This window comes from Camelus ferus, chromosome X (assembly GCF_009834535.1).
Source record: "Camelus ferus isolate YT-003-E chromosome X, BCGSAC_Cfer_1.0, whole genome shotgun sequence".
NCBI classification, from domain to species: Eukaryota; Metazoa; Chordata; class Mammalia; order Artiodactyla; family Camelidae; genus Camelus; species Camelus ferus.
In genome coordinates this window covers 74,404,857-74,549,035 of record NC_045732.1, presented here as the reverse complement: position 1 = coordinate 74,549,035, position 144,179 = coordinate 74,404,857, and the positions used below count along the sequence as shown (strand labels likewise).

Below are 144,179 nucleotides of genomic sequence, written 5' to 3'. Positions count from 1 at the left end.
TTTAATTGACTATAATTGGTGAGGGAGTAGGGAAGAGAGTTGAATCTATTTACACAATCAGTGCTGGTTTATCATAATGCCCTGTTGATAGTAGCACATATTAATCTAAGACAAGATAGTGGGTCTGTTTCTATTTCTATATGGCCTGAAGCCTTAAAAGAACATGAAGGGACATCTGCTTAAATATTCAACATATGAAGAACATCTATTGGTTAACTTTTGTCCTTGGGATAATCCAAAATCACTGGTTCTTCTTAAAGCATTTGTCATGATCAGATCTCATTCAACTGAAGAGGAGCAGAATTTGCCACTCCAAAATATGCCTCTGTGGCATAAGGATTATTTCAGTCCATTTCTCTTTAAGACAGCCGATAAAGGAGAAGCTCTGGAAAACAGAGTAAAAGTTACCCATTTGTAAGAGAAATTAACATTTATGAGGGAAGTTTCCAATTGTAAGTGTCTTCCTGGCTGTACCAGGAAGAGGAGGATGACCCAATCTCTAGAAACTCTTATCAATGGAGAAAGCAATTACCTAAATCTGCATAACAACCATATCTTTGTTTACTGTGCTTTGCCTGATAACCTCCAGTAACTGGCTCCCTGCCCACCCCCATCCCCACTCCACCAACATCTTCTTTTGTCATTAGCTTGAGATGAAATTTAAGGTGGTGAAATTTAAGGCTTGGGCCGTTTCCAGGAGCTACTCAGTTTTCCTGGGTCTCTCCCATGTACACTGGAGGTAGACATGTTACTAAACTTCTGTTTTTCTCTTGTTAGTCTGTCTTTTTATTACAGGGAAGTTTCGGTCTCCTAGAAGGAGAACCTAGAAGGGAAGATTATTTTTCCCCTAGTACAGAACTGGGACAGATTTCTGGGCTCTGGTTCTTGTCAAATCACTAATGTGAAAAGGCAGTGTTGGAACTGTACAGAAAAAGGCCAGGATGCACCTTTTGAGGCTACACTTGTGCTTTCCTCTATCCTTTTGTAAGTCCTATTTCCAGCTCTGGATTCGGTTTTCTGTTGTAGAGGGTCTCATCTCATCCCCAGGGAGCTTTAAGGCAAATCAGTAAAATGTCACATTCTCAGGGGGAAAAAAATTTTTACAAGGCAAACAAATGATGTATGATTTATACTTTGAGAAGTGGCATGAGAAAAACTGCTATTCTGAAAACACAACAATGTGTTACCTTTATCATATGCAGCATCAACATACAATATTTACAAGGGCTTTTTCCTTCCCTTTCAACATTGGAAAATTAATAAACCCAGTTCAACCCATTCTTCTCATTTTCATTTATTTGGATGCTATCAATTTTATATCTATTATGAAATGGCAACTGTTAAATCTCTGTGTGCATTTGTTATAAAGAAACTAAATCATGCACATGTATCAAAAATATTACACGTGGAAAGATTAATTGGATCATTTTACTCTTCTCCATTTGGGCTCAGTAGCTACTGATGTTATATAGAAAGGAAACCAAATGCATTTATGCATCCCTAATATTCTCTACTTTAGTTAGAGATAAGCAGTTAGAAGTGCGTTCTCTGTCTCCATCCAGTTTTGGGTTTTTTTGTTTGTTTGTTTGTTTGTTTTTTGGTCTCTCTTTTCCTGTTGGAACATATCTAAGCTTCCTCATTTTGTAATTTTTTAGTTGACCCTGGTCTTCTATTGGGGAATTGCTCTAGTTCTCTACTACATTGTAGTCTCAGAATGATTAAACTTGTAATACATGTGCACTTTCCCCATTTTCTTGCAGTCCATTCCTTTTTAAAAATTGAGATGTAGTTCACATAATATAAAAGTCACCACTTTAAAATATACAATTCAGTGGTTTTTAATATATTCATAACCATCACCACTGTCCAACCCAGAATGTGTTCATTACCCCAAAAGGTAACCCTATACCCATTAACAGTCACTACCCAATCTCCCCTCCCACCCCAAGCTTCACAATCACTAATTACCTATTCTGGACATTTTATAGAAATATAATCATATAATATGTGGTCTTTTGTGTTTAGCTTCTTTCACGTAGCGTGTTTTCAAAGTTCGTCAATGCTATAGCACAAATCAGTACTTGATTCCTTTTTATGGTTGAATAATATTCCATTTATGGGTATACGATATTTTGTTTATACATTTATCAGTTAACTGCACTGAAGTTGTTTCAACATTTTGACTATTGTGAATAATGCTGTTATGAATGTTTGTGTACATGTTTTTGTGTGGACATGCGTTTTAAATTCTCTTGGTTATATACCTAGCAGTGGAATTGCTGGGTCATATGGTAACTATGTTTAAAATTTGAGGAACAGCCAAACTGTTCTCCAAAACATCTGCACATTTTTACATTCTCATTAGTTATGTAGGAATGTTCCAATTTCTACACATCCTTACCAATTTTTGTTATCATCTGTCATTTTGATAGGCATACCTAGTAGGTGCACATGTATCCCATTGTGGTTTTGATTTGCATTTCCTTGATGGCTAATGATATTGAGCATCTTTTCATGTGCTTAGCAGATATTTGTATATTTGCTTTGGAGAAATGTCTATTTAAATCTTATGCCCATTTCAAAATTATTTGTATTTTTATTATTGAGTTATGAGAGTTCTTTATATATTCTTGATATTAGATCCTTATCAGATATATGACTTGCAAATATTTTCTCTCATTCTATGAGTTGTCTTTTCACTTTTAAAAATATTGTCTTTTTGTTATGGAGTCTAAACTCATTCTGCTCACTGCACGACAGGCCAGTAAATGGGGAGACGAGGTGTTGGGGCAAGGAATAACAACCTTATTCTGAAAGCCAGCAGATCAGGAAGATGGACTATTGTCCTAGAGAACCATCTAAACCAAGTCAGAATTCATCCTCCTTTTATACTAAAAAGGGGAGGGGGTGTGGTTGGTTGTTGCAAACTTTTTGGTGTCAGAGTCCTTTGTTCTTGCAGGTGTCCATGAAGGCCAGGTCACAATGTTCCTGTAAACCTCCAACAAGACGAATGATATTCTCTGTTCTGCAACTTTTTATCTCTATATGAATAGAAAAGTGTTATACCCTTAAAGGTCAGAGCCTTGAGAGTGGGCTGTCCTGTCTGTTTCAGGCTCTAGGCAACGTTCTTTCACAAAAGGTGCAGAACCAGCAAGACTAAGCACAGGAAGCAGAGCACAGGGTTACAGCTAAAGGAGCACATCTAATATGGAGTCAGGTTTGTTCTTCCCTATTATATTTTAAAGCACAAAAGTTTTAATTTCAATGAATCCCAGTTTATCTAGGTTTTTTTTTGTTGTTGTTATTATTTGTGCTTTTGGTGTTATATTTAACAAAAAAAAGTTGCCAAATCCGAAGTCATGAAGATTTATGCCTGTATTTTCTTTAAAGAATTTCATAGTTTTAACTTACATTTACATCTTTGACACAATTTGAATCAAATTTTGTATATTGTGTAGTAAGGCTCCAAAGTCATTTTTTTTTATGTGAATATCCAGTTGTCCCAGAATCATTTTTTGAAAAGATTATTCTTTCCCCTTTGGATTGTCTTGGCATCCTTGTTGAAAATCAATTGACTATAATGTGTAGGTTTATCTCTATACTTTCAATTCTAGTCCATATATAAGAATTCAATTTTATATGTATGTAATTATATATATAATTTTATATATATATAAATTTATATATGTGTGTGTATAATTTTATATATATGTATATGTATATGTTGAATAGAAGAGAGAGGGAGAGAGAGAATGAGAATGAGAGAGCACTATCCTTATGCCTCTACCAACAATCTTGATTCCAGGAGCTTAAATTTTCATAATGGAAAATGTGAGTCCTCAAACTTGGTTTTTTTTTTTTCAAAATTGTCTTCGCCATTCATATTTCCATATGAACTTTAGTATCAGTTTGTCTATTTCCACAAGAAAGGATGGCTAAGATTTCAATAGGATTTGCTGTGAATCTGTAGATAAATGGAGAGAGTATTGTCCTCTTAACAATATTAGTCTTCCAGTCTTTGAACATGGGCTCTCTTTATATTTACATGTCTTTAATTTATTTCAATGATATTTTATAATTTTTGTAAGTCTTACATCTCCTTGGTTAAATTTACTCTTAAGTGTTTCACACTTTTTAGTTTTATATGAAATTGTTCTTTTAATTTGATTGTCAGATTGTTCATTGTGTAGGAATTGCTTTGGAATACAATATCTTGTCTGTATTACAATGCAATTGTATATAGTGGTACAATTTGTGTATATTGTTCTGGTATCCTCAGAACTTGCTGAATTTGTTTATTACTTCTAATCGTTTTTTCCAGATTTCTTATGATTTTGGGGGTATAAGTTCATGAAATCTGTGAATAAAGATAGTTTTACTGTTTTCTTTCCATTTTGAATGCTTTTTATTTCTTTTTCTTTCATAATGCCCTGGTTGGAACCTCCAGTACAATATTGAATAGAAGTGGGAAGAGCAGGCATCCTTGTCTTGTTCCTGGTCTTAGGGAACAGAATTTGGTTTTCAAGAATTTTTTAAAGGATTTTTATGTCTATTTTCATAAGGAATATTGATCTATAGATTTCTTTTTTCTCTCATGATGTCTTTGGCACATTCATTCTCTTTTAACCTTCCACTGTTAGGTATCAGGTTTCACCCTTCCACTGAAACTTCTCTAGCAAAGATGACCAAATCTAATGCCCACACATTCTCTGAAGCATTTGTCATTATCTCTGCAGTTGTCGTTATTAATTTTCACCTCCTCAAAATCTTCTCTTGAATCAGCACTTACCCTTTGGAGAATTTAGTACTTAGAGATACTCATTTGTTTTTTGTCACAAAGATGGAGGGGTAGGGGAAAGTTGGTGTTTGTAGCGCTGTGACCAAATCAGAGAATCTCTGCAACTATTCCGACCATCGTTACATAACAAAACTAAACAAAACACAATAAAACAAAAACAGAAGGCATTTCTATTAAACAATGAATTCTGCTTCTTCTACACCAGGTTCTGGAATCACACTACCTGGATTCACACCCCGCTTCCACAAATCTCCCTTTAGCAAGTTATTAAACCTTGAGTCTTCATTGCTCTGTTGTGAAATGAGAATGATGATAATAGTGCATACATTACAGGGCTGTAAATATTATATAAGATAATGCATACAGAGTCCCTGATACACACCAAGTACTTCCTAAATGATGACCATCATTGTCATAGTCATAGAGTCTAAGACAGATCTACATGCATGGACTGTGAAAACAAATGTGATTTATATGTTAAGCCATTGCTTCAGTTGCTTCTCCAGCCTTAGTTTCCAAGCACCACCAACATGCAGCTATTGTGTATAGCGCACTATTGAAGGTCTGGGAATTAGCACAACCCAACAAAGAAAACAAGTTAAAAGTGTCATCACACATTGTCCCTAGCCCATGGAATTTCTTAACTACTATTCTTCTCTTTACACTTCAGCCAGCTCTCCTTTTTCCTGGGCCCTTTTCCCTCTCTTTGAACCCAAACAGGCCCTTCCCTCTCATCCGTTCTTTTTTGAGTTTTGCACCCATTGACCAGCTCATCTACCAACCCAAAATACATGTTATTGTTCAGTGGAAACCAGGTTAGTTTTCTTTCTGTTTGAAATCTCTTCTACCTACAACATCATTCCTCAGAGTGGAATCCGCTCAATGGTGTTGGTCCATGAACTTTGGTTCCCAGTGCATACCAAGATGAGTACAGATGTTAAGGCTTTACAGCAACTTCACAGAGTAATTTTCTATCTATTGAATCTAATAATGGAAGATATATATATATATATATATATATATTCCATGCTGCCATGCAACTTACCTTCTTGAGGGTAGGGCATGAATATTGTAATCTAGTATGGGATTGGCAAACTTTTATTGTAAAAGAAATTATTTTTGGTTTTGCAGACCAGGCAATTTCTGTTGCAACTACTAAACCATGAGGTTGTGGTACAAAAACAGCCATAGGGAATACATAAATGAATGGCTTGGCTGTGTTCCAATAAAACTTTATCTACATAAACAGGTGGTGGGCCAGATTTTGCCCAGGCTGTAGTTTGCCAACTCTGGTCGAAATACATAATCATAAGTAAAGGGAATGAAATGGAAAGAAAATAGAGTTTTTTTGCCCATTATGAAGGCAGGCCTACGCTTACCTCAGCCTTCATTCTTCATTTCAAAACCAGAATGGTCCTATGAAGTCTGAAGTCCGGTTTCCGTCAGGGTTTAGAATTCTGCACAGTCGTGGTGGAGCTAAAACTGCACACTCTTACAGGAATTAAGGAATTATTTGTGACTAAGGTATACAGAGTTTGTCAGAGAAGACCCTTGTTCCCTTTTGTATTGCTATTACAAAACAAATTGGTCTCAAACTTTTGATATCCTGAGTCACAGTTTTGGTGGCTTTTCAAGTTTGTGTCTATGCAGCCCGACGTTATAATGTCTACTCCCCATCCTAAAAACTGGCCTCTGACATTTTGTTCCTGTGTGGGCCAGAGCAGACAAAATACATGTTATACCCAGTTAGTTCCAAGAGTAGATAAGGTTTGGATTTGCTTTTATTTTTTTTTTCACTGATTATAAAGTACATAATTCAAGCAAATCCAGGAACAAATTGCACTACTTGGCATTTCTGAGACATTTATGAAACACTAAAATGTTATTCTTTGCCCAGAACTGTTTAAGGAGACGTGGAACCTCTGAAAAGGGTCATTTTAAGCAAGGAACAGCAAGAGTAATTATAGGATAATTTCTTCTTAAAAACTCACATTTTAGATGCTCTTCTTTGTGCCCTGACCGCCCCTCTTGGTTCACAGGTCCAATTAGCAGGCAGAAATTTTGAAGCATTTTAGTTTATTTTTTGAGAAAGCATGAAAGTGAGTCTTTAAGACACAATCGTCTTTATCTGTTCTTCTGGTTCTTGTTAAAGGTTTGATTCCGCAGCTATACAATGAGACTTTTTCCTCTCAGTTTCTCTTTTTGTTGTCATCTTTGAGATGAGCAGAAAGTATCTGATTTTCTTGCTTAATAGATTTCTGTGATATAAGGTGGTTTTCTGTAGTGGTTTGACCTTTTCAGTATTATGTATATTGGCAAGATGGAAGTGCCTACTTTTTGGAGTCCAGAGAAATTAGTTTGTGGAAAGGGTGCCACCTTCAGGGAATGGTACAGAACAGGAAGGCAGGCTTCTTAGAATAACAGCACACTAGGGGAAGTTTATATCTGCAGCAAACTTCTGTATGAGTTCAGTTTTTGTTTTAAATGATTTTTGTGACCCTAGATTCCCCATCCTCCAGGCTATGATTAAAACTTTTTTTATTACTAAGGAAAGATTAATATTCCAGTTAATAAGTATTTGTTCTTGTGTGCTACACTTAATGCTAATTGAGAAGAGCATAGACAGTTACACCCACAGCCACACCCACGCAAGTTTGAATAATGAACCACTGAATTTCTGCTGTGTTCACCAACCACATATTAAGAAGAATTCAGAGAGTGATTTGAAATACTTCCCTCCACCTCCTTTAATATTTACCATCAAAAGGATCCTATTTTAAATTTCTTACTTGAGGCCAATAATCAGCAGAGAGATTTCTAGAGGGGCACATACAGTTCATTTGATTAATGTGAAAAAGTTTATATTGCATAGAACAGATAACAAAGAAAGATGCTAGAAAGGTGTTTGGAAAAATAGTGTTGGGGACACTGCCTCTTCTCTCTAAGTAAGCACTTCTATTACTGGCTGATTGCTTATTCGCCAGAGATAGTGGCTGGACTGAGAAGGCAAATAAGTGGGTCTGAGAGGGGCTAGAAATTGAAGACGGAGAGAGTATGGGCCATGAAGCCAACTGGCCAGCCCTCAGAGCACACTTAAAGGGCATGTGTATGCAAGGAAGAGCAGAAAGAATTTCACTTCCATTCTAGGCCTTGCTGTAAACAGTTGCACTCAAAATTGAATTTCCTCTCAAACAACCTGTCCTCATTTTCTTTTGTTAAATCAGAATGACTTGAGAAGTAGGAAAATAATCTGCTTTGAGGTCAAAGCTGTCCAAATACGAAATGAGTTGCTTCTCAATGTGGTTAAGTTCCTTATTATTAGTGGGTCCAGCTGTAGGTCAGTTAGAAGCCACTTGGGGGTAGTAAGAGCACATGGCCCAATCAAGATGACCTCTAGACTTAGCAGCAACAAAGTGAGGGAGAAGGAACAAATAGGCTACAATAAGAAAGTAGTAGAAATAAAGTATTTCCCTAATAGAGATAGGCACTGAGTAAATTTAAGATTAAATTATGTCGGTCTGTCTCAAGTAATTTCTTTATTCTCTTTAAGATAGTGGATCATTAAAAACAAAGAAAAACGTATCCTGGTACATATAGATTCAGTCTCCTCCTGGGTTAAAAATGAATTTGATTTAAGAAATTAGTTTTAAAGTTACTTTGTAATTTAAATTCACAATAATATCTAATGTACCTTCTAATTCAAAATTCTAGAAATAAGGAAATTGATCCTACTTTTTATTTAAATAACATAAATAAAGTGGTCCTACTATGACAGACTGATATAATTAGGAATGTAAGATGAAAACTAGGACGTTTTCTAATAATCTCACACAGTATTTCTGATAAGCTTTGGTAAATACACAAACAACTGCAGAATGCAATAAAAACAGGAAAATGTAATGCAGTAAGCATTTTATTTTTCAAATATGTTCCAGATATCTTTTCACCAATGACTGTTGACAATAAATATCATAAAATTTTAAAATTATATTCTATTGACATGAAAAGATATTTCTCCAGAGAAGGTATATGAATAGCCAAGAAACACATGAAAAGATGGTCAGCATCATTAGTCATCAGGGAAATGCAAATCAAAACCACAGTGAGATACCACTTCACACCCACTACCATGGCTAGAATCAAAACACAACAAAAACAACAAAAAGAAAGAAAGAAGGAAGGAAGGAAGAAAAAAGAAAGAACGAAAGAAAGAAAAAAGAAAGATAAAAATATTTGGCAAGAACATGGGGCAATTGGAACCTTTTTACATCACTGGTGGGAATGTAAATTGGCGAAGCCACTGTGAAAAGCAGTTTGGCAGTTCCTTAAAAAGTTAAACATAAAGTTACTATATGGTATAGCAATTCTACTCGTAGGTATATACCCAAGAGAAATGAAAACATATATCTAAAATATATATATAAATGTTCATAGCAACGTTATTCATGATAGACAAAAAGTGGAAACAACCCAAATGTGCACCAACTGATAAATATTTTATATCCATACAATAGAATGTTATTCAGCAGTAAGAAGAAATGAAGTACTGATTCATCCCACTATAGGGATGAACCTTGAAAATATTGTGCTAAATGAAAGAAGCCAGACACAGAAGACCATATATTGTGTGATTCGATTTATATGAAATGTCCAGAAGAGGTAAGTCCGTAGAGACAGAAAGTAGATTAATAGTAGCCTAGAACTTGAGTTGGGGGTTAGGGATAAATAGGGAGTTAGTGGGTATGGGGTTTCTTTCTTGGAGTGATGAGGATGTTCTGGAACTGGGTAATGGTGATGGTTGCACAACTCTGAATATACTAAAAACCATTTCATTGTAAGATTTAAATGGGTGGATTGTATGATATGTGAATTGTATCTCAGTGAAACTGTTTAAAAATTATAGTCTATTTTCTCTAAGGTATTTAAGATGCCTAACAATTGTATAATCATTATATCTACTTCCATAATATTAAAAGATTGCTTTCACAGTGAAGAAAAAAAGATCAACAGTTGTTCATGATTTTAAAATTATAATGGCTTTTGGCTACTGAATCCTAGTACAGCCTCTCTCAATCTCCCACCAAAATATTTATAAGGACTCCCCAAAAGATAATAGCTAAAACAAAATCTTTAACTGACAATCTATCACCAGGAACTTTGCTTGAAAAATCACGTGCTGACTTACCAGTAAATTAGATTAAGCATGCCAACTTGTAAAAAGGTAGGAATGCTTTATCTCTACGTGCTTATATGTACCCTGGCTCTTAAACTCAAGGATCAGACTAGTCAGAGAATGGAATAGGCTTCTCTCTACTTCAAGGAAGGTGCATTCTGGGGCAAGACTAGGACTAGTCTACTATCCCACCCTCTCCACTCTTTCGTACTTTATACAGGAATTCTACTTACCAGCATCTCAGGAAGCCTGCGGTAGATATTGTATCCGGAGAGGTGGAGTTTCATAAGTAAAGTATGTGGGGGGAAGCAGAAATGAGACGAGCCCTGGCATGTCTGAAGGGAGGATTGGACACCATACTTGTGGACAAAGAGTGGGACAAGTATTATGTAGATACCCTATTTGATGGCAATCGCCAAATCTTGATAGATTTTGCTTTGTTTGAGCAAATACTTTATTTATATGTATAGATATATAAATTCATGCTTCCTATAAAAATACTGTACAGAAAACAAACACATTATCATATGGATTCCATTGAATTTATGCCAGTTTCTAATTATTTCTTTAATATAATTTCATAGAAGTGGAATTTTGAGTCAAAGTTTTCATGTTTGACAAGTATTTTAAAGACCTTTCATACATATTATTTAATTTCCTTACCTGAAGGTTCTGGAAAGTTAGAATCTCAGCAGCAAAGTATGAAAAATTTCAATTCCTTGTCAATACTGGATAGTTAGTCTTAAAGAAACGTGTCAATTTGATAGAGAAGCTATAGAAGCAATATCACCACAGTTTTTTTAGTTTAAACTTATTTGATTTTTAATAATATGGAATTTATTTTCACAGATTTACCTTTTGTCTTCCTTCTTTTGTGAATTTCATGTTCTTGTCCTTCAAACATTTTTCTATTGGGATATGTGTAGTTGTCTCATTTATTTGTTAGAACTCTACATAGTAAGGGTATCCGTAGGACTTGATGTGATCACCTTAGATAAGGGTACAGAGTGAGAGGAACAGAGGTCTATGGATTATCTAGAACATGGTAACATTTTTATGATGAAAATAAGGGGACCCAGGAAAGGAGACCAAGAACAGGCAGCAGTAAAGTAAGAGGAAAATCAGGAAAGTATGTTTTCATAGAAGCCAGGAGGGGGAACTTTCTTGGAAAGGAAGGAGTGGACAACTTTGTCAAAGGCTGCTGAAACAGCAGTGTCCAAATAAAGTTTCTGCAGTAATGAAAATATGCTGTCAGACAGTCACCAATAGCAACGAGTGGCTATTAAGTACTTGAAAGATGTCTACCATGAGTAAGAAATTGAATTTCTTTTAATTTAATTTTAATAGCCAAATGTGGCTAATGGCTGCCATATTAGATAGTGTAGTTTGAGTCACTGGAAAAGATGAAGATAGAAAAGGGCTCATTTGGTACATCCGTTTCATTGGAATGGTGGAAAGTTGGATCAGAGTGGACTTAAGTGTGAATAAGAAGAGGCAAATTCAGTATCATGTTAAGAAAAATGCCAAGATGCAAGCTTATGTGTGGAGAAAGAGCTGTATTTTATAATAATACATAAGAAACATAGAAAAACTGAAAAGGATATATACTAAAACTAACAATGGATTATTTCTGAGTGGTGGGATGATGCTTGATTTTTTTCTTCTTCACATAATGTTTATACTTTCTAAATTTTACAATAATTATATATTCCTTGTATAATTCTAAAAGTGAGATAAATAGCATTTTAAATGCAAATCTCAGACATTGAACAATTTGAAATAATTATTCCATATTTGATGAAACTGAGGTATAAGAATATGATTATCTCAATGATATTACATGTATTAGACCAATACATTGTACATGTAGAAAATAGAACTAGAATTTGATAAATTAAAAGAAATGTTAAGATCTTTGACTTGCCATTAAATCATTAACTGAACATAATATAAATCTCTCTGAGGTTAAAAGGCTGTTAATGGACATTTTAGTGCATAGACTTCATGTAATTAAATTCTGCAGTTCCTTCAACAATTTTACTCTAGATCTAACTTTTGTTTTTTCCAAAAATGATGGTTTAGGGACTGACTCCATGTCACATTTAAATATAATTAAAACTTTCAATTTCTGAGAATTCTTTAATAGTCTTGAATATTAAACAAGTTTAATATTGCCATAAATTATGGAAGATCTCTTTAAACAAGACTGTAGCAACTATCATGAGATACCAAAGGTGTCTAAATATCATAACATTGGTATTCTATGCACATACATCATTGTTAATTAAACTCTGATCCTTCCTACTAGATTTTTCTCAGCTTCATATTTTTCTCCATTTTCTTGAGCACTGGTATACCTTTTTATGAAGTATAATATTGCCTTATTGCCTATTATATGAAAAGAAAAAAATGAAGATTTACTTAATTCTGTGGTCTTTTACTAATCTGCCACATGAGTTTGTTCTGGAATTGTGGGCAAAAGGAAGAAGTGTTTGGTTTCTGAATATTCAAGATGATTTTGGTTACAAAGCCATTGAATTTATTCTTTGCTTACAATGATTTTAAGCTGAAATGAGAGAACGCTGTCTATTTGAGCCCAATAAAGAAAAATTTCAGATGACTTCAACGTGCTTTGCATAGCATCACAAACATAAGTCAACTTTGTCCCTCCCCATTCTCTAAATTCAAACTCCAGAAATCTCACTGCTAATTCTGGCAGAAAGCGAGAGCCAAGGCCCAGCTTGATCCCAAAATGCACAACAAAGGGGATTGCTGTCCGTATCTTCTCAAGATAATTCGAACATCATAAGATGTGGCACAGAAGAAAGAACATTAGACCAGGGCTAAGAAAATCCAGATTAGCTTCCTGGGCTTCTGCTTGCTCCCAGTGTATGTAACACTGGATACATTACTAAACCTCTTTGCACTTTGGTTTCCTTATAGAAATATACAGAAATACAAAATGGAGGTCATAATGGTTCTTACTTCATGGAGTATGATGATGATTAAATTTTGACATAGTTTTATGATGCACCTAACAGAGTTTCTTACCTATAATAAATGTTTAAATATTATCCCCTTCCTTCAAGAATGACCCATGCAGTTTATCAAATCCAGGTTCCATTCCTACTCTGCCTTTTCCAAGCCATGTGATTAAGAGCAAACTATTTAACTGCTCTAGCCTTTAAGCATTCTGTAAAAAGATGATAATACTATTACCTACCCCATGAGATTTTCAAGAGGACTGTAGCACAGTATGACATAACACACATGAGGTTTCTCACAAGACAGTAAGTATAAAATGTTATTATTAAAGATCTATTGAGAGCTTCCTTTAAAGATGTACCAATACTGGGAGGGAGGGTATAGCTCAGTGGTAGAGTTCATGCGTAGCATACATGAGGTTCTAGGTTCAATCCCCAGTACCGCCATCAAAGAAACAAACAAACAAACAAATAAATAGACTTAGTTACCTCTCCCACCTCAAAAAAAAAAAAAGCTTAAAGATGTACTAATACTAATATATGGATGTGAGCTACACAATTCTTACCATTCCCCCCTTCCTTTATTCAGCAGACATTGTGAAGGTATCTTTAGTCTCAAGCATCCCAAACCCTCATGAAAAGGCACAAAAAGATCTCACAATATATATTAATTTGGGCTGCATTGGACAATATCTTATAAAGTATTGTCATGGTAAAAGGAAGAAAAGATATGGGAAATGAGCCTCAATAGGTTTCTGATAGAAAAATCAGTAAATGTTTTCCAAAACCCTTTCCTTAAGGGTCTAATTTCATTCTTCTGCATGTATGCATCCAGTTTTCCCAGCACCAGTAATGTGTATTTTTGGTGCCCTCATCATAGAGTAGTTGACTATACACATATGGGTTCATTTCTGGGCTCTCTATTCTGTTCCATTGGTCGATAGTTCTGTTTTTATGCCAGTACTGTAATGTTTTGATTACTGTAGCTTTGTAATATAATTTGAAATCAAGAAGTGTGATGCCTCCAGTTTTGTTCTTCTGTCTCAAGATAATGTTTTGTCTATTTGGGGTCTTTTGTGGTTCCACACAAAAAAAATTAATTTCAAATAATTTTGCCTTATTTAACAGATTATATATCTCAAGGGGAAAAGATAGGAAATTAAGAGTGTAAAGGGAAAAGATCGCTGACCATTTAGTGATACGTACCTACCATTAACATAAAATATATATTAAAATAAAATGCATTAATTTACAGTTGTTGACAAGGCAGCTATATAATTGTACTACTGATGATTTGACAGATTATTAAATAGAGTTAATTCAGACAGCAGTAGTTTTGTTATTTTGTGACAAAGCTTTTATGTAACTTGTAACTTCATAGAAAAGAAATTCATCCTAAAGTTAAAAAAAAATAAGCAACCCGTAATATACTATTTTCGAGTCAAAATAAATTGATTGCCATATTAATAGTTGGTAAGTTTTGAAAAACTAATTAACCCCCAAGTGAAATCACGTGTCCACACAGACTTATATACAAACGTTTATAGCAGCTTTATTTACAGTAGCCCAAAACTGAAAACAACTTAAATGTCCATCAGCAGGTAAAATGATAAAAATTTGTGATACAGGCAACAAAAAGTGAATTATTGAAACACATAACAATACATATGAATCTCAATACAAATAAAAGAAACCAGAAAGGAAAGAGTAGATTCTGCAAGATTCCATTTATATAAATTTCTAGAGAATACAATGTAACCTACAGTGACAAAATGCAGATTAGCAGCTGCTGCTGGGAGCAGGAGGGGGAGTTATGGAAAGTAGGGTGGGGTGGCTAAGGAGGGATTGCAAAAGGGCAATGTTGGATTTGTTGGTTTGTTACTGTCTTGACTGTCTTGATAATGGTTTTATAGGCATGAACATATGGTAAAACCTACCAATTTGAACACTTTAAATACAACTATTGCAGGTTATTACATATCAATTATACTTCAATAAAGCTGTTAAGGAAAGAACATGTCCTATGTCTTGTTCATCTTTGTTTTAAAAAGTCAGAAAGAAAATGATAGGCCCTTGCTATTTATGAAACTTCCTGACATTTTGTGCCTTGGTTCTGTGATGCTCAATGATCAACCTCTTTGGGAACATTTACAGGTTCCTTCAGAAAGGTAGAAATGAATATTTCAGGTCCTCTGACATTATTTTTATGCTGCTCTGCCAAGTTATCTTTTTCAGTCGCCATTTTCTGAGATTTGTAGCTTCAGCATTCACTCCTTTGCTTTTGTATGCATATGCGTGCATACACACACACATATACACACACACACACACACACAGAGCCCCTTTCAGCCTCCAGAGCTCTGAAAGACCCTTGCATCTCTAAGAATGATTTTTTTCTTTCTCTTTCTTGTGTTTTGCTTTCATCTCTGAAACTTCACAAAGCCAGCTGATTTAGGGAGCATTGAAATAATTTCCATTTTGAGATAAAAGGCTAAAAATACAAAAAGTTTCCTCTAAATGGACTCTGAAGTATCCAGTGACTGTTACGCCAAGTTATGTTACAAGACTCAACTGCTTTAACACAAATGGGACCTTGAAACACGAAAAGTTAAATGAACAAGTTTGATTTTTCTGTGGCTCATAACAAGACAGTCCTAGTTTTTACACAAAACTTCTCATTTTCATCTAAGTTTCTGTAAGTGCTGGATTTTTTTCCCCTTGGTTTTATATATTTATATATATATACACACACATACATACATAGATACATACATATATATGTATGTATGTATATTCCTTTGGACTAGATAGGTGAAAAGAAAACTTTGCAAATATTTTGGATGAAGAAATGTTTCTGAAAAATTCAAGGATCCATTCTGAATGCATTATATTTCCTGGCAAGGTTTACAGAGAGCCATCAATATTTTCTAATAACATCTTTATTGAAATATAATTCACATTGCATAAAATTTAACCTTTTAAAGTGTATGATTCAGTGCTTATTAGTATATTCATAGTGTGAAAAATCACCACTATCCAGAATCTTTTAAACACCCCGCAAAAGCAACTCCAGCTCCTGTCAAATACTAATCTACTGTTTCTATGCATTTGCCTATTCTGACATTTCATATAGATGGAATTACACAACAAATGGTCTTTTGTGACTGTCTTCTTTCACTTAGTTTTCACCTATAGTATTTTCAAGGTGCATCCATGTGGGATCTTGTATCCATATTTAGTTCTTTTCATTTTCACTGCCTGTATCAGTACTTCATTCCTTTTCATTGCTAAACAATATATCACATTTTTTATCCTTCAACTAAAGGACATTGCTGAATAATAATTCATTGAAAGGATATGCCACATTTTATGTGTCCATCAGTTGATGGACATCTGAGTCATTTCCATTTTATTGAGTATTAAGAACAAATGCTGTTATGAACATTCGTGTAAAAATCATTGTATGAACATACGTTTTCAATTCTCTTGGGAATGGAATTGTTGGGTCATATGGTAACTATATTTAACTTTTTCAGCAATTGTTAAACTGTTTTCCAAAGCAGTTGCACATTTTACATTCCCTCCAACAATGTATGACTGTTTCAGTTTCTCCACATCCTCATGAATGCATGTTGCTGTCTGTCTTTTTGATTCTAGCTATCCTAGTGCGTGTAAAGTGGTATTTCATTTTATTTTTATTTACATTTACCTAATCACTAATGATGTTTAGCCTCCTTCATGTGTTTATTAACCATTTAAAAACCATCTTTGGAGAAATATCTATTTAAGGGTTTTGCTTATGTTTTAATTGGATTATTTTTGTTATTATTGTTGAGTTATAAGATGTCTTTACATATTTGGAATACTGAACTATTATCAAACACGTTATTTGCAAATGTTTTCTCCTGTTCTGTGAGTTGTATTTTCACTTTATGGAGTGTTCTCTGAAACACAATTGTTTTAAATTTTTATAAGGTTCCATTTATTATCTACTTTTTCCTTTGGTTGATTTTAATTTTGCTGACATATCTAAGAAACTATTGCTTAAGGCACATTCATGGATATTTACACTTATGTTTTCTTCTAAGTGTTTTATAGTTTTAGCCTTTATATTAAGGTCTTCAATCCATTTTTAGTTAATTTTTGTGTATGGGTGATAAGAGTACAACTTCATTCTTTTATTTGTGGATATCTAGTTGTCTCCCTACCATTTGGTAAAAAGACTTTTCTTTCCCCATTGAAATATTTTGGTACCTTTGTCAAAAATCAAATGGCCATAAACCTATGGGTTTATTTCAGAACTTTCAATTTTATTCCATCGACCTATATATCTATCTTTATGCTAGTACTATACTGTCTTTATTAATGTAGTTTTGTAGTGAAAAAACTTCAGATTTTGGTTTATTTTTAAAATTGAAATAATTCTATTTGTCAAAGATTTGTTTCTATATTCAGATGAAAAAACCATTTTTATAAATATTCTTTAGCATACCCACTATATGAAAGTTCAACCTTTTAAATTTCCTCTCATCCTTTTCTTCCTTAGAAGAGATTTTGAATGTGATCAATTATATTTTTGTTTATTATTCTCTGTATCATTCCAGAAAAGGCTTAAGGTAGCCTAGATAAGTTCTAATTCCTAAGCCACACATATTTGTTTATTTTTCTATTTGGGAAGAAATAGAAGCTCTGTAATTCCTTATTTAAATGCCAAACCAAACTGCTGTCTTGCCCTTCCTCACTCACCCCCTTATCGTGGACATAAAAATATGGACTTAGCATCCCAAAGAGTCAGTAGGCAAGGAGAAAAGCCCTTATACCCAAGAGCTTTCTTAGGTTTACACTAGCATGGAGCCTTAGTCAGTGCCTGTTTTCTTTTCTCTTGATTCGAACCTCCACACCTCCCCACCAGCGCTCTGCCTACTAATTGACCATAACTGCAGAATCATCCCATCTCAGTGTCTGAGCCAGTATCAACAGAAGCAGGTCATACACTAGTGATGCTCCCTATCCCAGTTTGTCCTTCACTTCTCAGTCTGCATCTTGTGGAGCTTGGAATGTAGTCAGAATTTAAAATTGTGTTCTCATGATCCTGCGACAACTGTTAAGTTCACACGTTGCCTCTTGCACTGACCCTCAACTCTCTGCTGCTATCCAAATTCAGAATCCCATGTGCCTGATGATTCCTGGCTGCTGTGGAGCCCCTGGGTTACAGAAGTTTCCTTAGAGATGGTAAGAGTTTTTTCCCTCAGGAGCTCATTATTCAGTTTCCTCTCAAAGAAAAATAATAGCCTGGAATTCCAGTCTACTTGGCCAATGCCTAATATCTTAACAGGCTCTTGATGGGCCATTTTCTGGGGATGAAAAGTGTTCTTGGTCCTTTGCAACAAGTGGTCAGTCAAGAAGGGAGTCACATAGCTGCAGCAGAGCAGAGACCAACTACTAAATCTGGACAAAAGCCCAGTGGGAGAGGTAGATGGGTGTTAACCTGGCTACTGATGTTGGTGCTGGAGAGTTCAGCCAGGCAGTTTTGATACCGACCTGACTTTTGAGTCTGTAGAGGAAGGTCTAAATATGTTGGGGAACCAGAGCAACATGAGCTCTCAATGAGATGTTCACACTAGGGTAACAAGATCTCCTTGATGTTCCTTACAATAAGGCACCAGAATTCTATTTTCAAAGAAGCACTGATTGAGAGTTCAGTAACTCCTCTCTGGCGCTTAACAATCTAAGACTAGAAACATCTGAAGATCTGAAGAGCAAAGTTGTAATTTACAGGATGAGATTTTCAACTACTTTAATATGTCTCATTGGTGACAAACTCTATGTAAGAAATTTGTACCTATTTGGGGATGTGATAGACAGGAGTAAGCGTTAGTAAGAGCAAGTATCCCTGTCAGTTAAGAGCAAAGTATTAGTTACTCATTCGTTACTGTTTCAACACGTATTTATTAAGCACCTATTATATGCCAGTCTACTCAAAGCCCTGGGGATTCAGCATTGTAAGAAACAGGCTAAAAAGTTGGTTGACAATGGGGATGTTAAATGAATTATTTTTCCTTGGAGTTTAATGCTGGGAAGCGTGAATGATAAATGAACTTTATAAAAGATGAAATGTTAAAGACAATAAGAAAACAAGGGTTGCAGAACCAAAACCCCTGAATTTAAAATCTGCCTCCATTCACTATCTGGGTGACTTTGGGTAAGTTAGTTAACCCATCAAAGTTAGTTAGCTGCTTTCTCTAAGCATCAGCTTCCTTGTACATCAACTAGAAGTGATAACAAACTACTTCAGAAGGTTATTGTGAGCGTGTAATGAGACATATATGTAAACTTCACTGGTACAAGGGCATGATACACATCTTACCCTTTCCTCATAAGGATAGAAGAGGCATCTGCACTTGTGTCCTTTCAGCACCAGGCTCTCTTTTCCATCATCTTTAACTATTCTGAATTGGCAGCACCTCTTATTTTGCTAAAGTCATTATCATTGTGTTTTTAGGACTCCAAATTCAGTTCAGTTCAAGAGGTATTTATTGATCATCTACTCTCTCCTAGAAAATATGCTAAATGCCGGAAATGCAAACATGTATAACTGATTTCTTCCCTCAAGTTTCTCATGGTCTAGTGGGAGAAACGGGCAAAAACCTTAATTCCATGCAATATGGTAACTGCCATGGTACATGAGAACACAGAGTGCTCTGACAGCACACAGGAGGGGCATCTAAGCATGACTGGGAAAAGGGAGGTTCAGCAGTGGCTTCCTGAAGATGATATAAAGCATAACCAATGATTTTCTACAAAATATGGAGATTCATGAAGCCAGAATGTCTTTCATCATAAACAAAAGGCTGGTCACTTAAGTGTCTGGGACAGCACCCCAACATCCTTTTATAACCATGCCGTTTGTGTAGTAATTCCTTCAGCGTACTTACTCAAGAGAAGGTCTCATTAGACTCATTATGGAGAACAGACATTTCCATCATAGCCTCAAAGACAGTGATTTATGTTTATATTTTTAGAGAGGCACCATGATATCTTTTAGTAGTTCTTATTCTTCGCTTAAAAAATACAGATTTCTTGCTTTCACTCCAGACAAATTGAATCAGTGTCTTTGGGACTGAGGCCCAGACATCTGTATTTTTAAGTGCACAGTGAGTGTCAAGAATAAGTGACATAGTAGGATAAACAGCTTTCATAGGACATGTGTTTGCTTCATGGCTCAGTAATAAACTCACCCTGTGATTTGAGTGAGTCATTTCATCTATCTTGTCCTTAATTTCCTTGTCTGCAAGATGAGATGCTCTCCAAGGTCTAACATCCTCATACCATGGCTCTCTTACTTTACTTCTGGACAATATTTCTTCTGCTCATTGACCAAAGTACAAACTTTGGTATTTTGATTGCTCTACTATTTACTTTATTCAAGCACATGGTGATTCTCAAACTGATTTATACTGTGGAAGAAAATTAACATTCTCGAGGAAAAGATTTGGCCAAAGGAGAATTTTCAAAGACTTATGTAATGAAATCAAATATAATAACACTTGAGAAAACATTTTTTTATATAATGAAAGAGTCCAGACTGTGATATTTTAGAAGGGGTTACTCTCCAAGGGGCAGTACAATGATAGATGGGAGAAGAGTTAAACATTAGAATAGCCAGAATCACTACCTATTTAGAGCATAGCCTAAATGAAAACTGAACTTCTTAGGTGCTAAACATGCTTTATGTTTATATTTCTGGAAAGGTGAACTGATTGACCCTGAGAGGACTTGCTGGTGAGAATCAATTTCAGGTTTTCTTCTCGTAAACATATACCTAAAATACAAGCATATATAATGCATTGCATACAGGTCAATATGCCTATAATTTTGTAAAAAAAAAAATCCGAATTATTTGAAAACTAGACACTCCATGGCCAATAAGCTGCCACCAGTGTTAGAAATATCATTACCTGTGCTAAAAGTTCTGAAAAAAAAATCAAATGCCCTGAAATAGCTGGCTTATCTCTGATGTATTCCCCAGGAAAGAATATGGTTGATGAATCAGAATGCTTATCAGTTGTTCCAGTCTTTGAGGTCAATAGTCAGTGGTGTTTGTAGCACCTCATCCAAGGATGGCAGGAGGAAATCATTGATGGGAAATACTACATGATTGGAAAGAAACCAGAAATGTTCAACCTTGTAATGTGCTTTGGTCACCTCATTCAAGGTTATTCAAACTAGAAATAGTAGAACAAACATAATAATTTAAGTGAACTGAAATCTAAGGTAAGTGAGGAGATAGGGAGTACCTGACTTTTTGAAGGGAGCTCAAATTTCCAGGCCCAGATAAATTGGTTCTCAGCCTGGAAGAATGGTTTATGGACTATGAAAGACAGGTTTAGATGCTTAAGGTCATGGAGAAGTTTAAAGGGCTGAGAAATAGCGAATAAATTTTCTCATTCCCTCCCGCCAAGAAAAAAAAATATTCAGAGCTATATACATTTAGCACAAGGTTACCCAGTGGAATAAGAATGAACTTTGGAGTAACATGAACACGGCTTCAGATCTCAGCTATACCACTGTGGCCTAGAGGAAATAACTTTACTTTCTGAGCCTCAGTTTTCTCAATTGGAAAATAAGAGTAAAATACCAATTTTGTGGTTTTGTTGTAAAGATAGAAGATAATATATGAAAATGCCCAGCAGAAAGCTTGATACATCATAGGCATTCAACAAATGACAGCTCCTCTGTTATTAAAATAGTCTGTGCCTTTGGCTTGATTGTTTTTCTACTCATTCTTGAGTTTCTGGGAGCCCTGAAGAAAAACTGATTGTGAAGTTACATTGTAAAGTCACCAATGTGGATATACCCTGTGATTGAGTTGAATAATTGCCTTCTGAAGTTCCTTGCTAACGTGGAGTCAGACTAGCTTTTCACCTCCTAGGGAGAGACGTTTTGAAAGAAGTATTTTTTTTAAAAAACAGTGCTAAACTATTTAATGTTTTGGATTCTCTCTGTAGCTAGAAAAACACCCAGGAGGCTTTGTTTAAAAGAAAACAAGAGTTAGTTTGTTTTGTTTCATCTGGTTTCATTCTTGAGATGACCTCACGACCTCTTTTGCCATCCTTTTTCTGTGTTGGGCAAGAAGCATTACACCTGTGTGTCCTCTGTCCCATGGGATGGTGCCCAACAGTGATGATGTATGTGTGTATTTTGGAAGGTGAACCGGGAGGAAATGTAAAATAAAGTTGTAAAATATTGCTTGCAGTAAGCTCCTTTTGAAGTTTTAAGGCACAAGGTCTTAATGACATAGTACAAGAAGAGTGTTCACAGCATAAAAATAGATGGGATTGGAAACATACTGTGTTTTTTTTCTTTCCTTTAAAGTTTAGCACTATAATTTGGGGCCCAGTGCTGGAAATTTCTTTGCTTCTGAAATGTATGTACCTTTTTACTGTACAAAAGAGGCACTCAAAATAAATGTGCACTTAATGCATACATGAATGGATGAAGAATATATTTTATGATCTGGTGCAAAAATACGCAGCATACACAATTGTCTGGTAGATCACTGGTGTCTCAACTTGAAGTGCTATATAGTGACCAAAGCCAATAAACTGTCAGCATACCTTAAAATAAGGATATTGGCAATGTAGATAAGTTGCCTCTGAATTAAGGTAAGCAAAACAAACAATTTGAAACATTTCTTAGGGTGCACTCAAATTCAAGCCACAAGGACCTGGCATTTGTGTCTTGAAAAAATACCAAACTAGTCCTATTTGCCATCAACTGGTTTCGTAGCAATTCACTTAATATCTCTGAGCCTCAGATTCCCTGTCTATAAAATTAGGAATGTGTACTATATCATCCTTAAATTCCCTTCTAGCACTCTTTACAATTATATAATTCTAAATATATAATTTATGTTTATATATAAACCCTCCCAAAAGCAATAAAGATGTCCACAACTTTTCTCAAAAAAAAAAAAAATTGACCAGAGTTAAGGGTTCTGATGGCTCTGAACTGCCACAAACAATGCTCCTTCTACAAAAGCATTCTCTTTGCTGAATTAATATTGATACAAGTTGGAAAATGGTTTGGGGATCCTTTTGTGTGGTCTCTCCCAGCAGTACTGGGATCACAATAACAATGGCATCTTAATAAAACACTGGGCTTATCCATTAGTTATGTAATATTTGTCTTAAAGCAAAAACATCAAGATTAAAGAATCAGAATCGTGTATGTCTTAAACATGAAAGTAGGTTAACAAATATTTTTCAAATTTTCCATTCTACACAGGAGGAGACTGAGGTCTAGAACACTTTAGTATTATACGTGAGATCATGTGGGAAAATACTTCTTATCTATGGAAATTTTGAAAGAAAAAGCCATGCATGTAATGAGTATAGCTTTCATTTAAGAAAACATAATTTATCATATGGGGATCATAAGCACTGTAGAAGTCTGTACATTTTAATTTAACATGCAAAGACATTAATCATACTTACGTTCCAAAATCTTTCATTTTTGATGTTCTAAAGTATTTATTATATACAGTTATTCCACAGTATATAAACTGATAATTTTTACAAAAATTCAAGCTCGTAGCTTACTAGAGTCATCTTTCTCCCTATGATGAGGTGAGTGTGGTAGGCTATGGGGTAAAATTCTCAAATTCTTGTCTCTGTCTAAAAATATGTAATCGAAAAACATAATGGTTTAATTAGTTTACTGAATGCTCTGAAAATGTGTAAGTTTAGTATTACATATAAAATATTTGGAAGACATGATTTATATGTTTGTTTTTATTTATACCTCTATCTTTTACCATCCACCATTTTGTAGTCTTTCCACATCAACAAGCCAACAATAAAAACTGATATTTTGAAGATGTGTTTTCCTATCTTATTTATATTACTTATTTCTAATTAAAGTGTCTCTTTTTAATGACACATGCATTCATCTTACACGTTAGCCAGTAACAGATCTACGCCTATTGAGATGGTTCGTGAAGAGAGAGGACTTTTCCCCTGAAATATACCAATGAAATATTCAGCCCTCTCTTATTTTTCTTTTAGAATCATATCAAAAGTAGTCTTTGGAGAAAAGCAAATTAGCTCAGGTACTGAGAGTGAGCACCTCATTAAAATGTTCCTGGGTAATAAGCAAGCTGAAATGCCTCAAGTATAAGAAGATGGTGCAGATGGGTAATTTGAATATGCATATATTCCTGCCTTTATGTTGCTCAGCCCCACTTAAACTACCATTCATTTGAGTTAATGCCATAGCATAGCTATCCTTCTCTACTTTGCATCCAGAGTTCAGACTGAACATTATTCCTCTGTGCTATATTATGAATGAAAGATGTGAGTAGGATTTTTTTTTCAGTGCTGTCTTAATAACATGGAACCAAAGCATCCTCACTCACCATTACAACTAGGGAGTGTGGGAGTGCGGGTGTTCTCACTTAGATAATTTCACTAAAACTGCCATGGTATCTCTTTTTAGCCCATAAAACATCTGGCCTGCCTGTTGATAACCATGATTCCAAACTCACAAATAAACCTGCCGCATTCTCTGCACTCTAGATCATGTCAGATTTCAGTAAATGATCATCTTGTGACATGTCGTCATTTCAGTCTCCTCAACAGTAATTAAATACCAAACAAACTTGTGTGCAAAAGCAAATCAGCTTAATTCTTACAACATGCTGAATTCCTCAAAGTAGTACAAATAGACACAAGGTGATGACATGAGTGTACAATAACATGAAACTTAATATGAGTTTAAATCAACTTGCTCATGTCATCCCATGCCTTTTCTTCATGAGAAGTAGAAAAAAAAAAATGAGGCAGCACAGAACCCTATTTAACAAATTATGGGGTATATTTTATTGACTTTGTTTCTTCTCATAACACAAAGAGAAAAGAAAATCATCCTAGCTCTCTTAGTATTTGTTCTTCCTTGCAATCTCTAGAATTCCTACTGTGAACCCAACTGGTGAAATAATTAGCATGCACATTTCTGTTGTACACAGTCTCACATTTTATTAAATTCGTGTAAGTGTGGTGTGTGGATTGCAGTAGTTGTCTCTCTGGAAAATTTCTTTCTTTTCCTCCTATTTCCTTCCTTCCTTTATATGTTCCCTAATGCTAATATACATTTACATTTAGACCTCAGGTTTTAATCCAAGGTGGAACAGATGTTAGTTAATATTTTTATGATTTTAATTCTGTGAGAAGCAGTGGGGTAAGACGTGGAGGGGAAGGCTCAGAAAGGCTTGAAAAGGGAAGGCGAGAAGATTCGATCACTGACAGGTGCTCATTGAACACCGCATCTTGCATCAGTGTGAAACTGATTAATAAATGTAATTAGGGCTGATAGTATGGCCTGCATTAGAGAAGGCAAAGGAAATGGGGCTAACAGAAGAAATAAGATCTATGGTTATAGAAAAGAAACTACTAGAAACCGATAAGGATAATTTTACAGAGCTTTACATTGAAAACAGTTTGGCCATGCTCATCAAATGTGTTAATACAAAAGTTTTATATACTCTTGGAAGAGATCTAAGGTCCAGGAGTTTGTCTTTCCAAAATACAAACAAATGGATTGCGGATCAAAAGATTATCTGTACTTTATGTTCAAACCCTGAAATTCATTTCACCTTAAAAATACAGCTATAAGTAGTAAAGTTCTCAAATTAAGTGTTGAAGGTTGGGTTCACGGGGAAATGGCCTTTGAGGCACAAATGTGCTGCTGGAAGTTTATTTAGGAGCAGGATGAACGTCTGTGGGGGAGGCGTGAGGAAGACAGGACCGGGCGGAGGGAGAAGCTGAATTGGGGTGCAGTCACAGCAGAGGCCTCCGCTCACCCCGTGGGGAGCAGCAGAGCTGGGCTGCTGCTCAGAATTCTCTCAAACTGAGACAAGGGGGTAGGGCCTTTATAGGTCCACACTGACCAGTCATGGCATGCAAGCTGACTTTAGGGAGATGGAGCGATTTGGATGAAATGATCTTTGTTCAAGGCCAGATCCCAAGGAGGGAGTCAGCTGGAAGCCGTCAGCTGGCGAACACTGCCAGAAGCTGGGGAAATGAGTATTTCAATCATGAAACGGAGAAGGAGGTGATCTGAGTCGCTGACCCCAGCATCCCCCATGCTAACCCACAAAGCCTATTTCATCCTTAACATACTTGCACTATTACACCAATGATACTCTCCTTGATACAAGTGGGTTATGCAATAGGAGGGGTTGGCACTAAGTCAAATTTCAAAGTAGACAAAAGCTGTCACTGTCATCTTTCCACTTCTTTCTACATACCCCTTCCTCATTACCACCTAGTGACTCATTCGTCAGGCAGTAGGAGGTTCTTCATGTTGTCCCAAACTGCCTTCCCCCACCCCCACCCCAACATATACACAGCAGCATTCCACTCTTTTTTCTCACACACAGTTATTTTATCATTTATTTCGTTAGTTTTTTCTCTTTTTAAAATTTATTTTATTTTATAGGCTATTACAAGATATTGAATATAGTTCCCTGTGCTATACAGTAAACCTTGTTGCTAATCTATGTACAGTAGTTTAATCCCAAACTCCTAATTTATACCCCCCGTCTCCCTTTCCCCTTTGATAACCGTAAGTTTGTTTTCTATGTCTCTGAATCTGTTTCTGTTTTGTATATAGGTTGATTTGTGTTACTTTTTAGATTCCACATATAAGTAGCATCATATAATATTTGTCTAGTTAGTATTTTTTAATTGAAGTATAGTCAGTTTACAATGTTGTGTTCATTTCTGGTGTAGTTGTTTCTTTTAGAACTCAGTAACTAAATGTAGTAAATAAATGCAGGACTAACTGATACTTCACTTAAAAAGCAAGCAACATAAAAATTTTACAATGTAATTATCTATAATTTGTAAATTAAAGTGTCATATTAACATTATACTTGTGGGAAACACGCCGCAGTCCACTCTTATTGGCCCTATCTCATACTGTGCTCCAGCTCTAAAATGACCAACTTGTTTCCCACCCAAAGTTGTCAGTTCTCTCATGCAGCACAGTTGAGTTCTAAGTGGAAGCAATCATATCAGTGATATGTACTGGAAGGTCTGAAAGCCTAATAGTCTTTGTCCCTCTCACAAGCATTTTCGCTTTTAAGGAGAAGTTGTGGGAAACCTGAATGAATCCCCAACTGATGGAGTTTCGGGTAGAATAACTAAGCTAAATGGGGATAATGGACTTAGGAGCAGAGATTTATCTGTCCGTGAACTCTCTCCCCTAAACAGTTTCACAGTAAAGAAGTACACATAGACATCTTCTAAGAAGACTTCACTCAAATCACCAGAAATATGACTGATCTTTCTTTCAAATTCTTATGAAAAGATAACCCTTTGGTTTATAGACTTGTAGTTAAGAGTCACCATAGACAATGATAGTATCTTATCCTTCACTAGAGTCTCCTTGATTTTTACACAAAGCTCTATGTTTTCAGCCACAAAAATGTATTCCAGCAAGTTCAGGATTAGGCTGTACTATGTTAGTGTTAGTAATTCATCTACAATGAGAAGTTAGATGACAATTCTATTTCCCGTGTTCCACATGCACCATTTTGTTAATAAATTTCAGTGAGACTATGATTCAGTTTCATATAAAAGAAAATTATAAAATCAACCAAAAATAACATGCCAGTGATTTTTAATTAATATTCATCCACAGGGTCCTAAAGTATAAGTACTTGCATCTTTTTGTACCATCATGTATCTTTTTGGTTTAAAAGTCATTGCACAAATTTATGTATTTCAGGATATGGCAAAAGTAGCAAAATCTCACAGTAAAATTCATTCATTATTTCGTGTAACATACACATATAATGTGCTTTTCTAGTCTTTGGGGACCTGCCAATATTAGAAAAAACCTATGCTAGACACAATTACATAAAGCATCAAGTTGGGTGGCTGGGCTCACTAGGTAAAGAAAAGACATAGCACTTTAGGAAAAAGAAAAAAACACTTATCTAAGAAAAACTGAGACAATTCTCTAGGTAAACTATATACAGACTTTTATAATATAGAAATAACTAATTTCAAAGGTCTTCCACAAGTATGGTCAATAGAGATTATTTTTTCTTTAGCCATAAACACCTAGAGTCAAAATCATACACCTGTTTCTGCCACCTTCCCTTCTTCTGATTTGTAAACATTTACCGAGTGCTTTTTCATGCAGGATGATTTTATTTACCAGTCACTATAGGCAAGGTGCCCAGGCCCTATCAGCTTTTGAAGGACCTAAAAAAATCTGTTCACAGCATTAGAAATCAAAACTCTTGGCACCCAATTAAGAAGACAAAACTGTAAATCAATATTATTAAATGCTTCATTAAATGTCCACAGAATGTAGCATTAAGTCAACTTCATTAGTTGTTAAATTTAGTATTCATAAAATTTTAATTGCATTTGAAAAAATTTTATGAGTTAGATCTTCTCTTTCAAATGGGAGAATTTCCAAGTATGTATAATGATTGCAGAAAAATTAGTTAATCCCAAGTAAATGAATTATTTACAGACAAATAATTTCAAAGCAAAATTACTTTAAAAGTCTTTTAAAATTCAGAGTGTTTGGGCCCCACAAAGGTATTAAAATCATTATACATATTTGTACAAGCCATTGTTCTCAATACCTTACATAGATTATCTAAATTGATCATAACCACTTCAATTTAATTCAGTTCAAGGAAGCTTTTTTGAACACCTACTAGGATTGCTGAACAAGCTTTCAAGGTGTATACATTATCTAAATTGATCTTCATAATTTCTTTTCAATTCAACAGTAATTGATTCATTATCTACTCTGTGTCTGGCACTGTGCTAATTACTCTGGATACAGAAGTAAAATGGTTATGTACCCTGCTCTCAAGGAGCTCAACGGCCAACAGGTAATTCAGACAAGTAAAACTGTACATGAAAATGTGATCAGTGCTATTATGTAGGTTAGCATGGTTGGCCTGTGACATTATCGAGGAAGGAACTTTATTCCAGATTTGGAGGAATAGAGTAGACTTCATGGAGGAAGTCGCCTCTAAAATTGAAACCAGTAGGATGAACTGAAGTCAAGGAGAGGAGATGGAGAGGGGCTCGAAAGATCCAGGAAGAAGAAGAAAGAGCACGTGCCAGTCACAAGGCAAGAGAGAAAATGGCACGTGTAAGTAATTAAATGATCGGTAATAAGGTGTGCCTCTGTATCCTTTAAATAAGTACACAGGGCCCAAAGCAGACAGAAACCCACTGCCAACCCATCAAAAGACTTTTGCATCAAAAACTGCCTTTGATCCAGTAGAACCAAGCCTGTTAAAAGAAAAGCTGTCAAAATCTGCATTAGACCAAGGGATTTCTATAACAAGAAACTAACATCTCCACCCATATCTCCAAATTTATGCCTTCTCAAAATGTCAGCTGTTGTGTAAACATGACCTTTGAAAGAAGCAATTTGACTAACAATTTCAAATCATTCAGTGAAACCAGCGATACAGCTGCATCGTCAGAATGAAAGTGAATGGCCCATGCAGAGCCACTAATATAAGCCATTAGCCATATTGTGCCTTTAGGAGAATTATATGACTTTCCAAAGGCAAACCAAGTATTTAAATGTTCTAGGGACCCATCATGTAAAGTGTAACTGACAAACAGCTTGTCTAAGGCAACTGGGGCCCAAAGACTTAAAAAAAAATACTTAGGTGGTGAGATCTGCTAAGAACCAAGTTACCTGGACTATAGTTTCAGGTTTTAAAATAGTAACTTGAAAAAATATGATTAATAAATTACTGCTGGGAGACAATTCTCCATGGATCTTTGCATTTCTGTGTGTTTTGCGACCTGAGGAACCGGTTGTCTTTGTTCTGAACTATCCTTTCAGAGATGTTTGTATAGCAGATATCTTTGGAAGATAGAGATAGTGTCTCCCTCCAGAGCCAATGGCAGGTCTCTTTACTGTCCAATATTACAAAGATAATGTCTTCCTCTGGAGTAAGTTGAGACAGGTTTGCTTGCAGCCAGCTAGAGATGATTAGAGCTTCTTAAGCATGGGATTCCTCCGATGTGATGTAAATCTATGATGTGGGCCACCCTGTGTTACTCTTGTGGTTCTCGTCGGGAGGGCAAGGGGAACTGAGGTGAACATGTTGCTCATGCTGCTTGCTGTGCTGTGAGTAAGAAAGTCCTTTGTCTCTGATCCGAGAGTCGCATGTCCTCTGTTAGTACCAGTGAAATTGTAGCAGGCTAACTTGTTAGCTTGCAAGTTGGGTAAAATCTCAGAGTCGTCATTATTCTTAACAATAACCTTTTCATCCTCCATGTGTTTGATAACAAATGTATATTGATAGGATTTATATACCTACTGATTTATTTAAACATTTTCCTCATATTAAATTGGTTAAATTTTTGCCTGAGCTGAGCTTTATGGCATCACAATTTGCAAATGATCTTTATCTAATAAGATTAGATATACATTATAATTATACAAATTTACTCCTGCCTAGAAATAATTCATAATTAATAGTGATATTGTGAATTAGTGGTTTACCAAGACCAAATTGTAATATGGGAAAGGATTCTTGCTTTCTCCTGCCCTAGAAGGATTCTTAGGGATCAGATATCAGAATAATACATAAAATACTTCTTGAAATTTAATTTCTACTCTTAAATGAAAGCATGGAGTAGGGGCACACAACACAGCCTGGGGTCATCAAATGAGTGGTTTCTGTAGCTGAGTCTTTCAGGATGAGATGTAGTTGTCCAGGAGGTAAGAATGGACTAAGATGCATCAGAGTGTATCTGTGCAAGAAAGAAGGTGAACCTACTTCCACTTGGTGGTCTAGCTTATCTAGGTAAAGCAGGGGTGAGGTTATGTGTGGATTAGCAGGGAGCAGGTTGTCTGGTGGGGTCCTCGGAAGAATGGTGTTAGCTAGGGGCTTCGAAGAATGATTAATCCTCACCAAAAGAAATTGTGTCTCAGTCTGAAGACCACAGTTATTTTTACAGAGTATATTTGCCAATACTTGTTACACTTCTCTTATCTGGTTCTGTTTTAAAATATAGCCCACTTAAAATAAAGCTGACCCAGCTCGTAGAGTTGTAAGAAATTACTCTGCAAAGAGAAGGACTATTACAGTGTTAAGTAATTATAATGCCCATAATGTTTCCAGATTTGCTACTGTCTAAACTGATGTGTGACCTTGCACGGATCATTTAACCTCTCTGCTACAGATGTCATCGGTAATTTGGGAGTAATATCACAAATGTTACACAAATGTGAGGCTTCATAAAGCACTCTGAGAGACTCCAGTGAAGGGATTATATATATGCATAAAGTGCATTATGATTATGACAACTAATAAGAAATTGTTTCTTGGCACTTTGTGCTCTGATTAGAAGTGCAACCTGTTCTGAAGCGTTAGAGGACTTGAAACTAAGTTGAGGATTCTGTTTCTCATTCCATTGTGGCTCATAAATAGACTGATCATATAATTTGGGGGGTTCAAATCGGGACATTGTTAATTGTGAAAGAGCACACTGACCAGAACGGATGCCCAGACAACAGGCATATGTTAGGACAGTCCTAGGCAAATCAGGATGTAGAGTCACCCTGCTTATACATTTATTCTTTCATTGTTTGTATATATGTAGCATCTTCTATGAAACTCAAGGTCCTCTCAGGGAAATTCCAAGTGTGATGGTTGCCATTTCTGCAGAGCTCATGACAGTATCAAAGCAAGTGTAGGGCAGCCATGGGCATTTTAACAGGGGCACAAACAGTGGAGGAATTTTACTGCACTCCCTACCCTGAACCCAAGCTTTGAAATGGAACTCTCATAACTATTTACACAGTCTCTAATCATGTATTCATCTTACCTTCATTCTCAGAAACATCCCTTGACTTAAAAGGTGCATTTGCCATATTAACATCAGGTATTTGCTGTGCCCTCTGTATGTAAAAATGTGGCATGTTTGTGCTCCGGCTTATGCAAGTCACTTCACGTCTCTGAGCCTCAGCTGCCCCGTTGAGAATCCAGACATGCTCTAAGATTCCTCATAGCTCTCATAATGCTAGATTGTATGTCTTCTTTCTGTGCCAGAACGAGGAAAAACATATATTCTGTCTTAGCTTGCAAATTCCTATAGGTTGAAGATACTGTTTTTATCATTGCTTTTTCTCTTCCCCAAACACGTACAAACACCACAGGCACGCACCATTCATCATATTAAGAAACAGCAGCAAGGAGAAAAGGCAAGGCAGCAGGAAGTGACAGTGGGGAGATGAAGGCACCATATAAACATGGAAGGAGGGAGGAGAAGGTTGCGTGGGGAGGGAAGGGAGGCAGAGCCCAGCAAAGTGCAGTGGGCAGCCTGCACTGCCACGCTTATTCATGGTTGCTGGTCAGGGTCGTGGGCTGTGAAGGCAAGAAAAAGAATTGCCTTTTAAAAGTCATTTCCAGTTTACATTTTCAATCTGTAAAAAAAAGTTTAATAATACGCCATCAGTCAATAATTTGCAAGATCATTAAACTCCTACAGGAGAAGGGAAGAAGTCATTAAGTCTCACAGGCCTTCTTAGGAGCAAGTCTCAAAGAAAAGGTAGTAGAAGTTGGTTATTAGATGCAGAAATCTCTGAACTCAAGTTCGGAAGACAGCTCTCACCAATATTCTCCCAAGATAACAAATGGGCTGGGGCAATTGGAGTCATGGACTTGTTCAAATCAGAATGATCTTATTTCTGCTCCAAAATCACAGCTTTCAACTAATGCTAATTCAGGAAACATAGAAAATAATATATAATAATGTGATTTGATCAAAGAGATGAGCTTGTTTCATTCCTTGTTTCCAGGCTAACCCTTCACTGTTGTTTGAATGGAGGTGATAAATGCAGATGGATGAACCTGGAACTGAAGACCTAAAAGGTAGGACTATTTTGGTGTTGAAATATGCTAATCAGGTAGCAGAAAAGTGGACACAGGGCAGGAAAATACATAAAATCTGAAGTCTGCCCTGTATAAGTAGCAGAATAATATAGTTAAAAAAAAAAAGAAGAAGAAGAAGAGAGAGAGAGAGCTTGAACTAAGTATCAGGATAACTGTACACTATACTTGGTTCCTTAACTTAGTCAAAAATCATTTATTGAAACCTGATTCGTGCCAGACACTGTGGCTAGTGTTAGGGAAAATACAAAGTGATGGAATTTGAGTAAAGTATAGGATGTATGGACTGGGGTGGGGGAGGGAATATAAAGCTGGTGAGGTAAGTGTTAGTAGCAGGCGCAGGCTTTTGAAAGCCATTTAAGGACTTGAGGGTTTACCCTGAGAGAAGCAGGATGTTACTAAATGATTTTAAGCAGCTAAGTGACAGTTATTTTTATTTTTTTGAAGCTATCACTCTAGCTAGAGTATAAAGGATGTATGGGGGGAGGGTCTAATATTCTATGCCAGGAGTCCGGTTAGTAGGTGATTGCAGTGATACAAGCAAGAGATGATAAATGTCCTGGACTAATCCTTACAGATCCTGATGACAAACTGGATGTTTGGGGAGGGGTTTGGGCAGTAAGGGAGAAGAAGGGGTCAAGAATGATTCCCAGGTTTCTGGTTTGGTCAGTTGGGCTGAGTGCGTGGTACCACCTAATGAAGTGGGGCAAGGAGAGTGAAGAGTGGCGTCTTGGTGGAATGATGAGTTCAGTGTTGGACACGGTGGCATTCAGGTATCTGTGGGACACTGAAATAGAGATGTCGAGTGGATATTTGGACAGAAGGAGTCCAACTCTTTCCATAATGCGAGATGTTCCACAGGAAGCGCTTCCTAATTCCTTCTGCTGCTGCCTCTCATATTGAGACTCTAAATTCATTTTCTCCTCTAATCTATTGTCTGGTCACAGCCAGTCAAAGTTTCTAAAAAAGAAATCTAAGTCAGTCAAAAATGTCATCTTGTCTTAATAGAAGGCTCTATAAATTTGCGGGCAAATTGTCCTTTTATAAGATTCACGGCGGTTGTTACCCTGACAGAAGTGGGCATATAAGCGATGGGAGAGATACCATCTTCCAACGCTTTCAACGGTCAGGGGTTATTTGCCTTCTTCAGAGCATACTTTTTACATTCATTCAAGGCTCTTGCCTCTTCCTGAATTCCTCCACAATATCGATCTCTTCCTAAATGACTGCATAGTTGGGCTCATTTTGAACATACAGTAAAGCACCAGGGATGGGTGTGAATAAAGGAGGAAAAAGACAAAACCATTAAATACGCCCTATAGAAGGCACCCTCACATAGAAATCAGTATGGAAAATGATGCATAAAACTACTACCCAGTGTTCTGTGTAATGCATACCTGTGTGTGTGTGTGTGTGTGTGTGTGTGTGTGTGTGTGTGTGTGTGTGTCTGTTGGCATAGGGAATGTATTGGAGGGGTAGCAGTGATTTTTATTTATTACTTTATGCATTTCCAAAAGTGTGGAATTTTACATTTTATAATATATAATTTTACATTTTCTTTCGTGCTTTAATTTTTAAATTAAAAACACTTAAACACTAACTGAAACACTTTTAACTAGTGTTAAAACAATAATCACACTACCAAAAAGACCTCCTTTACCCAGGTCAACACTCTGTTTCTCCAACACCATGTTCATTGTGTCATCAGCTTGCTGAATGACCGAAATGAGATTCTTATCTCAATTTTTTTTTTGTAGCAAGCATCTCTGGGGATGTCAGTGCATATACCCCAAGAACTATCCTTCCATATATGGAGGAGGGTGAATCTTTGCAGTTTACACTCTGTGACTCTGTGCTCCCCCACCTCTGACCATAGCAATGGATCCAGGCTGGACACATGACTCAAGGGATAGGAATAAATTGCTCTCTCCTGAATATTTGACATTGGTATTCAGAGATACTCTTCCCTATTGATTGCTTGAACTGAGGATATGCTAACCTGCAAGCAGTAGGTAAGCTATCTTATGCAGGAAGACGGAGAAAAGGTTAAGTCTGCAAAAAGAACATGGAACAGACACAAAGAATTTAAAAAGAGCCCATGAAACTTGAGAAGGTGGTTCAAACAGAAAGTGGCCTGAAAAAAGAGCACAAGGAAGACTACCTAATAGCATGCTGCTTCTTGCTTCCTATCCTTCATAAGGCTGGAACGCACCCTTCACCTTGGATCCTTATAGTAATATTCCTTATTTTGGCTTACAGTACTTTGAGTTGCCTTCTGTCACTTTTAATATGAAGCTCCTTGCAAAAGATAATGAATTAGAACTTTTCTACCTGGCCTACATTGGAACAGAAACAATATGAATTAAAATGAAAGATAACATACAAAGGGTATCTCAAAGGTAGAACCAAAGGAGTTGCTGTCACAGTTGTCATCTCAGCAAGGTGAATTCCTTTCATAAATTGTCTGTTCATATTGTCTTGTGTTTAACGGTGATCTTTGGCTGTTTCCCTTTTTGGCTTATTGAGGGGAACACTTAAGTTTGTGGACTGTTTTCTACATATAAATCATCCTATGATGAGGTGTTCTGTGAAAGCCTAAACGTGCCTGTGTAGTATTTTTGTTCCCACAAAGCTGGAAATTCTACTTTATGGCCATATCAGACATTGTAGAGAAAACAGGGAACAGAAACTCCTCCCTTCTTAGGCAAGAGAACCCTTGAAATCACAATGGCAAGAAGAATAAGGAGAGGAAAGAGGAGGAGGAGAAGCAACTTCACTCAAATCTATTGCCTACATCAGTGCTTTGCTTTATTTATGGACCCCATCATTAAAAATGAGCCCTGATCCAGTGGCTATGCTGGCTGTATAGTGAGTGCTACCCAAAATGAGGTGTCTGCCTATGTGTGAAACATAACCTGTTTATCCCTTTGGAAGCAGGAAAATAATTTTCTCGAGTATAAATACTAGTGGAAGTATTTCCTCCAAATTGTTTCATTCATTTTAGATGCTGCTTTGTGATAAGTGGGCTTTCAATGAGGCTATTCATATACCGTGTCATGGTGTTGAGCTTCTGTCTGTATATGTATCTCCTTACTATGTAAAACAACAAAATTAAAGAAAGAAAATGTTTTTAAAATTCCCAAAATAAAAAAGTGAAGTGACAAAGTAATGAAGTTTACTATATCCCAAAGCTAAAATTGACTTTGGACTTCCTGCCCTTCAAATCCTTTTCATCCCCGTGGGTCTGCACTGAATATAGAAGCCATTAATCAGACCTCAGCTCCTGGGTACCAGGGACAATGCAATTTTGCCCCAAGGCAGACATAATACAAACTGACCTATATTGGCTGATTGGTCTCTGTGCCCCTCCACATGCTGGAAATAATGGCGTCAGGCTGACTGGTGACACATGGGGTAACCCATTGAAATTGGCAGAGGGGGAAAAGGAGTCACTTCTTTGCCTTTCCTAGAAGCCTTCAAGTGAGCACAAAGGGTAAAACTGAAAGAGTTCAGGGTAGCAAGAGGAAACAAGAGAGACCAGACCATGTCTGCAAAAAGCTGCCTCCTTCATGTCAGAGTCTGTCATGTGTGTCAGAAGCAAGTGTCTGAAATAATAATTCACTTCATCTGTTATCTCCCCCTCAGTGGAAGATTATCCTGTGTACCTTGTCCTCCAGTCTTCATTTCCACAGACATGTCGTCAGTCAGGCTGTCGCCATCCCCTGCCTACATTATTCTATCAGCCTTCTGTTGGGTCTCCCTGTCTAGTGCCTTTCCTTCTGCTCCAATCAATCTTGTTTGCGATTCCTATACTTAACCTTACCAAATGTCGTTGTCTTTAGATTTGTCCCATCCTAAATGACCTATAACAGACTCTTCTCATCCATTGACTCAATTGACATTCTTCCCATTTTCTTTTATTTTATGCCCCGTCTCAACCCCACCCATCACAACTTTTCTCATCTCATATTTCATAATTTCACAGTCAGTCTTCCCCTTACAGTCAAACGGTTGCCCTGCTTATAGTAGAAATAGTCCAAATATGTGCAGTGAGACCATATATGAGGCATTTCCATTATTTTTTAAATCACTATCTTTAAATTAAAGGTTGAGTGGAAGGAAAGTGTGAGGAGAAAGGAACACAGAAGGAGGCAAAGCACCAAAGAGAAACCCTGATGCGTTGTAATCCAGGTTCCAGGCTTCCTACTGCTACTAGAAGACTGTCTCGCACCCCTCCCAGTGCTGTTGTGGCCATTAAGCAAAGAAAACAGTGTTTGTTAAATGTGACCTATATGCCAGGTCCTTTCAGGTGTATCATTTCATTGAAGACTAATAGCCCTTGAGGCAGGTACCCCTATTCCTACAGATGAGGATACTAAGACACAAAAAGGGGATAAAGAGCAAATGAGCCAGGACTGTCTCCAAACCCAATACCTTCCATTTATTGTGCTTTCCTTAAATGAGGCAACCTGGTCTATATTGATTAGATCTACACCTCAAACCAGCCTTCAGGCAACCTGGGTTAAGAAGGGAAAAAGGGAAGGCTCTGAATGTAATTGTCTTCCTTTCAATAGCACATATAGAGGTCTTTCCATGGATCCCAAATCAGAAAACAAATGGACTCACAGAGTCTTATCAGTAGCCACTTGGACCACTCAAATATACCTCTGCATAAAATCAAAATACAATGATTACTTTTAAAATCTAAAACATAAGTGAATTTCTATTAAATGTAATTATTTTAAATCTAAAATGTAACGCAGGAAGAGGAAATAAAATTTTAAAAGGATTGGAGGTCATTTGATCTTTAATGCCCTGTAAAATAGTCCTGCCATTTCTTGCATAGTGAGTGAGCATGACTGCTCTCTTCCACAGCAAGTCCTACTTCCCTGCCATATGACTCAAGTGTGACATTAAGAGCAGACTGAACTTATCCGTTCCTCACTCTAGATTTTCTTCTGTTGATTCGGTTTAACAAAGTATTACCTTCTCCAGCAGCCACATCAAACTACTGATGCATATTAAATTTAAAAATCAGCTAAAAGCACTTGAAGTGGTTTTTTTGTATAAGACCGCACAGTCAAGTGTGACTTGCAATGTGTACACTTACACTGTTGGGATGCTTTTTGGGGTTTGGGAGTCTTAGTGCAGTATCTTGTGGTTATCTCTGCTAAAAATATATCTTGTTGGATTGAGTCTGTCAAGAGACTAGTCAAGGATGATATCCAGTTTTCTGACTTTGTTAACTGAGCAGCACAGTTCATAGAGATAAGAAATTCAGGAAGGAGAGCAAATGTAGGTGAAATAATTGAGTTTATTTTGGATGTGTTGAGCTTGAGCTCCCTGTGCAAAACCAAGAGGAGAGGGCTAGGACTCAGATATAGCTCTGGGAATCACTAGCTAATCGGTAGGAATTTAAATAGTAAAACCATCCAAATCATCAAGTACTTAGGAATACTAGCTTTTAGGGTATAGTTTATATGGGTTATATGGAAAAGAAGACTGTAAAGTTTGCAAGGAGCAGTCAGAGGTAGAAAAATTTCTGTAGACTTATGGAACAAGAGTTATTTCAAGAAGTAATCACCACCCTTACATGGTCAATTAATCTACAACAAAGGAGGCAAGAATATACAATGGGAAAAAGACAACTGCTTTAATAGATGGTGTTGAGAAAACTGTACATCTACATGTAACAGAATCAAACTGGGCTAGTTTCTCTAACCATATACAAAAATAAACTCAAAATGGATTAAAGACTCAGATGTAAGACCTGAAACCATAGAACTCATTAAAAAAAAAAAACATAGTACACTCTTCAGCATCAGTCTTAGCAGTATTTTTTTTTTTGATACCTCCTCAGGCAAGGGAAACAAAAGCAAAAATAAAAATAATAGGCCTACACCAAACTAGAAAGCTTTTGCACAGTGAAGGAACTCATCAACAAATGAAAAAGCAGCCTCCTGAATGGGAGAAGATATCTACAAATGATATATCCGATAAGGGGTTAAAATCCAAAATATACAAAGAACTCATACAACTCAAAAAAACAAACAGCCTGATTTAAAAATGGACAGAGGACCTGAATAGACATTTTTCCAAAGAAGACAAACAGATGGCCAACAGACATGAAAAGATGCTCAACATCACCAGTCATCAGGGAAATGCAAACCAAAACCACAAGGAAATATTACCTCACACCTGTCAGAATGGCTATCATCAAAAAAGACAACAACAAAAAAGTGTTGTTGAGGGTGTGGAGAAAAGGGTGGGATTGTAAGTTGGTACAGTCACTGTGGAAAACAGTATGGAAGTTCCCCAAAAAGTTAAAAATAGAACTGACATATGATCCAGCAGTTTCACTTTTGGGTAAATACCAAAAGAAAACAAAGACACTAATTCAAAAAGATACATGCACTCCAATGTTCATTGCAGCATTATTTGCAATAGCCAAGATATGGAAGCAACCTAGGTGTCCATTGATTGATGAATGGCTAAAGAAGATGTGGTTTGCATAGATAATGGAATCTTACCCATAAAAACTGCAATCTTGCCATTTGTGACAACGTGTATGGATCTAGAGGGTATTATGCTAAGTGAAATAAATCAGTCAGAGAAAGACAAATCCCACATGATCTCACTTATAAGTGGAATCTAAAGTCAAAACAAACAAAACAAAATGAAAATAGACTCATAGATACAGAGAACAAACAGGTGGTTGTCAGAAGGCAGGGTGGATGGGGGGGTGAAATAGGGTAAGGGGATTAAAAGGTACAAACCTCCAGTTATATAGTAAATAAGTCACAGGGATGTAATATACAGCATAAGGAATATGGGCAATAATATTGTGATTACTTTGTATGGGGACAGATGGTTACTAGACTTATCATGGGGATCATTTCATAGTGTATGTAAGTGTCAAATCACTATATGTACACTGGAAACTAACATAATACTATACACCAACTATATTCCAATTTTAAAAATATAAATTAAAAATCTAATAAGTCAACTCACCTAAGATAAAAGCCACATAATCATCAAAGTTTTAATTAATCAAATAAAGACTGTCTATCAATTAAAAAAAAAGAAGTAATCAAAGAGTAGTCAACTGTGTCAAATGCCACTAAAGGATAGCTGTGAAGAAAAGTGACATACTGTGGTCTGGGTAGTCTGTGCCTATAGAATTTCTCCAGTCTCCCTTATCAAGGAAATTAATCATCTGTTATGATTTTTCTTGGTGACCTCATGGTGAATTCGATGGATCATTCCTTCCTCTAAGAGCTTACAAACTTTCATAATTCCTTCTCAATTCATGCACCAACTTGAATACATATCCATCACTCTGTAAAGGATCCATTTCTTTTTCTTATTGGCTAGTGGAATGATGTTTCCCTGTTCTAATCTTTTGGTGTATTTCTCCCTTCGTAATAATGAACAGACATGTTGAACAATCTCATCTATAAAATCTCTTAGGACTCTGGGGTGTGATGCCTCTAGATCAGGAACTGTACATTTATTTAGAAGAAAGAAGAGTTTAAATTTTTTCCCACATATCTTGGAGTTCTATTCCCCCTTTCCAATATTCATTCTGTCGTTTTTATAAAAATATTATTCCCTTCCACTAACCAACATGAGCAAAATAGTTTGACTTAAAAAAACTCAAATGCCATCATGGTAATTTAGTCAGTGTGTCAGTAGAATAATGCCATTGCGTTTCAAAATTCTAAAGGTAAGATGTATAAGCTCATTCCTAATAGCCTGCAAAGAACTGTTGCTACCCATGTTCTATTAGCTATAACAGGAATGCATATTTAATTCCTTTCAAATTACTGCATCATATCTTCAGACAGCAGATTTTTATGATCTTGCTTAATGGAATTAAATCTTTCAGCATACTCATAAATTATAAAATGGGTGACATTGCCTCTACTGGTAGAGCCAGAATTACAACCATGAAGCATTTTAATTATAGATACGAAAGGACTGAAGTTAGAAATACCTTAATCTTAGAATAGGAAATACAAGAGCAGATTGCACCTTTACCTATAAGCCTGAAGAAACAATTCTATTTTAAGGCAAATTTGCAGATTAATACAGAACTCACAGATGTGAATAAAAAGAGAAGCCAGGAGCTTTCTTGCCAGTTCCTTCTGGCTGTTAGCAGGAGATTGCAGTTGCCACTTCTGAAAACTCCTTCCCTATTTCATACCCCTCTGCATGCACCAGAAAAAGTCTCTCCTCATGCCAAAATTCTCTTCCATTTCAGGGGTCTAAAGTCATATTTCTGGTTTCTCCTATTTTTAATTTTGGTTTGAGAGAATCCTCCAGATCCTTCTCCCTACTTAACCAATATCTACTCATCACTTCCTCCCTCCCCCTTCCTCCTCCCTTACATACGGTTGTCTGGGAAAATCACAAAGAGATCCAGCTGGATGATTCATCCTTCAGCCACACAACTCTTTTCAGAAGCACAGATCTTTGAAAAGCCGATGGGGACATCCTTCCCAACAGCAATTCAGGAGTTAATCCTCAACCAAACAACCCTGTAAAATAATGCAGGTATGGTTTTTAAAATATTGTAGGGAAAATGTGGGACATAGTATCTATAGATCACTCTGTTGAAAACTCCAGAGATCCCTCTGCTTTCCAAGCAGATGGAGATCCCACTCTATCAAAGGTTTTGTCTGTTGGCTGTTTTAATGAGGCTGGTGCTGCTGACTCTTGCAGAGTAAAAAAGGAGAAAGGTAAGGATTTTGCTAATTCACCGCTTTCTTACATTTCTGCCGCACTGGGCCTCTTTTGGGGGCTCCTACTTTGTTGAGTTTTATTTGGTTAGTGCCAAATGTAATCAAATTTGTATTCTCTGAAGTTTAATGTACCACTCTCAGATGACTAATTCTTTGAGAATCATTTACAGGCTCTGGAATGATAAAATGCCTAACTCTCATGATGGTACCAAATCCCAGAAAAATCTAAATGAGTTGAAAAAGAGTTACACATCATTACAGAGTCTATGAAAGACAAAGAAAAAAAGGTTTTAAGTTATGCTCAGTAGATTTAGTGTTTTAAAATTAATCACAGGAGGTTGTTATAAAGCCTTCAGATTTCTAAAAGTAAAATAAGACCTAAACGTTGCACAAGTAGTAAGGGAGTCAAAATTTTAATTTTAACTTTTAATATTTTAAGGAAAGAAGTTCCCAGACCAAACCATTATATGAAAACATTGATCGTGACTAATATTTTTGGTCATTAAAGATCAAAACTATTTATATAAAAAATGTTTTTAAAGCATTTCTGGTGTTGGCCCCAGATCATTCTGTATAATAAAACCAAATGGCATTTGTATAGCATTTAAAAAAGACTTCTTTTTCATTTCACATTTACATATATACTTGTGAATAGGTACAGATGAGGAAATGGAAGCAGAGCGATTGTGTGACTTTTCTTAAAGTCACATAACAAATTCATATAATACGGCAAGTTATAAACTCTGATTATTCACAGTTTTTCTTTCCCACTACCTCTTAAAAAGGGGGAATATGCCTTTTAGCCTCAAGGTCTTTGGTAAACACTACTGCCAAACTTTTCTCCAAAAATATTGTGCTGATTTACACTGTTGCTTAGCAGTATGCATGATGTCTGTACACACTGATCCCTAGTCAAAAAAGGAAATTACTTTTTCTTTTTTCACATTTTGATGTCCACTTGTATTGTCATCAGTTGTGTCCTTTGCCTTTTTGTTTTGGGTTGGTATACTTGTCTGTTACTTATGGAATTGTAGGAGCTTCCTTACTCTATACTAATGATGTGAATTCTTTGTCATTTATGTTTGTAGATATTTTCTCTCATTTATTTACTTTTCAATTTATGTGGTGTTTGACTTAGAGAAGTTGTAAGATTTTATTTAAACAGATCTATCAGTCTTAATGAATTACGACTGTGATGCAATGCTTAGAAAGTCCAGGCCCATCCCATAATAATTTGTGTCCACCTGTATTCTCTTCTAGAATTTAAAAGAAATGTTTCATTCCTGTGGAATTATAGTGGTATGATTTTCCAGGTGTCCCCACTGAGTTTATTGAAACATACAAACTTGTCCTACCAGCTTAAAATGCCACCCTATCTCTCAGATTCATCTCTGGCCACACCAGCGTTTCCTCTTATCTTTGAACATGCCAGACTCATTCCCATGTAAGGACCTTAATGTTTGCTTTATCTGGACAGTGAGCATGGCTTGCTCCTTTACTCAGGTCTGATCTCCACTTAAACGTTCCCCATTCATAAAGCCTTTCCCTGAACACTCCATCTAAAGTAAAATACCACTCAAACCCACCACACTCTCCTTAGTCTGCCCTATTTTTCTTCAAAGCATTCATTTTACCTGAAATTATGTATTTACCTATATACTTGTTTATTGTCTGGTTTATTAGCATATGTTTCATGTGGGCAGAGATTTTGTCTTCTTACTCAACCTCTGTTTCCCAGTACCTAAAGAGTGATAGGAGAACATGAAAAGATCAATACAAACTTGCTGAATTAAGAAATTAATATCAAATGTTCATACCTATTTGTATCTTTATGAAATATCTAGTATATTCCTCTGATTTATCCACCTATTTCAGTACCAGTTCCAAAATATGTATCCTTATAATATATTTTTAAATCTGCAAGAACATCCTTTCGTATTTTTTCTTTTAAAAAATATGTCCATGTCTAATCTACTGCACATATTCTTCCAAATGAACTTCATCTTTTTCCATTTCCAAGAAGGTTGGTATTTTAATTGAACTTCCATTAAATCATGAATTAATGTAGGGAAATTTGACAGCTAGTATTTCTAACTAAGAATAATTTTACATCTCTCCATTTAGTTGATTCTTCCTTTATGTCCCTCAGTAAAGTGTTATAGTGTCCTCCATGTTAAGTTCTGTACATTTCTTCCTGTTTTTATTTCTAAGAATTATATAGTCTTGTTATCGTAAAAGAAATTTTCATTCTCATAATTTTCTACCTGGTTGTAAAGTTAGTATAAAATGTAAATATTTATCTGTTATATCATATTTATTGATTATATAATTCAAATTTTATAACCTTATGAATATTCAGTATACTTAATCTATCAATGACTAGAACTTATGAAAAATATACTAATGTAGCTTTGTCAGGGTCTGTTCATTTCTAATAAATTTTACTGTCCGTTTTTAGATTTTTTTTTTGTTAATTGGTTGCAGAAGGTTACTGACTGGTACAATTGGAAAGTAAGTATTATTATATTTTGGGTTAGTAACACCTCTTTTTGGTTTTTTATACGATTTAAAATACAGATACATAAAACAATAATTATAAATCCATGTTAATGGTCAAATGATGTAACAAGATGTAATTTGTGATGATAAAGGGAAAGCAGAGATGTTTAGATATAGAGTTAATGAATGATTTTAAAGCTAAGTTCATATCAATTCAAAACAGATAGTTATAAATTTTAGGATGTTAATTTCAATTCACTTGAAATCACTAAGAAAATAACTATACAGAAAAGAAAATGAAGAGGGAGTTAAAATGGCACACTAGAAAAAAATTAAAGATGAAAGAAGTCATTATTGGAAGCATTGAGAACCAAAAACTATATAAGACATATAGAAAACAAATAGCAAAATTACAGAAGTGGGCCCTTTATTACCAGTAAACACTTTAAATATAAATGGAATAAATTCACCAATTAAAGACAGATTGGATACCAAAAACAATGATCCTTTCATTTGTTTTACTTTTCAGGTCTAGAATTTCATTTTGGTTCCTATTTATAATTTCTGTCTTTATTGATACTATTTATTTCTTCATTCAGCGTTCGCCTGGTGTCTCTTAGCACTATGTCTAAGGTTTCTTTTAATTTTTTGAGCATACCTAAGACAGTTAACTGAAAGTCTTTGTTTAATAAGTCCAATGTTTGGATTTCCTTGAGGCATTTTCAATTAATTTCTTTTTTTCCTGTGAACATGCCATACTTTCTTGTTTCTTTGAGTGCTGCATATTTTTCTTATTGGAAACTGCACAGTTTGTATATTATAATATGGTAATTCTGTATGTCAGATTCTCCTTCCTTCCTGTTTGTTATTGTTATTGTTTTGTTTGTTTAGTGAGTTTCCAGAATTATTTCTATAAAGCATGTATTAATTTTTGAGTACGGCCTCTGAAGTCTCTGCTTTGTTATCTTAATGATTAATTAATGGCTAGACAGAGATTTCGTTAAATGCCTAGAACCAGTAAGTCTCCATGCCCTTGCTTAGGAGCCCTTTGTGTGTACTGAAGCATACCAGCAACACTCAGACAGTTGACAACTCTGCCTTAGTCTTCACTTCCTGTTTGTGCAGAGCCTCACGGTTAGCAGAAGTGATTGTTTAGGGCCTTTCCTGAGCATGTACTACCCTGAGCATGCACACAGCCCCACACATGTGTGTGGGGCCTTCTAGATTTCCAGAAATTAGTCAAAGATTTTTAAAGCCTCCTATGTTCATCTTTTCCTTCTTGTTTTTTGTGAGCTTGTTGTTTGCTTCCACTATTATCAGAATATGAGGCAGCTGTGATTTTAAATCACTGCTACTTCTTGTTTTAGACAAATACTCCCAGGGTAAAGGCTTATGGCACTGGGATATCTATATATCCAATCAAATAAATATAAGCCTTTTGTGTGGGGTTTTCTCAAGTCAAATAATGACAATTTGCTAAAAATGAGGCCTTGAAAAAGTTTAAACTCCATTTGGACCACTCCAATGACTACTAGGTTGCTGATTTTCACCATGATTGTGGATCAGTTATTTCCAAAACTCTCATGGAGCTGGGGAGAGGAGGATGGAAATAATGCAAGTTAAAATACTATAAAGCTCACTGTTCTTACAGAGATTCAACCATTTTATTTGATTAAGCACTTTTGTGATTGTTGTAAGCCTTTGGTGAATTTCCAGAGTTTTGAAAGTTTATTTTGACAATTTTTTTTGCCAGGGTTCTTGTTATTTTTATGGAGGGGTGGATACTGAGCTGGCTTTATTCCACCTTTCTCACTAATGTCACTCCTATTAATTTCTTTTAAAAAACATCTGTGGCTGTCTTACACATTTTGATATGTTCAAATTTCTTTGTCATTCAGCTCAAAATGTTTTTAATTTTATCATTTGATTATTTATAATTATATTTCTTAATTCTAAATGTATGAGTATTTCCTAGTTATATATTTGAATTTTAATATATCTAGCTCGTTAGCACTGTGATCAGATAATATGATCTTAAGAATTTCAAAATTCCATTGTTTCTATTGAGAATTCAGCTGTCATCTAATGTTATTACTCTGGAGGCAATTTACCTTTATTTTCCTCTGGAGGCATTTATGATTTGCTGTTTCTCCATCATTTTCATCAATTTTATAGCACCTAGATGTAGTTTCACTAGTATTTATCTTACTTTGTGTTCATAGGGCTTCTTGAACATAAAAAATGGGGTAAATATCAAAATCATGCTGAGAAAAAGATTACAAACACAAAAGAGTATACAGTACATGATTCTATTTACGTGAAACTGGAGGAAATACATATTCATCTATCCATGGTGATAGACTAAAAGATCAGTGGTTATCTGGGGGCCAGGATGGGGATGGACTGAAAAGGGGAACAAAGGTATCTTTTGGGGGTAATGGATATGTTCTCTGTCTTAAATGTGGTGTTGTAAAATAAAATCTTGCTGTTTTAAGCCACGAGGGTGGCTTATTACTTAGTAATAGATAACTTATACAGATATTTTTATGTAGAAACATGGTGATGTTGTAATAAAACACTAAAAGATGTGACATTGTTTATGGGATCAGAAAGCATGCAGAGGCTAGAAAAACAGTGAGAAATCTGTTGGTAAAGACTTGAGGAATGCTAAATAGCTAGTGAAGACTGTAAAGGCAGTGAAGAGCTGCCCTTTGAATCTGGTAAAAAGAGAATTCATGTTCTGCAGTAGCTGAAGAAATATCAAAATGTCACACAAGTAAACTTGGAAAATAGGAAGTATACATAAATGAACTTAAAGCTGTGGCTAAGGACAAGTCTCTGAAGAATGTTGAACATGACAGTTGGCTTCTCCTAGCTGTGCACGACAAAGTACAGGAAATGAAAATGAACTCATTGATTAGTTCCAGCAGTTTGTTTGGTGGTGTCCTTAGGGTTTGCTATACATGTCATGTTATCTGCAAATAGAGATGATTGTACTTCTTCCTTTCTGATATGGATGCCTTTTATTTCTTTTTCTTGCCTAATTGCTCTGGTTAGGATTGCCAGTACTATGTTGAATGAAAGTGGCAAGAGTGAGCATCTTTGTCTTGTTCCTGATTTTAGAGGAAAAACTTTCAGCTTTTCACCACTGAATATGTTAGCTGTGGGTTCATCATATATGGCCTTTCTTATGCTGAGGTATGTTCTCTCTATAACCCACTTTGTTCAGAGTCTTTATCATGAATAGATGTTGAATATTGTCAAATGCTTTTTCTGTATCTATTGTGATGATCATATGATTTTTATCCTTCATTTTATTAATGTGGTGTATCATATTGATTGATTTGCAGATGTTGAGCCCTCTGCATCCCTGGAATAAATCCCACTTGATCATGGTGTATTGAATTCAGTTTGCCAATATTTTGTTAAGGATTTTTGCAGTTGTGTTCATCAGGAATATTGGCCTGTAATTTTCTTTTCTTGTAGTATCTTTATGTGGTTTTGTTATAAAGGTAATGCTGGCCTTATAAAATGAGTTTGGAAATATTCTGTCCTCTTCTATTTTGGGGGAAGAATTTATAAGGATTGGTGTGAATTCCTCTTTAAATGTTTGGTAGAATTCACCAATGAAACTGTCAGGCCCTGTACTTTTGTTTGTTGGGAGGTTTTTGATTAATGAATTGACCTCTTTACTAGTAATTGATCTGTTCTGGTTTTCTATCTCTTTATGATTTAGTCTCCGTAGGTCAAAAGCTTCTAGGAATTTATCCATTTCTTCTAGGCTATTCAATTTGTTGGCACATAATGGTTCATAATTGTCTCTTACGATCCTTTGCATTTGTGTGGTATCAGTTGTAATGTCTCCTCTTTCATTTATTTTACTTATTTGGGTCCTCTCTCTTTTTTCTTGGTAAGATTAGCTAAAGATTTATCTATTTTGTTGACCTTTGGACCTCCCTTTTTTGAATGAGAGTATTTAGTGTAGTAATCCTATCCTTGACTCACCTTTGGGTTTATCTGAAGAAGGCAGATAATATGTCTGTTACTTGACATGTCTCAGGATCAAAAAGATCTGCACTTCCAGAGATGTACTAGATGAACTACATCTAATGAGTCTGATCTACATTAGATCCGATTTAGATAATGAGATTAGGACTTTGAGCCTGAGCCAAATATCATTATGGGACTTGAATTTTGGGAGACAAGATAAACTATTTTATACAAGGGAGGGATGTAAATAATTGGGCCTAGAAGAAAACTGGGGTAGATTGGAAAACACGGCCACAATACATTATAGCTCCTGCTACCAAGAGGTGGCAGATTTTTCCCCACTCCCTGAATTTGATCTTCCCTATTGTTTTGACCAATAGAATATAATAGAAGCAGCATTGTATATATTCCAGAGCCTAAACTTAAAGAGAAAGCCTTGAAAATTCTGCTTTCAGTCGCTTAATATTCTGCCCTGAAATTGACATGCTGTTGCAAAAGACCAGGATTATAGTCCATGTGAAGAGAAAGGTCCAGCCACCCCAGATGTTCCTAATGAGTCAAGCCCCCTGACAGCTTGTCAGCTGAATGCAGCCACATGAATGAGCCTAGGCAAGATCAGAAGAACAGCCCAGTCACTTCAGAGCCATAAAAATAATAAATAAAACCTTGTTGTTTTAAGCCATTAAGGTTTTTGGAGTAGTGTTATACAATGTATTGGTTTTCTACTGCTATTTAAAAATTACTCTAAAATTTAGCAACTTAAAACAGCAAACATTTATTACATTACACAGTTTCTGAGAAGCTGGATGCTCAGAGGAGCTTAGCTCAGTGTTTCTGGCTCAAGGTCTCTCATGAGGTAGGAGTTGAGCTGTTGGCCAGAGCTACAGTCATTACAGAGTTTGGCTGGAGTTGGAAAATTTGCTTCCAAACTCACTCACATGGTTGCTGGCAGGCCCCTGCTCCTTTCTGGCTATTAGCCAGAGGCTTCAGTTCCTCATTATGTGGGCCTCTCCATAGGCCAGCTCACAGCATGGCAGGTTTTTTTTTTTTCCCAGAGTGAGTGACCCAAGAGGGAGAGTGTACCCAAAATGGAAGCCACAATCTTTTATTAACCTAATCTCAGAAGTGGCATATCAGTTCTGCTGTATGCTCTTGGTTACATAGGCCAAGTTTGGTACAGTGTGGGAAGGTACTATCTAAGAGTTTGAATACCAGAAAGTGGGGCTCATGTGGAGTCATCTTGGAGGCTGACTCCCACACACAACGATAAAGAACTGAAACAGATTATCACAGAATTATTATTGGTTTTGTTCGCTGTGAGAATTACATTATGGTTCTCTTATAAAAATTTCATACTTGTGGAAATGCAGCATAGGGGTGTATTATGATATGGGTCATAAAAATTATTTCAAATACTTCAATACAACAATAATAACAAGAAAGATAAAGCAAAGGTGGCAGTATCTTCAAGGCATGGGGAGTGCATCATCTTGTTCATGTAGGCTTGACATTTTTCTTCTGAAATTTTAAAATCAACATTTACAGTGTGCCCAGAAATGGAATCCTTTGTAGCTTTTTTAACTTGGGGAAAAATTTAGATATTAACTTAAAAATGTGTGAGAGAGTGCCTATTTTTTTTTTCAACTTTCTTTTAAGGATTATGCAAGCAAAATATACACCAAAACTACTGACAGAAGAGGATATTGAGGGTGCCTTTTCTTTTTGCTTTTGAATTAATATCTGCAGCCCAAAGCTGAGAACAAAGAAGGGTTAAACTGTCCATATTGTAAGGGGGTCCTCCGAAGCCCAGTCAATAATGGGGGCCAGATATCTCCTTTGGTTATTATAGAGAAGCTGCTGAACTGACTGTGTTAGCCTATAGAATCTCCCAGGCCACTCCCAAAGTCTAGAAGAGCAAAAGCGTGCTGAGAGGTAAGGTAAGCCAGCATTTAGTAAGCACCGTAAAGGCGAGTCACAGCAGCTTTTCTCTCGCCTTCCCCTGCAGGTACAGGAGGTGAGTATCTCGGTCCTGGGCATGATGCTTGTTACGGCCTGCCTGTGGCACCGCCCGTGGAGGGAAGTGAGGGAGCTCATAGCAGAGCCTGACATGGAGTTTGGGAGTTTGTGTGGTGTAAGTAGATGCACTAGAAATGTCTGAAGGCAGGGAGCTTGCTAGTACAGCCAGAGCAAGGAGGGAATGTAGTGTGGGGTTCTTGGTAAGAAGGGAAGAACCCTCACACAAATCACTACCCAGTACTCCATAGCACTGGGGTGTACAGCGAAGGACTTCAGCAGTTCCCTTGAGTCCACACGAAGCAGTTTATGGTACAGGAGAGACAGATGCAGCAGGGCTACCTAGGCAGCCAAAAATTGAGAAAACATTTCAACCAGAGAAGGGGTTGGGGTGTGATTCTAAGATACCATCTGCCAAAGAGGAGGCTCACTGAGATCACTCTGTACACTGTATACTGCTCCACTCTCCAAAAAACCAACCAACCAACCAACCAACCAACAAACAAACAAATGTTTGTGGTAGGCGTTAACATAATTTATTAATATTCAAATCCTTCTTACCTCTGGACATGTGGAACATTTGCCCATTGAAGCTATGTGATATGGCCATGTGGTGTGACCTGCATGGACCAACAAAATAGGCAGAAGTAGCATGTATCACTTCTATATTGAAGGATTTAGTTGCCAGTTCTTGGTGCCATGGCCTACTTTTTCCCACTGTGGTGATTGTAGAAGTGTTTGTTGATGAGATGCCACGTTGACTGAAGCATCCTGAAACGCTGAACCAACATATGGAGGAATATGAACTGAAGAGTCACCTAGACGCCAGAAGACTTTGTAAGATTAATGAAAAATTTTATTTGTAATTTTTGCTTTTGTTTTTGCAAGCAATTGAGATTTTGTTTTCCCCAAGGAAGTGACCCAAGACGGAGAGATTACACAAGATGGAAGCCACAATCTTTTATGAACCTAATCTCAGATATGACATATCATCAGTTCTGCTGTATACTGTTGGTCGCATAGGCTAATTTTGGTACAAGGTTGTTGTTTATTACTGTCATAGAGCCTAGAAAATCCTGTTACTCCATCAATGATGACATATTAGAAGTCACCAGCAGCTGACAGAAGACTTGTTATGTAAGGTGATCCCAACCATGTCTCTTATTCTCCCTTCTGTCTCCCAATCCTATAAGGAAGAGGCTGGCTTTCCTGTCAGTGTTGAGAGAGGTCTCCTGATTTCACTCTGAAGATAGCATTGAATCCTCTATGAGATTCAGTATTGGAGTGTTTTCAATCACATGCCTTATTCAAATTCCTAAAATTAGCCAGTGACCAGAGAGCTTTGACATCTGGTCAAGATAGGTTTACGGTATCTGTCACCTATTATGGAAGAGATATCAGAAGTAGCATAGTTAGGAGCAGTGATGATAGAGAACAAAAGTTCTATAATTGTAACCCACTAAGATCAGACTGATCAAGATCAGTAAATCAGTTACATCTCCTACAAAATTCAAGAATATGTTATACACAGAAAGAATGATTAATAGAAGGTACTTTTCTGCTTTGACCATTGGAAGAGTAGGAACCACTTTTTTCCAGTTCTTGTCCAAAGACAAAATCCTTTAGATTCATAGCTTTCCCTTTGCTAATTTTGCAAGTATTAAAACAATACAGCCCCCAGTGAAGAACTTTTCTGTTGAAACTCCACAGTGCCCACCACAGTGCCTTTTACATCATGTCTAAATAAATGTTTAGGACATATTTTACTAGAGGACAAGGGAATCTCAGGATGTAAACTATCTGTGGAATAGTCAGATTACAGATACAACATCTCATTCATCACTTATGCTCAGGTAATTTACTGTAAAGCCTTACTCAGTGTTTTCAGCTTTTAATACTTGGTTCTTGTTCCAGATTTCCCTTTCAGCCTCATCTGTGAGTTTACACTGTCCTCTCTTGCTCATGTACTCATTTCTGTTGGCGAACCTAAGCTATGTATCTCATCTCCTAGGATATTTGAGGAAATGTTGTCCTTCCTGTTTGCTCCTCACCACCACCACCACCATCACAACCAATTCAGAGAAACTCATCAACTTAGTGGCATGCACAGACTCAGTATGGAATATCCCTGAACTTGCCTCTTGAGACGCATCTCAGCCCCCTGAACTGTCCCTTCTCTATACATGTATCTCTTGCTCCCTCTGTCAATCTTATCAATAGGAATTCTACTGCCTCCCCCAATACATACACACACACACACACATGCTCTGGTCCTGTCCCAGCTGAGCTGAGATCACTCTCAAAATGACCTGTGATTTTTCAGGCAAGGTTTTATGAATCCCACAGATAATAAAAATCTCTCATTATAGCTAATAAAAAATTGTATGGAACTTTTCAATTTGCTTAGTCATTTCACAGTTCAGTAGTTCTATTTATTCACGGAGATTAAAATATAGTCTTGAATCTAGTGTACTCCTTGAAAAGATTCCAACTGTAATATAAAGTAAATCTAAGTATTCACTTCCAATACCTTGCCATTTTTTTTAACACTAAGTCTCCCTATATTTCTAGTTTATAAAATGATTCTAAACAATTTGTAAATATTAACTGTGGTCTTGATGCAATTTTAGTCAAACTTACTTTCAGAGTTACTCATATAGCTTTAATAAAAAGTCATTGAGTGTGAAAAAATGGCAAATATAAACTATGTTGTATCTTATGTACATTTCATTTGTTTTCCTTCCTTTTTAAAATTCTCTTCTTCCTCTGTTTTGGTAATCCAAGCATCTCTTCTCTACATTTGTGGTCACTTTTCAGTTTCAGTGGATTGTTTTTTTCCTATTCATTTCCTAAATGTTGACTTCTTTCAGTACTGGGACCCCTTCTCATGTTATAAGATCTCATAGGTGATGCATCCACTCTTGTGACTGCAATTACTATTCATATTCAATGAATCTGATGCTGGAGATGAAGATGGAAACAAAGTAAAGTCTTTTATTAAGTTTATGTTCCAGTTAGTGAAGGTACAGATACATATACCAATTGGTGATAAATGCTATAAGAAAATAAGGCAAGTTAAAGGATCAAGGTGCTATTTTACATAAGATTGTCACTAAAGGTTGCCAGTAGGAATGTAGCATTGGGCTGGGACCTGAAAGGAATGAGGAAGTGGGTCATGTAGATACCTGCTGGATGTATATTCCTGGCAGAGAGAACAGACAGCACAGAGGCCCTGAGGCAGGCACATGCCTGGCAGGTTTGAGAAACATCAAGACCAATATGGTGGGAGCAGAGTGAGAGGGGAGAGTATTAGTTAAGGCAATGGAGTGGGGCATTCATCTAAAACTTTGTAGGCAGTTATTAGGACCTGGCCTTTTACTCTGAGTGAAATGGGAAGCCATTTTATGATTTTCTTCAAGGGCATGATATGATATAGTTTGTGTTTTTTTAAAAACTTTTTACAAGTAAAAATTATATATATTGAAGGTATACAACATGATAATTTGATGGACATACACAGAGTAGAATGATTACTACCATCAAGCTAATAAACAACATCTCTTCCCATAGTTATCAGTATTTGTGTATGGCGAGAACATCTGAAATATATACTCTCAGCGAATTTCCAGTATATAATATAGTATTATTAACTCTAACCATTATGCTGTACATTAGCTCTCTAGACCAATTTCTCGTACATGACTGCAGTTTTGTACTCTCTGACCAGCATCTGCTCATTTCCCTCACCTACCGACCCTGGCAAACCACTGTTCCACTCTCTGTTTCTATATATTCGACTTTCCTCAATTCCACATATAAGTGAGATCCTGCAGGGTTTTTTTCTTTCTGTATCTGGTTTATTTCATAATGTATAATGTCCTGCAGGTTCATTGATATGGCTTATGTTTTAAGAGTCATAGTGACTAATTCATAATAGACCATGGTGGGGGTTCAAAGAGAGAAGCAGAAAGACCGGTTAGGAAGCTGTTATAACTGAGGCAAGAAATGATGGTGACTAGGTTGGTAGCAGTGAGATAGGGAAAAATTAAAAGATTCAGATGAGATTCCGAAGTTTGAACTGACAGGATTTTTGTTAGTTTGGATGAGCGTAGGTGGTCAAATATGATTCTTTGTTTTTCGACCTGACCAAGTAGTTAAGTGTATATCCTTATCCAGAACTCTAGATACACATGAACATATATCCACTTACCCGCTGAATAACTTCAGCTAGTTGTCCCAGGGCATCTCATATTTAAAAATAAACTCATCTTCTATAACTTACTCCTTCTTCTAATGAATTGCATCTCCATCCATCCAAATGTCCATATACCTCTTCCTTACCATCTCCCAAATCTAATTATACACCAGGTCTTACTAAGTCTATCTTCTAAATATATTCTATCTGTCCATTTTCCTCCATTCTCATTCCCTTTGCTGCCTTATTTCATGTCCTTACCTGTTGCCTGGAATATTGCAATATCCCCATAACTGGTAGTACCACACCCAGTCTCAACCTATCCTAATTGATTCATAGCACATTGTGCCAAATAAAGAGTAAGCAATACATTTTGTTGAAGTAAATTAATATATGAACTCCTGGATTATGGTTAATTTTATAAGTCGACTTGGCTAAGCCACAGTACCCAGATATTTGGTCAAACACCAGTCTAGATGGTACAGTGAAGGTAGTTTTTACATGAGCTTATTTATTTAAATTTTTTTTTAATTTTTATTTTTTCATTGAAGTCGAATTAGTTTACAGTGTTGTGTCAATTTCTGGTGTACACATGACCATAACATTTAAATAAGTAGATTTTAAGTAAAGCAGATTACTCTCCATAGTGTGTGTGGACAAGTAGGGCCTTATCTAATCAGTTGAAGACCTTAAGAACAAAAAGACTGCCATCCTCTGAGAAAAAGGAAATTCTGCCAGCAGAGTGCCTTAGGACTTGAGCTGCAAAATCAACTCTTCCTTGACTTTGTAGCTTGCCAGTCTACCCTGCAGATTTGAACTTGCCAATTTCTACAATTATATGAGCCAGTTCTTTAATATATCTCCTATTGGTTCTGTTTCTCTGGAGAACTCCGACTAATACAACCTGTGCATCAGGACATACAGTTTCACTGACAGATTTAGATTTCATCACGCGGACTGATGTTATACCCGTTTATATTGAACATAGTCAGTTGAAATCCAATTTGGAAATAGAAATGAAAGGAACCACAAAATTTGCCACCGCTTCATAACAATGATTAGTAAGACACTTCCTCTGATTAGCAAGTCCCTACCATACTTTCCTGAGTCTACTTCCCATCTGCCCCAACTTTAGGGCTGATTAACCCCAACCCACCTGCTGACTCTGAAGCATAAGGAATATATGATGTTAGATACCTATCTTGACAGCTAAGCACCAAGCCAGCTCGAGTGCTACCAATATTACGAAAGTGTACCCTACTTCCAGTAAACTCAGTTTTTGCTTTACTATGTAATTTCAGGCTCTCCCTTTGTGGTCCAATTCTTGAATTTGGGTCACAGTCATGATTTTCAAGAGTACTTGCATCATGTATTTCTATTGGTTTTGTGGTTTTGCCCCCAGGTACTAAAGTTCTAGCTTTGAGTCATGATTGCCTTCTGCCAGTCTCTTCTGAGCCTATGGGTTCTTACCTGACAGTATATCTGTCTGATGTCTATCTCTGGACCTCCTTGATGCTAATTCTCCCCAGGTTTGCACTTCCTTGCCTCATATGTCCTGCCCTAGTAGATTTATCTACTCTTGGTGATCTGGGTATCCTCTGTGTGTTTTGCCCATCTTACAGCTTGCTAATTGTACCTCAGTTCTAGCGCAAAGCATCTTTACTGCAATTCAAGGAGCTGCCAGCAGGTGTATGACAGCGTCAACGCTATTAAGTGAAATTGGCTCAAGAAGTTAGTTGACTTTGTCATGCATGAGAGAGGGAAATTAATATGCATGACCCAGATTATGCTTTCAAATATAGTTTATATGTTAACACAAAAGTATTAATATAGCAGTCATATCTAATTATCTCACAATTGCTGAAGAAACTCAGCTGATAAGTGTTTCACAGAGTTGGAAACCCAGAAAACCAACCTCTAAGAAATAAATAAGTAAAGACAATAAGGTAAAATATATTATTTTACAAACTTGCTATAGTAGACAAGTTCACTTATATGTTAAATAAGGCTCCAGAAGGCACTGCTTCAGGAAAATAGGATAATGAAACTATAATTCCAGTATTTTTTTGAGTAGTTCTGACACATAAGTCTGTATTAAAAACACTAAAGATTATGTAGAATAAGACAAATGAAAGGGACTGAAGGGGAAGCTAAAAGTTTTAAAGTTTTAAATAGACCATTGAGAAAACATGTGCCATGTTTTCATTCTCTTAATACTAACACATCCTATCACAGAACAACTTTAAGCCTCATTTTCCCTAGAGAAACAACGTAATATTAGTGATTTAGAAAACTGATCTCTAAACAGTTTTGATCATGCACCCAAATCAGTTTAAAAAATAGTGCACTTAATATACATATTCATATTTATGTCATAGACATAGACACATATATTAAGAAACTTCAAAAGAGGCTTCTAAATAGTTAGGATTAAGTTTAGAGAAATCTTATCAAATATTACATGGAGACTTTTAAACATTTTAAATATCGCTGAAGTATTTGTAGGGATATATGTTCATGTTCAAAATGCTTAATGTTTAATGTCTTGCTAATCAATATGGCTTCATACTATCAACAGCTAATAGCTTAAGACAGTATCCATTTAGAGTGGGATTCATTGTTAATGTTAGTGGATGTACATCTGCATTTCACATAGATTCCAGAAAAATCAGAAAATATATCTTGGCCATTGTCCAATCAGATTTGTTTGTACCATCATTTTTACTGTTCATGACTGATAAAAAAAAATTGATATTAAAACTGTTAGTCCCATCTTTTCTTGTTCATTGGTGCTTACATTTTAGTATTACTTAGAACCAAAGTTTTCTTTTTTGTTGTTGGGGGGAGGTAATTAGGTGCATTTATTTATTTATTAAATAATTTACTAATTTATTATTATTTGTTATTTATTATTTATTTATTAAATAAATTATTTATAAATTTATTAATTTTTAATGGGGGCATTAGGGATTGAACTCAGGACCTTGTCCATGCTAGGCATGCACTCTACCACTGACCTATACCCTCCCCCCACCAAAGTTGTCTTAAATAAGCAGTTTGCCCATTCCAAAGTGTATAATATAATCCAGAAATGCACTAAAATGAGCACACATATTGTGATGTGTGACAATATGCAAAAAGCGACAGTAGTGCCCACTACTACCTTCTCCTCCACATAGTGAAATGACTGCACTTCCCTGAAATAAGTCATGTACCACATGTAGTATTTGACCATCTGACATGCAGATCTCGTGAGGGTGCCTGTGTCAGCCTATAATGCTAGATGTTGGTAAACTTTAGTTTTTTGCTTTTTCTTAAATATACAATTTATTATTAACTTCTGGCACCAAGTGAATCTTCTTGCATGCTTGCTAGCAGGCATGGACCCACTTTTAAGACCATGGATTTAAAGCATGAATTTGCTTGGGCAGATCTGAGTTCCAGTCTCTGTTCCACCACTTACCAGCTGTGTGACCTGAGGAAGACATCACCTCACTATGTCTCATTTTTCTCATCTGTAAAATAAAGATGTTAAAATGTTATCTCATTGGGTTATGAGAATTAAGTGAGATAATGTACATAAAACAGTTACCACCAAACCCAGCACATAATTAACATAATATATTTTGTCCATCATTAGCCAGATTATTTTCCTATACTCAGAATCTCCAGAAATGCATCATTGAGAAGGGATGGGAAACACCTAGTGTACAATAGCTAGAACTGTCCTCAGAGCACAGCCATTTGGGATAGGATTCTCCCTAAAACTGGCCATGCTTAAGGAATCGATGAGCTCACAACGAATAAACCCATTGGTATTTGGAGGGAATATTTTCATTCCTGTTTACTTTCTGAGTTATCATACTTCTCTGGCCTATCTCTTGCCTGGTTGGTGCTTCTCAGGGTGGTAAATTTATACTTACTTGCCTAATGTTGTTCTTCATCTATACTTTCTATTTGATACCACAGATTTAAAGATTTGGCAAGGGTTAGGACACTAAGTAAATGAATTTCAATCGTGTTTTTCTATAAATTATAATTGATCGCTCATCTTTCAGTCTTGGATAAATTTTCAAACTGCGTTGCTCAGTAGCACATACCAGCAATGAAACCTGTGTTGCCCTTGCAATTGAGTGTTCAGGTGATAATGTTCATGTTGCTTATTCATGACTTTCCCCAGCACATCCCAGCAAAAAACACCCCATGGAGGAAACACACTTCTGTTTCACACAAGATATATGTTAAATTTTTCTGCCATCCTACAGTTTATTATTGTCAAATGCTGTGTATACTGTTTTTGTACTGCTGATGATTCACTGGGATTTAGTCAGACAAGAGCAAACGTCTCGCTCTTATGTTCAGTTCATTTTGAAGTCTACTGAATTGGATCATGAGAGGGGATACATTCAGTTTCTCTGCTTTAAAACACCTACCTTACAAATCAGAATTGCTATTCCTGCCCCTGCTTTAGCTCTGCTAGAGTCTTCAATACCAGTGTTATCACCAATGCTCCTCAGGAATCACTATGTCACTGTAAAAAAGGTTTGTTTTTTTAAATACAAAAATAACGAAAGAGGAAGAAGCTAAAAATCAGGAACATCTTGGAGAAAATGTCTCCTGAGAGAGATAACCATTCAGGAAGAACTAACCTGTTTGGTGGCCTTTGGCTCAGAAAAAAATTTTGCCTACACTGGTTGAATATAGTCATCTCATGTTATGAAGATAAATGAAGTCTGTTAACTGCTGATGTCCTTGGATTAACAAGAATTCTCTTAAAGGATGCCAACAAAAAAGGGATTCTTGATCATCCATGCATTAAGAGGGACTTAAAGCAGATTGTTTTCTTCTTGACATTGGGGTATAAATTGAATGGTCTGAAAGAGAAAGTATGGCAAATAAAATAGGTAATGTTGGAGCCTGCAGCATTTTAAGAAACAGGTCAGGCCTGCCTGGAATCCCACAGTAGTGGGCAGAGGGACTATTTCGGACAGCCTGTGGGCATTGAGGTGTATGTGGCTCTGAGGACACTGGCATGTGCCCCAAATCAAAGACCAATCTTGCCAAATTTAAATTTTACCTTGAACTGATCATTCCCCCTGGAAAGAGGGTGAAAATCTCTTGTTTTCCCTCCCTTTTCTCATTCCTTAACTTCATGACCTAAAACCAGGACCCCAGACTGAGTTTTGCATTACATTCTGCGCTTGGAAGTTCACCTGGCTACGTACTCTTGTCAGTTGTCTTTAAAGAAAAATGTATTACGAATTCTCAGCCCACCCATTTTCTCAGGTTAAGGACTACCTCAGTTCCTATATTATGATTCTTTCTGAGAAGATAGAAATACATTCTTTGCTGGTATTCTAAAAGCAGAATATTTAAGATTATTTTGTCCATTAAAAAAACGTATTGAAGCCATGTTGAAGTCAAAATTACTCTCTCTTCTGCCTACTGAAATTTTCTAAGAAGTGTACACAGAATGGTTGAATATTCTTTTTAAGAACTTTTGGTCCATTTGTCTCACATTGTCAGTCATCTTGTTCTCCCTTCTAATGAATTGTAACCTGAGAGGCTGGGAGATTGGATCTGACCCCATTCTGGGGACAAACTAAGCAAGTCTGCTGAGAGCCTTCAGGTCTGTGTATTATTTTGATGTTTGAGGTAAAATATCAAAATAAATTGATTCCCCAAGGAACAAGATCGAATGCATACTAAATAAAACTTTCACCGTCTGCCACTGCCATCAGACTCCAAGCAATGCTGTAATAAAAGTGACTGATTTGTATTCCATCGTATCATCTTGCTTCTTCTCCCTCTCTACTCAGACCATCTGGTGGGTTTCTGCAGACAATACCCTGCACAGTTACTGTGAATGGAGCGTTGCATGTTAGGGGAGAAAGTCAATGATCAGTTAGGTTCTTTTTCTCTTTCTAATGGAGGTGGGATGGCTCTTTTCCATTAAAGAAAGCTTCCAGTGGACTATGTTGTAGCTTCCATTACATTAAGCTTTTTATAAGACTTAAGCTATTATGCCTCAGCTTTCCTCATTCAATTCTGTCCTCGTTCCATTGCTCTTTTGTTCCTCTTGTACACTGCTGTGCAGTATTTCTTCAACATTTTCAATGCCTTCCTTATTTCTTTTTGTTTAGAAACACCAAACCATGTGTTCACATTTGATCGCAAACTTCTTTTCCTTCCTTTTAAGCAATAACTACAAGAGGTTCCTCCCCACTCCACCTACACATACCAAGTTTTGTCAGGTTTTCGTGTGCTTGGGTGGTAAAGAAGGTCTTGATGACTTAAGTGCACTGTCCCAACAGTCTTATATCATGTTCTGCATGGTAGTCTCTTTGTTCACGACAAGAATGAGTGTTTCACCAACTTGGTTTATTAAATCCCAGCTGTCAGTCTGTGCTTATGGACTGACCAGAGAGAGTGGTTTCTCTGATAGCTGCCTCTGATTCGGGGCTGGATTTCAAGAGATAGTTCCACCCTGAACATTGCAGCAGAGAAAAGAAATTGAATGACTGGGAAACTTGGAGGTGGTCTTGATTTTTTTTTTCCAGCAGAAAGCTTGCGATTTTATCGCTGTTTTTTATCCCAGCCTGTACTGCTGCTTTCTAATTTGACTTTAAAAAGAAAGGAATCTGTGCTTAATGGGTATGAATCTTTCTTTTAAGATGATGAAGTTCTAGAACTAGATCGTAGTGATGGTTGCACAACATTGTGAATGTACTAAATACCACTGAATTGTACACTTAGAAACAGTTTCATGTTACATGTTTCACAACAATAGAAAGAAAGGAATCTGGAGAAAAAGAAGAGGACAGAAATTGCAAAGACCGAGTTATCTTTGGTGACCCACAGTTGGCCTTTTCCAACTCCTCTGCCAACTTCCAGTCCACCTTTCCCCAATTTTTGATGATTCTTGCTCTGCTCTGTCTACCCAGAGCTACCTTTTTCTGCCTCTTTTTTGCCTGCCTTTCCGAGTCAGTGCTGCATGTCGCTCAAATCATACAAGTTCTCATTCTCTTTACAGTGAGGGAACAGTCTCACCCTTTGGATGAAAATATTTCTACTGGAATTGTTCTGTTTTTCCCCAAAAGATCAGTATAGAACACTGTAGTGGAAATCAGGAGAATTAGGACACAGCATGTAAAGAAGCATGGGGTTTAGATGAATGCGTAAAGAAGATGGGCTATATTGTGATAGATAAATAGGTAGGTAGGTAGATAGATAGATAGATAGATAGACACCACAATGGAATATTATTCAGCCATAAAAATAAAATCTTGTCACCTGCAACAACATGGATAAATCTAAAGGCTATTATGTTAAGTGAAATGTCAGACAGAGAAAGAAAATTACCGTATGATCTCACTTCTATATGGATCCTAAAAAACAAAAGAAACAAAGCAAAAATGAAAACAAACTATAGATACAGAGAACAAAAGGGTAGTTGCCAGAGGAAAGAGTGGTGGAGGGGTAAAATAGGTGAAGGGGATTAAGAGGTACAACCTCCAGTTATAAAATAATAAGCCACGGGGATATAATATACAGCATAAAGAATATGGTCAATAATATTGTAATAACTGTGTGAGAACAGATGGTTACTGGACTTATCATGGGGATCATTTCATAATGTATGTAGATGTCAAATCACTATATAGTACACTTGAAACTAATATAATATTGTACATCAGCTATATTTCAATTTTAAAAGTTGTACAAATTTTAATTTTGTTAGCTTTTAGGCGTTTTCCATATAGCTATTCCTGGATGAGGGAGAATAATGTAATTATAAGTAGAGGTAGCTTATTTTTGGCATTCTACTTGGTCTGTTACCTTAATTTGCCAAATATGCGTAATTATAAAATACTATTAGCTCTACAGTGCAGCACCTGGTTTATTTAATTTCAGTTTTGCTATTTAATTATAACAAAGCATTGTGGGGAAAAAAAGCATGGGGTTTGGAATCAAATAGATCAACACTCCACAACTTACTAGATGACACAGGAAAAGTACATTATCTTGAGCCTCAATTTTTGGTCTAAAAATGGGATAACACCTACCACATAAGGGAGCCATGACATTTAAATGGAAATATGTTTAAAGTATCATCACATACAAGACACATTTGATCAATATTATCCCTAATTGTCCCATCCCTCTAATTGTCTAGCTCTGGCACTAACTAAATGTAGAATTTTCACCAAGTCTTTTAACACTTTTAGCTTCACCTCTGATTAAAATGAGGAAGAAGAACAATGGTGCATTATTCAACAGTAAGAGAGAGGATCAGGTAGATCTTGAACAAAAAAAGAGCTTTACCTCTGTAAATTTCCTCTGGGTTGTTTTAATTTTAGATCATGCAGGATGTAGTAGTGTACAGACCCAAATCTTTATGGTTTAACAAAGAGTGGGCTCATTATCTAATTTTGTTTTATTTTTTAAGAAAAGGCAACCTGAAATTTCCAAAATTCACACAGAATCATATGCTGTGATCTTGAATTATAAAAGCAAATATATTATGCACATACTTTTCTTACAATAAGCAAACATTCCGATAGAGCTTCTAAAATGTTTTGAGTTTTACTTTCTCAAGTAAGCATATATAACCTCATCTAGAGAATCTTTCACCAAAACTAGTTTACTCAATTTTTTTATCCCACTAACTAGAGAGAAGATGCTTAATTTTACCATTATATATTTCGAAGTACTTGGAATAAAAATATGTATGATTACCAGTGAATCTTTCTTATATAAATATTTTTGTACCTGTAATATATACTGGTAATCTCAACGAGTTACTTAAAAATTCATTTGTTTTTGTCTACTCAATCACTCATGTAGAAAAACTGGACCAACAAAAAATGTAGGAGTTCCTATGATTTGCCAGGCAGTGTGGTTCCTTGCCATCGTGGACTTGGTGGTCTAATAGGGCACTCAGATATTAATCAAAGTGCCATGCAAATTAATATAAAATTACACTTTAGGACATGCTACAAGTAAAGGTACAGGATGCTATGAAACTGTATACTAGGGAGATTAACCTAAAGTCATAGATGTCAAGAAATGCTTATTATTAGGTTATCTCTTTGTAATGACACACAAAAGAGTTTTACTTAACTTTTTTTTTATTCTAAGTTGGATAATGATACCCCTGTTCATTCAGTCACCTAAACTTGAATTTCACAGTCATCCTGGATCTAGTCTTCTTCCTGGACTTCTCTTACCTCCATTCAGTCACTATGTCTATCCTTCTTCTGAGCAGTAGCTCATACACCTGGGCTTTTCTTTACGTTTCCATTGTTCCCGCCCACACTTACGAGCTGTTGCCTCACAGTTGGACTATTACCTCAGTGTTTGGTTTAGTGGTCCTGCCTATACCTTTCCATTCTCAACCCTTTCTAATCATTGAGGCCAGAGTAATAATCTTTCTTAAATTACCTCAGTGTCTACTTTTGCAATCTGTCCCTAATTCAGTGGTTTCAAAATACTGGGCCTCAGATCACCTTGGAGGCATTTCCAATAGAAAACTTTCTAGGATCCCCATCCCAGACCTCTTGAATCAAAAACTCTTAGGGTGGGGCCCAGGAATTTAATATTATCAAAAGCTCTCCAGAAGATTTCGATCAACATACCTTTCCAACCCTATCTCCCTCGGCTGCCCGACATATAAACAGGACTATGGCAATTCCTTAAATACCATCTGCCTTTCCCCTTTATTTCTCTATACTGCACTGTTCTCTCTGCTTAGAATGCCCTCGCGTCATATGTCTGCCAATTACAATTGTACGTTGTTTTTGAAGGTTTCATTCCAAGGCCACTCCTTCCATTGGGCTTTGGGACTTCTCCCAAGCTGGAATTGATTTCCCACTGTCTTGAGGGCTCCAGAAACATTTCGTTCATAGCCCTCATGCATTGTAGTAGAATGTCCTATCTCCCCTGCTAGACTATAACCACATAAAGTCTTTTTCTAAGACAATCTGTACCCACCATAATGCTTAGCTTAGCTATTTGGGCAAAGTAAGTGATACAGGATATATTTGCTGAAAAAAAATGAAACGAGTTTTACTCTTCTGCCAAGATTTAAATTGCCTGTGAATGTACTACTATCAGAACATCTCTGCCTTAACTATAAAAGTCATTAAAGTATGCATTGGCAATCTATGTTTTCCATAAATATAAATATGGCTATAGATATTAGACATACAGATATATGAATCCATATGGTTTCAATATACACTGTTTTCATTAATAGAAAATCTATACTATTTTTTGTGATTCACTCAATTTTACTTCACAGTCTGACTTCTAATCCAGCCATTTTCAAATAGCAAAGGAGATGATATGCCTTCTCCAGAAGCAGTGCTGATGACACCATGCTGTGAATCACTGAGAAAACAGCATTGGGGCACAAAATTCTTGGCAATTCTTCAAGTAGACCTTCCAAAGGTCACTTCCAAAGTGTGGTTATTTTTAACTTGTTCTCATCCAAGGAATTAATTCGTATTGTGAACTAAAATTCAAAGAAGAGCAAAAAATGGCCTGCTATACAATTAGTGGAATGATTATTAAAACTTCAAAAAGATTTTGATTTATACAAAGACATATGTCTCATTGACTGGATGAAATCAAATATCTTTTCATAAGTGGGTTCAAAGCTAATGAGTTTTCAGGAATAAGACTTTTAGAGTAGAATGTGTCCTAGATTTATGTCCCAGAAGTGATCGGGCATTTTATGCTTTGTAGGATGAACGGGAACTAACATGTAAACTTGCTCGTGGTTCCAGGGCCTCTAGGACATTTTATCAGCCCAGAAGAAATTGTTCTTTGGAATCGGTAAAGATTTAAATAAAAAAGGAAAAGTATCCTCGTAGCGTTAAAGCACTCTCTCTGTTGTTCTCACTGTGTTTTGTTTTTTTTTTCCTTCAGATTACCAATTCTCTGTCAAGAAGGATTTATCTCCTAGGGGGTTGTGAGATAGGTTGCATGTCCCCTCTGGAACCCTCTTTCTGTCTCCTCTCCTTGGTCTTTGTCTTCCTGAGATCATCTGAATGTACAAGGCCCTCTCCTACAGTACTCCTCTTCTCCCCTGCCCAGATTTGAACCACTGTCCCATGGCAAAAGGTATCCCATTTCTCCAGAACTCATTCAGATAAAGGCTACTTAAACTTGAATGTGCATGTGACTCACCCGGGTCTTGTTAAAATGCATATTCTCATTCAGCAGGGCTGGGGGTGCTGCATTTCTGCATTTCTAATGAGCTCCTTGGATGATGCCCACACCTGCTAGTTGGGGGACAGCACTCTGAATATCAGGATTTTAGAGAACAGAAAAAAATTTCAATCAACTTAACTTTTACTACCTTAATGGCTTCAAAAGTTTTAACTTGTTCAGAAAAATGCACATTTTAAAATGAACCTTCAGTAACTCATATGTACATATAATAAGGACATTTTGAATGCTATAGCTATATCCATGGAAGAAATATTTAGGGATAATTATCATTGCCTCCCTCAAATCATGTGACAAAGTAGACAGATGCTTTGCTTATAAAAACAGCCCAGCCTACTAAATAGAGGACTCTGGAGGCAGATGTTAAAATTCCTCCACTTTATGGATGTGGAAACTGAGTTCAGGTCATTTGAATAACTGGCCTGAGGTCATGAAGATTGCAATGGAAACAAAGAGGATTTGAATACTAATTCTCTGACTAGAAAAACTATGTTCTTTCTACAATGTAACTGTGCCTACCTAGTGACTAGAGAAATATGTAGAGTCATACATAGATAGGCTGAAAAATCCTCCGGGGGCGTGAAGATTTTTAAACAAATCTAACTATCAAGCAAATGCAATTAAATTCTGGAAGGAGGGAAAACAGCATTTGTTATTTCATTTTTTAATAATGTGCACACACGTGCACATAATATTACTAAAAGTAAAGATTAAAACTGTGTCTTCAAATAAATCTCTAAACTTTGGTAAAGTTGATTCAAAAAACGTAGCAACAAACATTCAAAACTCATAGGTGAATTTAAACAGATAACTTGCTAAAAGGATAGTATATATATATATGTATATAATATATATATATATATGCCACTATTTTTAAAAATTTATTTAACTATATTGATTTACAATATTGTGTTAGTTTCAGGCGAACAGCTTCAGATTCTTTTCCATTATAGATTATTACAACATATTGAATATAGTTCCATTTGCTATATGGTAAATTCTTGTTGTTTATTTTACATATTAATCCCATACTTCTAATTTATCCCTCCCCTTCCCCTGTCCCATTTGGTAAATGTAAGTTTGTTTTCTATGTCTTCGAGTCTGTTTCTGTTTTGTGAATAATTTTGTTTGTGTCATTTTTTTTAGATTCCACGTATAAGTGGTATCATATAATATTTGTCTTTCTCTGTCTGACTCACTTCACTTAGTATGGGTAGCCACTATTTTTGGAGGTTTATAGATTTTTGTCCAGCATTCAACCTCACCATATTTTCTTATCAATTTGTAGAATTTCATTAACTGTTTATTTCTTTAAAGCTCGACTACGCTTTTTTGAGTACAATTTTAATACATAGTCTACTGAATTATTACAATATAATTCAGAGTAAAATTCAAGTAACAATAATGACAATGGGATTCCAAGTCCACTGGCCTATAGACGGATCTTAAAATAGAGTCCAGAATAATGGTCCCCATTATCAGCTTTAGAACTGAAAGAGACCAAGAAATAAATAAGATGTAATGGGAAGGAAAAAGTCCAGCTCATTTTATGGTGCATTTCCTATTTCTCTGTATACAGTCAGCCACAGTCATTTCTTAAAGCTGAATAAATAAAGCAAAACGTAAGGACTAGCATTTAAAAACATATATGAAATTCAGTCATAATCATAAGCAGGGATGTTTTTTCAATTGAAATGACTTCAATTTAGTTGAAATAGTTTTTCTCCTAAGTCAAAAATACCCATATTTTAAACCACTTTTCGCATTCAGTCTATCCTCCAGCAGTTACCAGGCGACGTTAACGTGGAGACTAGGAGACAGCAGTTCCTTTCAAATTTATTACGTGACTCAGGTCAGGGCTTTCGCCATCCCTTCACTGGATCCAGCTTAACCTCTCCTGGTCAGAGCAGGCGTTGGTGGAAAAATAATCAACTGTGCTAGATCTGTAGAATTTGTCTAAAGCGTGATCTGCAATCTTGTAGAGATTGTGCTTTCCAGATAACAGAAACAGCAGCTCTGCTCCTCACGTGAGAACCTAACTGAAGATTGCTTGGGGCAGTTTCAGTTTCATCTCAGCTATAATTCCCAGTCTTTTGATGAGCTAATTATCTGTAATCGGTCTCCTTTCTTTTCTGCTTGTGACCTGCTCTGGTCATTCTTCCCAGTTTCTCATTGCATTTGTTCACTTTGATTTCTCTAACTTGCAAGTGTGCTTGGTGCACCACTCCAGTAATTTTAGATCTCTAGGCCAGTAAGTGGAGGTGAACAACCTCAGAGATCCACTAGGCGTAATTTTAACTCAGTTAGGTCCACACATGGGAAAATAAATTATCTAAATTTGGGAAACGATACAAAGAAAATCACAGGTTATTTTAACCACAGGTACACATGTTACAGTGACACTTGTTCACTATAGAAAAATAATATGAAGAGTGTAGTCAGACATGCCCTATACTAGCAAGAGCATTAGATCCCTAAAAGCCCAAGTTCCCTCTGTAGCATTGTGTAGTCGAGCATGCGTCTGTATGTTTGTATGTTTGAGACTGAGTCAGAGCAGGCTCCTTCTCCTGTGAGAAATGTGCATGGTAAAACTAACATACCTTTAATTAGAACGATCATTAAAGTAAGTAGAAAATCCTATCAGACACACTCAGAATGTTGCATGGAATCGATGTTATCTGAAATACATGAGAACCATGACTTCCTAAACTATAAAAAGTATAAAAAGTAATGTATATATTAGTCCCACCAATGTAACAAATAAACCTAACAATGAACTCTGCTCTAAGGACATATAAATGCTGACGAAAACATAACCATTTTCATAATCATAGTGAATCTTGAAAGCAAATCTGCCAGCTGACAGAAGTGTAGAAGGAACTCAAAACCAAAGTGATAAGTGAATTAGCTAGTATTATAGTGACCTAAAGGCTATCTGAACTAGTTATGGGCCTTGACAGCTTTGGGTTAGGCTTTTAAGGCTCTTGAAGGAAAAGGAATCATGACCTTGTACTTGCGTAAGGCAGATAGCTGGAACTGAGAGCCCTGCATAGAGAAACAGCTATGAATAAACTGCACTCTAAATACAGGACTAGAGGGAAAATACCTCTGCCCAATGGACCGGGAACCTACAAAGAAACAGACTCTCTCTCCTGACTCTGAATGGCAAACAAACAGGAAGGGTAAACCCTAAGAAATAAAAGCCTTAAGCTTGTGACGAATGTTCCTATAGTATCTGAATTTATAACACACACGTGGAGCAGGAATGCCAGGTAAAAGTTAACATTAAAATTTGCTTCCCAGTGTGTGAAACCCCTGCTGCCTCTAGCAGAAGCAAATCTAAAACTTATTTTTAGAGCTAACTTCACAAATCAGAGTGCCGGGAACTTCCACAGGAGGGAAAAATTGCCTCAGTAATGAACATGCATGTGTGTATACACACACTCATACAATAAACACACAATACAAATCACACAACTAGGTAATCTGTCCTTAAGAAGTTCAGATACAACAACCAGTACTCTGGAAATAAAGGAACAATGCCAAAAAACCCAATGTAAACCAAACCCTAAAGATAAATATATTTAAAGTGATTAAATGCACTAAAGGGAAGAAAAGCCATAAGAAGAAATAATTTTAAAACAAGTGCAATAATCAGATAAATCTTCTAGAACTAAAAATAAAGTCACTAAGTTTAAAAACTAAATTGATTCAGAACTGAGATAGAAACTATTACAGAGAGATTAGGAGACATAGAAGTATGAGTGACAGATATCTAACAAGCATTCCAAAAGAAGAGAATAGAAAATGCAAAGAAACAATAGTGAAAATAAGGGAAGATTTTCTAGAATTTAAGGGAGATGTGAATACTCAGGTTGAAAGAGTAAAGCTCCAATCAAGAAATTAAATGAAATTGATAGACTATCAAATACAAAGAAAAAAGGTATAAAATAATCTGATATGTTACCTCCAGTGAAATGATAAGCATACTAACAGCAGATTTCAGATCACCGACAATAGAGACAAGAAGATAGTAGATATCATTCATCCAACAGCTAAGGGGAAATGACTGCCCACTTAGGGGTCTATACCCAGCTAAATATTCAAGAGTGAATGTAGCGGAAGACATTTTCAAACATTGAAGGAGTTTACCACTCACAAATGCTAACTAAAAAGTGTGACTAAAGATTATATATAATGGAAGGAAGGAAGGAATGGAAATGCAGAAGGCAATGGTAAGCAAAGAAGTGGACATATATATGAGTAAAGCTTATTAGTCATTGCTTTTAAAACTTATACTACAATGAGCACTATGGGGGAGTTTAAAAACAAGGTGGGACTTCCAGGAAGATGGAGATGTATTTTCCCTATTCCTCCTGCTAAGTACAACCGAAAATGCTGGACATTGTATATAAAACAAATATATGAAGTCTCTGGAAGGTAGAGAAGAAAGCAAATTGACGATAGACTTCTGGAACCAAGGAATGATACATTGGTTGAGTGTTATACTTATGTATCATTCCTTAGTTGCAAAAGTCCATAGTGTGGATGTATATGTGTATATATATCCCATGAATACCAAAGGGAACAGACAAAAAAAAAAGCTTCAGTAAAACTTATTCTCTCTAGCCAGAGGATCAGGAAAGAAGGTGCTTAATAAGACAAAAAAATTTTAGACAATAACCAGTCTACTACACTCAGACACCACATACAAATGTGGCCTAACCCCCACCCATGAAAGCAAAGGCCAAATGGAGAAGCCACACATCTACTCTCACAACACTGCAATAAGGCTCTCCAACACCCCTGGTTAGGTGGCTCAGAGAAAGCCAGATTGAAAACAGGGACTTTCAGCCCCAATCTTATGTGTATATACATATGTATATATGGGTATATATGGACATATATATGATTCAGCCATAAAAAAAGGATGAAATCTTGCCATTTGTGACAACATGGATGGACCTTGAGGGTTTTATGCTAAGTGAAATAAGTCAGAGAAAGACAAATATCATATGATTTCACTCACATGTGGAACATCAAACAAACAAATAAATAAATAAATAACCAAACCAGATCAAATCAAACCGAAACAAACACAGATACAGAGAACAGAGGAGTGGTTGCTAGAGGAGAAGGTGTGTGGCGGGAGGGCAAAATGGGTAAAGGTGGCCAACTGTATGGTGACAGGTGGAAACTACACTTTTAGTTGTGAGCACACTGTAGTGTATACAGAAGTCAAAAATATAATGTAGTCCACCTGAAACTTATGTTGTAAATCGATGTTACCACAATAAATTTTAACAATGGAAACATTTACAAATAAATAAATATAAACAAACATATGAAAGGATATTCAATCTCAAAAATAATCAGAGAAATACAAATTTAAATAAATATCTTTCACACCCAACACATTGCCAAAACTTTAAGTCTGATAGCACAAGTTTAGGGAAGGATGTAGAAACAGGTTCTCTCAAGTATTGTGGCTTGGAGAATAGTTAAAACAATTTTGGAAAGAATTTTATTCACACAATGAAATTCTATTTAACAGTAAAATGAATGAACAAGGTCAATGTGGATACATGTCAAAACAAAGTGAATGATCAAGCACGTTACAAAAGAATTCATATATAATGGTAAAATATTTGTAAATTTTAAAAATCACACAACACAGTAATATACTGTAAAAGGTTTATGGAAACATTTTGCTGTATTAGCATAAAATGGGACATGGAGGGCACTAACTTTAGGATAGTTGTTATCCTAGAAAGGCAAGGGCATATTCAGATAGGTTCAGGGTAAGAAGTGGGCTTCCACCGTATGTGCAAGTTTTATTCTTTTAAAAAGGCTCAAGGAAATATGACAAAAATCTTTATGTCTGTTAAAGTGAATGGTGGATTCTTAGGGTCCAGATTATTCAAAGGAACATAAAATCTCTCCTAATCCCATCACCCAGTGTCTACCATTGTTAATCTTGTAATACATCTCTCTCAGTGTTTCTCCTCCGTGTTCTTACCCTCTGTAGTGTGTGTGTGTGTGTGTGTGTGTGTGTGTGTGTGTGTGTGTGTGTGTGTAAACTGGGGTCATGAAGTTTTATATACTAATTTATTTACGTAACATCACATAGTAAGCATTTCAGCATTTGATATATAGCCATGTCAATACCTTCCAGTTTTTCACTACTTAAATAAAAATGGCCATTTCTGATGTGCATCTTTGGCCCTATCTCTGAATAGTTTCTTAGAATAGATTCCTGGTATGGAATTACTAGGATATGACTATTTTAAGGCTGTTGGTATATATTTTGCTATATTGCCTTTGAGAATATTTGGGCAAATTTGCATTCTTATTGGTAGAAAGAGTATCCACAGTCATCATCACTGATGATTAATATCTTTAAAATATTAGTCAAGTACATATACTTCATTTTAATTTTTATTTCTTTCCTAATTAGGTTCAGCATTATTATTGTAATTTTTTGTCAACTGTTTATCTTCTTTTTATGTTCTGATTTTCTATTAGAATATTCATCTTTGTCCTGAGTTTTCCAGTCTTTTTCTTTGTCTCCATATTCCTGTTCTAAGACCACATTGTTTTAAAAAGTGTTTCTTTGATAATGTTCTTGCATAAGCAAGTATCCTCTCTTTATTTTTGTTCTTCAAAACTGTCTTGGCTGTCTCACGTTTTAAAACTTCCAGATGAATGTTAAAATCATTTTCTCAAGTTTCAAAAATCCTGTTGGGATTTTTATCTGAATTACAGTAAAATTACATCTGAATTTTTGAAAACTTGGCATGTTTATTTTGTTTAGTCTTCCTATCCAGGAACATGTTATTCTTCTACATTTACGTAAATCTTGTATCTCTCCCAGTAAAGTTTTGTAATTTTCTTCAGCCAATTTTTTATTTTTTGTTTCTGGGTTATTTTGTGTATTATGTAAGTAGTCTTATTTTCCTACTATATTTTCTAAACAAGTGAGTTATTATCAGTATATAAGAAAGCTCTTTAGTCTGTTTTAGATGTTTATTTTGCATCCAAGCACTTTACTAAACTCATTAGTTCTAAGATTTTTTTATGTAGAATCTTTTAGATTTTCTCTGCAGATACTTCTTACTGTATTTATCGGAATTTCTATACCATTATTAAATGACTGTAGTGATGGTACGTGTTTGTCTTGTTCCTTGTTTGTAATATCGCTAGTATGTCACTGTTATAGGTGATGCTGATTATTGTTTTCATCTCAGTATCATACTATTAAGGACCTATCCTTTGATGCCTAGGCTTTTAAAAAAAATTAATGCTTAGTTTTGTTAATCTAAAAATGGGTGTTTAAATTTAGCGTATGCTTCTTTTGGACATCTATTGAGATAGTCTTACAGTTTTCTTTTGGCCTATGGAAATGAAACACTAAGATTTCCTACTGTTGTCATTCTAGCATTCTGAAATAAATTATATTTGGTGATATTATTTTTTAATTAGTGTCCATATTTTATTTGCTTAGTGCTTTGTGCTAGAATTTTTTTATTTCAAGATAATCAGTCTTCAAATTCTCTGTGCTGTATTTGGCAAGATTTTATATCAGGGTTATGTTAGCTTCAAAAAATGCATTAGAGAGGCTTTCCTCTTTTACCAGGATCTGACTTTTTAAATTACTGGCTATTCCATATTCCATGGAAATCTGAAAAAAAAAAAAAACCCATAAGTAATCAGTCTGGGAATTTGAATATAACTTCCCAATAGAATATACGCTTCCAGGAGGATTTTTGCCTGTTTTGTTCACTACTGTATCCCTGCTGTTCTAGAACAGTGCCTGGTATTCAATAAATGTTTGTTGAATAAATGTAAAGTAATGAATAGTCTCCCCAGTCCTTTTGTAGAGTTGTTTCCAAGGTTTCTTTTTCCCCCGATTTATCCTGTGGTTTGCTTTATAAAGCATAACTTTACACACACAAACCCCCACACACCCCCCTAAAAAACTGATTTATTTTAGCAACTCAAGTATAGTTGTTACTAGAAAAATCAGTATTGTTCTTAAATTTCCCACTGATATTAAGAACAATTATCAATATTTTCCACTATTATAAGTTATAAAAAGGCTGCAAATGATATTATAATAAAAATTTCAGGTTGGCATTTCAAAGTTTCAATGACAAACATAATGAATTGTGAAAGTCTCAATTTGAGATAGATATGTAGCTCATTCACTTAATAGAAAAGCTGAAAGCAGTTTTTCTTCCAAGTCCCTTAATACTTTCCAGAACATATTACAGATCTAAAGGTCACTGAAAATAAGCTCTAAATGTCACTTAAAGTAAAGCAATGTCACTGAAAATAAAATACCAGATTTAAGCATCATCACTCAGATTATGTAATCTTTTTATTTTGCCTCTATTACAACATCAGGGGTAATATGGGAATAGAGAGGAAAAAAAATGTCTCAGAGTAGGTTTGATCATAACATGTATAGTCTTTATCCTTTTTCTTTTAAAACAAAGAAAAAATATAGTCTAGTAATTTTGACTCAAATACGATTGATTTTAAAGAGCATGTTTTCAGCAAAATTCTATGGTAATTTATATGTAGTGAAGTCTGGATTATGGTGTCATAGATCAATGATCTGTGCTTATATTTTACAAATACAACACACCACTTATTTATCTGCCCCTGGATAATATGGTGCAATTCCAAATGAAAAGAAGCTATTATTGAAAAATTCAGAGCAACCAAAAAAAATGAAATAAAGCTACAATGCCCTCTGTTGATGAAATGTGTGACTAGAGAATGCGTGATCAAGAAAGAAAAAAATTCAACATATGTTTCTTAGTTCATTTTTGTTTAATTTCTCTAAAATATGCCCTAACTGAATTTCATAAAATAAATTTTTATGTCCTTCTGTTTTTATAGCAGTCGGCACAAAATTATGTAAGTTAATAGGAAAAAGTATCAACATATAAATGGTTAATGTGGTGGTCCCAGTCACAGGGACCTGAACAAGTGTAGTGTACTCTGAACTCCTTCTGGGAGAAGAATTGGAAGGGAAGAACCATTTTTAGATAATTTCAATTAAGGCAGGGTGGAAGAGGTAGATGGGCTGGAATCCTAAACAAGCCAGATTGCTGTCCTCCCCTCATTTTCCCTAATCTTCACATATTAGCCAAGTCCTCATAAATGATGGAGTTCATGTGTCTTATGGGTACAAGGATGGGTTGGTATCCTAGACAAAATCTAAATCCCCTCTTCTAGACAGTGTCACAGAAATTGATTGACATCCTTCAATAACTCTTCTTCCTCTCCTTCTAAGTATCATAACCATAAGTTTTGGTTGGGCATATTGTTACCCAGAACAAATACTACATTTCTTAGCCTCCTTTGCAGCCAGATTTTCCCATATAGCTACATTCTGGCCAGTAAAATTAAAGTGATAGTATCATATGCAACTTCGAGGAAATGTTCTTATAAGAGAGGAGCCACATCCTTCACCTTTTCCACCAGCCTGGCAACTGAGAACAGTACAGCAACCATCTTGGATCATGAGATGGAAGATATATGTTGAAGATAACTAAGCAACAGAGTATAAAAAATCAGGGTTCCCGATACATTTATGAATCTCCCCTGTCCACACTGAACTGTTGTCTCTTAATCAACTATTTTTGTTTGTTTAAGTTATTGTTATTTTAGATCTCAGCTCCAGCTGAATCTAAACCTAAAAGAAACAAGGAATAAATGTTACGGTAAAAATTTTCAAAAAGACTGACTGGAGTGCTCTCAAACATTATATGAGTAACCAATGAAACAACCAACCAAGCTTCCTTTGTATTTCATGCACCTGTAAAAGTGAAAAGGACAAAAGAGGAAAACAATGACACCAACAAGCATTGTGATGTTATAAGTGATTTTATACCAACTATTTATACAACCTTTTTGGCATTATTCAAATACACTTGCACTGACTATTAACCAAGTGTGTTAAAGATATATGGTATAAACATTAGGGTAAATTTTATTACTACAGAATGAAAATTATGACTTAGATGATCATTGAGAGACCCTTCTCATTGTAATACTTTCTGAATACCAGTTGCCTTACTTCTGTTGTTATGTTGGTTCATTTGTTAAGGAGAGTTTCCTCGCATATATGACATTGTCATAAATGTGGACAAATATGATAGCATACCCAAGAGAAATTCCTGAGCAATGGCAGAATGCCCATAATGGGCATCATGGACATTTGATATTCCCTCTGTCAGTTTCATCACTAGAGACATGAGTTATCTGTCAATGAGCTTGATGGGGAACCCACTGAAAGATTTAATGTGTATGTAAGATGCTGCGAAGGTATCTCCCTTTATTTACCTTTTCAACACAGGAACAGAAAATTAACACCATAGAATATCTGACTTGTAATTCTCTATTCAAGAATAAACATGAAGGCAATATGATGACAGGACCCAGACTGAGGAGACCAGATTCTAGTCAACTAACTCTGAGACCTTAAGCAAAGCAATTAAATTACACCAGCTTCCTTCACTGTAAAATGGGAATTATACCTGCCCCACCTACCACACAGGGTTGTTGGGAGGATTAAATGAAATCATGTAAATGAAGATGCTTTAAAAAGCATGAAATGATAAACAAACGTAGAAGCATTCAGTTGTTGTCCAAATTACTAGAGATAGCAAACTGTATTCATAAATAAATTGACCATGTTACAAAATGCATTTACCTAACTCCCATCACCATAAAAACACTGTCAATGATCCAACTATAATGTAAAAGTCACATATATTCAAACACTAGCCTTGGAAAACATTCACCAAGTTGCCCACAAATATTTGAATATGATATCCAAATGACTAAGGAATCTGGTATTTTCAAATTCAGTATTGTATGATGTATATTTCAAGTCTTGGGTAAAATTGTGTAGTGGTCATAAAATTTATACTTGATGTCTCAGCATCCTTTTTCCCCCCCTTGACTCTATTCTACTCTTTCCCCTCCATTAAACCTGTTTTCTCATTTTACCTCCTCCTGCCAGCAAAATCCCACGAGATAAAATGTAATCTAGGTATTTTTTAAAAAACTATTAGAAAATTGATATTATGTACACTTTAGTATAAACTGAAGTCTCAGGAGGAGGAAGTGTTTTAAGTCTTATCTCTAAAATGTGGAGCGAACAAAAGCTTTTACAACCTCCTAGGAATTTTAATTCAGTAGTGGGGATGGGGGTAGTCTTTTTTTTGTGTAAGAATGAAGTGGACTTGAAAACCACATTCTGTAAGCATATGAAATAAGCTTGATTCTAATGGGAAATTCAAGATGAAAACATACTTTTTTCATCACCCCCCAACAATAAGATAGTCCTGTAATTCCTGTCTTGACCATGTAGTTTTACAAAATAAAGAGAGCCTACAAGACTGCCACAGTTTAGCTTGTTAATGGCAATTCAATAAGGAGCAAATTTTGCTGCTTGTTTCCCATCTTTCCTTTCTTCTGGACAATTTCAGTGCACTTTATCTCTCTCTCACACACACACACACAAAACTATAACCTCTTACCTCTTGACTTGTTTCCTCTCACTGCCCTTAATCTTCCCTCTTGCTCCAAGAGGCAGATATCCCATTATTGAAATTGTATAGGTAAAGAGGACTTCTATCAGTGCCATCAAGCTGCCAACAACAATCACACTCCATAATATATTGTGAGGAGATATTTGGCCAAGACTCTACAATATAATATTGTCTCTGAGATATTTTTGAAATTAATTTCAAAAATATCAATAATCTTTCACATTTCAGGAGTCAAATCAGTATTTCACATTTCACAAACTTTGTGATAGTCACAATACTTAAACAATAACCAAAAGCATGAAATTTTCATTGACTACATTTATTTATAAAGGAATAGTACTTGTGAAATTATATATATGTTTTAGCATCTTTAAGTTGAACTCATGTTGTTAGAAACCCAGAGAAGAAATACTCATTAGAAGATGGAAAGACCTAGAAAGCACCTTTCCCTTCTGTTTGTTATTCAAAATAATACCTTCCCTGCCTATATAAACAGGAAAAAACACTACCAGGCAAATGCAAATTTTTCTTTGAGTACAGTTGTTCACAAAACAGACTTGTCAGAAACATTCTTTCATAGCACAAACCAAGATTTTGGTGAGAAAAAAAGAGTAGATTTGTATTTTATGCAAACATAAAAAAAATCCTTAAGAAAGGAGGGAAGTCATAGAGAAATACAGAAAATTGACCATTAAATTAAATAAATTTGCAGCAGAGACATTTGAAACAGCATTTTATAATTGAATAAGCACATTCTTGCCAATAACAAAGATGTACAAATTTTGACATTTTTACTTATTTATATTTTATTGACATAGTCAGTTACATTATATCAATTTCTAGTGTACAGCATAATGTTTCAGTCATCCATATACATACATATATTCATTTTCATTATAGATTACTGTAAGATATTGAATATAGTTCCCTGTGCTATACATGAGAAATTGGGTTTTTGTCTTTTTATGTACAGTAGTTAATATTTGCAAATCTCCAACTCCCAATTTATTCCTTCCCACCCCTTTTCCCCCAGGTAACCATAAGATTGTTTACTATGTGTGTGAGTCTGTTTCTGTTTTGTAGATGAGTTCACTAGTGCCTTTTTTCTTTTTTTAGATTTCACATGAGTGATATATGATATTTTTCTTTCTCTTTCTGGCTTACTTCACTTAGAATGACAATCTCCATCTCCAGGTCCGTCCATGTTGCTACAAATGGCATTATTTTATTCTTTTTTATGGCTGAGTAGTATTCCATTGTATAAATATACCACAACTTCTTTATCCAGTCATCTGTGGATGGACATTTAGATTGTTTCCACGTCTTGGCTATTGTAAATAGTGCTGCTGTGAACATTGGGGTGCATGTATCTTTTCAAATTAAAGTTCTAAGGGAGATTTTCTAATAAAGCTATTCAAAAATAGGTAGAGGTCCTAGGGGTGGGGATTGGGGTGAGGGAATGGGAGAGATTATCTCACGACCCAACTCTGTGGATTCAAGTCCTGCTTTTACTACTAGTTTCAAATGAGTTTACTTAAAACTTGAATCTTTCCAAAAGTAGACATAGTATTAACAATACCTATGGGCACAAAACTATTATGAGAATAATGGGGAAATGTCTCTGGAACTACTTTTTAAACTGTACAGAGACACAAATGTGTATTAACATTGGGATAATGGGAGTACGGTTGGAGGGAATCCTAAGATAGCAGTGGGAGTAGGAGGGAGATATTTGGCCAAGACTCACAGTTTGCGGGTAACTACTTTTTACAGTGCATTTCTACTTTTGTTTTTGAACTTGTTTTTGAAATGAATAATAGAATGGTTGCAGCAAAGCCAAACATATCTTAACAACAAAAAGGGAGGAGGGGAGAGCACTTTTAAAATCTTGTATTTAATCGATTTGAAGTCTGTATTTCTACCATGTCTCAGCTTCCTGAAAATCCCAGACTCCTCCACCGTCTCTTACTATAACCAGGTGGGAGGTTAAATAAGTGCCACCTGGTTTCCTACGGGCTGTTTTGACGTCATCGAGTTGTGACGTAGCGCCCCCGCTTGCGTGCTCAATTGTGCGCGCACGCGCACGCACGCACGCACGCACACTCTCTCCAGTATATAAAGCTGGACGTGGCCGCGCCTGCCAGTTGCACCAGGCAGTGCGGGACGTTTAGCATCCTGGCCCGGGGCTTGCCGAGTGCGGGTGGCTAGCAGCCCCCTGCTTCCCAACTGCCAGCTGAGTGCCTTGGTGCCCGAGAAGAGAGAAGAGGCCGAAGAAGAATCATGAGCATCCTTTTGCTGCTAGTGAGCGGCGTTCTGTTCGCCTTTATGTTTGTCTTCTGGAAAACCCTATTTCAGGTAAATTGTGTAAGGGCGATTGGAATTAGATAACGCCAGATGAGTGCGTGGGTGGGAAGTGGGGAGGTGTTTAAGAGAGCAGAAAGATAGTAAAATAAGAGTAAAAGGATGTCGTCTTATTCCTTTTTCTTTTGAAAGAGCCCCAGGTGTTTACCCCCATACTTTCCTCATATTGACCGGTGGTTCAACAGCTACAATATGTTATAAAAAGCCCTAAGTTTACCAAGTGATTATGGTCAGCTTTTCACCTACTTGAAAAGTACAGCAGAAAGTGGCCACTTCCCACCTCCTTCCATTTTAAGAATCTCGACCTTCTTTCTTCTCTGGCTTCTATTGTTTGTTTGCCTCTTCCTCTCCTGTATTTTCCTTTCAAGCTATCTTTATGAGAGCTTTGTGAGGCATTCACAAATAATTAAGGTCAAAATGTGGATTTCCTGGTGATAAAATTGCAAGTGAAGTGCCTTTAGGCAAGAGTCAGGCAGGGTCTAAGTATAGACCTACTGGACTGCCTAAGAAACGATAAGCCAAGGGTATGGCATTTTGGCAGTGAAAGGCTACTTTCATGGTTTTTTTTTTTTTTTTTCTCAGTCTGTTTGGGACAGGCGTATTTCCATGTCAATGTATTCATTCAACAGATTTTTAATCCCCTTAGGGGAGGAAAATCAGTTCATTTTGGTAACCAAGACTAAGCACGTCGTTTATTTGGTAGTACTTAGAAATTGCTAAGCTCAGTCAGTAAACTGCATATGTGTAATTTCCTTCCCTTACAGAGAAATACTGGTGAAATGTCATCAAATTCGACCTCTCTTGCACTAGTAAGATCATCCTCTCCCACTGGGTCAACTAAGAGCAATACTGATAAGAGTCTTTCAGTCAACCATCTCTCTCGGGATATCTTAATTAATTTCCCGCACTCAATAGCCATGCAGAAGCGAATACTGGTAAACCTCGCGATTGTGGAATACAAGCTGGCTGAAATGGAACAATTCCTAATTACTAAGGGTTTAAATGGTGCATTAGTTAACCGGAAATCCATTGACAACCTTACAGAATGTAATGACAGTGGAGGCAATCATTAAAGGCACTCTGAGTGGATTCATTTGATTATGTGTTTATGCCAAATGAATTATTATTTAAAAGGGGCAAGGATGCCAAGTCAGATACAAAAATCCAGACATTTGTCAATTTGCTTACTCACATTTAAAGAATTGATTACATTGCTAATATATATTTTACTGGGGAAAGAATGAAAGCACAACAGAGAAAGAGTTCAAAAGTTGTTTTCTTTTTAATAAGCTACAGTAAAAAGAATATAGTTGAGATATAGTGGTTTTAATTTCACTCGTGTGAAAAAGTTTTTTCTAATGGTTTACAATACTGTAAATGTCTCCAAGTTTGATTAAAGTAAATGGGACTTGATGGAACTCTTTCCATCATGCAGAATAGTCTTTCTCACCACTGTTGAATCTGTATGATAATAATAATAAGCTCTATCATTGAGCACCTTAAAATGTGCCAGGCACTCTGTTAAGATCTGTGCGTTACACACTTGTAAATACAGTCCCACAAACTCTTAATTACTCTTTGTAGTCAGCTCTTGAAATGGATTTCTTTTCCAGCACCACCTCTGCCCCCATCAACTAGATATTATTCACTAGAAGTGTGAGTCACCTGTAGAAAATTGCATGCATTTCTCTATTTAGTAAAAAATCCACATCTCAAATAGCACCAAAATACAATGGTAGAATGCAGGTAATTTAGTAATATGGATTAAAATTAAGAAGAAGTATTTCTAAGCTGTAGTTAGCCATCTATTTCAAGTAATATTTTATAGCATCCATTATAATTGAGGAATTAACAATCTTTTGAAATTCACTAAGCATTTGACCTACCATCTAAGAAAGCCCTCAAAATATCTAACACAAGTTCATCATATATATACATAATTCACTGAGATTATTCAATTAAAGGCTTACCTAGACACCTGTCTTCATGCCCCCCCCAATAAATTACCAGTATAAATTAAAGAAACACCTTAATCCCTTACTCCTTTAATCTTCAATCAAAAGGAAGAGGAAAAAGAATTTAAAATGTGTAAGAAATTAAGGCTTAAAATTATTTTATTACTCATTTGCCAAGAACAAAAAACCAGTAGTAGTATATGTAGTTCTTAAACTTTTGAGTCACAGATCTCTTTTGATATTCTGATGAAAACTATGGACTCTCTCCCTAGAAAAATGCATACACACATACACATAGAAAAATATTACATATAGTATCAGTTTCATACATTCTCTGAAGCTCAGGTTAAGAAACTTAAGAATAACCTAAAAGTTTCTTACATATTTAGGCAATGTTCATCGTGCTAGGCTGTGATGTTAAATGAATTGTCAATGATACATAATCAATGTATAAATCTACTGGTGATACAATATGTTTTCATTATTATTTGTAAGGAAACTGGGACATAGGACTTTCTAATTTGGCTGCCCTCATTCTTGACAAGTTTGACAAGTTTACCTCCTTTAAGTGTGTAAATAAGTTATCACCTGTAAGTAGTAACTTATTCAAATAAGACAAAATCATTCTACTTGATCTATTGACTATACATTTCAATCATAAGCTCTTAGATTTGATTGAAGCCATTGTGTCAGTATTTTTCCCATGTTCTATTTGAAATTAAACCTAGGTTTCAGAGTGTATTATGAACTACTCTTAACTTTGTTAAATAGTAGAAATTAGATGGGTCGTATTTTTTTCCAAATATAACCTAAGGAAGACATTGTGTGGGGAAAGAAATACTCAACGCTTCCAGGTTCCATTTTCTATATTAATCACTTACTGGCCATAGAATCCTTATTTTTCTGTGTTAGTTCACTATTTGTAAATAAAGAATATAACCACTAAGTTCACAGAAAAAGTGAGCAATAAATAGATGAAGTGTTTAGACATTTGAATCAAAAGTATTAAACTACAGTCCTTATATTATATACACAGTCCATTTTTTCCATATATGTATGACATTTCTAATTAAGTGAGGCTTTCAATTTTAACGCTTTCTTTTCAATATATTGATTTATTCTCCCCGCTTTATGGAAAAGAAAGATTGTATGCTAAGAAAATGTAAGCAACTAATAGTTAAAAACATGTATAATAGAAAATATAACTATTTTCTAAATAAACCAGCTCAAAATAAAGCCTTCAATATATTAGAAAAAATATTCTGGTAATAATTACAACAATGTTATTATGAAATAGAGGCAGCTATGTGTGTGTTAACAGAAAATCTTAAAACAAATATAATAATCACATTGCTAAATAGTAGTAGCTTCACATTTTTATATTACATTCCTGCTTAAATGGAGAAAAAAAGCTCATTATACTATTATAAACATAGTATATACATTTTTCTATTCGACATACAAATAAATAAAAATTCCCTCTATTCTAAAACAATCACATTACGTCACCACATATTTTTAAAGATGAGAACTCATTCTGGTTTTCCGCTGGCACTAACAGTAGGTATTTCATGGTCAGTCTCTTTTTTAGGATCTACCATGTCTTTGTATCTTTCCCCACGATGTCGTTCCAGGTATGGCCCCCAGTTAGAGGCTGGTCTGCAGCAGCTTATAAAGCGCTGAAAAGAAAAGAAAAAGCTTATCTTAGATCTTAAATACTGCAATCTATAAACAAGCAAATATCAAACTATATTTTCATTCTAGAGTGTTAAGTCTCTTTGCTAATCAAAATGATATAAGAACCATAAAAAAGTAAAAAGTGATCATCTAAATTCCTAATATACTGTCTACCAAATGATACTCAAATTTAACTAATTGTTACTAGAATCGTGTTACCTGCAAAGCCAAAATAGCTGAGTATGTAAATGATTTCAAAAGAAAGTACGTGACCCCATTCAAGCAACAGCATCACTTTAATGTACTTTCACTGAGTTCTCAGACATTTCTATCCCGGCCTTATAGTAAGAATCAGGTGAGGCGCTAAAGCAATATATACCTTGGAAGTGTATTTAAAATCTGACTCCTGAGCCTGCCTTGTCATTATCCTAGCGAGATGTCATAATCAACTCTATCCCCTTAGGTAGGCCTCCATGAAAGAGGGATAACCCAGGGTCTCAGCTGGGTTCAAGATAATTTACCAGACTTTTTCCAGTTTTAACATACTACTGCAGTATGTATTACAACTAGATGAGGTTTTAAAGGTGAAAATACAGCTATAAAGAAAAAAGGTCATTTGCTTTGTCATCTCAGTACAACTCAAGTATAGATACCATAGCCTTTATGTGCTAAGCATTCTAATAGGGCCTGAGGGTACAGCAACAAGCAAGACAAGACCCCCCCTTACAGATTCTCATCTAGTACGTGGAGACACACAAATATATATCCAGCATAATACAACGTTATGCACATAATTGTATCAGGTTATAGAAGTAGCCTAAAGGGAAGAATGATTTGATTTCATGTTCATAACCTCATATTAATCCTTATTTTGATCATAAGTACTTTATATAAAATATAAGTAATATTAATGTGCTTACTTGAAAGATGTTTCCTTTAGCTTGAATTATTTTTATGATAGCCATAATTGGAATCCAGATAATGCAGAAAATTATCATACACCAGCCTAGAGCAACTGCCCAGTCAGGGTATGGAATTTTGGCATACTCAGGTCTATGAAACTGCACCAATGACCAGACCAAAATTGCCTATTAAAGTAAAATATGAAAAGACAATGCTAAAGATTAGATTTTATTGCACTAATGATTTCAGTTCCACTAATTATTAGCAAATTGATTCTGTTCCTTAGAAATAATTTATCAAAAGCAATTAAAATGAAAAGACATTCAAGCCAACTAAGAGAATCAGGTAACAAACCAGAAGATACCAATACTCAGTGAGCCAATCTAAATAACTTGTATTTGGCTTAGAATAGATTCTTCCAAAGTTACCACCTCCACATATTTATAAATGTTACCACCTCCACATATTTATAAATGTTACAAATACTTCTACAACATGTATTTCAGTAAAATACTTTATGATAAAATGTATCAGATTGAAAGTAAAATAATATCTGAAATTTTCTGTTAACTTTCACTTTTAATAGCATGGTTTTATTCTGTGCTATACGCTAGCCAGCCTATCAGTTAACTTAAGGAGACTGTAAAGTACACTTTAGTGAACATGCTTTGCTCCTTGCTTAGCAGTTATTTCTGTTATTTCCCACTACACAGAGCATCCCTTACTCCACACCCAAAACATGTGCATTCACACGGTGCTGGTACCAAAGCACACTTCACTTCCAGCCTCCTATTGAGAAAAAAACAAGCGCGATATATGTTTGGGTAAAACAGTGAATCTTAAAGATGAAAACAATTTAAGGCCAAGTTTTTAAAAATGTGTTTTTAAAAAATCTACTAGAATGTTGCAGCATAAAAACTAATTTAGAGACCTGTAAAGCGAACAAAACAAAATGAACAAACCCCAAAATCACCCAGTAGTTTCTCTAAATTTACCTGTCCTTGTTTTACTAGAATCAATGAGAATGTAGAATGTACAAATTTTATAGATCATGAAGTTTAACTTTAGAATTAAATAGATTAATTCCTTTAGTTACCGTTATTTAAGTTTATTTCATAATTACTGTAATTTTACATAACTACAAGACAATAGATGAGGGATAGTGGAGTCTAATATTCATGACTTTATACAAAATAGATGATAATGTATATCATTTAATATTTACTACCTTTGCATTTTAAAGTAAATCCAGTTGTCAGATCTATGTAATCAATGAAAATTAGCTGGCTAAAAAGTCTAGTTAGATCTTCTAAGTTGATGAGGGGTTTTATTTTATTATGGAGACTTCTCAAGGAAAACAGTATTTAGTAGCACTGTCAAAGTCATCTAGCAAGAATATGGAGCATCCAAATATTTTAATTCAGCACATCCACTTCTCAACTCCTCACTACTTGAACCTGACCTGATAATGTTAATAAAACTTACCCTCTAAAAACAGACTCTAGGTCAAATTATTTAATGGTCTTTCCTTGGAAAACTTGAAGAATGGAGGCAATGAGAATCAAAACACATCCTCTGTAAAGCTTTGCCACTGCCCCATCCCCACCGTTATCTCTAGTCCATAGTAATTCTCCATCGCTTAAGTGTTTATTTTGGAATTCAACCTTTTACTGTTCTGAACTGTTAAAGATATCACATCTATATGTCATGTTTCTCCAGTAAGACATCTTTGGCTTTCCCTCAGCTCCTAAATAGCACCAAGTTATTAACATAAACTGTTGCCTCTATTGACACAGGTGAGTTTCTTTTAGTAATTTCAGATACAAAATACTTCCCAGAAAAAGAAAAAATACGCATTAACATCTGAGTGTCTCTTAGCAATTAGAAGATTGAATTCCTTGAAGGCAGAGAGTGGGTTTTATGCAACTTTGTATTTTCTGTACCTAGCAGAGAGGTTAAGAACGTTATAGATTGGCTCAGCATATTTTTTAGGGAATGAGCAAATGACTGGTTTTTAAAAGTTTATCCTATTGATAATTTGTAAGTATCTAGGACCTTTAGGTCTATAGGAGCCTGTTTATTTTCTCAAATGATAAATGTTTAACCCTATGGCCTCAAAAATACTACTACAAAGGCATTTTAATTTAGGCAGCTAGTAGGCACCAGTCAAGAAGCAAAAGTTGAAAATCACTAATTTATGACATTAATTTCCTTTATTGTATCCAATGTGAATTTTTCAAGTTTATCTCAGAAATGTTTAAATATACATTATTGATAGCAAATTCATGGCATATTAGTACTTACAATCAAAAGGATAGGCGTAATGACAAACCAGCAAGCTCTCCACCATAGCCAGAATATCCACCTTTTTGCTCCAATCATCATTTCTATGTCTTCAATGAATCTGTTCCCTCCTAAAAACAACAACAAAGAATGCATTCCGCCCTTGCTCATATTTTTGTTCATTAATCATTTTGTCCCCAAATCGTCTTTCAAGGTCTAAACATTTTCCTATACTACAGCAATGAAGCATATACCTTTAACTGCATTTTATTCATAATATGTTTTTGCCCAATATATTATACTTAAGTATTATAGTAAACATAATGAAAAGGAATCAAACTAAATCATCTTAATAAAATGTGTAGATAATTCTGTAGTCACTATTTACCATAAATCCAGATGATTCCTACTATTTCCAGTATAGCTGCAATCAAAATGCCCCATCCAGCACAGAAATGGTCAATCAGATTAACCCAGTAAATTCCAGCCTACCAAAAAAAAAAAAATCAGTTACTCCTAAGTATATTTTAAATTATTTTTATGATTGATGAGGTATTCAAATTGAATTTATTAGTTTGATTTTAACATATGCTACTTAGTTTCACCTCTGCCAGAAAACACAAGGATGACTTCTTTAAATATCTCAAAAAGGATGTACCTTTCATTCTCTACTGAGTCACTGTGAAAAAATAAGCATTTAGAATAGTTGATTATCAAAATGATATGCAATGTCTATGTGCTCCGTAGTAGCTGCCAAGAAATGCAGTCTGTGTTCAAAGTCTAACTTTGCTGTAATTGGGGAAATTGTCCGTTATTGGACTTTTTCCCCCTCTGCAAAATATACTTACCATCGAAATTATGTTATAATGGGGAAAAAAATCTGGGCTAAAACTCAGAAAACCTTGATCCAAGTCAGACTTGGACTTGTCACTAAACATTCTCTTAAACCCTGGTTTCCTCATTTAGATTATTAAGTACATTCCAACTCATATTTTGTCTATGAAAAAATACTGTAGAATACCTGAGTCACACAGACGAGACCAAGGAGAAACAAAATCAAGCAGCAACCCAAAGTTATGGGAACCCTCATTTTCTTCATCACTTTGGGAAATAAATCTTGAATCGTTGTTGTGATCGTTTCTTTGGAAGGGAAAAAAATGGCATGTTATATGTCAACTCATTTGCCAATAATTTTAATCACAGAAACAAACTTCTATTAATCAAATTTACAAATACATGTTGAGAATATATGCTCAGCCCTACTCCTTTCTTTTAAAAATCTGTAGGGTCCTTTCTCTTGGCGGTCACCACTTGTCAGTTCGGATAAAAATCAAATGCAGCTCTATTTGTTGTTTTTAGACTGTTTTATAAGGGGTTTTGTGGGTAGCAATTTATAAGGTAGCGGGTCCCTAAGGACTGAAGTAGTTTTTGAAAGGAAAAATCTAGTAGAACTTTTAAATAAGCTGAATATTTGAATAAATAACATGGAGCCAGAAAGGCCTTCTAGGTTTAAGAAATAAATGTGTTCATGAAAGAGGGTACTGGTTAAAAGTAGAAGGATGTATGAGTAAAAGGATTAAGAAACATGTTTGAAATTTTTGGAATCAACTAGAAAGTCAACTATAGGAGGCTGAACTTTATCCTGTAAACTATTAAAATATTTTATGTAACTGTGATATGATGAAAACTGTTTCAGAATTTCTAGGTGTGTACCCTAGGGAAAATCTCTGTGTGTACATAGAACCATGTGCAGTAATAATCATTCCAGCAGTGTGTGTCATTTTTAAAATTTGAAAATAATCCAAATGCTTATCATTATGGCAACAGATTGTGAATTAACTGGAGCTATTTGTGTAGCAACATGGATTTCATAATACATGTAAAAACAACTCAGAATGATATGTATGCTATGAAATTTCACATTTCTGTGAAATTTTTAAAATTTATGTTATTTATGGATACATATAAAATGTATACAAACATGGACTGAATAACATACATAATCCTTGGTGACAGTTGCTTCAAGGAAGAAATGTGAATTGTATTAAGGAAAGAAATATAGAGGACTTCAAATTTATCTATAACAGCTTATTTTTCTAAAAAATACCTGAAGTAAATACAAAATATTAATGACTGTTCCTTTTGGGTATCTGATACATGAGTGTTTTGTATTTTTCCATATTTAAAATTTAAGTTAAAAAGAATTTTCAGAAAGATCATTCTGAGAGTAAAAGCTAAAGGAGGCAACAAGGGTAAGAAAAGGATGTTTTTAAGTAGAGGAAACATGAGTAAAATATAAGAGGGATATGTTAACATTACTTACCAATGGAAGCAAACTGAGAGTCGAGACCCAAAGTCAAAAGCATGAAGAAAAATAATATGGACCAAAACGGTCCACCTGGTAGTTGGGCTAGAGCTTCTGGATAAGCAATGAATGCCAAATCAAAACCTAAGAAAAATGAATGGCATTTCAACTTAAATTAGTTGCCAGAAAAATTCACATATTTGGACATTTTCAAAATAAGATACTAGAAAAATCGCATTTTAATTTGGCAACCCAATCCATAATATACATTCTTTAGCAACTGTTTCACTTGCACTTTTGAAAATATTTGGCTAGGGTGTTCTATGGTGTGATCATGTGAACATGTGACATGAACTAAGCTAGTGAGAGAAATTTTGTAAATTGTACATTTCTCACATAAGAAACCTTAAGTATTTCAATGATTTTGTTTAACTGATTTTATTTTTTTAATGAAGAATTAACAACTGTCTTAAACTTCCAGAAACCTAAATTAGGTTACCTTATCTTAGCCTAGAAACTCTAAAAGAATTACACTATCAAGAAAGATAAGCTTACGAACTAACTTTTTAGTCTTCAACTGTCTGTCCAGATGTTTATTCAGAATCACTATATGTAATGCCATTTTATTTATTTTTTTCACTATACATTTCATAGCCATGTAGTGCCATTTTATTTTTTATTGAAGTACAGTTGATTTGCAATATTATGTTAGTTTCAGGTGTACAGCATAGTAATTCAGTATTTTCGCAGATTATACTCCATTATAGGTTATTACAAGATAAGGGGTATAATTTTAGTGCAGTTTTAATTAGTATATAGATACCTGCAAAATTGTATGTAATGAAACTATAAATTCAATCTTATTTTCTATTTGACGTATGTTACGTTTAAAGATGCTTTTTGAAGAATTTTATATGATACTTAGTTTTAAGTATTTTAAGTCTCTCCAACCTCCTGGAGGACTGACCCATGAGTCAGGAGAATTAGCTTCTATCCTAGGCTCTGTCACTTCCTAATTATTTGATCTTCTGCAAGATACAACATTTCTGTACATCAGTCCACTCCTCTGTAAGTGAGCTGGACACTAGATGGTCTCCAAAGGCCTTTCTTGTCCTAACATTCTATTCTCATTCATCAGTCTCATCAAATGACACTAACTGTAAATAGAAATTTAAAAAGGAATTCCTACTTAAGAGAACCCTCGAATTCTGTTACTAAGAATCTTTAGTCAGATAGTTAAGCATCCCGAGTCAATGCCTTTAAAGTTAGGAAGTTCATTGATTAGATTTCTCTAAAGCTGGACACAGGTGTACACTCAAAGTCAGTTGGGTTTCTTATCTATTATGATATTTGTGTGTTTTAAAAATTCAGACCCAATACTGTAATTGTACACAGATTAACTTTTATGTATACTGTCTCTCATATATTCATATATACATATTAATACACATATACATATATAGGTATACATACACACACACAAATTAAATGAAGGTGATGAATGTAAAGTGCTTAGCATGATGCCTGATACTTGTAATTGTGCAGTAAGGACTAAACATTATTTGGGAAAAAACATTAAGGGCTAAACAAAATTTGGGAAAAAACTTAAACAGTTGTTCTATAATATAGCCTTGTTTCTCAGATCATCTAAGAATTATATCATTAAAACAAATCATATAAGATGAAATGAGAAAGTGCAATACCCTAAATCTTGAGTATTTCGATTGCTATAAAATAATCGGTGTTTCTTAAATGAGCTATGTTTAATTGATCAAAGTTAATAATGTATAGCATTACATACCTGACTTCACAACTTGAGAGACTTCTTTTCCAGATATATGAGCCATGTGTCCCAGTATAGAAAAAATAGCAAATCCAGCGAACACACTAGTGAGGCAGTTTGTCAAACAAACTACAATGGCATCTGAGAAGCAGTTGTTATTGAACTTATTATAAGATGATAGAGCAACTAAGCCACCCCAAGCCACCGAAAGAGAGTAAAATATCTGTGTGGCAGCATCCTTCCATACCTATAAGAGAAAATAATTTAATATTTAAAAACATACACTCTTAATTTTTTATGCGTATAAAATATTTCATATATACAAATGAATAAGTATTCTAAGAACAAAATAAACACCCAGCTACCCCCTACTCAGCTTAAAATGTCACCAGTCTTTTAAAGCCTCTATGTGCCCTTTCCTGACCATATCACCCTTCCAGTCTCCAGTGGTAACTGCTATCCTGACTTCTATATTTATCATTTTTTAAAATTTTCTGTATATTTTTTAACTATGTAAATAAGTAAACCTAAACAATCTGGCATTTAGCTTTGCATGTCTTGAATTTTATACAAAAGTTTTCTTAATGCATGAAAACTTATACAACCTGCCTTTTTCCATTGACTATTGCATGAGATTTATCTTATCATATGAAATTTCAATTTTATAAGTCAAAAAATGAAAGAATATAGGCAAATTCATATGATTAAATTAAATGTAAGTAGGTTGGAACATTTTTTCCATTGCTGTGTTGCCCCCATTGTGTATACTACAGTTTATCCTTTATCCTGTTGCTGGCCCTTTAGGTTGTTCAGTATTTTGCTGTTAGAAATGATGTACTTGTGCATATCCTTGCACATGTCTCCTCATTCATAATTGTGGAACTGTGATGTCAGAGAGTATATGCATCTTCTCTTTTACTTAATATTGCCAAATGATTCTCCAAAGTGGTTGTATCCCTTTGCACTCCTACTAGCTGGTATGAGAGTTCCCTTTCACCCACATCCTTGCCAACATTGGTTAGAATTTTTCATATGGTCCAAACTAGTGGCTGTGAAATGACAGTTTTGATTACCTTAATTACTTATGAGGGTTTCACATGATTTTTATGTGTTTATATCCCATAGTTTTATTCTGTGACATTCCTGTTTATATCTTGGCCAGTTTTTTTGTTTGAGTTATTTGTCTTATTTGATCTGTAGGAATTCTTTATGTAGTTTGGATTCTAATCCTTTCTGTGTTATATGTGTTAAATTTTTTCTCCCAATTTGTGGCTTATTTTTTTCACCTCTTAACATCGCGTCCTTTGATGAGCCAAAGATTTTGTTGTTGATTTAATGTAGCTGAAAGTATCGATCTTTGCTTTTATGCACTGTCCTTGTTTACTCTGACTTAAAAAAAGAATCCTTAGCCCAAGGTCATACAGATACTATCCTATATTTTCTTTGAAAAGATTTAAAGTTTTGCTTATATTAAGTTTTCAATTAACCTGAACTTGTTATTATGCATATTAAATTAGAAATCCCAATACATTTTTTTCTAAATGGAATATCAGTCGTCTGAGGATAACTGATATTATCAATTATATCATTTGGATATCAGTTATATCAGTTGGATAGTCCATCCCCACATCTGCCACGTATCAAGTTCCATATGTTCATGAATCTGTTTCTGAGATTACTGTTCTGTTCCACAGGTCTGTATGTCCATACCTATGTAACACCACATTATTTTATTAACTATAGCATTATAATATTGTTTCATCTCTGATAGGACAAGTCTTTCTCACTTCTTCAAAAAACTTTTTTTTTTGTCTTTTCCCCTTCTATATAAATTTTAGAATCAATTTTCAATATCCATGGAAACCTGCTGGGAATTTGATTGGAATTTCCTCCACTTACCAATTTAGGGACAAAAAATATTAATTCTTAACAAGGCTAGTACTAGGCAATTTTTGAAGAATGATGATACATTTAGGCATCCAATTCCCTCATTCCATGTTTTGATTAGAGCCTCCTGTAGCTGGCCCCATCTCTTTAAGAAGCCCCCACACTCCTCATCTAATCTGGCCCTCCCTTATTATTCCCCCCTTTCACAATTTACCCCTCCTGTGTCTTTGCTAAAAGACAGTAGTCTACCTTAGAAACTAGCCTAGGTAAATCCATTTTAATAGTGAATTCTGTAGATGTAACATGACCCCAAAGAAAAAAATCTAATTATGAAGACTTCAAATAATAGGGCTGGCATATATGTAGGCAAAAGTGTATTTTAAGTCCATCTAAACACGGGACTGGTCAGTGGAAGCAGGCCATGTAACATGTTGATTAACAGTTCTAGCTCTGGAGTCAAAAAGAATGAAGTTTAAATCCAATACCTCTTGCTCTTTTTGACTTCAGTGTATTTAACATCTTTAAATCTGTTTCATCATCTCTAAAATGGAGATGATGATGATGATACTAGTAATAATGATAAGTGTCCTAGGAATGATGTGAGAATTAAAGGAGATTTAACACATATAAAGCAATTAGCAGGATACTCAGTGGTAGCTATTATTGTTTTTATGGAAAATAATCACAAATTGATAGTTTCTTTTATGGAAGTTACAAACAATAATTGTCTCCCTGAAAGGTATGCAATCTATTTCTGATTTCAATAGAACTAAAGTTGTTACGAGTAAAATAAATATTTACTATGTCTTCAGAATACAGCTTGATGTTAGATTATTGTTACATTATAATTGCTTTTATAATGGCAGGAAGCCAGTAAGAAAAAAAATGGGTGGATCGATGGATGGATGGGTAGAAGGATAGACAGCTAGATCATAGTTACTTCACTTATATATAACAAAATCATGTTAGAAATAAAATGCTCTTATTTCTTAGGCAGTTGTACATATTAAGAGATGAACAACATGCTTATGTTGGTCTCTCAGCTGCTTTGACTTGATACGTTAGGTATGCATATGTGAGTTCGCAGGGGGCTGGAGGTGGTGTGGCAGGTCTGGGTTGTGTAAGAATGCTACTGCATATGATGTACCCAAGCTGCAAATGAAAGTGAAGTGAAATTCCAAACATAGTTAGACTCTCTATATCTACAAATCTCATAGCTGTATATAAGATTATTAGTTTAGGGATTAGGAAATCTTAATTCAAGATGCACAAACTGGCTGTGTAAATTTAAATGTGAAACTTCTTGGGTCTCAACTTCATCACTATAAAATGGGGGAGTTAGTAAAATAAACACTGGAGACCCCTCTAGCTACAAATTTGTATGGTTCTCTACTTGCCTAGAGATCTCAATAGAGTTAAATATTCAAAGAAAAGGAAAAGATGTTTACTTATGATTGCACGCTTAGAGTATGGATTGGAGAGGAATAAAAAATATCGAAGGAAAAAAATTCTCATTGCCAGCAAACCCAAAGAAGGAGTAGGGTAGTGTTTGTGTTGGGTGGGGAGGTAGGAGGATTAAGCTGTATGTTTCATAAGGAGCTTTAGGCTTAGCTCTGATGTTTTAAAGATCAGAGACACCGAAACAGACCAATATAAAACAGTCATATAAAATTTTCAGGATAGTTTCATGGATCTATAAAGCCCAGGTGATCTGAGGCTTGTAAGAGCCACTTAAAGGAATATCAAAGGGGCTTTTCAACTGTACTCAAAGTTACGAGGTTTAAAGAAAATAGAGGGTCCACTTCTTAGGGAAAAATGTTGCATCTATAATAATATGGTATTATATAACAGCAATAATTGAAATAATTGGGTGCTCATATTTATATAACAGTTGACCATTTCAAAGTACATTAACATATTTCATCTTGTTTAATAACCTAACAGAGAGAAGACGCTGAATCCCAGCTTCCATTTTATTTGTTTCTTATCCGTCATCCAAAATGGTCGAGTTGGGAAGAGATTAACAAACAAGGTTAAAAGATGTGAGGCCCAAGATAAATGAAGAAATAAACAGGGGGCCTGTGGACACATCAGAATGTGTTAATCTCCAACACATAAGTAATAAAAAGTTCATAGGGTTTTGTGGCTAATTAATGAGTAAAAATTATTTGGACAGAAGGAAGGTAATCAAAGGCCAGAGATTGACATGTCAATTCTCAAAAAGGTAATGGATGGATTTGCATGACTAAAAACTGATCCAGTTGACTTGCTTCCCAGAGAAGTTCTACAACAAATAAGTAAATATCTGGATTGTATTTATAAAATAGCAATTGCTGGAAATTAGCATGAGTTCCACAAAGAATATCATAGCAAACTAAAACTAATATCCATTTTGGTTAGGACTACTAGAATGGTAGACAATATAGTGTTTCTTGATTTCAATATAATATTGTGGAGCTTTACCTGACCAGAAGCCTAATGTGTGTCAAGAATGTGACATGAGGCTGTATCAATAGAATACACTTACTGGTAATGCTCTCTGCAGTCAAAATTGTAAAAGATTTTATGTGTCTGTGATACACACAACCATTATCTGGAGATGGACTAGTGTTAAAAGAGGGCTGCCCAATTCATATTTTTAGGCACATGTTAATGGGTCTGGTACAAGTAACAGTTTTGTTTCTGGAATGCTTCATCTATTTCAAAGTTATGTTTTAACTTCATAATCAATTAGGTAAAATTCATCCTTACTTTTGGGATACTAACTTCTGAAGACAATTAAAATGTATATTAGACCATTAAACCATGAGCAGTAATCTTTAAATCTACCGTGAGTTTCTCCGATAAGTCACATAGTCCTAGGTATCAATTTGTAGGTGTTCCTGCATGAAATATTCTTTTTCAGATTAATAAGCCCCAAATCTTTTTGGTCAAATAGAACTAGCTTGAAGAAAATGACTTTTAAAATTCTATTGCTGCAAATGATTATCTTACTTCCTAAGAGAGCATTAGTGTCATGTTAAATAGCTAAATCAGACATCCTCGTGGACAGAAACATTAATAAATCTAACTGCATATTCTTTTGAAGCTCTGCTACATTATGACACTCTTAATTGCAAATCAGAGATTTTCAGTTTTGGCTTTTAAGGTTTACCGCCTCAGATAATTTAAAATCCAAGTTGTCTTACCTGAGCTTCCCTAAGTTTTGTAAAATTTGACTGTGCTCCTATGTAGTAAGAAATGCCTTTTGATGCACCATCCAGAGTTGCCCCTCTGATCAACAGGATGAGTAAGACAACATAGGGGAAAATAGCTGTAAAATATACCACCTACCAAGAAGAATGACCAAAAGTTAATAAGTTATTGTTTTAAATCATGGTGTAAAATTGTATACAAATTTAAGTTATTAGCCAGCTGAAGTGAGTAAAATAAAGTATCGAAGATTTCATTAGGTTCTTAATAAGTCTGATAACACCAATACCCATGTTGACAGAATTTCCTCTTTCTGTTCTCATCACTCTCAAATGACCCACTTTCAAAACATTCTGGTGTATGAAGCAGTATTTCCCAGGTTCTTGTAAATACACACTACATCAGCAGAGGTAGCCTGGAATCTAGGTGGAGTGCTTTCCTAGATGTATCCTAATAAATGAGGGGACTGAATATCATCTCTTGGTAAATTACTACATTGAAGTAGGAAGGGAAATGATTTTAAACCCTGCAATGATTAGTATATACTCAGTCTCCAAGGAGAAGAAAAATACTCTCCTAGTAGGTGTCCAAATCCCATGAAAGTTGATTAAAGTGAATACTGGACACTATCCTTCAAGCTACCATTTAGAGACTTTGCTAGCACACATATATACACCTGAGGACTGCGTGTGTCCTGAAAACACATGGTTTCAGATGAGCCGACTGCCTTTGAGGCTCACTTTTCATTAATGGGGAGGATTTCTTTGCTCCATAGATGTCCTATGTTTGATAACATGCCCAAGGAAACAATTTAAATAAGTCACCCAGAGACCAATAAAAATTAATTGCCTGGGTAAATGGCCTTTAATGGATTCTTTCAGTATTAATATCAAAAAGGAACCAAGGGTTCCAAAAATGCACAACTGCAACATTATTTTGAAAAGTTTCCACTGACTTTGTGATGTTCACAGTATTTTTGTGATCTAACAGCATGTCTCATTATAATTTAACATTAGCTGAATGCGCTAGATATTGTACCAGGAATACAAAAGAGTATCCACAGTTATTTCTGTCTTCTGTTTTTAAGGAAATTTCACTCTGGTAGTTACAAACACATACATATTCACTTGCTCACAGAGAAAATTTCATGTTCTCTGAAATTGTCACAGTGCTCTCTGAAAGTTAAAAAAAAATAAAACAATGAAGTGGGAAATTTTTTCAGAAAGGACTCTCTACTGAGAGAGGGTTCTGAGTCAATTTTGGCAAGTTTGGAGAGAACAGTGGTATAGTTGGTTTTTTTTCCTTCTCTCTCCAACTAGGGGAATCCTAACACTACTACCCTATAGAACATATATAACAAGGATCGAGGCTTTCCAAACCAAACATTGCAATATATAATTCTATTCAAAATGCTTATTTATCTAGTAGGACAGAAATTTTTAAAAATATACTCCCAAGCTTCAGAATGCTGTATTAGCTAGAAGGGTCCAAGTTTAGAGTAACTGCATGAATCTCATACCAATTTTTGCTTGTTTTGTTTCATTTTTAATAATAGCAGTGTTCTTATGCGTTTTCTTAGAGCGAAACTGCCTACTTAGAAAGCTTTTCACACATTTGAATGTTCCCATTATAGAAAAAAAACATGCATTTGGTAAGTGCTCGGCATGGAACCACAACGAAATTGGAAAACCGCTACATCACTATCTAATCTGTTTTCTAAATTACCTTGCCAGAAGACTTGATTCCTTTAAATAGTGCTGCTCCAACTATGAGCCAAGCCAGAAGAAGACAAAGTGCTAAATACCACACAATGACTCCAGTATCATCCATTCCATTTGACCGCTGGAGCGCAACTTTACTGAAAACACAGAAGCCCTTTGATGAACACACAATCACTTGTCTTAATACATTGAATTTTGTAATATCTTTCATCCAGGGGGAAGCTTCATGAGTATTTTATCTTATTAATACATCAATGTCATGTGAGCCTTTTATTGATACATTTGTATGGAGGAGCAAAAATAGTTCAGTGAAAAACCAGGCTTTGAACTTTCTGGTTAACTGCGAGCCAATCCACAAAGTTTTCCAAACCCTAGAATAAAAGATCCACTGATTCCTTTAGCTACGATTTTCCCCTAATATTTCAGAGCTCCTCTATGGAAAGAAATTAACCTTACATCAGATTATTTCATTTTACTCGTTATAGTATTTTTTTCCTCAAGTTAAAATGATGGAGAAAACATTCAAAATTACACTATACTTCATCATACTTGTAGTTATCATCAAACCTAAATGGCCCCATTATGTATATCTTTTTCAAAGGCTTTCTCTAAAATTTCATGATTTCCACTAGGGACATATATGGATTGAGGATTTTAATTTTTAGCTAGATGTTTGGAACATTTCAAGATCCAAATTTTAAAAGGGTCACAAAGAGCAATACCACGTAGATGAGGAAGAGCTCATGACAGCAGTAGAGAAGTTAGGTAAAGTTAAAGAGTAGGTATGCAGTAAGAGAGATCATTTAAAATTAATAACCCAAAATATATATATTATATATATAATATATATAATTATATATATAACCCAAATATAACCCAAAACATCTATTTTTACCATATAATGACAATTATAAGCAAAGTGGATAACGAAGAATTGCAGTCTTAAATAGCTGCAATTTTGCCCCAAATATTACTCATCACCCAACTGTTCCTTACTAGAATTTGCTCATTGTAGTCTAAAATCTGAATTTTTTTTCTTCTAAGCAATGCCCTAACTTATAGCCAATAAGTACTATATAAAGCATCATTGCTACATTGTGCCCATTTAATAACTAGTTTATAAATGGCAATCTGTAGTATGAGCTAATTTTGCAGGCTACTACTACTCACCCAGGATAGGTAAGCATCTGAGCCAAATGAAGTATAATTTGCTCTGATTCCCCTTTTTTTTCTACTTATATGAGTTAAGAAAAGAGCTGATCAATAGCTTGTTGTTCTTTATAAAAACTTGTAATAACATCTGCTAAAGACATAGATAATTTACTGTACTTACTTCCAGTATTGTTCACTGGGAAGCTGCCCTGGCTGAGAAATTTCACTTCCATTGAGGCAGGTAAAATTGTTGGCATCTACCCAGCTTTTATTCATTTGGATGATTTCAGTCATGTTTATACTCACATTACAATGTGTTACTGAAAATAAAAAAAAAGAATACACACACACAGACACATACTGAGTTTGAGAAGAGTAATTTCCTGGGAGAAAAATGTTTTAATGGTGAAATATTCAAAGTATTGCCTAAATTGTTACTTGGTGAAGGTGGAGTAGAAATCTTACTGATGCCACAAGCCATACACGTTGAGTATCTTCAGTGTTCTCCACCACTAAGCTGGGGTTGAGTATGAAAATATCTGCCCTTTTAAACTGTGATTATATTTATAGTAACAGCTATAGAATAACAGCCATTTCAGTTGGGACTTAGTGGTCTAAGGAACTTTTTAATATGTGGACTTACTGAACCTAGATAGATAAATGACATCTTTAAATTCCAAAGAACTGTTAAATCTCTATCACGTTATCCTCTGCTATGCATGACAACACTCACCATCTCCTGAAACACTGTTACTATCATAAACAGTGTTTTTCTCTCTTATCACTTTCCCAGTTTTCTTCCTTTTCCCCTGCCCACAACTTCAGCCTGCAAGAAAGACTCCTAGCAGTGGTTTAGCCTTACTGACTGCCCTCAGAAATGAATATATGGCATTAATCAATTTTCAGGTTACATGTGCTTTATTCAGCTTTCATCAGTAACCTATGGCTCACTTAAAATTGCACCTAAATTGGTTTAAAAAGTGATTTAAACTTTTAATCTTATTGGAAAATACAAAAGAATGATACAGAGTTAACAATATTTTTTTAATAAATAAATGAATTTTACCTATCGGCGTTCTGCTACAGTTTTCATCTGCCCAATCAGAACAGTGTTTCCACGGCAGCTCACTTTGGAATGAAGCAAACATGTAGTAAAGACTGTAGGCTATTATGACATTGTAATAGATTGTCACAAAAATGGATATCAGGACCATTGTAATCCCCACACCTGGAAGAGAACAATTAAAACAAAGTGAATTTTCTTTTGCTAATTCATAAAGCTGCATCTCAATTTCCCCAAAACCTATTTTAAAATGAGAAAACTGTTTCAAACAACTTTTTCTCTTTTATGGGGGTGGGGGAGAGGCAGTAGTACTGTCTGAGTAGCTTTCTTTTCCAAATTAAAATTATTTTGATAGTCAGCTTTCTGAGACAGTTTTTTAGTTGATCAGAAAAGGTACTAAGACCAAGGGCAGAAGTCCTGTGTTAAACCACTGAATTTCACATGAGGAAGAACTCTAAGCATACGCTCTACCACTGAACTACTACCCTCCCCCACCCCAAGCTGTAAATTCTTGTCAGCGTGAGTACTATTCTTAATAAAACAAAAAAGAACAAAAACAAACTATTCAAAGCTCATATCCTATAGACTCACTGACCAATACTTACATCTTCGTCTATAAACCAACATTTTGACAAGTAGAAGATAAAGTCTCTGAATGGATGTCCTAAAAAGATAGTGCACACCACTTCTACAAGTGCATATAAAGAAAATTCAATAATTCAGTAACAGTCCGAATTTCAACTTCCCAAGTTTCTTTAACTCAGTAGTTCCAAAATGCAGTTTAGCATACTGAATAGAACTCCTACACTTCAGACTAGCTTTTGAGGTAGCTTCCTTAATATTCCAGCACAATATTCTCTTCACCTCGCTATAAATTTCTTTTTTGATGTTGCATTGAAGCTTTTACAAATAGTTTTCAGCAGCTAGCACATACCAAAATGATATCTAATCTTCCAACAGAAAGGCTGTTTGATGTTTAATAACAATCAAAGCATTTTTTTCTAACTTTCCTACTGTCCTATTCCATTAGGGGCATCCAAGAAAAAATAATGACCTGCCCTTCAACTTTTCTGAATGAGGCATTGTAAAAGATATGCAAAAGCAAGAAGACGAAGATTGCATAGGAAGTAGAAAAAAGCCAGAGCTATAAAGTTGATGCACAGGACTGTGCCAAGAGAATTTAAAAGGTGAAAATAAGAAAGGGGGGAGGGTATAGCTCAGTGGTAGAGCGCATGCTTAGCATGCATGAGGTCCTGGATTCTATCCCCAGTACCTCCATCAAAAAACTTAAATAAACAAACCGAATTACCTCCCCCCCCAAATAAAAAAAAAAGGTGAAAGTAAGACTATAATGACACCATTACAACCCTCTCTCATATTCTTCCTAACCCCTACATCTGCAGCCCAAGATAGACAGATACACAAATTAACATTTGAGTTCTAAATTCAACAGTGGCAAATATTCAGAAAAGCAATGTATGCCTCTTTGCCTTTAACATGTCCAAATTTTAAATACTTTTTGTCCACATAATGAGGACAGCTATATGCAGGAATGGACCAATAACTACAGTAAGGAAAACATTTTAATACCAACCTTGAAACAATGGAAGAATTCTCCACACTGAAACTGGACCTAAGCTAGCAAATTGTCCCAGTGAACACTCTAGGAAGAATAAAGGTAAACCAGCCAATGCTAGCATAATCGCATAAGGTATCAAGAAGGCACCTAGAAAACGCAAAACAAAGCACTGTTATATTCCAAAATCTTGATGGCGTGTTGACAACCAGCATAACATTTTGAAAGCATTCTGATATAGTGGAGTCAGGGAGTACTGGGTTTAGGCTCCAAATTTACCACTGTCTGTGAGAAAGTAGTTGATTCTCTAAACCTTGGGTTCCTCATCCATGAAACGGCGATGCTAGTATGACCTAATGAGCTTGTCATGATTATTAAAAACAATAGCCCATAAAAAGCGAGCCAGAGAAGTTGAACGATCACAGACTTTGGAGCCAGATATACCTCGGTTTATATCGTGGCTCCACTATATACTAGTTATATGACCTAGGGCAACTTACCCAACCTCTCAACCTTGGGATCCTCATAAATGGGAAGAACAATGCAACTCATCAGTTTGTGGTAAGGGTTTCATTACAGAGCATATATGAAAACACTTGGCAAAATGGGCAGGCACATAGTACATGTTCAAAGTTAGTTTCCCTCCCTTCTCCTTTAAAAATAAATGATCTGTTTTTAAGAGTTAGGGTGTAAATGTTACAGGTGGTTCGGAGTGCAAGTTAATGCAGTTAAGTTCCTTATTCTCGAAATAGTCATAAGGGTCTTCACTCAATATTAAGAAATTGATGATTTTGGTAGAAAAACCCGAACCTTTGAGATGCATTAAGAATCAGCTTTCAATTTCATAAGGATTAATTCTCCTACATTTAGATTATCCAGACCCCCTTTTGGTTTTTGTTTTAAATTTTTTATTATTTTACTTTGTTTTCTGCCCACTTTAGGGACATGAAATTGCTCATTAGAACTTTGACCAGACTCTAGGTAGAAGCCGGGACACAATATTAAATTTATTGATCAAGTATTCTAGGAGTCTTAACAAAGTTTTATAAGAAAATGTGGGGATCAGTGAATAAAAATGGGCTTTAAATTATGTATATTTCATTCACTTAGCCATGTTATCTTTCTTCCTTATGTGTTTTTCCCATTATGATACTGTAACATCATACCTGGGAAACTACATTTTTCCAACCCTCAAAATATATACTAGTAAAAGGAAGAAGATAATAAAGTACTTGTTTCATACAAGTCACTAGTCACCAGAACATAGGGACAAATTCGTTCTTATATACGTTGCAATGTACAAACCATCATTACTATGACTAATAGAAGTTTAATTCCTACCCATGATAAATAGGAAGAAAAAGACAAAATATCTCTGTTTAAATACAACGATAAGCAAAGTTTCCCTAGCCCAGTGTAAATAGGTTTTTAGATACACAAAAAAGGTTTTTCCTCAGTGTTATATATGGCTTTTCATCCATTATATTGTTTCATTATTAATAACTACCATAACTGGTAAATTATTAATATTCTGTGTGTTCACAAATTGTTAATACTGCTGACCTAGACCCTAAGGTAGTCTGAGACTTCTCATAAACTGTTAAAAAGCATCTACAGAGAAAAATGAGTCCAGATTTTAGCAACAGTCTTTCAAACCTGACTGTATTTTTAAATCTGATCTATTAACATTTGACAAATTTGAACTTCCTGTTCCTTTTCTACCCTTGAGCAAAAGAGAAAGAAGCAACTGAGAGAGCCTAGATCAGCCATTACTCAAATGATGTGATCTTTAAAAACTGAGATCTGATGTGATATATTAATTTTTAGAGGAAATGGTGAAAGAGGTAATAGCATATGATAAATAATGCCACTTTGTTTTGGCTAAGTCTAAAAATCTCTATTAAACCTGTTTTAATACAGTTCCTGGAAATTGATAGCAAGTACTGGGCCTATGTGTGACGTCAAGTCACAAGGAATTTCTTACTCTAAACCTGAACACAACAGGCTGGAAAGGAGCCCGAATGCTTCTCTTTACTACGCTGGACCTTAGGACACAGACACCAAAAAGATTGATTCCTGACTCATCTTCCAACTCAAACTTATACCAAACCCATGATTCAACATCATAAGCTCTAAATAGGGTAATTAATGGCACCAAGACTTAGAGTGTTTGCTAAACAGAGCTCCTTTCTTAAGTCTCTGAAGGCCAGAATGAATGCTTTAATGCAACCAATTAACAAGGAATATGAGATTGAAATATCACCACACAAAATCCTATTGTACCCAGCAAAATAATTACAGTGGCACAGTTTCACTGGTACCCAATTATGAAATATAAGGGTATGTCACTTCTACACTTCTAACAGAACCTATAATTACAAGTAAATAAAATATGGTGTAAGTGAAAAGTTGTTTCGACATTACTAGAGGATTGTGCAATTCATTTTGTTTCCTTCTGTGTGTCACCTCAGTTATTTTTTCTCCTTGTTCTAATTGAGTCTTCCTTAGTAATCTATGAGGTATAAACAGTATTATTTGCAGAAATTAAACACCTGGCCTTGAACTAAATTCTACTGCATTTTAGAAGGACCTTCTAGATGGTCAACCCAATTTGGAATACATGTAACTGAATATTGCAGCTTAAAGTACTAAACCTTTAATTACTTTTTAATCAACTCCTTCCACACTTAAATTTCCAAAATGCAATGCCTTATTTTATTTAAGCAAACAATTTATTTGAGCTTCTTATTAGAACTAGAATTCCCTGCCATTTGCTCAGATTCAGCTATAAATTAAGCAAAACACAACTTGAATCTAAATGGATTATCACAGGAACGTGTATACATGGTTAAAGGTTACATGGAATCTCAAATCAACTCAGAAGTGCTAAATACACAACTTGTATCAAGTTTATATTTGAGGATTTTGTGAAGCCAGCTTCCCAACTTGAGCCAGAAACTCAGTCTAATAATAAATGCAGTCTGCTCACTTCCCATCCTCCTACTAATCTATACTATCATATACCTTTACTCAGTTCTTAAAATGAGAGACCATATAGCACCCCAGCTAAAATTGGAGGGGAAATAAATCGGGAGTGGGGGGTGGTAAATACCTCCGCCATTGTTGTAGGTCAAATACGGGAACCTCCACACATTCCCCAATCCCACTGCATATCCAACCATAGATAGAAGGTAATCCGATTTTTTGGACCAGTTACCACGGTCCTGATTCTCATCATTTTCACCAACATGGAAATTCTCAGATGAAGCCGTCACTTTCTGGAAAAGGGAAAATATCAACAGCTTATCTTTCTACTATTAAAAATTCTGCAGAAGCTTAATTTCACAAATCCAGAGAGAGAGAGAGGCACTGAGAGATAATGAACCTTGAAAGTAGCCAGGGAACCCTTTCTGAAAGTGGGGAGATTTCTGCTGATGGCTGCTTTTACTTTACAGCATTTACCCCTTGAAATGCAAAAAGCTCTAGGTGGGTATTTTCACTACTTCTTTAGGTTAGATCTTACAAATTTTGGCGGGAAGGTTACATGCGGCACTCAGCATGAAGGGCAAATGAAGGTGAGCAAATAAGGTTTCAAATATGCAAGTCTTAAAGATGTAAAATTAACACTCTTAAAATTGGAGATCTTTAAGAAGGATCGAGTATAGCTACTACAGAGAGAAAAGTCATAGATTGTTTTTCCTATAAGCTGATAGTTTCGATGTTTGGTGTTGTCAGGGAAGTTTCATTTCTTTCCGGAGTAAAATCAGTGCTTTTCTGAAAGCCACAGAATAATATTCAGAGGCAAACTCTCCTGTCCCACCAGGTGGAGCAGCACTCTCTCCACTTCAGAGGAGAAGGGAGGGTTCCTCAGGTCAGATGAGGACAGTGCATTTTCTCATTTCTCACCAGCATGTGGACACAGTCCGGAGAGGGACAGAAAACAGAAGTTTGTGGGCACACCCAAGGCAGAGGATGAGGTGACCCTAAGTCTTCTAGCTACCAGAGTAAGAGCTGATTGATTTTTCCTCCACTTTATGGGGGCATCTCAGGCACACTTGAAGTCAGTTAAACAGAAAAGTGGAAAACAAGGAACAGCTGCAGAAACCAAAAACAGAGACTTGCCTCCCCTTCAGTTTTCCCTTCCCAGGTCCTCCACACCCCCCACAGCTCCCAGACCCCTACCTCCTTCCCTCTGCACTTGAAGAAGCTCAGGCATTTCAACTTGTCCATGGTTCACTCACTCCCTGGGCTCGCTCCGCCTGTCTCGCAGTCTGGCTGGGCTTGACTGGTGGCAGGTGCACACTCCCCCGTTGCTACCTGCCAGAGTGAGCCACCTTGCCCAGGGGTGGGACCATTTATGGAGGGAAGCTCCCCCCTCCCCCGCCCGGGCGCCCTGTCGTGTCAATTACCGGAAGGGACTAAAGTGAGGCTCTGGTTTTTCCCCAGGTAAGCTGGCATGTAGCAATCCCTAGCCCCGGCCCCAGGAAAGGGCTGGGCTGTGAAAGAGCGGAGCAGTCTGAGCCGAGATGACTGACAGCCTTTGACTCAGAGCCGCGCAGGTGCCTTCGCAACCTCGTCTCCTTTCCCGGCTTCCCAGCTTCCTCCTAACCTCTTCTATTAGTCTGGTCTCTGTCCTGGAGCCAAGTGCTGATCTCCACTGGTGCTGCAGGTGGGGAGGGCATGGTCCGGGAGGTTCGTTCTGTTCCCCAAGTTTCTCCTGAACAGACTGTACTGTCCTGGGCTCTGGGATTTCCTAAAGTTTTGCCCCTCACTAGAAAGCACTTGATCCCCTGGGGCAAATGCTGCTCCCAGAGGGAGAGCTCCGGAATTGGGCACCTTGAAAAGCAGCCAGTTGAGATAAGATTACTCAGCTGGCTCTGCCTGAAAAGATCAACTTTGAGCCTATGTCTCAGGCACCTTTTGCAGCCTTCAGGACAGCACTGCCCTTTACAGGGATTGCTTTGTGTGCTATTTCAAAGAGGCCAAACAAAAACAAATTATTGAGCAGGTTTATGGGAAATTCTAACCCTAACAAAGGACTCCAGTTTGCAAGAAAGGTGAGGCCTATAAAGTAAACTATGAGGAAACATCCCAGCTTGGCCAGGGAGGAAAGAATTATTATAATGCTGTTTACCAGTGCAGCACCTTTTCACCAGAAAGTCAAAGGATTTAAACTCGATCTGACGAGGGAAAAGATGGTGGCGGTTCTAGGAAAAAGTACAAATCGCCGCACACAGAGGAGCCAGCCGAAAGCCAAATTCTGTGTCCTGTGTGCAGTTCCTTTGTTCTCTGCTGACCGACATGAATTTTCCATTTGCAGTAGAAATATGCCCTGGGGAAGATGAGCAGGTAAGGTAGAGGAAAGTCCACGAGGGAAGTGGGAAGGTAGTAAGGAAAAAAAAATCAATAGGTTTCATCTAATCTTGTTTTAAACATGGCACAGGCTGATTGTGTGTGTGTGTGTGTGTGTGTGTGTACACGTGTGTGTGCATGTGTATTAGTATTATATACTATTAGTATTACTATTATATACTACTGGTGTGATCTAAAGGCTAAAACATTAGCCTGTCTCCAACATAGAAGAGAGAAGAGGGAGGGGATTTATAAACCTCTTTATGAAAGAAGGAGCTGAAAAGCAAATCTAATAGCATTTATCAAACTATCAAAGTCCCCTATCACAGTTCTGTTTACATGGTGCCCTGGAAACAGACGGTAACCATGGGAAAGGAAAGAGAATAGGAACCTATCCATCCCACGGGTAGGTGGTAAGCAGAGAAAACAAGCAGCAATCTTCCCTGCCCGTTACACAGTAGAAAAGCTTCTAACAACTCTGAAGGTTTAGAGGCATAAGTTTAAGATAGAAGGTATGTTAGGGAAAGTATTGCTTCTTTACTTGTTTGTTTTGGGGATATTTCTCCCATTGCCATGCAGGGCTTTCCACGACACGGCTTCTGCCTACCTTTTTAGTGTCATCTCTTGCCATTCTCTGCCACAAACTCTCGAGTTTGTGTGTCCTTTCCTATGCCTGCACATACATGTTGTTACCTCTGTACCTTTGCTCCTGCTATTTCTTCTGGAAATTCCTGCCTTCCTCATTTGGCTAACTACTACTCATCCTTTAAGACTCTGCTTAGGTGTTACCTCCTCCAGATCTTTCCACAATGATTGTGCCTCTATTACTACAAACTGAGTTTTTAGATGCCTCTTCTCTGGAGTCCTATGCTACTCAATAGTCATTTTACATTGTGTGAAATTGTTTGTTTACAGTCCTCTAGACTGCAAGTTCTTTGTGGGCAGAGAAGCTGTCTTACTCATTCCTGTATTCCTAATACCTAGCACAAAACCTGACAGACACAGATCAAGCACTCAGTAAATGCTTATTAGAAAATTTGACTCAGAAAGGCCATCAAATAACTTTGTGGTCAAAGAAGGGAAAGGACAACTGGTCTAGAATCCATCCGCAATAGATCATAAAATACCAGGAGCTTGTTTTCTCTTCTTTGGGGTCTGACTTACCAACTGATGAACAAATTGTGTTTGTGAATTTTTGTTTATGTGGGACTTGAAAGGAACATAGAAACTGAGTGAGCACAAGAGAGGGAGCTATGTAAACTCAGTCATGGGGGTAGAAATGAGCAGAGTATGGGAGAACACAAGACTAGGCTAATTGCTGGGGTAATAAAGTTAGAGAGAGAAAGTGGAACCATGCAAGTGCTTTGAAATCCAGGCCTAAACTATGGTCTGATAAGCACTAGTGCAGTGATTGTTAACTTAGGAATCACACATAGTACACTCCACTTTTGTTGTGTAAAAATACCTCAAAATTATGACGAATTACCTCCATGTACCAAAGTGTGAAATGCTGGACTTTAAACTGTGGACCGTCTCTTCTAGGATACACACACCTCAGCCATGAATCTGCTTCTCTTTAAAAAAAAAAATTGACAGCAATTTAAAGATTTATTTAGGGGGATAGATATAGCTCAGTGGTAGAGCGCATGCTTAGCATGCATGAGGTCCTCAGTTCAATCCCCAGTACCTCCTTCAAAACCAAACAAACAAATAAATTAATTAAAATAAATAAATAAGTGGTTAAAAATACTCTAAAAAATAAAGATTTATTTAGTAATAAGTCACCATAACCAAAAAGCAGCTCACAACTGTGATTTTTGTCCAGGAAAAAAATGTTAAAATAAAAACTGATCTAATAGTTATATTCCCCATTTGTTTTTCTCTTCTTACTGAGATTAGGTCACTATCCATGGAAATCACTTCAATCCTGTTCTTAGTCACTAAATATAAAGGGGGAATCATTATCTAAGGCTTTCTTCTAGCTATTTGGATGTGAAAAATGTACACAAATGAGAAGACATTTGAACAATCTCACAAACCCAATGCCCTGTGAAGAACCCACACTGCTTTCTGGATCTCTTCTGGAAGAACCTTATTAAATGTCACCTGCTGAAAGTCTAAGGAACCCTACAAGTCTACCTACCAGAAAAAGAAATAAATCTACTTTCAAAAATTCTCTCAGAGTACATGTGTGTATATGAATTATACTTTTAAGTTTATTGTTTCAGACAACCACTTTATTAAAAAAAATCCAACTCCACCCATAGTCAAATCATTAATAAGTTATTTCTAAAAAGGTTTCCCTCAATCCTGGGAAGTAACACATACTTAGGAAAGACAACCACACAGATCTCCTTGCTGCCAGACGAGGAGACGTAATGATTCCCTAGCTACATCAACTAGAGAATGGACAGAGAAACACGTACTCCTTCTCTACAGAATACTAAAGGATAACAAGCCAGAGACCCTTGAAAGAAAACGATAGCTCTTGATGTGTAATTTCATAGTAGTACTTCTGAACAGGAAAAGCGCATCTGTTAAATTTCACAATTTTTTACAAACACTCGCTGCAGCCTACCACACAGCTTTTCTTAAGTATTACGTGTACAAATCCTAGGTGTACAGCTTGATGAATTTTCACAGATGGAACGCTCCCATGCACCAAGTTCAAGAAACAACAGTGCCAGGACCCCAGAAGACCCCGCCTTACCTCCCTCCAGTTTAACCACTATCTTGAATTTTAACACCATAAATTGGTTTTGCCAGCTTGTGAACTTTTGATAAGGGGAATAATAAGGCATGTACACTCTATATCTGACTCCTTTTGGCTCAATGTTATGTTTTGGAGACCCAGCCATACTGTAACATACATCTGTCATTCATCTATTATCATTCTGTATAGTATTCCAATGTACGAATACATCACAATTTATGTATCTGTTTTAATGATGGACATTTGGGGCTGTTTTAAAGAGTGTAGCTAAAAACTTCCCTGCAACATGTCTTCTGTATGTGTTTCTATTAGGTATAGACCTGGAGCAGACTTGCTGGATCACAGGGAATATACACTGTTCACTTTTAGTAGATGTTGCAAAGCAGTTTTCCAAAGTGATTTTCCAATTTACATTCCCATCAGCCCTACCCACAGATTTTTAAAAGCCACATAGAATAGAGTGGGCTGAGGAAGGAACAGAAGTTGGAAGGAAGAGGGCACTTGATGGGGAAAGAGGTGAAATAATTATTTACTGAGCCAAGTACTGTATTAAGTGATCTACATTTATGATCTCAGCCCGCACAGAACCTCTGTGAGGTCGGAACTGTTATAATCTGCACTTTACAGATGAAGAAACAGAGGCTCAAAGAAGTTAAGTGACTTGTTCAAAGTTACACAACTAATAAGTGACATAGTCTGATATTTGAACCCAGACTATCTGACTCTAAAGTCTATGCTCTCAAACCACTTTACTATGAGAACGTAAGAAAAAGATGTTAGAAAATGCTTTGTCTGTGGCATTCCTGCTGTAGTGGTTTGGTACTCCATCCACATTAATGATGACATGAAATAATTTGGCATAATTTGACCCTCCATATCCAGTAGAACAGTACACAGAGATGAAACTGTTTCATTTCATCTTCAGTGAGATTGAATAAGCTTACCTGTATTTCCTCCTTGAAGAAGTCACAACTTACACAACGTCTGTGCTTCCTTCCCAGCTGAGTCTCACATTGTCAGTTTGCAAGGGTCATCATCGAGAAATTTGGATTCAACTGATTCATAGAGGACGATCAGTACTGAGTGTTCAGGGTGAGGGCTGAATGTCGGTAGTGAGATCTTAGAAACAAAGAGACACACATTGTTCTCTAAGGTGTGACAAACACAGAGGATTTGGAGCCTACAAAACACTTAAGTGCTTCACTAACCATCTCATACAATGTAGCTTTTTCTTTGAAATATCTTTAACTAGGGAAATCCTTAATATAAGAGCCACCTGAATCACACTAGGCAATGGAATTAATGTGGATTTTTTTTAACAAACAAATCAAGAATGTTCTCTCCCAGGACAGAGAGAGTCTTTCTTCAGTTCATCAATATTCATTTTTTCTATCACCCTGAAACTTTAGGTAGCCACAAGAGGTACTCTTTAAATTGTTAGTAACGATGAATAAACATTTTAATTTGACCTAGTTATCTGACACTATTGTAATGATGCATTAAAGGAGAGAAATATTTAATCCTCACCCTTGATACACTGGTATTTCTCCTTTTAAGATCGTTGCTGTAAGGCATGCTTGCTGCTAGTTTGCACTGACAATAATAAGCTGCCTCGGAACTACGTGCTATAGCACTTACATATCAGGCTCTTTAGAGATCCAGGAGCCTAACCTTTTGCTTTCCCACCTAAGGAAATCATTCATTTCATATGAACCACAGAATAATTGATCTTGTTAACTTCTCAAATAAAAGCAAGCATAAAAAAATCATTTCATTATGAAATCTAACTGAAACCCACCTACTCGAGTCCTTTGAGAAGATAAAATCAATGAAAGAAAAGTTAGTTTAATACTGTCTATGTTGATGTGCAGGAATTTTCAGTATCTTATTCTAATTAATAAAGATCAAATTGGGGGTTGCCATTACTACATATTCTAAAGAACTCAAAAAGGAAAGGCTATGAACAATATTGGTCATGTGTCCGAAGTATAGCATTTATTTTTTCTTGCTTGGCTGAAGTCCCTTAATGTAAAAGTGACGAGCGGTAGAATGTGAATAATAGAATGCAATCCTTTCTTCCTTCTTCACCCAGCATGGGGATGTTCTAGCTTCTTTTGCTAAAACTGACATCTGGAGGGTTATCTGAGGCCTCCTTCATCTATGCACTTACTTTTATTGCTGATTGTCATGGCAACTGATTTGTTTGGGCTTTATTACTGTCAAATGGTAGTGCCACTAACAACAATAACGTTACTGCCAGCCAGTCTCTCCTTAAAACACAAACAAAGGGTAATTAGTATTCATCACCAGCCTGAACAGATAACACCTTAGTACCTGCCAGCGATCTCACTGCTCCAAGCTGGGGATCTCTTTGGGGAGACTGCTGAAGAAAGGAGAGGTGGCTCAGTGAATAAGCCAATTGGATCAGTTCCATGAGCTTCCTACAACCAGAGATTAGTTTATAAAACCAGTACCAAGACTTCTGCCAATACCCATGGGAGGGTGGGCTTGTAAACAAAACGGAGTCCAGCTCTATAATCGGTGCTCTTATAGCTATTAACATCAGTGGAGTGCAGCAACCAGTCACTGTGGCCAGGACTTCAGGCTGCCCATGACCCTGTGTTATTGGGATACTGTTGTTCTCAGGCTTAGGAGTGGTGATACACCTGTCTCGTAATTACAGAACACAAGCTAATGCCTCAGTGTGGGTTACAGACTGACTCATCTGTTTAGACCTTTTGTGTCTAGAAATGAAAGGAGCCATATGATTAAGACTTACTGGGAAATATTATTGAAAATGCAGGAAAAATTAAGGCACAACCTCCTATGTAATATCTTTCTATTAAATCACTTTACCAAATTGAGTTGCTCATCCCAATGTGGTATGCCAAGTGAAACAGGTGCAATGTGTATTAGATCAATTTTTTCTAAATAATTATGAAAAAACACTCACATTGCTCTCTCATAACTTCTTGGTGCAAAAAAAAAAATCTATGGAGCTAGGGAAAAAAAGGGCAACATTCCATGATATAAGTGTTAAATCCTATTACCTATTGTGACTAAAATGTCCTTTGGGAAATAAAGAACATACTTATATTGATATTCAGTTTATTGAACCACGGTGGGTGCACATGTAACTTTTTCTATTTACTGCCTTTAACCACAATGTGTTGAATCTCCATGTCCTGACTCTTAAAAATGCCTCAGGAGTAAAACTGTCACTATTTGTGAATGACATAATATTATACACTAAAAACTAGAAAGACTCCACCCAAAATTGTTAAAACTAATAAATGAATTCAGTAAAGTTGCAGGATACAAAATCAATATGCAGAAATCTGTGCTGTTTCTATGCACTAATAATGACATATCAGGAATAGAAATAAAGAAAACAACCCCATTTACAATTGCATCAAAAACAATAAAATACCTAGGAATAGATTTATCAAAGAGGTGAAAGATCTGCACACTGAAAACTATAAAACATTCATGAAAGAAATTGAGAAAGACACAAATAAATGGAAAGATATTCTGTGCTCTTAGATTGGAAGAAAGTATATTGTTAAATGTACACATTACCCAACACAATCTACAGATTCAGTGCGATCCCTATCAAAATTCCAATGGCTTTTTTTTTTTTTACAGAACTAGAACAAAGAATCTTAAAATTTATATGGAACCACAAAAGACCCCAAATAGACAAAGTAATCTTGAGAAAGAATAACAAAACTGGAAGCATCACACGCCCTAATTTCAAACTATATTACAAAGCTATAGAAATTAGAACAATATGGTATTGGCATAAAAACAGACAGATAGATCAATGGAACAGAATAGATAACCCAGAAATAAATACATGCATATATGGTCAATTAATTTACAGCAAAGTAGCCAAGAATATACACCGAGGAAAAGACAATTTTTTCAATAACGGTGTTGGGAAAACTGGACAGCCACATGCAAAAGAATGAAAATTGACCACTGTCTTACATCATACACAAAAATTAACTCAAAATGGATTAAAAATTTGAATATAAGATCTAAAGCCACAAAATTCCCTGAAGAGAACATAACTGATAATCTCCTTGACATCAGTCATGGTGATGTTTTTTTTCTGATCTGACACCAAAAACAAAGGCAACAAAAGCAAAATTAAACAAGTGGGACTATGTCATACCAAAAAGTTTCTGCACAGTAAAGGAAACCATCAGCAAAATAAAAAGCAACCTACTGAATGGGAGAAGATATTTGCAAATCATGTAAGGGGTTAATATCTAAAATATATGAAGAACTCATATAACTCAAAAGTTAAAAAAAGCAAACAATCCAATTAAAAATGGGCAAAAGATCTGAACAGACATTTTTTCCAAAGATGACATGCAGAGAGTGAACAGATACATGAAGAGATGCTCAACATCGTTATCAGGAAAATGCAAATCAAAACCACAATGAGATATCACGTCACACCTATTAGACTATATTATCAAGAAGACAAGAAATAACAAGTGCTGGTGAGGATATGGAGAAAAGGGAACCCTTGTGCACTGTTGGTGGGACTGTAAATTGGTGCATCCTGTATGGAAAACAGCATTGGCCATTCCTCAAAAAATTAAAAATAGAACTACCATCTGATTCAGCAATTCTACTTCTGGGTATTGATTCAAAGAATCCAAAAATATATTAACTTGAAAAGATATATGCACCCCTATGTTCACTGCAGCATTATCTTCAATAGCCAAGCTATGGAAACAACCTATGTGTCCATCAATGGATGAATGGATAAAGAGTATGTGAGATATATATATATATCTCAGTAAAAAAAAAAAAAAAGAATGAAATCTTGCCATTTGCAACAATATGGATGGGCCTTGAGGGTACTATGCTAAGTGAAATAAGTCAGACAGAGAAAGACAAATACCATATAATATCACTTACATGAGAAATCTAAAGCAAAAACAAGCAAGAAAACAAGCAAAAAAAGTTCATAGATACAGAGAATAGATTGTTGGTTGCTAGAGTCAGGGGGTGGGGAAACTGAGCAAAACATGTGGTTAAAAGGTACAAATATCCAGCTATAAAATGAGTAAGTCATGGGGATGTGATGTACAGCATGAGGACTATATTTAATAATACTGTGTTGTACATTTGAAAGTAGCTAAGAGATTACATCTTAAAAGTTCTCATCACAAGAAAAAAATTGGGAACTGTATAAGGTAACAGATGTTAACTAGACTTACTATGGTGGTCATTTTGCAATATATCCAAATATTGGATCATTATATTGCACACCTGAAACTAATATAATGTTACATGTCAATCATAACACAACTTTAAAAAAGTAAAGGACATATGAGGGAAAAAAGACAAACCAACATTTCAGGCATATCCCTAGTTTGGGGGTTACTTTTTGGTATTAAAAGTCCAACTTAGTCTGACCCATTTTAAAATTTCTATTCATTGCCTATTTGCTGTTCATTATCTTTCTCCCCTCAGTAATAGCCAGACTTCTGCTCAAGGGACTTGGAGTGGTGAAGAAATACAACAGGGTCTTCTATTTCCCCTCTCTCTTTTCAGAGTCTTTCTTCTCTGCAGGATTGGAGATCGGAAGAGCTCCTGGTAAAAAAAAAAATACATTCAGCTGTCACTGTCTCCCTGACTACGAATGACTGGTCATCAATGACCTGTTCAGAGCAGGCAGTCAAATTATGGGTGCATGTGAAGTCATCTGGAACTGTATGGCCGTGTGGCTCCTCTTTGCACTAGTCTCTGACACCCAAATGCAACCTCTTCCAAGCTGGCCTCCACAGTACACCTCAGAACCTCTGGCTGTCGGGAACACCTTCATCAACGGCAGCCAACTTTGTAGCATACTGGCAAGATGACTCAAACCTGGCTACCTTTGTTGGCATCCACTTGACCAATGGGGAAGGTCAGGCTGTTCCACTGACATCTCCTCTCTTTGCTCTGCCATCTCTCTTCTATCATCTCCTCCTGCTGCTCAAAGAGTCATAAGCGACAGATCAGATATTCCATTAGAGAAGCAGAAGTTAAAACAAAAAATGACATGCCAGTGTCTTCTTTTTGCCAAGCCCTGCAACTTCTTGTTATGATCATTTTATAATATACACAAGTATCAAATCATTATATTGCACACCTGAAACTAACATGGTGTTATATGTCAAGTGTGTCTCAATAAAAATAGTCTTTTTTAAAAGAGAAAAACTGTAACACTTTACACATATAACTTCTTATATATAACTTCTCATATGATTCTCACAGTAATACTATGAAAGGGGTAGCAAATGTATTATTGACCCCATTTTACAAAAGAATCTAAAACTCATGGATTCTTCCAAGATATTGGGTTTTCAAAGGAACCTATGTGACTGGCAGAGCCAGGAACGAAGTCTGCTTCCCAGCTTCCCAGGACTGTGCTCTTTGCTGGAGCCCCACTCTAACCCCTCACTTCAGGGACTCTGCCTTACCCTTGCACCTAAGCTGACATGAAGACATTTGGGATCTAGGGAATGAAATCTCCTTGGACTGGGTTGGTGCAAAACAGAGAAGTCTTCTTCAGAGTATCATCCTACTATATTAAAGCAAAGTTCTGGAAAAGAAAGGACTACCTGGTGCACACACCACACAAGGTGCTTTGGGGAAGCGGTGCGTAAAGACCTTGCCGTCTTCCTCAGGACAGTGTTAGAGAGTTGAACAAGACAATGAATAATCGAGTGCTAAGTGGTGAGTCCAGATTTAAGTGCTTGGATGATTGGACTCACCGGGGAGAGTGTCGCAGGAGACTTAGGATAAGCCTTGACTGAAAGGGTTAGGGTTTATGGGACAAGATAACTAATCAGGCAAGAATGAGCATAAAGCAGCTTAATATACGTCTGACTAAAGCAAACAATTTTGTGTTGGGGAGAGGGAGTAGAAGAAATGGTTGGCTCAGTGCAGTGGGATGACCAGACTGTCAGGTTCATGAAGGGACCTTGTCTTGTTCACCACTGTATCCCCAAGGCCTTGAAGGACGCCTGTAGCATAGCAGGCTCAATAAATATTTGTTACTTGAGGAGCCTGAGGACAGAGATGCTTGAATCTGGATTCCACCCTGTAGGTAAGGTAAGAGAGAGCCTCTTATCATCAAGTTATCATCAAGGACAGAATCACTTGAGCATTTCCCAAAGTGCCTCTAGAAATATTTCAAATTTTGTTTTGTACCCAGTCTTCACCCAACATCCTCATTCTGTCTAAGGCTATACCGAGGGAGACAAGGGCAGATCCACAGTCTCAGCTCATGAAATGAGGCTGACGAATGACCAAAGTAGTATTCATTTTTATTTCTTTTGCTGTCATCAGAATCAAATTTATTATAATATTTGTATTATTTCTCATGGACAGTTTGGCAACCTGTGTCAAAAATTTGAAAAATGTTCATAACCTTTGACCTGATATTTCTTAATGCTAGGAATGTAGGTTAAGGAAACAGAGATATGAATAAAAATTTAGCATAATTGAGAACAACTGGTAACTCACTGAATAACTAAACATTTTGTGAATGTTTAAGTAAATTTTATATTATTCAACCAAGAAAATTTCTGTTGTAGAATAATGACATATAAAAATGTAAATATGTACCCAAATAGACTGGAAAAACTCTGGAAGAAATTATGCTAAAATATTAGGGAGGGGTTTCTCAGTAGTGAGATCAATAATTTATATCCCCAATTATCATGTATATTTTTATAACCAGACAAAAACTATACTTTCTGAGTCTTTTTAAAAATCTATCTTCTCATCCTTTCTACACAGGCAACAAAAAAAAAAAAAAAAGAAAGAAAGAAAGGGGACAGAGAAATGGAAGTGACAATAAATTCAAGATAATTGAGCAACATATCAGCAGGTATTTATGGATTATGCCCAGGTACACCAAGCCCATTCCTGGATTAATCCTGCAAATCACTCCCTTATCTTAACGCTCTTGGCCCAGTGTGACTGTCCATGCAAATAACAACAGGAAAAAAAAGCAAGAAAGAGTTCAATTCAGATGGTTCTCTGCTTTCTGATGTCCCAGGGAGGAAAGAGAGTGGTGTATGTAGCTCGAAGCCTGGAAATCTCTTTGAATTCTAGGCTAAACCTCTAGTCTGCTTCCTGCCCTTAAAGGTGGTCTAAAATTTAAACCAAAAATGAAGGGCATGGAATCTAGCGACTTTGACATTGTCTACTATACTTCCTCTCAATTTGGCAGTAATTGGGAGTATTAAGAAATAGGGCTACTAGCCTCAGACAGGCAGTTCCCTGCTGGCTAAGTTTCTGCTGACATCATCCGAGGTAATGCCTAGGTAGCAGAGGGGTGGGCGGTTCTTGTCTGAACTCCATGCCCTATGGCCCACAGGCTTTCCTCCTGCCTTCCCCCTCGCCACCCTCCTCTGCACCGTGTCTAGTACTCCCACGTGCTCAGTCAGCCAGTCGGAGTGAAAAACTACTGACAGAGCGTGGCAATTTCGAGGGATAAACTATACACAGATTAGGTAAATTGCAGGTACACAGGCTTATTATTTAAATTAGCTAGACACAGCTTACTTGTTAATTAGGCCCTTACGAGGCTGTTGCTCTAGATTTTTCTCCAAGGCTGGACAGCTCACTCATTTGGCCCTCTTCTTTCCTGACAGACCAGCAGTCCCGCCCCTCAGGGCTGAGGTAAAACTGCACCTTCTTTAGGTACTCCAAAATTATACAGCATATAGTATTTATTTTACCTCTTGAGTAGAAAAGCAATATTTTTGTTTAAAAAAAATCACAAAATAAGAAGTTTAAAGTAAGAACAAAAACCATCCATAATACCTCTACCCAGATGTAACCACTACTGTTCAGACATATACTTTATGTCCGTGTAAATGTATTTATATGTATATATGTAAACATATGTAAACAAAATCAGTTTTATGTTATAAAAAAAGTTTAGATCCCCTTTTTTTGCACCTAGTATTATATTTTGAGCATTTTGTAAGTCAACATTTTTTAAATGGCTTCATAGCATCCTTTCACATGGGCATGACAATTTATTTGAACTATTCTTGGTGATTTACAATTTTTCAAGTTTTCATTGCTATAAACAATGTTTAGATAAGTATCCATGTCTGTATATTGTTAAGGAGTATTTCCTCAAGATAGATTCCTAAAAGTGTGATTAGAAGTCAAAAGGAATGCTTGCTTTATGTTTAAGACATACTTCTAGATTACCAGCCAAAATTGTACCAATTCACACTACCTCCTATGTCAGAGAGCCTTGGCAATTCTTGGCACATGACAATTAGGGGCCAGTGTTTTCAGTGTGCTTTGGGAACCCTGACCCAGTCCCAGATATGCAAGGGTCTTTCTTACCTATTATTTGCATCCAACATTGACTGCAGTTTCCTACCTATGATCAGAAAGACTCTCTATGGATTTCTATAGATCTTTATGGAAAATGACTTTTTGATATGACCATGAAGTCAAATTAGTAGTCCTGTTATCTGATATCTCTTAGTTACATTTCTCTAAAAATTCCACTCATATCCTAAATCTTACCAGAATGTAATAAAAATTACAGGGCAAATGTCCATGTGAAAATCTTACTGGCTGCTTGTGTGATTTCTGATGACCAAACAAGCCACCAAATAAATGTCAAGTGTAATTCCGTAATGTTTTCTGTATTAGTTTTAGTTAACTTCGGTCAGTTCCTGTGCAAGTTACATGGGAGAAGCCTAACATCTTGCTAGTGGTAACGTGCCAGGGAGTGTGCGCTTCTCACCTTACGTGAATCCTCTCATTTAATCTTCACTAGGCTCTTAGGTGAAGTTCTCCATGTGCTGTTTTGCTGATGGGGAAACTGAGGCTTAGGGAGTCTAACACTACTGCAACCACTGGAAAATGGTGGACCCAGGCATGAGACCCAGGTCTGTCTGGTCCCACAGCTAGCGCTCTTTCCACTTCACCACATGACATTCTGAAAGGTAAGTTGAAACAGAGCTATAACCTCTTATGATCAATAACTTTCATCTTCCCACTAATATCTCTTATGATGTTTGATTCTGTTTCCAGCAAAAAACCTTCTACCATGAACTAGTACTACCCCAGGAATATTCTGAAAATTAATCAATAAGTGATTGCACAGCTACCCAGTAACACAACACACCTATATAAAGTATATGATGGCATTAAAGCTGCTGTAAGACAGAATGACTTAAACCCAGTGGCCCCAATTTTTATGTTATCTGTTAGTCTCTCTGTAGATGTGTACTTTCTTATTTTACAAAATATTGGGAGAGAATGTTTATCCTCAGATACCTTCATTGTAACTCTTGCTGACATCTAAGAGTTCTACACAAATAGCTGGAGGCAGAATTTGACTATCTGTACATCAAGGTACAAGTTACTAAATATGAGGTCAGAACTAATCTAGTGTATGCATCAAGTTCTTTCAGAGCATCTCTCTCCCTCCTCTTCCTTTACAAGGAGTGGCTTGCTTTTCAGTGTGTGTTTCTTGTTTCTTTGAATAAATTATTAACCATTTATATGAGAATCCTATAAACATTTGGGCAATAATCTGAGACAATTCTTTTTGTCCACAGGAACCATCCTGAGTACGTTAAAGCTGCTGGAATTTACAAGATAGCAGCCCAGTTACAGAACTGGTATTGTCCTAGGTAAGCTCAGTTAACAAGGCCTGTTGGGCAATTTAATACTATCCCTCCAAGTCAGAGTTTCTCAACCTCAACACTATTGACGTTTTGGGCCAGCTGGTTCTCTTCTGTTGAGAAGAATTCCTGTGCCCATAGTATGTTCAGCAGCATGACCGGCCTCTACCTAGCAGGTGCCAGGAGCAACCTCCCCTCCAAGTTGTGACCATCAAAAATGTCCCCAGACTGATAAATGTGCCTGGGGGTGGAGAATAGTGGATGGAATCTCCCCTAGTGGAGACTACTGCTCTCACTACAGTGTCCCCAACTTCTTTGTAGTGAGGTACTACTTCTGATTTCCACTCAAAGCTTGAGGTTAAGGTAAAGAAGGAAGAAATGGTTATAAAGAGGAAAATGCTTGAGTTGGGCAGAGGTGGTTAAGAGGGTAGGGTAGATCTACAAATACATACAATATTAACCTCTTCCCTACAGAATTGTTTTAAAGAAGAATCAAGAAAGGTATATTTGCACTATTAGATAGCATATATATATAGATATATTTAGATATATCTATATCTATATCTATATCTATATCTATATCTATATATATAGATATATATAGATAGCTATATATATATGATAGCTATATATATATGCTATATATATAATATATATATATATTCCAATATATAGGAAATATATTGGAATGATTAAGAATTTAGTCTGTATAATAATAAGAATCTTTATGGGAATCCCAGATCTGTCACTTAGTAGTTGAATGGTTTTGGACAAGTTTCTTAAGCATCCTGTGTCTCAGTTTCCTCATTTGTAAAAAGGGGACAATAATATAATACTCATTTCACTGGGTTGCTGTCATGATTCAATAACAGAATGTAAATAAAGTGCCTATTAGGACAAAACAAAAAAGTACCCCGAAAAGGTAATTCCCTTTATGTAAGTGATATAGAAAAACTCTTGGAAAGTTATTTGACTATTTCTTTTTCTACATTGATGTTTTAATTTTGGAAATTAAAAAAAAAAGGTTCCCTATCTATTTTTATGAACTAACCCAGAGAAACTTTCCTGAACAATCTTTCTAATAATCTTCCTGCTTAAATGGAATGTAGCTTTATTTTTAACAGGGAATGATTTCCTGAATTTTTAATCCATGTATGATTATTAAAGAACAGGTTAGGACAATGGAGGAACCATTGAAGCTGCCAAAAGGACCTGTACTCCTTATGCACCCCTGCATCCAGAGCTAGCTAGACAGCCCCAGTCACTCAGAACCACTACAAGGATTATCCAAAGCTTTAGAGGTAAGAGATGGTAAAGCAGAGGCTGGCTGGATTTTGGCCAGTAAAATCATGTTAGACCTGTTTGATTCATGTGTGATTGACTTGGCTTGGGACAAAACATTTAACCACGAGGCCAAAATTTTGACCTTTTCTGGATGACTAAGAAAAATCTCCCAAATGAATGAAAACATCGAAGTCCAAGCTCATGAACCTCCCCATTAAATCACAACTAATTTAATATCTAAGGTCCAACTACAAAGTAGGCAGCTATGTACTTGAAAGGAAAATAAAGGATATTGATTTCAATGTGCATAGAGATTTAGCAGTCAAAAGTTCTGTTATAAATATCTCCTTTATTTGTCAGTCTCTCCCTTAGTGACCAAATTTAAGATCCCTTAAGAGCCATAAGAATAATGTAAAAAATGTTCTGTTCCCATCTAAAGTTTCTGAATCACCTTGAAGTTTCAGCATCAATATGAACTCAACCCACTACTTCAGTGCGTCAAGAAAGAGAAATGTTTTCCAGCAGAGAGCCTTCAACAATGACCTCTTGCACAGACATTGAAATCCAGAAGCTTTTGCTGATTGATGTCATGTGATTGTAACTAATGAGAACCTGAGATATTTCTCTAGCATTTGCCTCTCTTGCCAGCCTGATTCAAATCTGTTCAACTTCAAGACACCGTATAGACACAGTATAGAAACTCAAGGTTTGGGCTACACCTCTACAATGTTGTGCGTTTCTTTCTGCATTACTCCCATCCCCAAGAAATAAAAGTACAAAGCAGAAAATCAAAATCATCAACAATCCCACCCACCAAAATGTAACATTTTGGTATATAAATAAATTAAAACCTTTTCTATGGAGATGCATCTTTTAAAAAAACAAAGGAACATTTGGTGTATTCTTTTAACAAGTGTTTTTCCTCATCTATTATATATCATATATATTTTTTGAAGCACAACACACAAATTGTAAGTATAGAGTTGCCTGAGTTTTCACAAAGTAGACATGTCCCATGTAATCATCACCCAGGTAAAGAAATTAAATATTACTGACTTCTCAGGGTTTTGTGCTTCCCCCCAGCCACACTCCTCATGCCAGAAGTAAAACACTATTCTGGCTTCTTTCACCATTCACTACTTTCATGTTTGTGAACTTTTCATAAATGAAATTATAAAGTATGCACATCTTTTTGCATCTAGCTTCCTTTGTGTTTTATTATAAGACTCATCCAAGTGGTTGCACATGGCAGTAATCACTCTCCCTTATGGTACAGAGGTCCATTGTGTGAGTACACAAGTTACTTTTTCATTCTATGCTTGATAACTTTTGGGAGGTTTCCAATTCTTGGCTATTATGAATAGCGCTGCTAAGAGTGTTCTTGTACGTATCTTTGGTGCCTTTATGTTCACATTTCTCTTGTACATAATTAAAAGTGGAATTTCTGGGTTATGTTATGACTGTGTTAGCTTTAGTACAGAGTGTCAAACCGTCTTCCAAAGTGGTTGGGTATGCTCACACTCCCACCAGCAGTTCATGGGCATCCCAGTTGCTTTACATTCTCACCAAAACTTGTTACTATCCGTCTTTTTCATTTTAGGCATGCAATTGGATGCATATTTGTGTCTCCACCTGTTTTCAATTTGCAGTTATCTGATGACTGATGATGCAGAGTAGCTTTTCAGAAGTTCATTGGATGTCCTTTTTTTGTGAAGTATCTTGATGAGTGTTTTACCCTTTTGTCTTTTGGGTTGTCACTGTTGATGTGTAGAATTCTTTAGATATTCTGGTTACATATATTATAAACATCTCCCAATCTGTAGCTTATTTTCATTCTCTTAATGATGCTTTTGATTAACACAAGTTCTTGAGCTAGTGTCCAATTTTACAGCATCATCTTTTATAAAGAGTGTCTGTGTGTCCTGTTTAAGAAATCTTTGCCCAAAGTCAGTAAGATTTTATCCTATCTTTTTCTAGAAACTTTATTGTTTTATCTTCACTTTCAGATCAGCAGCCCATCTGTAATTGATTCGTACATGGTGATATATGGAGGTGCGATTTCCTTTTTTCCTATCTGTAACCCAATAGACTGTGAATCCAGCACCATTTATTGAAAAGGTCATCTTTCCCTGCTGCACTGCAGTGCCACTTGTATCATAAATCAAGCAACCATATGTATACAAATTGGTTCCGGAACTCTCTATTCTGCTCCATTTATCTAATTTTGTGCCAACATCATGCTATTATTTTAATTATCATAATTTTATAAGGTCTTGTTATCAGGCAGTGCACGTCCTCCACCTTCATTCTTCTTGTCTTATTCTTGGCCCTTTCCATTTTTAATAAAAACTTTAGATTAAGCATTTCAATTCCCACAGAAACACCTGCTATGGTTTTAATTGAGACTGCTATGGAATTTATAGATCAACTTGGAAAAATTATATCTTTAAAACAGTGAGTCTTCCAAACTATGTGCATGGTATATACCTCCATGTATTTAAGTCTTTTTAATATCTCTTGGTGATCCTTTGTAGTTTACTGTGTATTGATCTGACATACATTTCATTTGATTTTTCCTAGGTATTTGATATTTTTATGGTGTTCTAAAGCTATATTTTAAATGTTCATTTTCTATGATTATTTCTGGCATATAAGTACAACTGCATATTTGATCTTTAGTCAATGACCTTAACAATTCACTTATTAATTGCAATAACTTGCTTATAGAATTTTTTGGATTTTCTACATACACAAGCTCATCTGTGAATAATGACAGTTTTGTTTCTTCCTTTCCAATCCTTACACGATTTTACCATTGTTTTTCTGTCTTGTTGCACTGGCTAATACCTCTGGTACAATGATAAATGGGCATCCTTGTCTCATCCCCAATCCTGGTGTATACTGGGGGAGACCTTTTCAATATTTTATTGTTAAACATGTATCCTGTAAGCTTTTGATATATACTCTTATCAGACTAAACAATTTCTTCTTTCTTCCTAGTTTTATACCAGTTTTATTTTTTACATCTTGAATGGATTTTATCAAATGCCTAGTTATATAAAATATGAATTTCTCACTGATTCTCTTACTGTGAATTATATTCATTGTTTTAAAAATGCTAAGCAACTCTTGCATTTCTGAAATAAACCTAGCTTATTTGGGATATATGATCTTTTTAAATATAGCACTGCATTTTATTTTATGTTAGGATTTTCCATTACACAAAATTTAACATGTTGTGAATAACTAACCACATGAATAAATATGGGTCTATTTTATCAATTTTAATGACTGAATTCATTCCCATACTGATGTACCACAGTTAAAGTTGTTTTCAAAATATTGCCATTACAAATAGCATTATGCTGAACACCCTTGTCCGTGCATATGTAACTTGTACCTGTTTTCCAAAGTTCTCCAAAGTATCACTGCCTTCTTGGTGTCATTTGAACTCAGCTGTAGCTTTATAAGTATCAATTGTCAAGAATCAGAGCCCAGATTTCTTGATTGCTTTCTTCAGGTTTCCTGGGTAGCAGAAGCTCCATAGTATATAATCTTGAGCTTGCTAGCAGTGGCCCTGGCTAAAGATTGATATCTACTCAAAGGACAAAGGACCTGGTAAGTAAAAAACTAAACACCTTAGTATTAAAATGGAAAACAACCTGGGAAAATACTTTATGACACACCTGAATATGGTCTCAGGAAAACCCAAATAGATAATGACAAGAGCAAGGCAAATGACATCAGAAATGCTGGATTCACATACTAATTACCAGCTATGGAGTCTTAGGCAAATTAGTGCTTGCTGTAACCATGGGTTTCTTTCCCAATAAAACAGAAATATATTAATATTAGAGGATTGTTAAGAGGATAAAATGAGCAGCTCCTACTACAGAATCTTTTACAGAGTTGGCATTCAGTAAATGTCAGTTCTTTTAGTTTCTCTTTAGTTAAGAGGATGTTTTTTAAAAAGGAAAGCACAGAAAGACTCTAGAAAGGATTTGCTAGTTTTCCTTTGAAGTAGCTCAGAAAAAAAAAAGTCTTTTCCTACATCAGGATCTTCCCTTAAACTTTAATACATGTAAACAAATAGAACACTTCCTACACTTGAAAACTGCCTGGAGGAAAAAAAAGGATCTATATTATTAATGACATCATTTATTTTGCATGGTAATCAAAATGTCTATGTAAATATCTTTTCTGTGTGACTTTTTAACTTGTCATGAAAGCTTAAAAACTCAGGGTAAAGTCCTAGTTCAGAGATGACTAATTAGGATCAGATTAGGTACTTCTTAGTTGTGAAATAATTGAGTCACACTCTCAGTCTACACCTTTTGATCTGAGGGTGGTGACATAAAATTAGCAGAAACCACTTGGGGTATGAGGCATTGGTTAATCATTTAAACTTACTGACACTTATGCCAGAGACACTTGATTCTTAATGGCCACCATAAGTCTGTAAGGCAATGTCCAGAGTGTTCATCTCTTTGCATTTCCACTCCTGGTCTTAGTTTTATCCTCTAGAGCTACAAGAGTTACTGGAAACCTTATTTATGTGACAGTCTTTCAGTTATTTAAAGTTAGTGCTCAAGAGAGGGATGAATTAGGAGTATGGGATTAATAAACTACTACACATAAACTAGATAAGCAACAAGGACCTACCATATAGCACAGGGACCTATATTCAATATTTTGTAATAACCTGTAATGGAAAAGAATCTGAAAAAATATACATATATAACTGAATCACTTTACTGCACACCTGAAAGTAACATAATATTGTAAATCAACTATACTTCAATTAAAAAAAACTAAGGAAACCTGAATAAAGTATGTACTTTAGTTAATAATAGTGTAAAAAATAATAAAATAAAGTCAATGCTCATTTCTCAGTACACTTTTCAATAAGGATTATTATGTAAATCCAGTTTACAGAAGAATAATAAACTTATAAAAGCACAAGTCGAATCCATTTTCAAGAAAAAATTCATGATACCTGGTCCTATAGGATGAGACATTCACAAATTTATCAAACAACTCAAATTAGATCAGTACTCCTGTAAAATAAGCGGTCAGTTTTTAAAAGCATGATAAAGTTGAACCTTTGCTAGTATCTTTTTTGTGTAGTATGAACATTTGAATATCTGTACAATTTTTAAATTTCTTAATAAATGCTGACTTGTCAAAATGTTGAACTGACAATTTAGGGAAAGGAAAGGAGAGGTTATAAATGTCCTGCTCCCTTTTTAATTTATTTTTGCTACAGAGTAAAGAACAGTCCAGCCCAGCCCACAGGAAAACTGCTGAAGTACCACTGATGCTGGGAATTACTCTTCTCTAAGCCAAAAATGTGAGAGCTCAAAGAGATCTTTAAAAACTTTTTTTTTTTAATGGAGGCAGTGGGGATTGAACCTAGGACATGCTAAGCAAGCACTCTACCACTTAGCTAGACCCTCCATCCTCAAGGAGACCTTTAAAATCACTAGCTCAATCCCCTTATGATACAGATAAGAAAGCCTAGTCACAGAGAAAGAAAGTGGATATAAGGTCATTCAACCAGTCAGAAATGGGACTGGCTTCCCAGTCCCTTTTTAGTCATGTTTCCACTGTTCTTAACGACTTTCTGCTGAAGGCAAAAAAAGCTGTTGTGAGATCCATAAGCATCAGAAGGTTTTATATCTCAGTAAAGAAACACAGAAGCCTGACTTGGCTTGCATGGTCTGGCTTTTGGTGACAAGTATACAGTGGACATGCTTCCTGGGAAACCTAACCAAGGAGATCTACCATACTCAGCAGCAGTGTAGCTTGGACCTCAAGATTCCTGGGTTAAGACTATAGGGAAGGACAGCATTTGTAGATTTCCAAACTACCAATTAAGCTGGACTCCAGTGTTAACTCACACATGCTTCCCTTTGCAATGCTGCCTGGAGTGTGAAAAACCACTTTCCCAGAGAAGTGATTTACAGATGTATTGGTTATTCTCCTTTTGCCCCACCTTCCCAAATCCATTGAACTCCCTTCTCGGCCCCATAGCTACAGTAGCAGGAGTTCCTTTGTGACTCCAGCTCCTGCCTTGTGCTCCTTAACCCCTTCTGCAGATCCCAGCTCTCCCTGGCCTAAGGGTGAGAGTTTTCCACTGTTGTTTAGTCACTGGGTAGCTCACCATCTCTTCTTGGTTCCCTTAACCATGCCTACACCTCTGTAAATAGACTTTCATTAAATGTTATTCAGAATCCAAGTTGAGTATATGTCCCTTTTTTTTTTTTTTTCTGGAATCCTAGCTGATAAACAAGCTTCTCTATATCTTTCCCACATAATACCTCAAATTGTAGTGAGGTTTTATGTCGCATCCCTTAGGGAGATAAAAACAGGCACACTGTGACCCACACAGAGACTTGGCTTCTCAGGATTCTTTCTTTAGAAATCACTAGATATCTCTATTGCATATGTTTACCTCCAGCAATATGCTGGACGTAGATAAACATCAAATATTAGCTTTATATAAATAGATTTTTTAAATCTGTAAATAACCAAGAGTACCAGTTCTGTGCATTGTAACAAGAGGCTTCCATTTTAATAGGGTTTGAATACAATGCAACAATTTAAATGTCTTGTCAAAAGTCATTAAAGTAGAATGCATTTGTGTAGCTACTTCCATCAAGAACCATTTTTAGACAGTGGCTGGCAAATAGTTTTTTTTTATGAAAAATATCCATACTATTCCCAAAAGGTGCTCCCACTTCTCTAGGAAGCATGCCTTAGTGTTATGGAGAGATAGGGAGAGGCCTGAGTACGAACTCAAGGCAAAGGAGAGAAGAATTTACTTCTTCTGGACATTAGGGACTTAATATAGCTCTTTTGCCACAAGAGCTAATGTAACAACTACACACACATAAAAAGACACACATCCACTGAGTTCCATTAGGGGTCCTCTATATCCTCCTCCTCTGCTTTGAAGCTTTTTTTAGTGACACGTCTCTGCAAAAGCCCTTGTCACATAATCGTGGAATTTCTGTTATTTATTGAAGTATAGATGATTTACAACGTTGTGTTAATTTCTGGTGTATAGCATAGTGATTCGGTTATACATATATACACATACATATTCTTTTTCATTATAGGTTATTACAAGATGTTGAATGTAGTCCCCTATGCTATATACATTAGGACTTTGTTGTTAGGAGTTTCTGATTTGGGTATTAGATATCGCGGAGACCAGCCCCCTAATGAATGCACAGATACCCTCCCCGCCAAAATCACTCCGGACACCCTCAACACCTTGTAATTGCTCCAAATCTTCCTCATGGGCTTTCTTCCAAACCACTGTAACAGTTTCCTAACTCATAAAGTCACTTTCCTGAGTTTAAAAACCAAATAAATAAACAAACAAACAAAAAAAAACCCTTCAATAGGATGGGTCAAATGTATGGTGATGGATGGTGGTCATGACTTTGTAGTGTATACAAATGTTGAATTATCATGCTGTACACCTGAAATGTAAACAAACAACCAAAATGTATTTTTAAATGGGGGTGGGGGGTGATAGAAGAAACCTTCAATGACTTTCCATTGCCCTCAAAATAAAGTTCAAATCCCTTACATGGCATGCCAGCTCCTTCATAACCTGGCCCTTTCTAACTTCTTCAGACTCTTCTCTCACACACCTCCCATTTCAGTTCTGGAGTCCGGCCACACACACTGTTCTAACACCTCAGTTTTGTATAAACTATGCTTTCTCCCCCTCTTCCTCCCCTCTTTGACATAATTGTTCTTTTTAGATAGCACCTCTTCCAGGAAGCCTTCCCCAATAAGTTAGGTAACTGTTTCATATGCTTCCAAACTATCCTACAATGTCTCTTTTTCAGTGCTTATCATAGCCCAATGCAAATATTTATTTATTTGTCTCCCCCAACACACAGTAAACTAGAAGTTCCTCAGAAATGAGAATTAAATATAACTGATTTATGATTAGGTCTCAAGGACCCAACACAGTACATGATACATGGAAAGTGAGCAATAAATGTTTATTAAATGAAAAAGATAACATCTACTTTCCTGTAGCTTTTTACCTACGAGTCTTCCCTCTGGAGTCACATAGTCCCATTCTCACATCAACAGGTGATGAGTTATAGGACTGCATCCTTGAGAAGAGGTCTTATCCTAGCTTTTCTAAGTCATCACTATTCCCTCCAAATGCCAAGGTAGTTTTGTACCACTACATAGTGGGTCCTTGATGATTTCAGACTGAAAGCCCAGAGAATTAATACCTTCATTCATTCAACAAATATTTATTCAATACTTTATATATAAGGCACTGCTCTAGGTGTTGACAACACAGCACAGTTAATAACACAGACAACAATCCCTGCCCTCATAGAGCTTATATTCTAGGTGGGGGAGATTGGGATAAAACAAAACGGATAAAGAATATCACTCATTAGAATGTGACGAGTGCTGGGAAGATAAATAGAGCTGGGGAGAGACAGAGGGAAAGCCAAGAGGGGATAAAATCTTAAAGGACAGAATGAGCAAAGAGAACAGTAAGTGCAAAGATTCTAAAGGAAAACTGTTCCTGGGGAATTCAAAGAACAGCATAGAGGCCAGTGTGTGGCTGGGCAAAGTGAGCAAGGAAGGGAGTAGAGGAGGTGCAATTAAAGAAGTAGGGAAGTTGGAAGAAGTATATAAGGAATTGTTGACCATTGTAGAGACTTTGACTTTTACTCTAAGTGAGATGAGGAGCTACTAGAGGGTTGTGAGAAGTAACAGTCAGATTCTGGATGTATTTTAAGGGATGAGCCAACATGATTTCTGACGGATTGGATGTGAAATGTGAGTGAAACAAATGGGTCAAAGCTTAATGATTAGAAAAATGGAGCGGCCATTAATTGAGATAGGGAAATCTGTGGGAGGAGCAAGGCTAGGGAAGGTGGGGGTGGAAGATCAGGAATTCAATTTTTGATGTGTTGACTTTGAGATGCCTATTGTACATCCAAGTTGAAAGCTTGAGTAGGCCATCGGATACTCGAGTTTGGAGTTCTGTGGAGAGATCTGGGATAGAGATAAATTTAGGAGTGCTCAATAGATAAATGAGATTTAAACATATGATAGGGGATTAGATCACTAAGAGAGTGAGGACAGAGAAGATACAAGATATGAGGACTGAGCCACTGAGAATTACGGCATCCCTTCAGTGTGGAGAGGCAGAATAGATGGGAAGCAACCAATAACCAAAATGCTGGATCATAAGGTAAGTCTACTTTCAGTTTTTTGAGGAATCTCCATACTGTTTTCCATAATGGTTACACCAAACAACATTCCCAGCAACAGTGTAGGAGGGTTCCCCTTTCTCCACACCCTCTCCAGCATTTATCGTTTGTGGACTTTTGAATCATGGCCGTTCTGATTGGTGTGAGGTGATGCCTCATGGTAGTTTTGATTTGCATTTCTCTGATAATTAGTGATACTGAGCATTTTTTCATGTGCCTACTGGCCATTTGTGTGTCTTCATTCATTGAAGAATTGCTTGTTTAGGTCTTCTGCCCATTTTTGGATTGGGGTGTTTGTTTTTGTGTTATTAACTTGTATCAGCTGTTTATATATTCTGGAAATTAAGCCCTTGTCAGTCACATCATTTGCAAATATTTTCTCCCATTCTATAGGTTGTCTTTTTGTTTAGCTTATGGTTTCCTTTGCTGTGCAAAAGCTTGTAAGTTTAATTAGGTCCCATTTGTTTATTTTTGTTTTTATTTCTATTCTTTGGGAAGACTGCCCTAGGAGAACGTTGCTAAGATTTATGTCAGATAATGTTTTGCCTATGTTTTCTTCTAGGAGACTTATAGTGTCTTGTCTTAAGTCTTTAAGCCATTTTGAGTTTATTTTTGTGTGTGGTATGAGGGAGTGTTTAACCTCATTGATTTACATGTTGCTGTCCAGTTTTCCTAACACCACTTGCGGAAGAGACTGTCTTTTCTCCATTGTATATTTTTGCCTCGTTTGTCAGAGATTAATTGACTGTACATCTGTGGGTTTATTTCTGGGCTCTCTATTGTGTTCCATTGATCCATGTCTGTTTTGGTGCCAATACCATGCTGTTTTGATTACTGTAGCTCTGTAGTATTTTCTGAAGTCTGGGAGGGTTATGCCTACAGCATCATTCTTTTTCTTCAGTATTCCTCTGGCAATTCTGGGTCTTTTGTGATTCCATTTAAATTTTAGGATTATTTGTTCTAGTTCTGTGAAAAATGTCATAGGTAATTTGATAGGGATCTCATTAAAGCTGTAGATTGCCTTGGGCAGTATGGCCATTTTAACAACATTCATTCTTCTAATCCAAGAGCATGGGATATCTTTCCATTTCTTTAAGTCATCTTTAATTTCCTTAATCAATGTTTTGTAGTTCTCCATGTATAAGTCTTTCACCTCCTTGGTCAGATTTATTCCTAAGTATTTTATTGTTTTGGATGTGATTTTAAAGGGGATTATTCCTCTATTTTCTTTTCCTGATATTTCATTGTTAGTATAAAGAAAAGCAACAGATTTCTGTATGCTAATCTTGTATCTTGCTAGCTTGCCAAATTCTTTTATCAGCTCTAGTAGTTTTTGTGAGGTGCTTTTAGGGTTTTCTATATACACTATCATGTCATTGGCATATAGTGACAATTTTACTTCTTCTCTTCCAATTTGGATCCCTTTTATTTCTTTTTCTTGCCTGATTGCTGTGGCTAGGACTTCCAAGACTATGTTGAATAAAAGTGGTGAGAGTGGGCATCCTTGTCTTGTTCCAGATTTCAGTGGGAAGGCTTTCAGTTCTTCACCACTGAGTATTTGCTGGCTGTGGGTTTGTCATAAGTAGCTTTTATTATGTTGAGATATGTTCCTCTATACCCACTTTGGTAAGAGTTTTTATCATAAATGGGTGTTGAATCTTATCAAATGCTATTTCTGCATCTATTGAGATGATCATGTGATTTTTGTCCTTTCTTTTGTTGATGTGGTGTATCACATTGCTTGATTTGTGTATGTTGAACCATCCTTATGTCCCTGGGATAAATCTATCACCAGGGCCCCTTTGAGTAAAAAGTAAATCTACAAATATAGCTCAAGGCTACTCTTTGGAAAGAAGTTTAAGTGTACTCAGTCCATCAGCCTCAGACAATCTCCAGCCATATAGAAATGGACAAACAATACACTTACTCTATGATCCAGCAATCCCACTCCTAGGCATACATCTGGACAAAGGTCTAAATCAAAAAGACACATGCACTACAATGTTCATAGCAGCACTATTTACAATAGCCAAGACATGGAAACAACCCAAATGTCCATCAACAGGTGACTGGATAAAAAAAGATGTATATATGTACAATGGAATACTACTCAGCCATAAAAAAGAATAAAAAGTGCCATTTGCAGCAATATACATGGACCTGGAGATCATCATTCTAAGTGAAGTAAGCCAGAAAGATAAAGAAAGCTGCCCTATGATATCACTTATATGCAGAATCTTAAAAACAAAAAAAAGGACACAAATGAACTACTTATTATTTATAACTTAGATGATTGATTTCTTGAATATGTGTAAGCACATTTGACTGTCCTTTATGATTGGATTACTGCATTCTGTTGACTCTTATTTTGTGGTTGGCTTTATTCCTTTGATAACTATGTAAGTTTAAAAAGCTAAAGCTCTAAACTGTTCTTAGAAACAATGAACAGTACATATGTGTAAATTTTAAAACAGTTTTATCTCTCAATGAGCTGCTCTTCTTAGAATAAACTTTGTTTACCAAAAAAAAAAAAAAAAGAAATGGATAGACAAAGTAGTTTTCCCCATGAAAAAGCATTCACCAAAATAGAGGGCAAGAGTTGTAAAGTAGAGTAAAACATTTTCATTCTATGATGGATGACTAAAGATAATTTAGGTTAATAAAGGGATATGGGTAGCAAGTGGCATTTAAATATTACATAGATAGTAAGTACCACAAAGATCAGTTGCCTTGAGCTGTTACCATGTGTTGAGCATTGTGCTAAGCTGAGAGACATGCAACAGTGAATAAGATACCATCCACACCCTCACCCCTCATACAAAGGGTTGCAAAGCAGCAAACAATATAATAATCCTAATGGTTTCCACTATCTCTTTGACCTCATCTCCTACATTTCTCACTTCAATCTAGCCTACTGGGGATGGCCTGCTCCACTTTTGGGTCTTTGTATTTGCTGTTTCTTCTGCCTACCATGTTCATCCCTCAGATATCTCTGTGGTTCATTCCCTCACCTTTTTTACGACTTTGTTCAAATATCACCTTACCAGAGAGGTTATCTATAACCAACTGATAGAAAATAACATCCATCATTCTCTATCTCTGTACTCTGCTTTCTTTTTCTCCACAACACTTAAGACCTTATGAAATTCTATTCAGTTGCTTGTTTACTTGTTTATTACATGTCTCCTCCAACTAGAATGTAAACAACATGAAGTAGACACTTGCTCTGTTTTGTTTATTACTGTATTACCAACATGAACAATAGTGTCTAGCACCAAGTAGGAGCTCAATATTTGCTGAATGAATGATGCTGTTTGGTTTTTCTAGGAACTGTGCTAGGCAATTCAGACATATGAACCCATTTAATTTAATTTTCACTACCATCCTATGAAGGAGGTAGCATTCTTCTCATTCTTTAGATAAAGAAACTGAAACACAGAGGTTAATTGAGTGTGGTAGGCAGAATAATGCCTCCCTCCCAAAGATGTTCACATCCTAATCTCCGGTATCTGTGAATATGCTATATTACATGGCAAAGAGGTATTAAGGGTTGAAGATGGAATTAAGGTTGTTAAGCAGTTGACTTTCAAATAGGGAGATTACCCTGGATTATCTGGGTGGGTCCAGTGTAATCAAGAGGGTCCTTAAAAGTGGAAGAAAGAGGCAGAAAAGGTCAAAGCGATGTGCTGTGTGAGGGACTCAACTTGCCATTGTTGGTTTTGCAGCTGGAGGAAGGGGCCACAAAGTCAGGAATATGGGCAGCTTCTAGAAGCTGGAGAGGCAAAGGAACGGCTCCTTCTCCACAGCCTACAGAAAGGAGCAAAGCCCTACAGACACCTTGATCTTAGCCCAGTGACACTCATGTCATACTTCTGTCTACCAGAACTGTAAAACAACACACTCATGTTGTTTTAGACCACTACATTCACTTAGTGTCTCTTTTCTAATCCTGCAGTAACAAGTTGCCACTAATTTAGTGGCTTAATTGACTAGTTTGTGATAAAGATGTATTTTAAACTGATATATTTTGCAATATTTCAGACGGCACAGAGTGCTATGAGAGTTCAGCGAAAATAGATCACTTACAGCCAGGGCATGAGGAAAGGCTTTATGATAAAGTTAGAATTTGAACTGGGCCTTGAAGGATTGGTAGGGCTTCAAATGATGAATATAGCAAAACAGCCCCATGTCCGTCAAGCAAGGAATGAATAAACAAATTGTGGTATGTTCACACAATGGAATACTACCCAGAAATAAAAGAAGAAGCAATTATTGTACTTAGAAGAATACGTAAGTCTAACAGACGGTTTTTGAGAGAAAGAAACCAGACAAAACCCAGTGCACACCATGCATTTGCAATTATACAAAGTCCCACAACAGGCAAAACTAATCTATACTGTTAGAAGTCCAGAAGTATTTCCTGCCAAATAAAAATTGTCAGTTGCCATCTGCCTCTACAAGGATTAGGTCTCACACAACTGCCATCACTGACCTTCAATGAAAGGAGTTGAGGGCAGAGATCAGGAAAGAGGCACTCTGTGCTCTGGGAGGAACGGGCAGAGCAGGCCTTCACACAGTTAGATATTTTCAGGAAATGATTTTATGAGCCCAATTTCTTGCATCTTCTCATATCTAGAAAAGCACTAAAATCATTAACGGAGACATCTATTCCTCCTGACTAGCAGCAACTTTCCGTGACTAGCAGCAAGCGTCTGGCAAAGTTTGTGCTTGACTGCACGTATCCTTCCTCACTAAGATCACATATATTCTGACCTTCCCCCCTACCTCTTCGGAGCAGTTCCTCCAAAGTGTGTGCTTGACTGCACGTATCCTCCCTCACTAAGATCACGTATATACTGACCTTCCCGTGCCTCTCCGGAGCAGTTCCTCAGAGCTATCCGAGAAGCTGTCTCCCAGGCCATAGTCCTCATTTTGACCCAAATAAAACTTAACTCACAGCTCTCACATTGTGCATTTTTTTCAGTCGATGCTCGGAAGGAGGAAAGCTAATTGGAGAGGGGCACAAAAGAACTTTCTAGGGTGATAAAAATGTTCTTATTTGGGGTGATAGTTATATGGATGTCTGGAATTTTCCAAATGGATAAAACTAAACACTTAAAATTTCATTTTATTGTGTGTTAATTATACCTTTAAAAAATCCAGTGCAGACACAAAGGGTATCTTTCAAAGAAAAAGCATGACCAAGGGCGGAGAAGCAAAATATGTGGGTCAAATACAGAAAACAAAAATTAGTACAGCTGTTTAGAGAAGTTCTCAATCCCAGGTGCACGCTAGAATCGCCTGGGGAGATTTTACAAATACAGATGCCAGTGCCAACCCAGCCATTCCAATTTAATTGACCTGTGGTGAGCTCCAAGCATCTGTATTTTTATAAGCTCCTTAGACAATTCTTCTATGAAGTCAAATTTAAGAACCAGGAACTGAGAGCATAGATGATGTAAACAGACAAATTGTGAATGTCCTGGGACACATGCTAAGGAGTTTTAGCTTACTTAGATGGGGATGCAAATAAACTGAAGATTTTTTAAATGGGAGGGAGAAAATAATTAGAGCTGTGCATTAGGAATATTCATCTCACACTTGGGTCCTCTGGAGAGTAGACCTAGAGGTAGAGAGGCGAATTAGAAAGCTGGTCCAATGATTCAGGCAAGAGATAATATGAGGCAGAAACAAATTGGTTGCTTTGGGACTGGAAGAAGGGCAGATGAATTTCTTCAGCCATTCAGCCAGTGAATTACTCATTTATCTAAAGAGATGGATGAATAGATTAGACGGATGAATACATTCATTTTGTAGATAATCAACATGAATGTATCAAGCATTAATCTATCAGTCTCTAGAAATAAAATGGAGAAAAAGATATGCCTTGCCATCCTCGGACTTACATTCTAATGGAAGGCACTAACATTTTAAATGCCAGAGGTATTTTGGTTATATGAGGGAGAGACTGAAAGAGGGAGAGAAAATTTAAGGATGATTATGGATCAAATAAGGACATCAATATGAGGAAAGACTTTCAGATAAGAAAGCAGAAGAGAAACTGTTTTGTCTTGTTTGTACTTGTTTGCGTTTGTGCTGTCTGTGGCATATCTAGATAGGAAGGACTACTAGATAATGAAAAATTCGGAGCTAGCTTGAGAGAGGTCTAGAGTAGAGACATGGATATTAGAATCACTCATAGCAGTGATCATGGTTAATAACTGTGAAGTCTACAATGAGGTATCACCTCACACCAGTCAGAATAGCCATCATTCAAAAGTCCACAAATGACAAATGCTGGAGAGGCTGTGGAGAAAAGGGAACCCTCCTGCACTGCTGGTGGGAATGCAGGTTGGTGCAGCCACTGTGGAAAACAGTACAGAGATTCCTCAAAAGACTAGGAATAGACTTACCGTATGACCCAGGAATCCCACTCCTGGGCATATATCCAGAAGGAACCCTACTTCAGGATGACACCTGCACCCCAATGTTCATAGCAGCACTATTTACAATAGCCAAGACATGGAAACAACCTAAATGTCCATCAACAGATGACTGGATAAAGAAGATGTGGTATCTTTATACAATGGAATACTATTCAGCCATAAAAACTGACAACATAACGCCATTTGCAGCAACATGGATGTTCCTGGAGAATGTCATTCTAAGTGAAGTAAGCCAGAAAGAGAAAGGAAAATACCATATGAGGTCGCTCATATGTGGAATCTAAAAAAAAAAAAAAGCATAAATACAAAACAGAAACAGACTCATAGACATAGAATACAGACTTGTGGTTGCCCGGGGGAGAGGGATGGGAAGGGACAGACTGGGAGTTCGAAATTTGTAGATACTGACAGGCATATGTAGAATAGATGGACAAGACTGTACTGTACAGCACAGGGAAATATATACAAGATCTTGTGGTAGCTCACAGCAAAAAAAAAAGTGACAATGAATATATGTATGTTCATGTACGGCTGAGAGGTTGTGCTCTACACTGGAATTTGACACAACATTGTGGAACAACTGTAACTCAATAAAAAAATGTTGAAAAAAGACTGTGAAAGTATTAGGAAAGAAGAGGAAAGGAACACAGACTAACCGTCAGGAATGCTTATCTCAAAGATCACAATAGATAACATCAAATAAAGAGCAATAACTTGGAGAGTGTGGAGATATGGAAGCCGAGGGAGGAGAGTAATGATGTAAAATGACTCAGAGACATTTGATAACCTAGATAAGCCTGTTAAATTTGAACTTAGGAAGTCACTGACGAAGCTGCTTCATGAGAATGGGTGGGGCTAGAATTAAGATCAGAAGGAGCTGAGGGCCATGGAACATTCAAAATCATCCCTCACAGACATCCCAGCCTCTTGTTTCTGGGATGCCTTAGATTCTCTTTCATCAGGTGGTGAAACCTTCCAAGGCATGTCTTGTAATCTGCAAAACAGAGGAGTGAGTATTTCATGAAAAGGGCACATTCTATCGATTGCAAAATGTCTGGGTTCAAACCCTGACTGCCAGTTACTAGCTGCATGACCAAATATTTTACTATTAGAAATAATGCTGTGGAGGAGTGATGCTAGCAAAATGGTGGCATAGGAAGATTTACCCAGGTACCTGCCGATTCCAGAGACCCCAGACAGCTCCCATGACACCAGACCTCCAGCAGGTCCACATGAATCACAAACCCACTCACCCTGGCATCTGCCTACTCCCTAGCCCCAGGCACCTCGCTCGGCCCTATTCAGCTTCAACAGGGGTGCTCCCTGCAGGCTGCAGAAACCGAGGTCCCTATTACCCCTCCCTCAAGCCCAGGCAGCCCAGCGTGGAGAGAGACACCTTTTCCGTGGGAGGAGAGTAAAGTGAGTGCCTGACTTCACTGCAGACCCCAGAACAGGCTGCCCCAGCATCAGACCAACTCCCACAACCCAAGGTGGTTCCCCGTGGGCTCCTGCTACCCTAGGCTCCTCCCCGCCCTGGCATTTGCAGGCTCCAAGGGTTCTAGGTGGTTCCAGCAACCCCAAACAGTGTCCTTGGCACAGGTTTCTGATGGGCTCCTGTGAACCCAGACCCTGGCTCACCCTGGTGCCTGCCTACTCCAGTGGCCCCAAGCACCTCCCATGGCCTCAGGCAGCTTCCACAGAAAGCTCCCTGGAGTCTCACAGGAATCCAGGCCCCTGCCTCACCCGGCACCTGCCTTCTCCACTGGCTCCAGGTAGTTTGCCTGGCAGGGTTTCCTGCAGGCTCCTGGGAACACAGGTCCCTGTCTCACCCTGGCACCTGCCAGCTCTAAAGGTCCCAGGTGGCTCCCATGGCCCCAGGCAGTTTCTGTGGCCTCAATCTCCCGGCAAGCTCCCACAAATCCAGTTCCCCAGTTCACGCTGGTGTCTGCCAGCTCTTGTGGTCCTAGGCAGCTCCCACGGCTCAAGGCAGCTTCACTGACTCAAGGCTCTCAGAGGTCCCCTGCAGACTGAGGCTCCCAGCACACCCAGGTGCCAGCCAGCTCCAACAGTCCCAGGGGCTCAGCATGGTTGGCCCCACAGCTCTAAGCAGCTTCCTGGGCTCTAGGCTGGGTACCCCTGTCCTGAGCTTTCAACCCATCCCAACACCAGGCTGCCCAAGGACTCCAACAGCAAGCCTGCTCATGGGCACCACCAGAATGCCCATTCAGAATTGCTGCCTTTGAGGACCAACATCCCAGACGGAAGAGAGGCAAAAAAAAGTGAGCCTGACATTCTGCTCTTTTCCATCCTGGGGATTCGCTAATTCTTCATCTGTGCAGGGCAGCAGGCTAAGTAAGAAGCTAAGTAGAAAGCTGCTGAAAAGTGGAGCCGAGTTTTCAAGCAATTTCTTAGTTCTTTATTCCCACAAAGTAGGAGAGGTCCTAGTAAACAGAGCTGCTATCAGTTGAGATCCGTAAAGAAGTACACTCTAGGTGTCTAGAGACAAAACAGAGATAGATTGAGACTCTAAAAAACATCCTGCAACCAAGCTGAGTCCCTGACTGGATGAAGCTGATCTGTCCTTAAACAGCCTGAGCCCTAGGGGTTAGGGTGAACTGCTCTAGAGGAAGATGACATCATGCAGAATCTACAGTTTTTCAGATACAATGTCCAAACTACTTTTCATGAATAGTGTCCAGCAATTTCTCAAACATTCGAAGTCCAGAAGTCAATCTGGCAGCAGAGAAATCATCCCTTATCAAAAGACATAAATTCAGGAAAGGATGAAAAACAAGGGAAAGATTCATATCTTGGTAAATATAATTTAATATTGACTACACAAAAAGTTAATAATAAAGTCTTGTGTGATCAAAAATACATGTAGAGTTAAGATGCATCACAACAACATGAAAGATTTAAAGGGATGAATGAATCTAGACTACTATCAGGTCATGATATTATCAAGGAAGAGTACTAATTTACATTAAAGTACATTTAAGTACTAATTTACATTAAACTGTATGAAGTCAAGGATTCATGTTGTAATTTCTAGGGCAGTGGTTCTCAAATTTCTGGTCTCAGAGCTTCTTTACGCTCCTAAAATTTATTAAGACCCTCAATGAGCTTTTGTTTTGTGAGTTGTATTTGTTGATACTTACCATGTTAAAAATAAAAACTGATGTTTACGTGTTCTTACACTTTTATATATATTACAATTTTTGTCTACTTGTTTTATTGTTTATTGAGTAAATGATCTCCCACTATGAAAGTAGTTCTCTGTATTATTTTTAATTCCTCCAGATTTTTGTTATATATTTTCTGAAGCAATGAGTATAAATTGGGACAACTCTTGGAAAACTGATTGGCAGTATTTACTAAATTGAGCATAATGTACACCTTATGATCTATCAATTCTTCTCAGGTATTTATCCAACAAAAATGCATAAATATGTGCAATCAAGCACATGTAGAAATATATTTATAGTTGCTTATTCAAATAGTCCAAAAGTAAAAACAACTCAAATATCTAGCAACAATAGAATGGATAAATAATTTGTGATGTATTTATACAGTGGAAAACTATTCAGCAATGAAAAGTCATAAACTCGTGTTACACACAACAACAATGTATGTGACTCTCACAAATATAATGTTGTATCAAAGGAGCTGGACACAAAAAGATTCTACGTTCTATGCTCTATATTCTATGGTTCTATTTATATAAAGTTCAAAGGCTTGCAAATATAATCTAAAATGATGGAAGTACAAATAATTATTAAATTTGGAAGTGGATAATAACTGGCAGAGGGCATGAGGGAGACTCTGAGGCTCTGGGAACATTTTATGTCTTAAATTTGGTGATGATTACCTGGGTGTGTTTACACTACGAAAGTTCACCAAGCTGTACACATATAATTTGTGTACTTTTTTGTATGTTTATTATGGTTTGAGACAAATGTTTAGGGTAAAGAAAAAAACTTTTATCTCTAGCCCAGATTGCTGCCCTGAGGTCTAGACATCTCCACTAGGATGTTTCTTGGGTAATTCTTAACACATTCAAACTGGTACCCATTTCTCCTTCTTTCTTTCAAATCTGTTCCTCCTATGATATTGCTAACCCAAGTGAATGACATCCCGACCAGCCCATTTACCTAAGATAGAAACGTGGGAATCAGCTGACTCTCCCTCTCTCTCAACCCCCTATGCTGTGTCATTCAATTTCCCAATAAATTCTTTTCCCATCTTACCTCCTGAGTCTATCTGGAGTCTGCTCCTCTTTTCCATTCCCATTTAGTTCCTTGCCCTACATTCAATTCTCAGCATTTCTCATTTACACTTTCAAAAGCCTCCTAAACTGATCTCTGGACCTCCAATCATGTGGTCTTAACTGATCCACTCTCCTCTCGTGGCACGAGTGACCTTTCTAGAACACAAATCTGATCATGCCATTTTCTTACTTCAAATCCTTCAACAACTCTGTACTGTTTTTAGCACCACAATAAAACACCTTACCATTGCCTAAAAAGCACAACTTGTCCCCAGCCTAACTCTCCAGTCTCATCTTGCATAACTCTTCATGACCCCCTCCCTCCCTCCTTCCAACCCCAGAACTCTCAAGCCACTTTCCTATAGGAAGCTTTCCCTTTAGCTGTAGTGAATTATGATGTTTCCTAAATCCACTATTCTTTCTTCCTTTGTCTTCTGTACCTTTCAACTGACTCTTTAGTTGGACTGAAACATCACCCCTCTCCAAAACACACTATTCTCCCTTCTTCCAACTTTCAATTAACTCTTAGTTTATCAAAAACTCTGCTCTTCCTGAGAGCCTTTCTTTCTCCCCAGTCTGGATTAGTTTACCCATCTGCTGGACCCCAGACCCTCTGTAGCACTTACTGTGCTGTATTATTACCATATGTTTACATGTCTATCTCTCTCATCAGGCTGAGCTCTTGGAGATCACACACAAATTTTGTCTCAGAGATCACTTTACTTCCAGCACCTAGGCCAGTGCCTGGCACATAATAGGTGCTCAACAAATGTCCGTGTGTCTCTGCTACTCCCAGGCATCTACCATGTATCCCTCTTTCCCAAGTGCCATGCTTTTTACTTTTAACTTTTTTGAGTGCCTAGGTGGGAGACATTGTGTTATGCATTTTATAAATGTTACTGTGTTTACTCCTATCAATGACTCTATGAGGTAAATTCTATTATTGGGTCCATTTTATAGATTAGTGAACTGATGCTCAGAAAAGTTATGAAGCATTCTTGACCAAAAGGAAAACAAACCCACTCAAATCTGATTAAGATTCTAGCTGTAACTATCAACTTACAGAAAATATAGAGAACAGAGGAACATGTTAAACTACACCATGAGAATGAAATCAGCAAAACCCAGAACCTGGGAAACTCCAAGAAATAAGCAAATCAGCTCCTTCAATAGATAAGTGATAAGACATTACCCCTACTCCTCTGGCAACTCATAATATAGCAATGAAAACAAGAAATATACACAAATCATCAGAAAACAAAGCACCTAGTGTAGAGAATGTACCAGATCAGAGGGAGGAGAGACTATAGGCAGGGAGAGCCCCTCAAGGGATGCCACAATAATCCAAGTAAAATAGAATGAGGAGCTGATGACTTGGACAGTGGTAGTGAGTAACAGAGAGGAAGTAAGTTCAGGGTAGGGATGTGCCCCCCCTAGATGTCATCTTCCTTCAAACTCAGTGATAGTGATTTTCTTCAACCCCTGACTTTAGTCTCCTTAGTTCCTATTTCAATGCAGTGTCACGGAGTGTGTATATAGCCAACATCACAGCCAATCCCAACAGTGTTCATTTTGCTTTGCTAAAACATGTCAAGGTGCAGAAACACTCCAGACCATAAGGCATGACACCTCTCAGGAGACACTGAAAACAGTTTGCCCCATTTGGGGTGTAAAAGGCATGTAAGTACAGTCAGGGTAGGGGGCTGTAACAACTGGGGGTCCTCCTGATTCCTAAGAGAATGGAAACACTGGATACCCACTGAAATAATACCTGCCACTGACTCTCTCCCATGCAATTCACTGGCTGCTAAAATAAGATGAAGTGATACTGAGCAATGTAGTGTCACACTGCCATTTTGTCCGTTTCTAGAACATGCCAAGTTCCTCACCACGTCAAGTCCTTTCAACATAATCACTAACTGGAAAGCTTTTCTGCTGTCTCACATTCCCATTTTTCAGGTCTCAGATCAGAAGTCACAACCTAAAAAGAAGTATCCCCTCATAACTCTAAACCAGGTGCTCTTAATCACACTCTATCAAAACATCCTTTTAAAATTGACTTTTTAGCAGCAATCACCTTCTGACATTAGCTTATCCTCTATTTGGTTTTCCCCTTTTTGTCTGTCTCCCCCATCAAAACGTCAGCTTCCTAAAGGCAAAGAAACCATGCCAATCTTGTTTTATCTGCATTGCCTTGTAGTGTTCAATAAATATTTGTTGAATGACTGAGTCAATATTTAGGTTTTCTGATTAGCCTTTGAACTTAATGGGAGCCATCACCAGTTCTTCTTTTGACTAGCTTCTTAACAATGGCTCAGTCAATAAGGTAGTAAATGTTTACTTCTAATTATGATGAGATCTGTGAGGTCTTTTCATTAAAAGTCTTGCTTTTCAAAGTATCTCCTGAATTCACAGTGCTATAGTCTTCTGAATACTTATGAAATAAACCTTTGGCTGAGCTACTTGCTGTATATCAATGGTTGTTCCGAGCCAATGGTATCCAAAGGTGCTTCGGCTACCATTACCAATTAGGAATATCAAAGGATACATAGACTCTAAAGACACAGAGAGTTGATCGTCTAAACTCTCCATGGGGCCGGCACACAGCTCAGCAACAAAGTAAATACATTTCAGAGGCATTTGAAGTCAATCATTCAGCTCACGCGTTTCCCTCTGCTCAGCTTAGTCTGCAACTCTGCCATCTGGCCCCTGCTTAATCACCAACAAAACACCTCAGAGAAGGTTTTACACTTAATTACTATTTGCATTTTGATTAGCGAACTGTAGTTAAGAAGTGAAAAAAAGCAGAGAGGAGTTGTAAGTAAGAACTGGTCACACCATCCCAAACCAGCTGGGAGAGCTCCTCTAGTGTGCTTCAGGCTTCAGTAGGTCCCAAACCACAGTCCCTCTCCTTCCTCGGTCTCCATTGAGAGAGAGAGCAAAAGGGCAGAAATGTTAAATCCTGCTGTCTTAAGACTGAACCCCACAACAGATGAATTTTCTGCTAGCCCTGTTTACTTAAGAGGCCACTCTAATTCTGAGTTACTCTTTCCTCCCAGAGGACCCATGGAAACTCCTGGTGTCAGGGACATAGAGCCAGTCTATTGGTCACCAACTCAACATTCCAGCATCAGTGTTTTGAGTTGGGGTCTAAGATCA

The 144,179-nt window shown here is 36.4% G+C and overlaps 2 protein-coding genes and 1 long non-coding RNA gene across 5 annotated transcripts; 2 read left to right on the top strand and 1 right to left on the bottom strand.

Annotated features, from left to right (window-relative positions):
• The first annotated feature begins 41,342 nt into the window (after window positions 1-41,342).
• LOC116661945 lies at window positions 41,343-124,298 on the top strand. Of its 3 annotated transcripts, XR_004317904.1 has the most exons (7): window positions 41,343-41,468; window positions 44,115-44,167; window positions 116,891-116,981; window positions 118,905-119,073; window positions 119,692-119,766; window positions 120,925-121,058; window positions 121,481-124,298. It is a non-coding gene; the product is annotated as an uncharacterized LOC116661945 (long non-coding RNA). The 3 variants fall into 3 exon arrangements; XR_004317905.1 differs by lacking the exon at window positions 44,115-44,167 and having other exon boundaries at window positions 121,500-124,298; XR_004317903.1 differs by lacking the exon at window positions 44,115-44,167.
• CT83 (cancer/testis antigen 83) lies at window positions 79,439-80,778 on the top strand. Its single transcript, XM_006193847.2, has 2 exons — window positions 79,439-79,513; window positions 80,284-80,778. The coding sequence occupies exons 1-2, from the start codon at window positions 79,439-79,441 to the stop codon at window positions 80,590-80,592; spliced, it is 384 nt and encodes a 127-aa protein (XP_006193909.1). The 3' UTR covers window positions 80,593-80,778.
• SLC6A14 (solute carrier family 6 member 14) lies at window positions 81,616-105,409 on the bottom strand. The gene is made up of 14 exons (XM_006193846.2): window positions 105,199-105,409; window positions 104,129-104,294; window positions 101,035-101,166; window positions 99,444-99,605; window positions 98,559-98,697; window positions 97,230-97,362; window positions 95,501-95,641; window positions 90,444-90,672; window positions 88,661-88,786; window positions 87,359-87,477; window positions 86,726-86,825; window positions 86,359-86,468; window positions 84,072-84,239; window positions 81,616-83,153 (listed from the first exon to the last, which is right to left on the bottom strand). Exons 1-14 carry the CDS (start codon window positions 105,244-105,246, stop codon window positions 83,007-83,009), a joined length of 1,920 nt encoding a protein of 639 aa, XP_006193908.1. The 5' UTR covers window positions 105,247-105,409; the 3' UTR covers window positions 81,616-83,006.
• Window positions 124,299-144,179: the final 19,881 nt, after the last annotated feature.

What these genes read in the sequence shown, in the direction of transcription:
- SLC6A14 (XM_006193846.2), bottom strand. Translation starts at nt 105,246, where the DNA reads ATGGACAAGTTGAAATGCCTGAGCTTCTTCAAGTGCAGAGGGAAGGAG. An exon ending in CCCAGTGAACAATACTGGAA is followed by an intron (nt 97,363 to 98,558) that starts GTAAGTACAGTA and finishes CTGTGTTTTCAG; the next exon opens with TAAAGTTGCGCTCCAGCGGT. An exon ending in GTCTCGTCTGTGTGACTCAG is followed by an intron (nt 86,826 to 87,358) that starts GTATTCTACAGT and finishes TTTTTTTGGTAG; the next exon opens with GCTGGAATTTACTGGGTTAA.
- CT83 (XM_006193847.2), top strand. Translation starts at nt 79,439, where the DNA reads ATGAGCATCCTTTTGCTGCTAGTGAGCGGCGTTCTGTTCGCCTTTATG. An exon ending in TCTGGAAAACCCTATTTCAG is followed by an intron (nt 79,514 to 80,283) that starts GTAAATTGTGTA and finishes CTTCCCTTACAG; the next exon opens with AGAAATACTGGTGAAATGTC.